The sequence below is a fragment of the Tachyglossus aculeatus genome, chromosome 21 (assembly GCF_015852505.1).
Source record: "Tachyglossus aculeatus isolate mTacAcu1 chromosome 21, mTacAcu1.pri, whole genome shotgun sequence".
Classification (NCBI taxonomy): domain Eukaryota; kingdom Metazoa; phylum Chordata; class Mammalia; order Monotremata; family Tachyglossidae; genus Tachyglossus; species Tachyglossus aculeatus.
Genome location: NC_052086.1, coordinates 40,176,241 through 40,320,419, shown reverse-complemented (window position 1 = coordinate 40,320,419; position 144,179 = coordinate 40,176,241). Strand labels below are relative to the sequence as shown.

The window sequence follows — 144,179 nt, the reverse complement described above, 5'->3', positions numbered from 1 at the left end:
CCATTGTCGGGTAGGGACCGTCCCTATATGTTGCCGACTTGGACTTCCCCAGCGCTTAGTCCAGTGCTCTGCACACAGTAAGCGCTCAATAAATATGACTGAATGAATATAGCTATAATTCTATTTGTTCTGACGGTATTGACACCTGTCTACACGTTTTGTTTTGTTGTCTGTCTCCCCCTTCTCGACTGTGAGCCCACTGTTGGGTAGGGACCGTCTCTATATGTTGCCGACTTGGACTTCCCCAGCGCTTAGTCCAGTGCTCTGCACACAGTAAGCGCTCAATAAATAGGATTGAATGGATGAATGAATATAGCTATAATTCTATTTGTTCTGACACCTGTCTCCCCCATCTAGACTGTGAGCTTGTTGTCGGGTAGGGACCGTCTCTATATGTTGCGGACTTGGACTTCCCCAGCACTTAGTCCAGTGCTCTGCACACGGTAAGCGCTCAATAAATACGACTGAATGAATGAATGAATGAATATAGCTATAATTCTATTTGTTCTGACAATTTTGACCCCTGTCCACATGTTTTGTTTTGTCGTCTGTCTCCCCTTTCTAGACCATGAGCCCGTTGTCGGGTAGGGACCGTCCCTATATGTTGCCGACTTGGACTTCCCAAGCGCTTAGTCCAGTGCTCTGCACACGGTAAGCGCTCAATTAATACAACTGAATGAATGAATGAATGAATGAATGAATATAGCTATAATTCTATTTGTTCTGACAATCTTGACACCTGTCCACATGGTTTGTTTTGACGTCTGTCTCCCCCTTCTAGACCGTGAGCCCGCTGTCGGGTAGGGACCGTCCCTATATGTTGACGACTTGGACTTCCCAAGCGCTTAGTCCAGTGCTCTGCACACGGTAAGCGCTCAATTAATACAATTGAATGAATGAATATAGCTATAATTCTATTTGTTCTGACAATTTTGACACCTGTCCACATGGTTTGTTTTGACGTCTGTCTCCCCCTTCTAGACCGTGAGCCTGCTGTCGGTAGGGACCGTCCCTATATGTTGCCGACTTGGACTTCCCAAGCGCTTAGTCCAGTGCTCTGCACACAGTAAGCGCTCAATAAATACGACTGACTGACTGAATGAATGAATATAGCTATAATTCTATTTGTTCTGACAATTTTGACACCTGTCCACATGGTTTGTTTTGTTCTCCGTCTCCCCCTTCTAGACTGTGAGCCCGTTGTCGGGTAGGGACCGTCCCTATATGTTGCCGACTTGGACTTCCCAAGCGCTTAGTCCAGTGCTCTGCACACAGTAAGCGCTCAATAAATACGACTGACTGAATGAATGAATGAATATAGCTATAATTCTATTTGTTCTGACAATTTTGACACCTGTCCACGTTTTGTTTTGTCGTCTGTCTCCCCTTTCTAGACCGTGAGCCCGTTGTCGGGTAGGGACCATATCTAGATGTTGCCGACTTGGACTTCCCAAGCGCTTAGTCCAGTGCTCTGCACACGGTAAGCGCTCAATAAATACGATTGAATGAATGAATGACAACAGAACCGAGTGGGCAGACGAGCTAAGTCACCTCCTACAGCCCCACCCCGCTGCCCCCTCCACCCTCCGCCCAACATCCAACCCCAAGTTTTCACTTCCCCTTCCGCGCATCGCATCACTCCGCAGCTGGCGTCATCATCATCAATCGTATTTATTGAGCGCTTACTGTGCGCACAGCACTGGACTAAGCGCTTGGGAAGTACAAATTGGCAACATATAGAGACAGTCCCTACCCAACAGTGGGCTCACAGTCTAAAAGTCGTTTAACATTCCCAGCGAATCAGTTCAAGAATCCCAGTTATTATTATTATTATTATGGTATTTGTTAAGCGCTTACTATGTCCCAAGCACTGTTCTAAGCGCTGGGGTGGATACAAGGTGATCAGGCTGTCCCACGTGGGGCTCACAGTCTCAATCCCCATTTTCCAGATGAGGTCACTGAGGCCCAGAGAAGTGAAGTGACTTGCCTGAGGTCACACAGCAGACAAGTGGCGGAGCCGGGATTTGAACCCGCGTCTTCTGACTCTCAAGCCCGGGCTCTTGCTTCTCAGTCCTGCCGATGTCCCCGACCTCGCCGTTGGCCGCGTGGCCTCGTAGGCAGAACCCGGGCCCGGGAGACGGAAGGACCTGGGTTCTAATCCCGGCTCCGTGGCTTATCCGCTGTGTGACCTTGGGCAAATCACGGCACTTCTCTGGGCCTCGGTTTCCTCGTTTGAAAAATGGGGATGAAGTCCTACTGCTCCCTCCTGGTTAGGCCGTGAGCCCCATAATGATAATAATGTTGGTATTTGTTAAGTGCTTTCCCCGTTGTCAGGTAGGGGCCGTCTCTATATGTCGCCAATTTGTACTTCCCAAGCGCTTAGTACAGTGCTCTGCACACAGTAAGTGCTCAATAAATACGACTGAAGGAGTGAATGAATGTGCCAAGCACTGTTCTAAGCGCTGAGCCCTCAATGGAAAGAGCCCGGGGTTTGGAGTCAGAGGTCATGGGTTCAAATCCCGGCTCCGCCACTTAATAATAATGTTGGTATTTGTTAAGCGCTTACTATGTGCAAAGCACTGTTCTAAGCGCTGGGAGGAACACAAGGAGATGAGGTTGCCCCGTGTGGGGCTCACAGTCTTAATCCCCATTTTACAGATGAGGGAACTCAGGCCCAGAGAAGTGAAGTGACTTGCCCAAGGTCACACAGCAGACATGTGGCGGAGGCGGGGTTCGAACCCGTGACCTCTGACTCCCAAGCCCGCGCTCTTTCCACTGAGCCACGCTGACTTGTCAGCTGTGCGACTTTGGGCGAGTCACTTCACATCTCTGGGCCTCAGTTCCCTCATCTGTAAAATGGGGATGAAGACTGGGAGCCCCCCGTGGGACAACCTGATCACCTTGGAACCTCCCCAGCGCTTAGAACAGTGCTTTGCACATAGTAAGCGCTTAACAAATACCATCATTATTATTATGCGGGGCAGAGACTGCGGCTGACCTAAGTAGCCTGTCTCTCCCCCACACTTGGAATCAATCAATCAATCAATCGTATTTATTGAGCGCTTACTATGTGCAGAGCACTGTACTAAGCGCTTGGGAAGTACAAATTGGCAACACATAGAGACAGTCCCTACCCAACAGTGGGCTCACAGTCTAAAAGGGGGAGACAATCAATCAATCAATCAATCGTATTTATTGAGCGCTTACTATGTGCAGAGCACTGTACTAAGCGCTTGGGAAGTACAAATTGGCATCACATAGAGACAGTCCCTACCCGATAGTGGGCTCACAGTCTAAAAGGGGGAGACAGAGAACAGAACCAAACATACCAACAAAATAAAATAAGTAGGATAGAAATGTACAAGTAAAATAAATAAATAAATAAATAAACAGAGTAATAAATATGTACAACCATATATACATATATACAGGTGCTGTGGGGAGGGGAAGGCGGTAAGGCGGGGGGATGGAGAGGGGGACGAGGGGGAGAGGAAAGAAGGGGCTCAATCTGGGAAGGCCTCCTGGAGGAGGTGAGCTCTCAGCAGGGCCTTGAAGGGAGGAAGAGAGCTAGCTTGGCGGATGGGCAGAGGGATTGGGGGCATTCCAGGCCCGGGGGAGGACGTGGGCCGGGGGTCGATGGCGGGACGGGTGAGAGCGAGGTACAGTGAGGAGATTAGTGGTGGAGGAGCGGAGGGTGCGGGCTGGGCTGGACAAGGAGAGAAGGGAGGGGAGGTAGGAGGGGGCCAGGGGATGGGCAGGCTTGATGCCCAGGGTGAGGAGTTTCTGCCTGATGCGCAGATTGATCGGTAGCCATTGGAGGTTTTTGAGGAGGGGAGTGATATGTCCAGAGCGTTTCTGGACAAAGATAATCCGGGCAGCAGCATGAAGTATGGATTGAAGTGGAGAGAGACACGAGGATGGGAGATCAGAGAGAAGGCTAGTGCAGTAGTCCAGACGGGATAGGATGAGAGCTTGAATTAGCAGGGTAGCGGTTTGGATGGAGAGGAAAGGGCGGATCTTGGCAATGTTGCGGAGCTGAGACCGGCAGGTTTTGGTGACGGCTTGGATGTGAGGGGTGAATGAGAGAGCGGAGTCGAGGATGACACCAAGGTTGCGGGCTTGTGAGACGGGAAGGATGGTAGTGCCGTCAACAGAGATGGGAAAGTCAGGGAGAGGACAAGGTTTGGGAGGGAAGACAAGGAGCTCAGTCTTCGACATGTTGAGCTTTAGGTGGCGGGCGGACATCCAGATGGAGATGTCCTGAAGGCAGGAGGAGATGCGAGCCTGGAGGGAGGGGGAGAGAGCAGGGGCAGAGATGGAGATCTGGGTGTCATCAGCGTAGAGGTGATAGTTGAAGCCGTGGGAGCGAATGAGGTCACCAAGGGAGTGAGTGTAGATTGAGAACAGAAGGGGGACCAAGCACTGAACCTTGGGGAACTCCCACAGTAAGAGGATGGGAGGGGGAGGAGGAGCCTGCAAAAGAGACTGAGAAAGAACGACCGGAGAGATAAGAGGAGAACCAGGAGAGGACGGAGTCTGTGAAGCCAAGGTCAGATAACGTGTTGAGGAGAAGGGGGTGGTCCACAGTGTCAAAGGCAGCTGAGAGGTCGAGGAGGATTAGGACAGAGTATGAGACAGAGAACAGAACCAAACATACCAACAAAATTAAATAAATAGGATAGAAATGTACAAGTAAAATAAATAAATAAATAGTAATAGATAAATAAATAAATAAGTAAACTTGGAACAGCGCTTGACACATAGTAAGCGCTTAACGAGTACCAGAAGGAAAAGAAAATCGGTGTGACTTCAGTGCCGTCGCTATTCCTCCCGTGGGTTCCCTCGACTTCACGTTCCTTGGGGGTCCCCTCGTCCTTCACCCCATTGATAGCACCCCTCCCTGAGCTTCCAGTGCTTAGCACATAATAATAATAATAATAATAATGATGGCATTTATTAAGCGCTTACTATGTGCCAAGCACCGTTCTAAGCGCTGGGAGGATAGAAGGTGATCAGGTTGTCCCACGGGGGGCTCACAGTCTACATAGTAAGCACTTAGCAAATGCCACCATTATTACTATTATTCCCTCCCCCGGGATCTCCCCAGCGGGATTTTCCCACCACGGCCCCCTTTTCCCAACTCCCTGGAGACCCCTCTCCCCCAACTGGGACCGTTTGCCCTTCGGAAGCAGCGTGGCTCAGTGGGAAGAGCCCGGGCTTTGGAGTCAGAGGTCATGGGTTCAAATCCCGGCTCCGCCACTCGTCAGCTGTGCGCCGTTGGGCAAGTCACTTCACTTCTCTGTGCCTCAGTTACCTCATCTGTCAAATGGGGATTCATTCATTCATTCAGTCGTATTTGTTGAGCGCTTACTGTGTGCAGAGCACTGTACTAAGCGCTTGGGAAGTCCAAGTTGGAGACATCTAGAGACGGTCCCTACCCGACAGCGGGCTCACAGGCTAGGAGGGCCAGACAACAAAACAAAACAGATTAACAAAATGAAATAAATAGAATAAATATGGGATGAAGACTGTGAGTCCCCCGTGGGACAACCTGATCACCTTGTAACCTCCCCGGCGCTTAGAACAGTGTTTTGCACATAGTAAACGCTTAACAAAGACTGTGAGTCCCCCGTGGGACAACCTGATCACCTTGTAACCTCCCCGGCGCTTAGAACGGTGCTTTGCACATAGTAAGCGCTTAACAAATGCCATCATTATTATAGTTATTATTAGAAGAAGGTGTGTCCTTTGAAAATCCCAGAGTTGAGATGCTTTTAAAGATAATTTAAAAAGGATTAGTCCCACTGCAACAATCTGTAGCTCTTGGAATCAACTGCTTAAAAAAGGGAAGGGTCAAGGAGCCTAAATTAGTTTTCTTTTCCTCCTTCCCTCCGACCTGACCCTTAAAACCCACCTACATCTACAGCCCCGCCCTGGGAATCGGAAGGACCTGGGTTCGAATCCCGGCTCCGTCGCTTGTCCGCTGGGTGGCCTCGGGTGAGTCACTTCACTTCTCTGGGCCTCAGTTCCCTCATCTGGAAAATGGGGATGAGGAGGACTGTGAGCCCAATGTGGGCCAGGGACCGTGTCCAACCCGATTATCTTCTGTCAGCCCTGGCGCTTAGAACAGCGCCAGAGAAGCAGCGTGGCTCAGTGGAAAGGGCACGGGCTTTGGAGTCAGAGGTCATGGGTTCAAATCCCGACTCCGCCAATTGTCAGCTGGGTGACTTTGGGCAAGTCACTTCACTTCTCTGGGCCTCAGTGACCTCATCTGGAAAATGGGGATTAAGACTGTGAGCCCCGCCGTGGGACAACCTGATCACCTTGTAACCTCCCCAGAGCATAGAACAGTGCTTTGCACATAGTAAGCGCTTAATAAATGCTATTACATAAAATAAACAGTGCTTGGCACATAGTAAGCACCTAACAAATACCATCATCATCATCATCATCATTATTATTATTATTATTGTTAAAGAGCCCAAAGCAGGTAGGGGGTGGGGGTGGGGTGTGTGTGTAGGGTGGGGTGGGTGTTAAATAACAATAATATTAATAATTATTATGGTATTTATTAAGTGCTCACTATGTGCCAAGCACTGATCTAAGCGTTGGGCCTAGATACAATGTAATCAATCAGGTTGTCCTGCATTCATTCATTCACCCAACTGTATTTATTGAACAGTGCTTTGCACGTAGTAAGCGCTTAATAAATGCTATTATTATTATTATTGAGCGCTTCCTGTGGGCAAAGCACTGTATTCATTCATTCATTCATTCACCCAATCATATTTATTGAGAGCTTACTGTGGGCAAAGCACTGTACTTAGCGCCTGGGAGAGGACGGTACTGCAATAAACTGACACCTTCTCACTGTCCCTCGATCTTATCTATCCCGCCACCGACCTGATGATGATGATTATGGTACTTTTAAACAGTGCTCAGCGCTTAGAACAGTGCTTTGCACATAGTAAGCGCTTAACAAATGCTATCATTATTATTATTTTAAGCACTTACTATGTGCTAAGCACTGTTCTAAGCACCGGGGGAGATATACAAGCCAATCGGGTTGGGCACAGTCCCTGTCCCCCATGGGGCTCGCAGCCTCAAACCCCAGTCTTCTAGCCTGTGAGCGCGTTGTTGGGTAGGGACCGTCTCTAAATGTTGCCAACTTGTCCTTCCCAAGCGCTTAGTACAGTGCTCGGCACACAGTAAGCGCTCAATAAATACGATTGAATGAATGAATGAATGGACCCCCATTTGACAGACGAGGTCCCCGAGGCCCAGAGGAGTGAAGCGGCTCGCCCAAGGTCACAGGGCAGACAGGCGGCAGAGTCGGGATCCGAACCCACGTCCTCTGACTCCCGAGCGCGGGCTCTTTCCGCTAAGCCCCCCTGCTTCCCCAAAGACAATTCTGGAATTCCCAGAATTCCAAGGATGCTCTTTCCCGAGCGTCCCGTCATAGAGAAGCGGCGTGGCTCAGTGGAAAGAGCCCGGGCAATGGGGTCAGAGGTCATGGATTCAAATCCTGGCTCCGCCAATTGCCAGCTTGGGGACTTTGGGCGAGTCACTTCACTTCTCTGGGCCTCAGTTATCTCGTCTGTAAAATGGGGATTAAGACTGTGAGCCCCCCGAGGGACAACCTGATCACCTCAGGTTGTAACCTCCCCAGCGCTTAGAACAGTGCTTTGCACATAGTAAGCGCTTAATAAATGCCATTATTATTATTATTATTATTCCCTGTGCCTGTTACCTCATCTGTAAAATGGGCACTAAGACTGTGAGCCCCCCGGGGGACAACCTGATCACCTCGTAACCTCCCCAGCGCTTAGAACAGTATTCTATTTATTTTATTTTGTTAATATGTTTGGTTTTGCTCTGTGTCTCCCCCTTTTAGACCGTGAGCCCACTGTTGGGTCGGGACCATCTCTACAGGTTGCCAACTTGTACTTCCCAAGCTCTTAGTACAGTGCTCTGCACACAGTAAGCGCTCAATAAATACGACTGAATGAATGAATGAATGAATGCTTTGCACACAGTAAGCGCTTAATAAATGCCATCATTATTATTATTATTATTTCAGTGGCACACCCAGGGTGGTGGGTGAAGGGGTGCCCTCTTTCATCAGGCTCCCATGGCATCCCCCCAAACCCTGCGTCTCTTCACCTTGGAGACGGCGGTCACCAGCCCCTTACCTTTGACCCCCGACGCCTCCCACCCTGAGGGTCCCCTGTGCTAGACGACACTGCCGGGCCTCAGGACCTCTGCCCTCCCAGGACCCTCTTGCCCCCATCGTCACCCCCCTGGTTACCTCAGACACGTTCATGCCCCCCCAGGGTCCCTTCCCTTGAGCCTCATCTACCTCCCCCTCCCAGTGAGCCCGTAGCTTGGAAGGGACCGTCTCATTCATTCACTTATTCATTCAATCGTATTTATTGAGCGCTTACTGTGTGCAGAGCGCTGTACTAAGCGCTTAGGAAGTCCAAGTTGGCAGCATCTAGAGACGGTCCCTACCCAACAGCGGGCTCACAGTCTACAAGGGGGAGACAGACAACAAAACGTAGTAACAAAATAAAATAAATAGAATAAATATGCACCAGTAAAATAGAGTAATATGTGCAAACATATATAGTCATTCATTCATTCATTAAATCGTATTTATTGAGCGCTTACTGTGTGCACAGCGCTGTACTAAGCGCTTGGGAAGTCCAAGTTGGCAACATCTAGAGACGGTCCCTACCCAACAGCGGGCTCACAGTCTAGAAGGGGGAGACAGACAACAAAACATATTAACAAAATAAAATAAATAGAATAAATATGCACCAGTAAAATAGAGTAATAAATATGTGCAAACATATATAGTCATTCATTCAATCGTATTTATTGAGCGCTTACTGTGTGCAGAGCACCGTACTAAGCGCTTGGGAAGTCCAAGTTGGCAGCATCTAGAGACGGTCCCTACCCAACAGCGGGCTCACAGTCTACAAGGGGGAGACAGACAACAAAACATATTAACAATATAAAATGAATAGAACAAATATGTACCAGTAAAATAGAGTAATAAATATGTACAAATATATATAGTCATTCATTCATTCATTCAATTGTCTTTATTGAGCGCTTACTGTGTGCAGAGCACCGTACTAAGCGCTTGGGAAGTCCAAGTCGGCAACATAGAGAGACGGTCCCTACTCGACGATGGGCTCACATCTAGAAGCAGTGTACAGAAGTAGCGTGGCTCAGTGGAAAGAGCCCGGGCTCTGGAGTCAGAGGTCAGGGGTTCAAATCCCACCCCACCACCCGTCAGCTGTGTGACTTTGGGCAAGCCACTTAACTCCTCTGTGCCTCAGCTGCCTCATCTGTAAAACAGGGATGAAGACTGGGACCCCCCCCCAGTGGGACAACCTCATCACCTTGTAACCTCCCCAGCGCTTAGAACAGTGCTTTGCACAGAGTAAGCGCTTAACAAATGCCATCATTATTATTATTATTAATTCATTCATTCGATCATATTTATTGAGAGCTTACTGTGTGCAGAGCACTGTACTAAGCGCTAGGAGGTACAAGTTGGCAACACCTAGAGACGGTCCCTACCCAACAGTGGGCTCACAGTCTAGAAGGGGGAGACAGTGAATGAAACAAAACATATTAACCAAATAAAATAAATAGAATAAATATGTACAAATAAAATAAATAAATAATAGAGTAATAAATCCGTACAAACTTATATACATATATACAGGTGCTGCGGGGAGGGGAAGGAGGTAAAGCGGGGGGGGGGGGGGGGGGGGAGGAGGAGAGGAAAGAGGGGGCTCAGTCTGGGAAGGCCTCCTGGAGGAGGTGAGCTCTCAGAAGGGCTTTGAAGGGAATAGTATTATTAGAAGGGGGAGACGGATGACAAAACCTAACACGTGGACGGACGGGTGTCAGGTCATCAGCACATGCCCCTGCTCCGGGGTTCCCCCACTTCAGACCCGCTGTTACCCGCTGCCCCCCTATCCCCGGAATCCCCTCACCTCAGACCCCGCTGTCACCCTCCGTCACCCTCTCCTGGAGTCTCCTCAGACTCGCTGTCCCGCTCTGCCATCCTCTCCCAGAGTCTGCTCGGTCTTGCCGTCACCGGCTGCCCCCCTCTCCCAGGAGTCCCCTCCCCTCAGACCCCCCGTCACCCACTGCCCCCCTCTCCCGGGAATCCCCTCACCTCAGAATTCCTGTTACCTCTGCCCCCCTCTCCCGGGAGTCCCCTCCGACCCCCCGTCACCCACTAAGACGTTCTCCCAGAATCTCCTCAGACCTGCTGCCACCCTTCCCAGAAGTCCCCTCCCCTCAGACCCTCCGTCACCCGCTGCCACCCTCTCCCCGGAGTCCCCTCCCCTCAGACTCCCTGTCACCCACTGCCCCCCTCTCCCAGGAATCCTCTTATGGTCAGACCACCCCCCATCATCCGCTGCCACCTTCTTCCAGAGTCTCCTCAGACCCGCCTGTCACCCTCCCCCCGGAGTCTCCTCACTTCAGACCCACTGTCTTCCGCTGCCACCCTCTCCCGGAGTCTCCTCAGACCCACTGCCACCCTCTCCCGGGAGTGGCCTCACCTCACACCCGTTGTCACCCGCTGACACCCTCTTCCAAAGTCTCCTCAGGCCCAACGTCCCCATCCCCCCAGGAGGCCCCTCACCTCAGACCCGCTGTCACCCTCTGCCTTCCCCCTCCAGGAGCCTCCTCCCCTCAGACCCCGTCACCCGCTGCCACCCTCTCCCACAGTCTCCTCAGAACCCATCACCCACTGCCCCCCTCTCCCAGGTGTCCCCTCTCCTCAGAGCCCCCGTCACCCACTGCCACCTTCTCCCAGAGTCTCCTCAGACCTGCTGCCACCCTCCCCAGGAGTCCTCTCCTCTCAGACCCGCTGTCACCCACTGCCACCTTCTCCCAGTCTCCTCAGACTCCCGTCACCCACTGCCATCCTCTCCCAGGAGTGGCCTCCCCTCAGACCCACTGTCACCCACTGCCACCCTCTCCCACAGTCTCCTCAGAACCCATCACCCACTGCCACCCTCTCCCGGGAGTGGCCTCACCTCAGACCCCATCACCCGCTGCCACCTTCTCCCAGAGTCTCCTCAGACCTGCTGCCACCCTCCCCAGGAGTCCTCTCCCCTCAGACCCCCGTCACCCACTGCCACCTTCTCCCAGAGTCTTCTCAGACTCCTGTCACCCACTGCCCCCCTCTCCCAGGAGTGGCCTCACCTCAGAACCCCTGTCTCCGGCTGCCACCTTCTCCCAGAGCCCCCTCAGAACCCATCACCCGCTGCTGCCCTCTCCCAGGAGTCCTCTCACCTCAGACCCCCTGTCACCCACTGCCACCTTCTCCTGAAGTCTCCTCAGACTCCCGTCACCCACTGCCCCCCTCTCCCAGGACTCCCCTCACCTCAGACCCCGTGTCACCCATTGCCACCCTCTCCCAGGAGTGCCCTCCTCTCAGACCCCCCGTCACCCACTGCCACCTACTCCCAGAGTCCCCTCAGACCTGCTGCCACCCTCCCCCGGTGTCCCCTCACCTCGGACCCCCTGTCACCCACTGCCACCGTCTCCCAGAGTTCCCCTCACCTCAGTCCCAGGCCCCCCGAAGCCACCCTCTCCCAGAGTCTCCTCAGACCCGCTGCCACCTTCTCCCAGTCTCCTCAGACCCGCTGCCACCTTCTCCCGCCACCGTCTCCCCGGACTCCTCAGATCCTCTGCCACTCGCTGCCATCTTCTCCCCAAGTCTCCTCAGGCCCGCTGTCACCGTTTCCCAGGAGTCTCCTCAGACCCGCTGCTCCCCTCTCCCAGAGATCCCGTCACCTCGGTCCCCCTGGGCCCCCCACTGCCCCCCTCTCCCGGCGTCTCCTCAGGCCTGCCGTCACCCACTGCCACCTTCTCCCAAAGTCTCCTCGGACCCGCTGCCACGGTCCCCCAGAAGTCACCTCAGCCCTGTCACCCACTGCCACCTTCTTTCTGAGTCTCCTCAGACGCGCTGCCACCCTCTCCCAGAGTTCTGCTCGCCTCAGACCCGCTGCCACCCTCTCCCAGGAGTCTCCTCAGACCTGCCACCCACCGCCACCCCCTCCCAGGAGTCTCTTCAGACCTGCCACCCACTGCCACCCTCTCCCCGAGTCTCCTCAGACCCGCTGCCACCCTCACCCAGAGTTCACCTCCCTGAGACCCTGTGCCCCCCCGCTGCCGCCGTCTCCCCGGGTCTCCTCGGCCCCTGTGCCACCCGCTGCCACCTTCTTCCCAAATCTCCTCGGACCCGCTGTCACGGTTTCCCAGGAGTCACCTCAGGCCTGCTGCCCCCTTCTCCCAGAGTTCCCCCCACCTCAGCCCCCCACCCCGTGCCCCCCAGTGTCCCCCTCTCCCAGAGTTCCCCTCATCTCGCCCCCCCGCCCTGCGCCCCTCACTGTCCCTCTCTCCCAGAGTTCCCCTCATCTCGCCCCCCCCCCAGCCCCGTGCCCCCCACTGTCCCCCTCTCCCAGGGTTCCCCTCACCTCGGCCCCCCGTGTCCCCCATTGTCACCCCCTCCCAGAGTTCCCCTCACCTCAGTGTCCCCCTCTCCCAGAGTTCCCCTCACCTCGGCCCCCCGTGCCCCCACTGCCCCCTCTCCCAGAGTTCCCCTCAGCCCAGCCCTCTCTCCCAGAGTTCCCCTCACCTCGGCCCCCCCCCCCCGTGCCCCCACTGTCCCTCTCTCCCAGAGTTCCCCTCACCTCGCCCCCCCCCCCCCACCGTGCCCCTCACTGACCCTCTCTCCCAGAGTTCCCCTCACCTCGGCCCTCTGTCCCAGAGTTCCCCTCACCTCAGCCCCCCCCCCCCGTGTCCCCCCACTGTCCCTCTCTCCCAGAGTTCCCCTCACCTCAGCCCTCTGTCCCAGAGTTCCCCTCACCTCAGCCCCCCCCCGTGTCCCCCACTGTCCCCCTCTCCCAGAGTTCCCCTCAGCCCAGCCCTCTGTCCCAGAGTTCCCCTCACCTCGCCCCCCCCCCCGTGCCCCTCACTGTCCCTCTGTCCCAGAGTTCCCCTCACCTCGGCCCCCCCGTGTCCCCCACTGTCCCTCTCTCCCAGACTTCCCCTCACCTCAGCCCCCGTGTCCCCCACTGTCACTCTCTCTCCCAGAGTTCCCCTCACCTCGCCCCCCCCCCGTGCCCCCCACTGTCCCTCTCTCCCAGAGTTCCCCTCACCTCGGCCCCCCCCCCCGTGTCCCTCTGTCCCAGAGTTCCCCTCACCTCAGGCCCCCCATGTTCCCCACTGTCCCTCACTCCCAGAGTTCCCCTCACCTCAGCCCCTCCGTGTCCCCCACTGTCACTCTCTCACCCAGAGTTCCCCTCACCTCGGCCCCCCCGTGCCCCCCCGTCCCTCTGTCCCAGAGTTCCCCTCACCTCGCCCCCCCCGTACCCCCCACTGTCCCTCTGTCCCAGACTTCCCCTCACCTCAGCCCCCTGTGTCCCCCACTGTCACTCTCTCTCCCAGAGTTCCCCTCACCTCGGCCCCCCTGTGTCCCCCACTGTCCCTCTCTCCCAGAGTTCCCCTCACCTCAGTGCCCTCTCTCCCAGAGTTCCCCTCACCTCGGCCCCCCCGTGTCCCCCACTGCCCCCTCTCTCCCAGAGTTCCCCTCACCTCAGCCCCCGTGTTCCCCACTGTCACTCCCTCCCAGAGTTCCCCTCACCTCAGCCCTCTCTCCCAGAGTTCCCCTCACCTCGGCCCCCCTGTGCCCCCCACTGTCCCCCCTCCCAGAGTTCCCCTCACCTCAGTGTCCCTCTGTCCCAGAGTTCCCCTCACCTCAGCCCCCCCGTGTCCCCCACTGTCACTCCCTCCCAGAGTTCCCCTCACCTCAGTGTCCCCCTCTCCCAGAGTTCCCCTCACCTCGGCCCCCCCGTGCCCCCACTGTCCCTCTTTCCCAGAGTTCCCCTCACCCCAGCCCTCCCTCCCAGAGTTCCCCGGACCTCAGCGCCCCTCTCTCCCAGAGTTCCCCTCACCTGGCCCTCTGACTGTCGCTGTCGCGGTCCGCCGTCGGCGCCGCCGTCGCTGGGGGGCGGTGCTGGGCGGCGCTGGGCGGCGCGCGCTCCCGCGGGGCGGGGCTGGTGGAGGGGCGCGCGCGCGCGCGCGCTCCGGCGGCCCCGCCCCCCGAAGGGCGCTCCATTAGCCGCGCCTGCGCACCCGGGCCCTGCCGGCCACAGGCGGCATTGGCGCGGGGTGGGACGCGCCTGCGCGGACCGGGCGCCCAGGGGGTCGCCTCCCTCCCCGCCCCGCCCAACAGCCCGGAGTGGGCGGGGCCTCCGCCGCTCGACTTCTGATTGGCCGGGCCCGGCCAGTCGAGAAGCCGATAGGGCCACTTCCCGGGGTGGGCGTGGCCTCGGGCGCTCGGCCCCGGATTGGCCGAGCCCGCGTGGCCGAGACGTGGGTAGGGCGGCCCCCTCCCGACTCTCCTCTCGACTTCTGATTGGCCGGGCCCGGCCAGTCGAGAAGCCGATAGGGCCCCTTCCCGGGGTGGGCGTGGCCTAGGACGCTCGGCTCCGGATTGGCCGGGCCCGCGCGGCGGCCGAGAAGCCGATAGGGCCGCCCGCGGAGGCTCGGCTCCGGATTGGCTGGGCCCGGAGGGGCGGGGGGCGGGGCCTCGGCTCCTGCACTCAGCCGGCCGGCCTTACCGCCAGGGGGCGCTGACGGCGGGAAAAACGCCGCACGAAGGCAGGCATTCATTCATTCATCCATCCCTCCCTCCATCATCATCATCATCAATCGTATTTATTGAGCGCTTACTATGTGCAGAACACTGTACTAAGCGCTTGAGAAGTACAAATTGGCAACATATAGAGACAGTCCCTACCCAACAGCGGGCTCACAGTCTAAAAGGGGGAGACAGAGAACAAAACCAAACATACTAACAAAATAAAATAAATAGAATAGATATGTACAAGTAAAATAAATAAATAAATAGAGTAATAAATATGTACAAACATATATACATATATACAGGTGCTGTGGGGAAGGGAAGGAGGCAAGATGGGGGGGATGGAGAGGGGGACGAGGCATTCATTCATTCATCCATCCCTCCATCCCTCCAATCGGCTTTATTGAGCGCTTCCTATGGGCAAAGCACTGCATTCATTCATTCATTCATTCATCCATCCATCCATCCATCCATCCATCCTTCCAAAAGTATTTATTGAGCTTTACCTGTGGGCAAAGCATTGTATTCATTCACCCATCCATCCCTCCAACTGTATTTATTGAGTGCTTCCTGTGGGCAAAGCACTGCATTCATTCATTCATTCATCCACCTATCCATCCATCCTTCCAAAAGTACTTACTGAGCTTTTCCTGTGGGCAAAACATTGTATTCATTCATTCATCCATCCATCCCTCCAATTCTATTTATTGAGCACTTCCTGTGGGCAACGCACTGTATTCATTGATTCATTCATTCATTCATCCATCCATCCATCCATCCATCCTTCCTTCCAAAAGTACTTACTGAGCTTTTCCTGTGGGCAAAGCATTGTATTCATTCACTCATCCATCCCTCCAATCGTCTTTATTGAGCGCTTCTTGTGGGCAAAGCACACATTCATTCATTCATTCATCCATCCATCCATCCATCCTTCCAAAAGTATTTATTGAGCTTTTCCTGTGGGCAGAGCATTGTATTCATTCATCCATCCATCCAGCCCTCCAATTGTATTTATTGAGCGCTTCCTGTAGGCAAACACTGCACTCATTCCTTCATTCATTCATTCATTCATCCGTCCATCCATCCATCCTTCCAAAAGTATTTATTGAGCCTTTCCTGTGGGCAATGCATTGTATTCATTCATCCATCCATCTATCCCTCTAATCGTCTTTATTGAGCGCTTCCTGTGGGCAAAGCACTGCATTCATTCATTCATCCATCCATCCATCCATCCTTCCTTCCAAAAGTATTTATTGAGCTTTTCCTGTGGGCAATGCGTTGTACTCATTCACTCATTTATTCATCCAATCGTATTTATTGAGTGATGATGATGGCATTTGCTAAGCACTTACTCTGTGCCAAGCACTGTTCTAAGAGCTGGGGAGGTTACAAGGTGATCAGGTTGTCCCCCGGGGGGCTCACAGTCTTCATCCCCATTTTACAGATGAGGTCACTGAGGTACAGAGAAGCGAAGTGACTTGCCCAAAGTCACACAGCTCCACGCTGCTTCTCCAATCTTAATTATTGAGCACTTCCCGTGGGCAAAGCACTGTATTCATTCATTCATTCATTCATTCACCCAATCATATTTACTGATCGCTTCCAGCGCTTAGAACCGTGCTTTGCACATAGTAAGTGCTTAATAAATGCCATTATTATTATTACTGTGGGCAAAGCACTGTATTCATTCATTCATCCAACTGAATTTATCGAGCGCTTCCTGTGGGGAAAGCACTGCATTAATTAATTAATTCATTCATTCATTCATTCAATCGTATTGAGCGCTTACTGTGTGCACAGCACTGTACTAAGTGCTTGGGCAAGTTGGCAGCATATAGAGACGGTCCCTACCCAACAGTGGGCTCACAGTCTAGCAGAGGGAGACAGAGAACAAAACAAAACACATTAACAAAATAAAATAAATAGAATAAACATGTACAAATAAAATAAATAGAGTAATAAATCCGTACAAACATATATACATATTTACAGGTGCTGTGGGGAGGGGAAGGAGGTAAGGCGGCGGGGGGGGGGGGATGGGGATTCACCCAATCGTATTTATTGAGCGCTTACTGTGGGCAATGCACATTCTTCATTCATTCATCATTCATTCACCCAATCGTATTTATTGAGCGCTTACTGTGGGCAAAGCACTGTAGTCATTCATTCACCCAATCACATTTATTGAGCACTTACTGTGGGCAAAGCGCTGTAGTCATTCTTTCATCCAATCGAATTTACTGAGCGCTTACTGTGGGCAATGCACTGTATTCATTCATTCACCCAATCACATTTATTGAGCGCTTACTGTGGGCAAAGCACGGTATTCATTCATTCACCCAATCACATTTATTGAGCACTTACTGTGGTCAAAGCACTGTACTTAGCGCTTGGAAGAGGACGGAACTACAATAAACAGACTCCTTCTCACTGTCCCTCATTCATTCATTCAATCGCATTTATTAAGCGCTTACTGTGTGCACCGTACTAAGCGCTTGGGAAGTACGAATTGGCAACATATAGAGACGGTCCCTACCCAACAGCGGGCTCACAGTCTAGAAGACATTCAACAGACCACCTGCTCTCCCCATCTTCAAAGCCCTTGTGAAATCACATCTCCTCTAGGCAAGATCTCAATAAACACCACGGATTGATTGACTGAGGCCTTCCCTGATCAATTTCTAATCACCCCATCGCCAATTCAGCACTTCCCTAATGCCACGTCCACCCTTCTGAGCCACCTAAGCATTTAAATACTCATACCCACCTCGACAGTACTTTCTTTAAATGGCATTTATTAAGCCCTTACTAAGGACGAGGCACCATGCTATGTGCTGGTGGTAGATACTAGTTAATCAGACTGGACACAGTCCATGTCCCACTTGGGACTCACAGTCTTTATCCCCATTTTACAGATGAGGTAAAATAAGGTAATCTGAGGTAAACTAAGGCACAGAGAAGTTGATTGATTTGTCCTCAAGGTCACACAGCAGACAAGTGGCGAAGGCAGCACTAGAACCCAGGTCTTTCCTACTCCCAGAACCGAGATCTATCCAGCTAGGCCAAGCCGTTTCCCAAATGCACTTATGAGACCCTCGATCTCATCTATCCCGCCACTGACCTGATGATGATGGTACTTTTTAAGCGCTTACTATGTGCTACGCACTGTTCTAAGCGCTGGGGGAGATGCAAGCAAATGGGGTTGGACACAGTCCCTGTCCCCGTCCCAGTCTCAATCCCCATTTTACAGATGAAGTCACTGAGGCCCAGAGAAGTGAAGTGACTGGCCCAAGGTCACACAGCAGACAAGGGGCGGAGCCGGAATTAGAACCCAGGGCCTCTGACTCCCGAGCCCGGGCTCTTTCCACTAGGACTCGCTGCTTCTCTGGACTCGGTTTAAGTGAATTCATTCAATTCATTCAATCGTATTATTTATTGAGCGCTTACTGTGTGCAGAGCACTGTACTAAGCGAATGAGGTCAGACGCTCATTCAGTCATATTTATTGAGCGCTTACTGTGTGCAGAGCACTGTACTAAGCGAATGAGGTCAGACGCTCATTCAGTCATATTTATTGAGGGCTTACTGTGCGCAGAGCACTGTACTAAGCGCTTGGGAGAGGACAATACCACAACAGACACATTCCCTGACTACAATGAGCTCACAGTCTAGAGGGGAAGGCAGACATTAATATAATTAATGTATATAATAACTTATATAATAATTTAATATAATTAAATAACTAAATAACTCTAGACTGTGAGCCCGCTGTTGGGTAGGGACCGTCTCTATGTGTTGCCTGACTTGTGTATGACTATGTACTACGTATGACTGTGACTTGTGTACTATGTGTATGACTTGTACTTCCCAAGCGCTTAGTACAGTGCTCTGCACACAGTAAGTGCTCAATAAATACGATTGAATGAATAACAGATCTATATACATATTATTGATCCTATTTATTGAGCACTTACTGTGTGCAAAGTACTGTACATAATCATTCATTCAATCAATCATATTTACTGAGCACTTACTGCGTGCAAAAGTACTGTACATAATCATTCATTCAATCAATAATAATAATAATAATAATGGCAGTTGTTAAGCACTTACTATGTGCAAAGCACTGTTCTAAGCGCTGGGGAGGTTACAAGGTGATCAGGCTGTCCCACAGGGGGCTCACAGTCTTAATCCCCATTTTACAGATGAGGTAACTGAGGCACAGAGAATAATAATAATAATAAATCACATTTATTGAGCACTTACTGCGTGCAAAGTGCTTGGGAGAGAACAATATCACAACAAACAGACACATTCCTGCCCACAGTGAGCTCACAGTCTTGATGAGGAGGCAGAGAAGCAGCGTGGCCCAGTGGAAAGAACCCGGGCTCTGGAGTCTGAGGTCATGGGTTCAAATCCCGGCTCTGCCAACTGTCAGATGGGTGACTTTGGGCAAGTCACAATCAATCAATCAATCAATCGTATTTATTGAGCGCTTACTGTGTGCAGAGCACTGGACTAAGCGCTTGGGAAGTACAAGTTGGAAACATATAGAGACGGTCCCTACCCAACAGTGGGCTCACAGTCTAAAAGGGGGAGACAGACAACAAGACAAAACATATTAACAAAATAAAGTAAATAGAATAGATATGTACAAGTAAAATAAATAAATAAGTAGACTAATTAATCCGTACAAACATATATACATATATACAGGTGCTGTGGGGAAGGGAAAGAGGTAAGGCGGGGGGGTGGAGAGGCAGAGAGACAGAGTCAGAGAGACAGACAGAGTCAGAGAGACAGAAACAGAGGCAGAGAGACAGAGAGACAGAGGCAGACAGAGAGACAGAGTCAGAGTCAGAGACAGAGTCAGAGAGACAGAGACAGAGGCAGATAGACAGAGTCAGAGAGACAGAGTCAGAGAGACAGAAACAGAGGCAGAGAGACAGAGTCGGAGACAGAGTCAGAGAGACAGAAGCAGAGGCAGAGAGAGTCAGAGAGACAGACAGAGTCAGAGAGACAGAAACAGAGGCAGACAGAGAGACAGAGACAGAGGCAGACAGAGAGACAGAGTCAGAGTCAGAGACAGAGTCAGAGAGACAGAGACAGAGGCAGATAGACAGAGTCAGAGAGACAGTCAGAGAGACAGAAACAGGCAGACAGAGAGACAGAAACAGAGGCAGACAGAGAGACAGAGACAGAGTCAGAGAGACAGAGTCAGAGAGACAGTCAGAGAGATAGAAACAGAGGCAGACAGAGAGACAGAGACAGTCAGAGAGACAGAAACAGAGGCTGATAGACAGAGAGACAGAGTCAGAGAGACGGAAACAGAGGCAGAGTCAGACGACACAGTGAGACAGACAGAGAGACAGAAACAGAGGCAGAGAGACAGAGAGACAGAGTCAGAGAGACAGGAACAGAGGCAGAGACAGAGAGACAGAGTCGGATAGAGTCAGAGACAGAGTCAGAGAGACAGAAACAGAGGCAGAGAGACAGAGAGACAGAGTCAGAGAGACAGGAACAGAGGCAGAGACAGAGAGACAGAGTCAGACAGACAAAGATAGAGTCAGAGAAACAGAAACAGAGGCAGAGACAGAGAGACAGAGTCAGATAGAGTCAGAGACAGAGTCACAGAGAGACAGAAACAGAGGCAGAGAGACAAAGAGACAGAGTCAGAGAGACGGAAACAGAGGCAGAGTCAGACGACAGACAGAGTGAGACAGACAGAGAGACAGAGTCAGAGAGACAGAAAGACAGAGAGACAGAGTCAGAGAGACAGAAACAGAGGCAGACAGAGAGACAGAGTCAGATAGAGTCAGAGACAGAGTCAGAGAGACAGAAACAGAGGCAGAGAGACAGAGAGACAGAGTCAGAGAGACAGGAACAGAGGCAGACACAGAGAGACAGAGTCAGACAGAGTCAGAGAAACAGAAACAGAGGCAGAGACAGAGAGACAGAGTCAGACGACAGAGACAGAGGAGTCAGAGAGACAGAAACAGGCAGGCAGATGATAGAGACAGAGAGACAAAGTCAGACAGACAGAGAGACAGAGTCAGAGAGACAGTCAGAGAGACAGAAACAGAGGCAGACAGACAGAAACAGAGGCAGATAGCAAGACAGAGTCAGATGACAGACAGAGTCAGACAGAGAGACAGAAAGACAGAGAGGCAGAGTCAGAGAGACAGAAACAGAGGCAGAGTCAGACGGAGTCAGAGAGACAGAAACAGAGGCAGAGACAGAGAGACAGAGTCAGAGAGACAGAGACAGAGTCAGAGAGGCAGAAACAGAGGCAGGCACATGATAGAGACAGAGAGACAAAGTCAGACAGAGACACAGAGTCAGAGAGACAGAAACAGAGGCAGACAGACAGAGAGACAGAGGCAGAGAGACAGAAACAGAGGCAAAGAGACAGAGTCAGATGACAGACAGACAGAGACAGAGAGACAGAGTCAGAGAGACAGAAACAGGCAGAGACAGAGAGACAGAGTCAGAGAGACAGAAAGAGAGGCAGAGTCAGACAGAGTCAGAGAGACAGAAACAGAGGCAGATAGACAGAGAGACAGAATCAGAGTGACAGAAACAGGCAGACAGAGAGACAGAGTCAGATGACAGAAAGACAGAGACAGAGTCAGACAGACAGAGAGACAGAGTCAGAGAGACAGAAACAGGCAGACAGAGAGACAGTCAGATGACAGAGTCAGACAGAGAGACAGAGTCAGAGAGACAGAAACAGAGGCAGAGAGACAGAGACAGAGTCAGAGAGACAGTCAGAGAGACAGGAACAGAGGCAGAGACAGAGAGACAGAGTCAGACGACAGAGACAGAGTCAGAGAGACAGAAACAGAGGTAGGCAGATGATAGAGACAGAGAGACAAAGTCAGAGAGGCAGAGACAGAGAGACAGTCAGAGAGACAGAAACAGGGGCAGACAGTCAGACGACAGACAGAGAAAGACAGAAACAGAGGCAGATAGAGAGACAGAGTCAGAGACAGAAGTCAGACGACAGAGACAGAGGCAGAGACAGAGTCAGACGACAGAGGCAGAGACAGAGTCAGATGACAGAGACAGAGGCAGACAGAGAAACAGAGTCAGAGAGACAGAAACAGAGGCAGAGAGACAGAGTCAGAGAGACATAGAGACAGAGTCAGAGAGACAGGAACAGAGGCAGAGACAGAGAGACAGAGTCAGAGAGACAGAGTCAGAGAGACAGAGTCAGAGAGACAGGAACAGAGGCAGAGAGACAGAGTCAGAGACAGAGTCAGGGAGACAGAAACAGAGGCAGGCAGATGATAGAGACAGAGAGACAAAGTCAGACAGACAGAGAGACAGTCAGAGAGACAGAAACAGAGGCAGACAGACAGAGACAGACAGAGACAAAGAGACAGAGTCAGCGAGACAGAAACAGGCAGAGACAGAGAGACAGAGTCAGAGAGACAGAAACAGAGGCAGACAGAGTCAGACAGAGTCAGAGAGATAGAAACGGAGGCTACCAATCAACCTAGGCATCAGGCAAAAACTCCTCACCCTAGGCTTGCGGGCTGTCCATCCCCTCGCCCCCTCCTACCTCCCGTCCCTTCTCTCCTTGTCCATCGCAGCCCGCACCCTCCGCTCCTCTGCCACCACTCACCTCCTCGCTGGGCCTCGTTCTCGCCCGTCCCGCCGTCGCCGCCTGGCCCCCGTCCTCCCCCTGGCCCGGAATGCCCTCCCTCCACACATCCGCCAAGCTCGCTCTCTTCCTCCCTTCAAAGCCCTACTAAGAGCTCACCTCCTCCAGGAGGCCTTCCCACACTCAGTCCCCTCCTTCCTCTCCCCCTCCTCATCCCCCCCCGCCCTACCTCCTTCCCCTCCCCACGGCACCTGTATATATGAATATATGTTTGTACGGATTTATTACTCCATTTATTTATTTATTTAATTTGTACATATTTATTCTATTTATTTTATTTTGTTAATATGTCTTGTTTCGTTGTCTGTCTCCCCCTTCTAGACTGTGAGCCCGCCATTGGGTAGGGACCGTCTCTATACGTTGCCAACTTGGACTTCCCAAGCGCTTAGTCCAGCGCTCTGCACACAGTAAGCGCCCAATAAATACGATTGAATGAATGAATGAAATGAGCTCCCCCGAAAGACGGACAGAGACACAAGGCAGGTAGACAGAGAGACGGACAGTCAGAGATATGGACAGAGAGCCAGGGTCAGAGAGACACAGAGACAGAGTCAGAGAGACAGAGGCAGACAGGGGGACAGAGTCAGAAAGACAAACAGAGGTAGACAAACAGAGTCAGACAGTCAGAGAGACAGAGTCAGAGAGACAGAAACAGAGGCAGACAGAGAGATAGAGACAGAGTCAGAGAGACAGAGTCAGAGAGACAGAGACAGAGGCAGAGACAGAGAGACAGAGTCTGACAGATAGAGACAGTCAGACAGAGTCAGAGAGACAGAAACAGAGGCAGATAGAGACAGAGAGATAGAGTTTGATAGATAGAGACAGACTCAGACAGAGTCAGAGAGACAGAAACAGAGGCAGATAGAGACAGAGAGACAGAGTCTGATAGAGACAGAGTCAGACAGAGTCAGAGAGACAGAAACAGAGGTAGATAGAGACAGAGAGACAGAGTCTGATAGATAGAGACACAGAGACAGAGTCTGATAGATAGAGACAGAGTCAGAGAGACAGAAACAGAGGCAGATAGAGACAGAGAGGCAGAGTCTGATAGATAGAGTCAGGCAGAGTCAGAGCGACAGAAACAGAGGCAGACAGACAGAGACAGAGTAAGACAGAAACAGAGGCAGAGACAGAGAGACAGAGTCTGATAGATAGAGACACAGAGACAGAGTCTGATAGAGACAGAGTCAGACAGAGTCAGAGAGACAGAAACAGAGGCAGATAGAGACAGAGAGACAGAGTCTGATAGATAGAGACACAGAGACAGAGTCTGATAGAGACAGAGTCAGAGTCAGAGAGACAGAAACAGAGGCAGAGACAGAGAGACAGAGTCTGACAGATAGAGACAGACTCAGAGTCAGAGAGACAGAAATGGAGGCAGATAGAGACAGAGAGACAGAGTCTGATAGAGACAGACCCAGACAGAGTCAGAGAGACAGAAACAGGCAGATATAGAGACAGAGAGACAGAGTCTGACAGATAGAGACAGTCAGACAGAGTCAGAGAGACAGAGTTTGATAGAGACAGACTCAGACAGAGTCAGAGACAGAAACAGAGGCAGATAGAGACAGAGAGACAGAGTCTGATAGATAGAGACAGACTCAGAGTCAGAGAGACAGAAACAGGCAGATATAGAGACAGAGAGACAGAGTCTGACAGATAGAGACAGTCAGACTGAGTCAGAGAGACAGAAACAGAGGCAGATAGAGACAGAGAGACAGAGTCTGATAGAGACAGAGTCAGACAGAGTCAGAGAGACAGAAACAGAGGCAGATAGAGACAGAGAGAAAGAGTCAGAGAGACAGAAACAGAGGCAGAGTCAGGCAGACAGAGACAAGAGAGACAGAATCAGAGACAGACACAGAGGCAGAGACAGAGAGACAGAGTCAGACGACAGACAGAGAGACAGACAGAGGCGGAGTCAGAGAGACAGAAACAGAGGCAGATAGAGACAGTCAGAGTTAGACAGAAATAGAGGCAGATAGAGACAGAGGGACAGAGTCTGATAGAGACAGAATCAGAGTCAGAGAGACAGAAACAGAGGCAGATAGAGACAGAGAGAGACAGTCTGATAGAGACAGAGAGACAGAGTCAGAGACAGAGAGACAGAGTCTGATAGAGACAGTCAGAGTCAGAGAGACAGAAACAGAGGCAGATAGAGACAGAGTCAGATAGAGACAGTCAGACAGAGTCAGGGAGACAGAAACAGAGGCAGATAGAGACAGAGTCTGATAGATAGAGACAGAGTCAGACAGAGTCAGAGACAGAAACAGGCAGATAGATAGAGACAGAGAGACAGAGTCTGATAGATAGAGACAGTCAGGCAGAGTCAGAGAGACAGAAACAGAGGCAGATAGAGACAGAGTCTGATAGATAGAGTCAGACAGAGTCAGAGAGACAGAAACAGTCTGATAGATAGAGACAGTCACGCAGAGTCAGAGAGACAGAAACAGAGGCAGATAGAGACAGAGAGACAGAGTCTGATAGAGACAGTCAGACAGAGTCAGAGAGACAGAAACAGAGGCAGAGTCAGACAGACAGAGACAGAGAGACAGAAACAGAGGCAGAGACAGAAATAGAGGCAGACAGATAGACACAGAGTCAGACAGACACAGAAACAGAAACAGAGGCAGACTGACACAGACAGACAGACAGAGAGACAGAGGCAGGGAGAGAGAGACAGGGGCAGAGAGACACAGAGAGACGGAGGCGGAGAGACGGACAGAGAAACAGGGGCGGAGAGAGAGACAGAGACAGTCACAGAGACAGAGTCAGAGACAGTCAGAGAGACAGGGAGACAGAGACCGTCGGTCCGGCCGGCAGGCCGGGGATCCGCAGGTGGAGTGGCGGCGCCCCCTGGCGGCCGGCCCCGCGCTCGCATGGCGCCCGCGCCCCCTGGCGGCCGGCCCCGCGCTCGCATGGCGCCCGCGCCCCTGGCGGCCGGCCCCGCGCTCGCATGGCGCCCGCGCCCCCTGGCGGCCGGCCCCGTGAATCATCATCATCAATCGTATTTATTGAGCTCTTACTATGTGCAGAGCACCGTACTAAGCGCTTGGGAAGCACAAATTGGCAACATCTAGAGACAGTCCCTACCCAACAGTGGGCTCACAGTCTAAAAGGGGGAGACGGAGAACAAAACCAAACATACTAACAAAATAAAATAAATAGGATAGATATGTACAAGTAAAATAAATAAATGAATAAACAGAGTAATAAATATGTACAAACATATTTTGTACATATAACATACAAACACACAAACAAAGGACCGCGCGAATGGCGCCGGCGCGCCTCCGGGGTCCTTAGAGCCGGAAAACACCCGCCCTCACGAAGCCCCAACGATTTTTCACGCATGAAACCGGGGTGGGGGGGAGTGTGTGGGGTGTGTGTGTGTGTGTGTGAGAGAGAGAGAGAGAGAGAGAGAGAGAGAGAGAGAGGAGAGAGAGTGTTGTCTACCAGCAAACTTGGCATGACTGACTCCATCTTGCGCATACCAACAGTAACCCTTTATTTTGTGCAGACCGAAAGCACTCCAGTGTTTGTAAAGTAACATTCACCAAAGTGGCCCCTCTCCGTCTGGAATGTCCCCATCCTGGGTTGACCCTTATCTCCTGATAACATCTTGTAAACAGGGATTTTAACACTAACCAAACCGTGACAAACAAACGGCTGTGCTTTACCTAGGGATCTAGGAATGCCAAGGCCTCACGTAGGGCACTACTCTCAGGAATCCTTTGTGTAGCTCGGATTTGAAACCCGATGAAAGAGGAAGAAGCGGCTGGGATCGGGGCTGCTTGTCACTCGTCCCGCTCCCGGGAGAGGTGAACGGGCAGGGAGCCACTTTCCTTCTTTACTGCTCTGTCTGAACTCCTGTCTCCGAGTCATTTTTCCCATCCATGTCACCACCTTGGGTACAAGAGCCCTGCGGCCGATTTACACCGAGTTAACCTATTTGGGAGGGAGGGAGAGAGGGAGGGAGAGGGAGCGTATATATGTATATATGTTTATGTATATATGTATATATGTTACTTGTACATATCTATTCTACTTATTTTATTTTGTTAGTATGTTTGGTTTTTTTCCTCTGCCTCCCCCTTTTAGACTGTGAGCCCAATGTTGGGTAGGGACTGTCTCTGTATGTTGCCAATTTGTACTTCCCAGGTGCTTAGTACAGTGCTCTGCACGTAGTAAGCGCTCAATAAATACGATTGATGATGATGATGAACGGGCAGGGAGCCACTTTCCTTCTTTACCGCTCTATCTGAACTCCTGTCTCCGAGTCATTTTTCCTATCTATGTCACCACCGTGGGTACAAGAGCCCTGCGGCCGATTTACACCGAGTTAACCTATTTGGGAGGGAGGGAGAGAGGGAGGGAGAGGGAGCGTATATATGTATATATGTTTGTACATATTTATTACTCTATTTATTTTGCTTGTACATATCTATTCTATTGATTTTATTTTGTTAGTATGTTTGGGTTTTTTTTCCTCTGCCTCCCCCTTTTAGACTGTGAGCCCAATGTTGGGTAGGGACCGTCTCTAGATGTTGCCGATTTGTACTTCCCAGGCGCTTAGTACAGTGCTCTGCACATAGTAAGCGCTCAATAAATACGATTGATGATGATGAACGGGCAGGGAGCCACTTTCCTTCTTTACCGCTCTATCTGAACTCACGTCTCTGAGTCATTTTTCCTATGTCACCACCTTGGGTACAAGAGCCCTGCGGCCAATTTACACCGAGTTAACCTATGAGGGAGGGAGGGAGGGAGAGAGGGAGGGAGAGGGAGCGTATATATGTATATATGTTTGTACATATTTATTACTCTATTTATTTATTTTACTTGTACATATCTATTCTATTTATTTTATTTTGTTAGTATGTTTGGTTTTTTTTCTCTGTCTCCCCCTTTTAGACTGTGAGCCCAATGTTGGGTAGGGACCGTCTCTAGATGTTGCCAATCTGTACTTCCCAAGCGCTTAGTACAGTGCTCTGCACATAGCAAGCGCTCAATAAATACGATTGACGATGATGATGATGAACTGGCAGGGAGCCACTTTCCTTCTTTACCGCTCTATCTGAACTCCTGTCTCCGAGTCATTTTTCCTATCTATGTCACCACCGTGGGTACAAGAGCCCTGCGGCCGATTTACACCGAGTTAACCTATTTGGGAGGGAGGGAGAGAGGGAGGAAGAGGGAGCGTATATATGTTTGTACATATTTATTATCAATCAATCAATCAATCGTATTTACTGAGCGCTTACTATGTGCAGAGCACTGTACTAAGCGCTTGGGAAGTACAAATTGGCATCACATAGAGACAGTCCCTACCCAACAGTGGGCTCACAGTCTAAAAGGGGGAGACAGAGAAGAGAACCAAACATACCAACAAAATAAAATAAGTACTTATTTTAGTTGTCCATATCTATTCTATTTATTTTATTTTGTTAGTATGTTTGGTTTTTTTTCTCTGTCTCCCCCTTTTAGACTGTGAGCCCGCTGTAGGGACCGTCTCTAGATGTTGCCAATTTGTACTTCCCAAGCGCTTAGTACAGTGCTCTGCACATAGTAAGCGCTCAATAAATACGATAGATTGATTGATGGAGAGGGAGAGAGAGAGAGAGAGAGAGAGGAAGGGAAGGAGAGAGGAGGGAGGGAGGGAGGGAGAGAGAGAGAGAGGGAGAGAGGGAGAGAGGGAGAGAGAGGGAGAGAGAGAGGGAGAGAGAGAGAGAGAGAGAGAGAGAGAGAGAGAGAGAGAGAGAGAGAGAGAGAGAGAGAGAGAGAGAGAGAGAGAGAGAGAGAGAGAGAGAGAGAGAGAGAGAGAGAGAGAGAGAGAGAGAGAGAGAGAGAGAGAGAGAGAGAGAGAGAGAGAGAGAGAGAGAGAGAGAGATGCTTTATGGGGCGGGTAGGTGAATCAGGCGCCTACTGGACAGGCTGGAAGTGTCCCGCCGGAAGTGTGTCCGCTCTACCGGAAGTGTGTCAGCCATACCGGAAGTGTGTCTGCCCTGAAGCGTGGCCTCGCGGCCGGAAGTGTGTCCGCCCGACCGGAAGCGTGTCCGTCCCACCGGAAGTGTGTCCGCTCTACCGGAAGTGTGTCAGCCCGACCGGAAGCGTGTCTGCCCTGAGGCGTGGCCTCGCGGCCGGAAGTGTGTCCGCCTGACCGGAAGGGTGTCCGTCCGACCGGAAGTGTGTCCGTCCTGCCGGAAGTGGGTCCGCCCGGCCGGAAGTGCGCCGTCCTTGGCGGAAGTGCGTGTTTGGTGGGTTCGGGATGAGCGCGGCGGGGCTGCTGGCCCCCCTGGCCCCGCTGGTGGTCCCGGCGGCCCCGGTGGCCCCCGTGGTGGCCCCGGCCCCGGTCCCCCCGTCGGCCCCGGCCCCCCCGTCGGCCGCCATGGCCCCCGCCCCGGCCCCCGCCCCCGCCCCGGCCCCCGCCCCCGCCCCGGCCCCGGCCCCGGAGGGCTGCCCGGAGGAGGAGGAGGAGGACGACGACGACGACGACGAGGAGGAGGAGGACGAGGAGCAGGCGGCGGCCGAGGACGAAGAGGCGGCGGCGGCGGCGGCAACGGCCCCCCCCGGGCAACGACAACGACGGCGGCGGCGACGACCGCGGCGGGACCCGCGGCGTCAGGGACTCCGACGAAGGTGAGGGGGAGGGGCGACCCGTCAGTCAGTCAGTCACTCATTCATTCAGTCAGTCCGTCATTCATTCATTCATTCAGTCGGTCGGTCTGGTGCCTTCGCACTGCGCCAAGCGCTTGGGAGAGGGCGAGGCGGCGACAGAGAGAGAGAGGACGTTCATTCAGTCATTCAGTCCTTTCATTCATTCATTCATTCAGGAGGCCCGTACTCATTCATTCATTCATTCGGCCGACGGTGCGCAGAGCGCTGCGCCAAGCGCTGGGAAAGGACAGTTTAATCAGCAGAGACCGTTTACTCATTCATTCATTCAGTCGTATTTATTGAGCACCGACGGTGTGCAGAGCACTGCACCAAGCGCTTGGAAGGGGCAATTAGTCAACAGAGACCATTTATTCATTCACTCATTCAATCGTATTTATTGAGCACCGACGGTGTGCAGAGCGCTGCACCAAGCGCTTGGAAGGGGCAATTAGTCAACAGAGACCATTTATTCATTCACTCATTCAATCGTATTTATTGAGCACCGACGGTGTGCAGAGCGCTGCGCTAAGCGCTTGGAAAGGGCAATTACTCAACAGAGACCATTTATTCATTCACTCATTCAATCGTCTTTATTCAGCACCGACAGTGTGCAGAGGACTGCGCTAAGCGCTTGGAAAGGACAATTAGTCAACAGAGGCTATTCATTCATTCATTCATTCATTCCAAGTACGATTGAATGAATGAGTGAACAGAGACCATTCATTCATTCAATCGTATTTATTGAGTACTGACAGCATGCCATCACACTGCACTAAGTGCTTGGAAAAGGACAAGGCAACGACAGAGAGAGGCCATTCATTCATTCATTCCTTCCTTCGTTCCTTCCTTCCTCCCTTCCTTCCTTCCTTCCTTCATTCAGTCATCTTTATGGAGCACCGATGGTGTGCAGAGCGCTGCGTTAAGCGCCTGGAAAGGACACGGAACGGACACCACTCATTCATTCATTCATTCATTCATCTTTATTGAGCACCGATGGTGTGCAGAGCACTGCGTTAAGCACCTGGAAAGGACACGGAACGGACACCACTCATTCATTCATTCATCTTTATTGAGCACCGACGGTGTGCAGAGCGCTGCGCCAAGCGCTGGGAAAGGACAGTTTAATCAACAGAGACCGTTTATTCATTCATTCATTCATTCACTCATTCAATCGTATTTATTGAGCACCGACGGTGTGCGGAGCGCTGCGCTAAGCGCTTGGAAAGGGCAATTACTCAACAGAGACCATTTATTCATTCACTCATTCAATCGTCTTTATTCAGCACCGACGGTGTGCAGAGGACTGCGCTAAGCGCTTGGAAAGGACAATTAGTCAACAGAGGCTATTCATTCATTCATTCATTCATTCTTTCATTCATTCCAAATACGATTGAATGAATGAATGAACAGAGACCATTCATTCATTCATTCAATCGTATTTATTGAGCACTGACAGCGTGCCATCACACTGCACTAAGTGCTTGGAAAAGGACAAGGCAACGACAGAGAGAGGCCATTCATTCATTCATTCCTTCCTTCGTTCCTTCCTTCCTCCCTTCCTTCCTTCATTCGGTCATCTTTATGGAGCACCGACGGTGTGCAGAGCACTGCGCTAAGCGCCTGGAAAGGACGCAGAACGGACACCACTCGTTCGTTCATTCATTCATTCATCTTTATTGAGCACCGACAGTGCGCAGAGCACTGTGCCAAGCGCTTGGAAAGGACAGTTTAATCAACAGAGACCATTTATTCATTCATTCATTCATTCATTCACTCATTCAATCGTATTTATTGAGCACCGACGAAGGTGAGGGGGAGGGGCGACCCGTCTGTCAGTCAGTCACTCATTCATTCAGTCAGTCCGTCATTCATTCATTCATTCAGTCGGTCGGTCTGGTGCCATCGCACTGCGCCAAGCGCTTGGGAGAGGGCGAGGCGGCGACAGAGAGAGAGAGGACGTTCATTCATTCATTCAGTCCTTTCATTCATTCATTCATTCAGGCGGCCCGTACTCATTCATTCATTCATTCGGCCGTCTTTAGGGTGCGCTAAGCGCCGGGAAAGGACGCGGAACGGGCACCGCTCATTCATTCATTCATTTATTGAGCCCCGACGGTGCGCAGAGCGCTGCGCCAAGCGCTGGGAAAGGACAGTTTAATCAGCAGAGACCGTTTACTCATTCATTCATTCAATCGTATTTGTTGAGCACCGGCGGTGTGCAGAGCGCTGCACCAAGCGCTTGGAAGGGGCAATTAGTCAACAGAGACCATTTATTCATTCACTCATTCAATCGTATTTATTGAGCCCCGACGGTGTGCAGAGCGCTGCGCCAAGCGCTGGGAAAGGACAGTTTAATCAGCAGAGACCGTTTATTCATTCATTCATTCATTCACTCATTCAATCGTATCTTTGAGCACCGACGGTGTGCGGAGCGCTGCGCTAAGCGCTTGGAAAGGGCAATTACTCAACAGAGACCATTTATTCATTCACTCATTCAGTCGTCTTTATTCAGCACCGACGGTGTGCAGAGGACTGCGCTAAGCGCTTGGAAAGGACAATTAGTCAACAGAGGCTATTCATTCATTCATTCATTCATTCTTTCATTCATTCCAAATACGATTGAATGAATGAATGAACAGAGACCATTCATTCATTCAATCGTATTTATTGAGCACTGACGGCGTGCCATCACACTGCACTAAGTGCTTGGAAAAGGACAAGGCAACAACAGAGAGAGGCCATTCATTCATTCATTCCTTCCTTCCTTCCTTCCTTCCTCCCTTCCTTCCTTCCTTCATTCGGTCATCTTTATGGAGCACCGACGGTGTGCAGAGCACTGCGCTAAGCGCCTGGAAAGGACGCAGAACGGACACCACTCGTTCATTCATTCATTCATTCATCTTTATTGAGCACCGACAGTGCGCAGAGCACTGTGCCAAGCGCTTGGAAAGGACAGTTTAATCAACAGAGACCGTTTATTCATTCATTCATTCATTCATTCACTCATTCAATCGTATTTATTGAGCACCGACGAAGGTGAGGGAGAGGGGCGACCCGTCTGTCAGTCAGTCACTCATTCATTCAGTCAGTCCGTCATTCATTCATTCATTCAGTCGGTCGGTCTGGTGCCATCGCACTGCGCCAAGCGCTTGGGAGAGGGCGAGGCGGCGACAGAGAGAGAGAGGACGTTCATTCATTCATTCAGTCCTTTCATTCATTCATTCATTCAGGCGGCCCGTACTCATTCATTCATTCATTCGGCCGTCTTTAGGGTGCGCTAAGCGCCGGGAAAGGACGCGGAACGGACACCGCTCATTCATTCATTCATTTATTGAGCCCCGACGGTGCGCAGAGCGCTGCGCCAAGCGCTGGGAAAGGACAGTTTAATCAGCAGAGACCGTTTACTCATTCATTCATTCAATCGTATTTGTTGAGCACCGGCGGTGTGCAGAGCGCTGCACCAAGCGCTTGGAAGGGGCAATTAGTCAACAGAGACCATTTATTCATTCACTCATTCAATCGTATTTATTGAGCACCGACGGTGTGCAGAGCGCTGCACCAAGCGCTTGGAAGGGGCAATTAGTCAACAGAGACCATTTATTCATTCACTCATTCAATCGTATTTATTGAGCACCGACGGTGTGCAGAGCGCTGCGCCAAGCGCTTGGAAGGGGCAATTAGTCAACAGAGACCATTTATTCATTCACTCATTCAGTCGTATTTATTGAGCACCGACGGTGTGCAGAGCGCTGCGCCAAGCGCTTGGAAAGGACAGTTTAAGCAACAGAGACCGTTTATTCATTCATTCATTCATTCACTCATTCAATCGTATTTATTGAGCACCGACGGTGTGCGGAGCGCTGCGCTAAGCGCTTGGAAAGGGCAGTTACTCAACAGAGACCATTTATTCATTCACTCATTCAGTCGTCTTTATTCAGCACCGACGGTGTGCAGAGGACTGCGCTAAACGCTTGGAAAGGACAATTAGTCAACAGAGGCTATTCATTCATTCATTCATTCCAAGTACAATTGAATGAATGAATGAACAGAGACCATTCATTCATTCAATCGTATTTATTGAGCACTGACAGCGTGCCATCACACTGCACTAAGTGCTTGGAAAAGGACAAGGCAACGACAGAGAGAGGCCATTCATTCATTCATTCCTTCCTTCGTTCCTTCCTTCCTCCCTTCCTTCCTTCATTCGGTCATCTTTATGGAGCACCGACGGTGTGCAGAGCACTGCGCTAAGCGCCTGGAAAGGACGCAGAACGGACACCACTCGTTCATTCATTCATTCATTCATCTTTATTGAGCACCGACAGTGCGCAGAGCACTGTGCCATGCGCTTGGAAAGGACAGTTTAATCAACAGAGACCGTTTATTCATTCATTCATTCATTCATTCACTCATTCAATCGTATTTATTGAGCACCGACGAAGGTGAGGGAGAGGGGCGACCCGTCTGTCAGTCAGTCACTCATTCATTCAGTCAGTCCGTCATTCATTCATTCATTCAGTCGGTCGGTCTGGTGCCATCGCACTGCGCCAAGCGCTTGGGAGAGGGCGAGGCGGCGACAGAGAGAGAGAGGACGTTCGTTCATTCATTCAGTCCTTTCATTCATTCATTCATTCAGGCGGCCCGTACTCATTCATTCATTCATTCGGCCGTCTTTAGGGTGCGCTAAGCGCCGGGAAAGGACGCGGAACGGACACCGCTCATTCATTCATTCATTTATTGAGCCCCGACGGTGCGCAGAGCGCTGCGCCAAGCGCTGGGAAAGGACAGTTTAATCAGCAGAGACCGTTTACTCATTCATTCATTCAGTCGTATTTGTTGAGCACCGACGGTGTGCGGAGCGCTGCGCCAAGCGCTGGGAAAGGGCAATTAGTCAACAGAGGCTATTCATTCATTCATTCATTCATTCCAAATACGATTGAATGAGTGAATGAACAGAGACCATTTATTCATTCAATCGTATTTATTGAGCACTGACAGCGTGCCATCACATTGCGCTAAGTGCTTGGAAAAGGACAAGGCAACGACAGAGAGAGGCCATTCCTTCCTTCCTTCCTTCCTACCTTCCTTCCTTCCTTCATTCGGTCATCTTTATGGAGCACCGACGGTGTGCAGAGCACTGCGCTAAGTGCCTGGAAAGGACAGTTTAATCAACAGAGACCATTTATTCATTCATTCATTCAGTCGTATTTATTGAGCACCGACGGTGTGCAGAGCGCTGCGCCAAGCGCTGGGAAAGGGCAATTAGTCAACACAGACCATTCATTCAGTCATTCCAAATGCGATTGAGTGAATGAATGAACAGAGACCATTCATTCATTCATTCACTCAATCGTATTTATTGAGCACCGACGGTATGCAGAGCACCGCGCTAAGGGCTTGGAAAGAACAATTAGTCAACACAGACCATTCGTTCGTTCATTCCAATTACGATTGAATGAATGAATGAACAGAGACCATTTATTCATTCAATCGTATTTATTGAGCACTGACCACGTGCTCACTGACCAGAGAGAGGACATTCACTCATTCAGTCCTTTCATTCATTCATCATTCAGGAGGCCCTTACTCACTCATTCATTCGGTCGTCTTTAGGATGCGCTAAGCACCTGGAAAGGACGCGGAACGGACACCGCTCATTCATTCATTCATTCATTCGTCTTTATTGAGCCCCGACGGTGCGCAGAGCGCTGCGCCAAGCGCTGGGAAAGGACAGTTTAATCAGCAGAGACCGTTTACTCATTCATTCATTCAATCGTATTTATTGAGCACCAACGGTGTGCGGAGCGCTGCGCTAAGCGCTTGGAAAGGGTAATTCATCCACAGAGACCATTTATTCATTCACTCATTCAATCAGATGTATTGAGCACCGACGGTGTGCAGAACACTGCGCTAAGCGCTTGGAAAGGGCAATTACTCAACAGAGACCATTTATTCATTCACTCATTCAATCGTCTTTATTCAGCACCGACGGTGTGCAGAGGACTGCGCTAAGCGCTTGGAAAGGACAATTAGTCAACAGAGGCTATTCATTCACTCATTCATTCATTCATTCATTCTTTCATTCATTCCAAATACGATTGAATGAATGAATGAACAGAGACCATTCATTCATTCATTCAATCGTATTTATTGATTGCCATCACACTGCACTAAGTGTGTGCCATCACACTGCACTAAGTGCTTGGAAAAGGACAAGGCAACAACAGAGAGAGGCCATTCATTCATTCATTCCTTCCTTCATTCCTTCCTTCCTTCATTCGGTCGTCTTTATGGAGCACTGACGGTGTGCAGAGCACTGCTCTAAGCGCCTGGAAAGGACACAGAACAGACACCACTCGTTCATTCATTCATTCATTCATCTTTATTGAGCACCGACGGTGCGCAGAGCGCTGCGCCAAGCGCTGGGAAAGCACAGTTTAATCCACAGAGACCATTTATTCATTCATTCACTCATTCAATCGTATTTATTGAGCACTGACAGTGTGCGGAGCGCTGCGCTAAGCGCTTGGAAAGGGTAATTACTCAACAGAGACCATTTATTCATTCACTCATTCAATCGTCTTTATTCAGTACCGACGGTGTGCGGAGGACTGCGCTAAACGCTTGGAAAGGACAATTAGTCAACAGAGGCTATTCATTCATTCATTCATTCATTCATTCCAAGTACAATTGAATGAATGAATGAACAGAGACCATTCATTCATTCAATCGTATTTATTGAGCGCTGACCGCGTGCCATGCGCTAAGTGCTTGGAAAAGGACAAGGCAACGACAGAGAGAGGCCATTCACTCCTTCCTTCCTTTCTTCCTTCCTTCCTTCCTTCCTTCATTCATTCGTTCGGTCGTCTTTATGGAGCACCGACGGTGTGCAGAGCACTGCGCTAAGCACTTGGAAAGGGCAGTTAGTCAACAGAGACCATTCATTCATTGATTCATTCCAAATACGGTTGAATGAACAGAGACCGTTCATTCATTCATTCCATCGTATTTATTGAGCACTGAGCACGTGCAGAGCACTGCGCTAAGCGCTTGGGAGAGGACAAGTCGGCAACAGGGACCAAACAGTCCCATGCCTCAACCCCGTTCATTCTCAGCCTCCTTGATGGGCTCCTCCTCCCCCTCCCATCCCCTTTCCAGGACTAGTAATAATAACAATAATGGCATTTGTTAAGCGCTTACTATGTGCCAAGCACTGTTCTAAGCACTGGTGGGAGATGCAAGGTGATCAGGTTGTCCCACACGGGGCTCACAGTCTTAATCCCCATTTTACAGGTGAGGTAACTGAGGCCCAGAGAAGTGAAGCGACTTGCCCAGAGTCACACACCATGGTGATAATGGTGATTAAGCGCTTACTATGTGCAAAGCCCTGTTCTAAGCGCTGGGGAGGTTACAAGGTGATCAGGTTGTCCCATGGGGGGCTCAGAGTCTTCATCCCCATTTTACAGATGAGGGAACTGAGGCCCAGAGAAGTGAAGTGACTCACCCAAAGTCACACACCATGGTGATAATGGTGATTAAGCGCTTACTACGTGCAAAGCACTGTTCTAAGCGCTGGGGAGGTTACAAGGTGATCAGGTTGTCCCACGGGGGGCTCACGGTCTTCATCCCCATTTTACAGATGAGGGAACTGAGGCCCCGAGAAGTGAAGCGACTTGCCCAAAGTCACACAGCTGACGAGTGGCAGAGGCGGGATTAGAACCCATGACCTCTGACTCCCAAGCCCTTGCTCTGTCCACTGAGCCACGCTGCTTAATGATAAAAATAATAATAATAATAGTGGTATTTGGTAAGCACTTACTACATTCTAAGCACCGGGGAGGGTACAAGGTGATCTGGTTGTCCCCCGGGGGGCTCCCAGTCTTCATCCCCATTTTCCAGATGAGGTCACTGAGGCCCCGAGAAGTGAAGCGACTCGCCCAAAGTCACCCAGCTGACGAGTGGCGGAGCCGGAATTTGAACCCACGACCTCCGACTCCCGAGCCCGGGCTCTTCCCACTGAGCCACGCTGACTGGAGCAGCAGTAGTAGTAGTGTTACTATTCGATCACGTTCATTATTTAGAGAAGCAGCGTGGCTCAGTGGAAAGAGCCCGGGCTTTAGAGTCAGAGGTCACGGGTTCGAATCCCAGCTCCGCCAACTGTCAGCTGGGTGACTTTGGGCAAGTCACTTCACTTCTCTGGGCCTCAGTTCCCTCATCTGTAAAATGGGGATTAAAGACTGTCCACGTGGGACAACCTGATCACCTTGTATCCCGCCAGTGCTTAGAACAGTGCTTGGCACATAGTAAGCGCTTAACAAATGCCATCATTATTATTATTTCAGCGTGTGCGAGGCACTGGAGTAAGCGGTTGGGAGAGTACGGTCCAGTGGTCCGCACACAGTAAGCGCTCAATCAATCAATCAATCAATCGTATTTATTGAGCGCTTACTGTGCTCAGAGCACTGTACTAAGCGCTTGGGAAGTACAAGCTGGCAACATCTAGAGACGGTCCCTACCCAACAGTGGGCTCACAGTCTAGAAAAATCTAAATACGATTGAATGGATAAGCAGGGACATTCCCGGCCCACAACTAGCAGGGAGGAAGGGAGGTGGGAATGGACATCGATACAAATTAACAGACGCCAATACAAATAAATTGAGAGCCGCGGACATAAGTGATGTGGGGCTGGGAGGGGGAGATGAGGAAAAGGGGGATCAGTGTGGGAAGGCCTCCCGGAGGAGGTGAGCTCTCAGTAGGGATTTGAAGGGAGGAAGAGAGCTTGTTTGGAAGATGTGAGGAGAGGGAGGGAATTCCGGGCCACGGGGTGGGGAAGATGGTTTGTTGTCTGTCTCCCCCTCCTAGACTGTGAGCCCACTGTCGGGTAGGGACCGTCTTTAGATGTTGCCAACTTGGACTTCCCAAGCGCTTAATCCAGTGCTCTGCACACAGTAAGCGCTCAATAAATGCGATTGAATGAATATGTACCTATATATATGTATTTATGTTTGTAGATATTTATTACTCTATTTTACTTGTACATATGTATTCTGTTTATTTTATTTTGTTAGTATGTTTGGTTTTGTTCTCTGTCTCCCCCTTCTAGACTGTGAGCCCACTGTCGGGTAGGGACCGTCTCTAGATGTTGCCAACTTGTACTTCCCAAGTGCTTAGTCCAGTGCTTTGCACACAGTAAGCGCTCAATAACTACGATTGAATGAATATATACCTGTATATATGTATATATATTTGTACATATTTATTACTTCTAGACTGTGAGCCCACTGTTGGGTAGGGACCGTCTCTCTATGTTGCCAACTTGGACTTCCCAAGCGCTTAGTACAGTGCTGTGCACACAGTAAGCGCTCAGTAAATACGATTGAATGAATGAATGAATGAATGTCAACCTCATTGAGGTGGCCGTTGAAGCCGTGGGAGCGGATGAGCTCTCCAAGGGAGTAGGGGGAGATGGAGACGAGAAGGGGAGCCAGAAGTGAACCCTGATGGACCCCCACAGTGAGGGGGTGGGAGGAGGAGCCCAGAAAGGAGACTGAGAGCCAAGGGCCGGAGAGATCGGAGGAGAACCGGGAGAGGACGGAGTCCGCGAAGCAGGAGAAGGGGATGGGCCGCAGCGTCGGAGGCATCCGAGGGGCGGAGGAGGATGAGGATGAGCCCACTGTAGGGTAGGGACTGTCTCTCTATGTTGCCAATTTGTACTTCCCAAGCGCTTAGTACAGTGCTCTGCACATAGTAAGCGCTCAATAAATACGATTGATGATGATGATGAGGATGGAGTAGAGAGGCCGGCGGATCTGGCGAGGAGGAGGCCATCGGTGACCTCTGAGAGGGCGGTTTCTGTGGAGCGAAGGGGACGGAAGCCAGATCGGAGCGGGCACAAAGAGAGTTGGAGGAGAGGAACTGGAGACGGCGCATCGGAGTGAGTCGCTCAAGAAGTTTGGAAAAGCAGCGTGGCTCTAATGGGGAAAGAGCCCGGGCTTTGGAGTCAGAGGTCAGGGGTGCTATTTCACTTCTCTGGGCCTCAGTGACCTCATCTAGAAAATGGGGATTAAGTCTGTGAGCCCTCCATGGGGCAACCTGATCACCTTGTATCCACCCCAGCGCTTAGTGATTAATAATAATAGTGGTATTTGCTGAGCACTTACTACGTTCTAAGCACCGGGGAGGGTACAAGGGGATCAGGTGATCAGGATCAGCTTTGCACATAGTAAGCGCTTAATAAATGCCACCATTATTATCATTATCTTCTAGACTGTGAGCTCACTGTTGGGCAGGGGCCATCTCTATATGTTGCCAACTTGGACTTCCCAAGCGCTTAGTCCAGTGCTCTGCACACAGTAAGCGCTCAATAAATGCGATTGAATGAATGAGAGGAAGGGTAGGAGGGAGACGGGGCGATCGCTGGAGGGGGCCGGGGGATCAAGGGAGGGGTTTTTTAGGATCGGGGAGACGTGGGCACGTTCGGAGGAGCCGCCGGAGAGCGAACGGTTGAAGACGGTTCATTCATTCATTCATTCATTCAATCGTATTTATGTGTGCAGAGCACTGTACTAAGCGCTTGGGAAGTACAAGTTGGCAACATGTAGAGACGGTTGTTAGGGAGGGAAGAAAGGAGGGGGAGAGGGTTTTGATAAAGCGCGAGGGAATGGGGTCGGACGTGCGGGTGGAAATTGGGGGCTTTTGAGAGGAGGCGGGAGATCTCCCGGATAAAGGGGGAGGAAAGGCGGGAGACTCCCGAGAGGGGGCTGGGAAGAGGGGGGGACCGAAGAGGGGCCGGCGGGATTTGGGGGAGGTCACACCTGATGGGGTCGATTTTCTTCATAAAGCAGGTGGCCGGGCCTTTGGGGGCCTGAGGTCAATCAATCAATCAATCAATTGTCTTTATTGAGCGCCTACTGTGTTCAGAGCACTGTACTAAGCGCTTGGGAAGTACAAGTTGGCAACATATAGAGACGGTTGTTAGGGAAGAAAGGAGGGGGAGAGGGTTTTGATGAAGCGTGAGGGAATGGGGTCGGTTGTGCGGGTGGAAATTGGGGGCTTTTGAGAGGAGGCGGGAGATCTCCCGGATACAGGGGGAGGAAAGGCGGGAGACTCCCGAGAGGGGGCCGGGAAGATCTCGGGGGGACCGAGGAGGGGCCGGCGGGATTTGGGGGAGGTCACACCTGATGGGGTCGATTTTCTTCATAAAGCAGGTGGCCGGGCCTTTGGGGGCCTGAGGTCAATCAATCAATCAATCAATTGTCTTTATTGAGCACCTACTGTGTTCAGAGCACTGTACTAAGCGCTTGGGAAGTCCAAGTTGGCAACGTCTAGAGACGCTCCCTACCCAACAGTGGGCTCACAGTCTAGGTCGGGGGGCAGGGGGCCCGAGGACGGAGTTCAAGGGGAATTAATTGTTCTCGTCCTCTCCCAAGCACATAGTACAGCGTTCTGCACTCGGTAAGCGCTCAGTAAATACGACTGATAGCAGTAGCGGTGGTAAGTGGTGCTTAGGACAGTGCCTGGCACATAGTGAGTGCTTAACAAATACCATTATTATTAGTAGTAGTAGCAGTAGTAGTAGTTATTATTGCCGTTGTTCTAGACTGTGAGCCCACTGTTGGGTAGGGACCGTCTCTATATGTTGCCAACTTGGACTTCCCTAGCGCTTAGTACAGTGCTCTGCACACAGTAAGCGCTCAATAAATACAATTAAATGAATGAATTGTTGTTAGGAGTAGTAGAAGCGGCGTGGAGTAGCGGCTAGAGTGTGCTGAGCAGCAGTGTGGCTCAGTGGAAGGAGCCCGGGCTTGGGAGTCCGAGGTCGTGGGTTCTAATCCCGGCCCCGCCGCTTGTCAGCTGGGTGACTTTGGGCAAGTCACTTCACTTCTCTGGGCCTCAGTTCCCTCTTCTGGAAAATGGGGATGAAGCTTGTGAGCCCCACAAGGGACAACCTTGGTGACCTTGTATCCCCCCCAGCGCTTAGAACAGTGCTTGGCACATAGTAAGCGCTTAAAAAATACCAACATTGTCATTATTAGGGGGGAGATGGACGTGAACAGAAGTAAATTGTGGATCTGTCTGCTGTGTGGATGAGGCTGGGGGGCGTATTAGCCGCTTAGCCCGCTGTTGGGTAGGGACCGTCTCTATATGTTGCCAACTTGTACTTCCCAAGCGCTTAGTACAGTGCTCTGCACACAGTAAGTGCTCAATAAATACGATTGATTGATTAAAGGGTAGAGAAGCAACATGGCCTAGCGGCTAGAGCCAAGACTTGGGAGTCAGAAGGTTGTGGGTTCTAATCCCGGCTCCGCCCCTTGTCAGCCGTGTGACTTTGGGCCAGTCACTTCACTTCTCTGGGCCTCAGTGACCTCATCTGGAAAATGGGGATGGAGACCGTGAGCCCCACGGGGGACAGGGACTGCGTCCGACCCCATTTGCTGGTCTCCTCCGCGGCGCTTCGTACAGTGGCTGGCACAGAGTAAGCGCTTAACAAATAAGCCGCGTGGCTCAGTGGAAAAGAGCCCGGGCTTTGGAGTCCGAGGTTATGGGTTCAAATTCCGGCTCCTCCAACTGTCAGCTGGGTGACTTTGGACAAGTCACTTCACTTCCCTGGGCCTCAGTTCCCTCATCTGGAAAATGGGGATGAAGACTGGGAGCCCCCCGTGGGACAACCTGATCACCTCGTAACCTCCGCAGCGCGTAGAACAGTGCTTTGCACCTAGTAAGCGCTTAATAAATCATCATTATTATTATTATTAAGTGCCGCAATTATGATTATTATTTCCTCTCCCCCCGCCACCCCCCCATCTTACCTCCTTCCCTTCCCCACAGCACCTGTATATATGTATATATGTCTGTACATATTTATTACTCTATTTATTTATTTATTTATTTTATTTGTCCATATCTATTCTATTTATTTTATTTTGTTAGTATGTTTGGTTTTGTTCTCTGTCTCCCCCTTCTAGACTGTGAGCCCACTGTTGGGTAGGGACCGTCTCTAGATGTTGCCAATTTGGACTTCCCAAGCGCTTAGTACAGTGCTCTGCACATAGTAAGCGCTCAATAAATACGATTGATGATGATGATGATTAAATACCGCAATTATGATTATTATTTTTACAGATCCAAGTGACGGAGAAAGGAGAGGGACTAGGGAAGTGAAGCCTTGGAAGGTCATGAGGGGCAGAGAACGCGTCGGCTACTTTTGTTGTTAAGCGCTAAAGTTCAGCGCTCTGCAGACTGCGGGCGCCCAATAAATACCATCGATTGATGGACTGATTAGTCAGGGAAGGCCTCTCGGAGGAGATGCGATTTAAGGAGGGTTTTGTAGGTGGGGCCTTTGGCGGTCTCTTGGCTAGTCAGTCGTATTTATTGAGCGCTGCCCGTGTGCAGAGCACTGTACTAAGCGCTTGGGAAGTACAAGTCGGCAACATCTAGAGACGGTCCCTACCCAACAGCGGACTCATGGTCTAGAAGCAGCGTGGCTCGGTGGAAAGAGCCCGGGCTTGAGAGTCAGAGGTCATGGGTTCAAATCCCAGCTCCGCCATGTGTCAGCTGTGTGATTTCGGGCAAGTCACTTATACACACATATATATATATATACATATATACATAAATATGTGTATATATATACACACACATCAAATCCCAGCTCCGCCATGTGTCAGCTGTGTGATTTCGGGCTAGTCACTTATACACACACATATATATATATATATATACATATATACATAAATATGTGTATATATATATACACACATATATATAACATATATAATATATATATACATACACATATATACATAAATATGTGTATATATATACACACACATCAAATCCCAGCTCCGCCATGTGTCAGCTGTGTGATTTCGGGCAAGTCACTTATACACACACACACACACACACACACACACACACACACACACACACACACACACACACACACACACACACATATATACATATATATATAATCTATATCTATATACATATATACATAAATATGTGTGTATATATACACACACATGTATATAACATGTATAATATATATAAATACATACACATATATACATAAATATGTGTATATATACACACACACAGATATAACATATAACGTATATGTAACATATATATGTTTACATATATATACATATATACAGGTGCTGTGGGGAAGGGAAGGAGGTAAGATGGGGGATGGAGAGGGACGAAGGGGAGAGGAAGGAGGGGGCTCAGTCTGGGAAGGCCTCCTGGAGGAGGAGGCAACAGATGGACCGTCTCTACTCATTCATTCATTCAATCGTATTTATTGAGCGCTTACCGTGTGCAGAACACTGTACTAAGCGCTTGGGAAGTACAAGTCGGCATCTAATGGACAGTCTCCATTCATTAATTAATTCAGTTGTATTCGTTCAGTGGTATTTATTGAGCGCTTCCTCTGTGCAGAGCGCTGTACTAAGCGCTTGGGAAGTACAAGTCGGCAACAGATGGATGTTCTCCATTCATTAATTAATTCAATTGTATTTATTCGTTCAGTCATATTTATTGAGCGCTTACTCTGTGCAGAGCGCTGTTCTAAGTGCTTGGGAAGTCCAAGTTGGCAACATCTAGAGACGGTCCCTACCCAACAGCGGGCTCACAGTCTAGGAGGGGGAGACGGACGACAAAACTAAACACGTGAACAGGTGTCAAAACGTGCAGAGCACTGGACTAAGCGCTCGGGAAGTCCAAGTCGGCAACTGATAGAGACGGTCCCTACCCGACAGCGGGCTCACGGTCGAGAAGGGGGAGACGGGGAAGACACGGACTGACCCTTCCGCTAACCTCCCTCAGATACCGAGGACGCGAGCGAGACGGACCTGGCCAAGAACGATGAAGAAGACTACGTAGAAATGAAAGAACAGTGAGTATTTCAGAGTCGCTCCGCCTCTCTATCAATCAATCAATCAATCAATCGTATTTATTGAGCGCCTGCTGTGTGCAGAGCACTGGACTAAGCGCTTGGGAAGGCCACGTTGTCAACGATGAAGAAGACTACGTAGAAATGAAAGAACAGCGAGTATTTCAGAGTCGCTCCGCCTCTCTATCAATCAATCAATCAATCAATCAATCGTATTTATTGAGCGCCTGCTGTGTGCAGAGCACTGGACTAAGCTCTTGGGAAGGCCAAGTTGTCAACGATGAAGAAGACTACGTAGAAATGAAAGAACAGTGAGTATTTCGGAGTCGCTCCGCCTCTCTCTCAATCAATCAATCAATCAGTCGTATTTATTGAGCGCCTACTGTGTGCAGAGCACTGGACTAAGCGCTTGGGAAGGCCAAGTTGTCAACGATGAAGACGACTACGTAGAAATGAAAGAACAGTGAGTATTTCGGAGTCGCTCCGCCTCTCTATCAATCAATCAATCAATCAATCGTATTTATTGAGCGCCTACTGTGTGCAGAGCACTGGACTAAGCGGTTGGGAAGGCCAAGTTGTCAACGATGAAGACAACTACGTAGAAATGAAAGAACAGTATTTCAGAGCCGCTCCGCCTCTCTATCAATCAATCAATCAATCGTATTTATTGAGCGCCTACTGTGTGCAGAGCACTGGACTAAGCGCTTGGGAAGTCCACGTTGTCAACGATGAAGAAGACTACGTAGAAATGAAAGAACAGTGAGTATTTCAGAGTCGCTCCGCCTCTCAATCAATCGTATTTATTGAGCGCCTACTGTGTGCAGAGCACTGGACTAAGCGCTTGGGAAGGCCAAGTTGTCAACGATGAAGACGACTACGTAGAAATGAAAGAACAGTATTTCAGAGCCGCTCCGCCTCTCTATCAATCAATCAATCAATCGTATTTATTGAGCGCCTACTGTGTGCAGAGCACTGGACTAAGCGCTTGGGAAGTCCACGTTGTCAACGATGAAGAAGACTACGTAGAAATGAAAGAACAGTGAGTATTTCAGAGTCGCTCCGCCTCTCTATCAATCAATCAATCAATCAATCGTATTTATTGAGCGCCTACTGTGTGCAGAGCACTGGACTAAGCGCTTGGGAAGGCCACGTTGTCAACGATGAAGAAGACTACGTAGAAATGAAAGAACAGCGAGTATTTCAGAGTCGCTCCGCCTCTCAATCAATCGTATTTATTGAGCGCCTTCTGTGTGCAGAGCACTGGACTAAGCGCTTGGGAAGGCCAAGTTGTCAACGATGAAGAAGACTACGTAGAAATGAAAGAACAGTGAGTATTTCGGAGCCGCTCCGCCTCTCTATCAATCAATCAATCAATCGTATTTATTGAGCGCCTACTGTGTGCAGAGCACTGGACTAAGCGCTTGGGAAGGCCAAGTTGCCAACGATGAAGAAGACTACGTAGAAAGGAAAGAACAGTATTTCAGAGTCGATCCGCCTCTCAATCAATCAATCAATCAATCGTATTTATTGAGCGCCTACTGTGTGCAGAGCACTGTACTAAGCGCTTGGGAAGTCCAAGTTGGCAACATATAGAGACGGTCCCTGCCCGACAGTGGGCTTACGGTCTAGAAGTCTCGGTTCCAGGGAGGTGATGGGGTTGGGAGCCAGGGAGCTGGGGGGGACAATTTTCTTCAATCATTTTTAAAAAATGGTGCTGGTCGATAATAATAATAATAATGATGGCATTTCTTAAGCGCTTACTATGTGCAAAGCACCTGTTCCAAGCGCTGGGGAGGTTCCAAGGTGATCAGGTTGTCCCACGGGGGGCTCACAGTCTCCGTCCCCATTTTCCAGATGAGGTACTGAGGCCCAGAGAAGTTGCGACTTGCCCCAAGTCACACAGCGGACGGTTGGCGGAGCCGGGATTGGAACCCATGACCTCCGACTCCAAAGCCCGGGCTCTTTCCGCTGAGCCACGCTGCTTCTCCAGTGCGGTTTGGCGCGCTAACTCTGTGCCAGGCGCTGTCCTGAGCGCTGGGGCGGACACAAGCTAATCAGAGCGGACGCAGTCCGCGTCCGATGTGGGGCTCGCACTCTTCCTCCTCGTTTTTTGCAGCTGAGGGAACTGAGGCCCGGAGAATAATAATAATAATAATAACGATGGCATTTGTTAAGCGCTTACTATGTGCGAAGCACTGTTCTAAGCGCTGGGGGGGATACAGGGACATCAGGTTGTCCCACGGGCTCACAATCTTCAGCCCCATTTTACAGATGAGGGATCATGGTGGCATTTGTTTTTGTTTTGTTTTTTGATTTTTTTTTTAATGGCATTTATTAAGCGCTTACTACGTGCAGAGCACTGTTCTAAGCGCTGGGGAATTTACAAGGTGATCAGGTTGTCCCACGCGGGGCTCACAGTCTTCATCCCCATTTTACAGATGAGGGAACTGAGGCCCAGAGAAGTGAAGTGACTTGCCCAAAGTCACACAGGTGACAAGTGGCGGAGCTGGGATTTGAACCCATGACCTCTGACTCCAAAGCCCGGGCTTTTTCCACTGTGCCACGCTGCTTCATTTGTTAAGTGCTTACTATGTGCGAAGCACTGTTCTAAGCGCTGGGGGGGGATACAGGGTCATCAGGTTGTCCCACGTGGGGCTCACAATCCTCATCCCCATTTTACAGATGAGGGATCATGGTGGCATTTGTTAAGCGCTTACTATGTGCGAAGCACTGTTTTAAGCGCTGGGGGGGATACAGGGTCATCAGGTTGTCCCACGTGGGGCTCACAATCTTCATCCCCATTTTACAGATGAGGGACCATGGTGGCATTTGTTAAGCGCTTACTATGTGCGAAGCACTGTTCTAAGCGCTGGGGGGGGGATACAGGGTCATCAGGTTGTCCCACGGACTCACAATCTTCACCCCCATTTTACAGATGAGGGACCATGGTGGCATTTGTTAAGCGCTTACTATGTGTGAAGCCCTGTTCTAAGCGCTGGGGGGGATACAGGGTCATCAGGTTGTCCCACGGGCTCACAATCTTCATCCCCATTTTACAGATGAGGGATCATGGTGGCATTTGTTGAGCGCTTACTATGTGCGAAGCACTGTTTTAAGCGCTGGGGGGGATACAGGGTCATCAGGTTGTCCCACGGGCTCACAATCTTCATCCCCATTTTACAGATGAGGGATCATGGTGGCATTTGTTAAGCGCTTACTATGTGCGAAGCACTGTTCTAAGCGCTGGGGGGGATACAAGGTCATCAGGTTGTCTCACGGGGGGCTCACGGTCTTTTAATCCCCATTTTCCAGATGAGGGAACCGAGGCCCAGAGAAGTGAAGTGACTTGCCCAAAGTCACACAGCAGACAAGGGGCAGAGGCAGGATTAGAACCCAGGTCCTTCTGACTCCTTCCCGGGCCTGGATTCCGCCTACTAGGTCACGCTGCTTCCCTCCAGTCTGTTCTCTCTTGGTCCTAAGAATGATGACAACCGTGGTATTTGTTAAGCGCTTCTGTGTGCCAGGCGCTGTACTGAGCACTGGGGGAGAGTCCAGCTGATCCGGTCGGACCACCGTCCCTCAGAGGGCTCACAAGTCACTTCACTTCTCTGGGCCTCAGTTCCCTCATCTGTCAAATGGGGGTGAAGACCGTGAGCCCCCCGTGGGACAACCTGATCACCTTGTAACCTCCCCAGCGCTTAGAACAGTGCTTTGCACATAGTAAGCGCTTAATAAATGCCATCATCATCATCATCATCTAGTTTCTATTTATTCTGATGACTTGACACCTGTCCACATGTTTTGTTTTGTTGTCTGTCTCCCCTGTCTAGACTGCGAGCCCGTTGTTGGGCAGGGACCGTCTCTATCTGTTGCCAATTTGTACTTCCCAAGCGCTTAGTACAGTGCTCTGCACACAGTAAACGCTCAATAAGTACGGTTGACTGAATGAATGAATAGAAGAGGAGGGACTGTGAGTCCACTGTTGGGCAGGGACCGTCTCTATATGTTGCCAACTTGTACTTCCCAAGCGCTTAGTACAGTGCTCTGCACACCGTAAGCGCTCAATAAATACGATTGAGTGAATGAATAATAATAATAATGATAATAATAATAATGATGGCATTTATTAAGCGCTTACTATGTGCCAAGCACTGTCTAAGCGCTAGGGAGGTGACAAGGTGATCAGGTTGTCCCCCGGGGGGCTCACAGTTTTAATCTCCATTTTCCAGATGAGGAAACTGAGGCCCAGAGAAGTGAAGTGACTTGCCCAAAGTCACACAGCTGACAGTTGGCGGAGCCGGGATTTGAACCCATGGCCTCTGACTCCAAAGCCCGGGCTCTTTCCACTGAGCCACGCTGCTTCTCGGAATAGAAGAGGAGGTAGCTGAGGAGGCCCTGAGAAGTGAAGTGACTTGCCCAGGGCCCCACAGCAGACAAGGCCGGGATTAGAACTCAAGACCTTCCGGCTTCCGGGCCCGGGCTCTGCCCTCTTGGCCACCGGGGCTTTCTCATTTTCCGTGCGTCACCCCGCTGCCCGATGGAAAGAGCCCGGGCTTTGGAGTCAGAGGTCATGGGTTCCAATCCCGGCTCCGCCACTTGTCAGCTGGGTGACTTTGGGCAAGTCACTTCACTTCTCTGGGCCTCAGTTCCCTCACCTGGAAAATGGGGATGAAGACTGGGAGCCCCACGGGGGACAACCTGATCACCTTATATCTAATCCAGCGCTTAGAACAGTGCTTTGCACATAGTAAGCACTTAATAAATGCCATTAATCAATCAATCAATCAATCGTATCCATTGAGCGCTTACTGTGTGCAGAGCACTGTACTAAGCGCTTGGGAAGTCCAAGTTGGCAACATATAGAGATGGTCCCTACCCAACAGCGGGCTCACAGACTAGAAGGGGGAGACAGAGAACAAAACCAAACATATTAACAAAATAAAATAAATAGAATAGATATGTACAAGTAAAATAAATAAATAAATTGAGTAATCATCATCAATCGTATTTATTGAGCGCTTACTGTGTGCAGAGCACTGTACTAAGCGCTTGGGAAGTCCAAGTTGGCAACATCTAGAGACGGTCCCTACCCAACAGTGGGCTCACGGACTAGAAGGGGGAGACAGAGAACAAAACCAAACATATTAACAAGATAAAATAAATAGAATGGATATGTACAAGTAAAATAAATAAATAAATTGAGTAATCATCATCATCATCAATCGTATTTATTGAGCGCTTACTGTGTGCAGAGCACTGGACTAAGCGCTTGGGAAGTACAAGTTGGCAACATATAGAGGCAGTCCCTACCCAACAGTGGGCTCACAGTCTAAAAGGGGGAGACAGAGAACAAAACCACACATATTAACAAAATAAAATAAATAGAATAGATATGTACAAGTAAAATAAATAAATAAATTGAGTAATGAATATGTACAAATATATATACACATATTCAGGTGCTATTATAATATTATATATCATACTACATTATATTAATTATATGATATCATATTACATTACATTAATTATATTATATCATATTATAGCATATTACATTATATTAATTATATTACATTACATTACATTGTATTAATTATGTTATATTATATTATATTACATTATATTAATTATATCACGTTATATTACATTGCATTATATTAATTATATCATATCATATCATACCATATATCATATTATATTATATTATATTATATCATTGTTATTATTATTATCACCCCGCGTGCCTGATGTGACGTTTGGGAGTTCAGGTCTAGCTCCTGGCCTGCAGTTGGGAGAGGTCTTTAGGAACATCCATTTTTTGCAGGAGTATTTATTGAGCACTTACCGTGCGCAGAGAGCACTGTACTAAGCCCCGGGGAGAGGACAGTACAACAATAAGCAATAAACTCATCTCACCGTGGCTGAGAGGATAATAATAATAATAATAATGTTGGTATTAAGCGCTAACTATGTGCCAAGCACTGTTCTAAGCGCTGTGGAGGTTACAAGGTGATCAGGTTGTCCCACGCGGGGGCTCCCAGTCTTCATCCCCATTTTCCAGATGAGGGAACTGAGGCCCAGAGAAGTGAAGTGACTTGCCCAAAGTCACCCAGCTGACAAGTGGCGGAGCCGGGATTTGAACCCAGGACCTCTGACTCCAAAGCCCGGGCTCTTTCCACTGAGCCACGCTGGATGACCGCAGCATTAGAACCCAGGCCCCGAGCCCTCTCCGTGACGGACCCCGGCAATCTCAGGGTCTGGCGGGGGGCAGGTATCCCCTGCGGCCTTCTGGAATTAAGCGCTTAGTCCAGTGCTCTGCACACAGTAAGCGCTCAATAAATACGACTGAATGAATGGATGAATGAAATTACTTTATTTGATGATTTTAGAGCCTGTTTAACCAATTCCATACATTAAGGGCTGTCTCCCGCTGGAGAAGCAGCGTGGCTCAGTGGAAAGAGCCCGGGCTCGGGAGTCAGAGGTCATGGGTTCAAATCCCGGCTCCGCCAGTTGTCAGCTGCGTGACTTTGGGCGAGTCACTTCACGTCTCTGGGCCTCAGTGACCTCATCTGGAAAATGGGGATTAAGACTGTGAGCCCCCCTTGGGACAACCTGATCACCTTGTAGCCTCCCCAGCGCTTAGAACAGTGCTTTGCACATAGTAAGCACTTAATAAGTGCCATCAGTAGTATTATTATTATTATAGACTGGATGCTCATTCCGGGCAGGAACGTTCGTGTCTGTTCATTCTCTTGCATTGTGCTCTCCCGAGAGCTTAGCACAATGTACTGCGCACAGTAAGCGCCCACACACCGTTGATTGATTGACCGATGGACGTCTCTCTCCCCTACTAGACTGTCAGCTCATTATATGCGGGGAATGAGAAGCAGCGTGGCTCAGTGGAAAGAGCCCGGGCTTTGGAGTCAGAGGTCGTGGGTTCAAATCCCGGCTCCGCCAACCGTCAGCTGGGTGGCTTGGGGCGAGTCACTTTACTTCTCTGGGCCTCAGTTCCCTCACCTGGAAAATGGGGGTGAAGACTGTGAGCCCCCCGCGGGACAACCTGATCACCTTGGAACCTCCCCAGCGCTTAGAACAGTGCTTTGCACATAGTAAGCGCTTAATATTATATGTCTTCCACCTCTGTTGTAGCGTCCTCTCCCAAGCGGCTAATAATAATGATAATAATAATAACAATGACGGCATTTGTAAGCGCTTACTACGTGCCAAGCACTGTTCTAAGCGCTGGGGAGGATACAAGGTGATCAGGTTGTCCCGCTTGGGGCTCACAGTCTTCATCCCCATTTGACAGATGAGGTCACTGAGGCCCAGAGAAGTGAAGTGACTCAGCCAAAGTCACCCAGCTGACAGTTGGCGGAGCCGGGATTTGAACCCACGACCTCGGACTCCAAAGCCCGGGCTCTTTCCACTGAGCCACGCTGCTTCTCTGCAGTGCTCGGCGTACAGTAAGCGCTCGGCAAGCTCACGGGCGGGGATCGTGCGTGCCAACTCCGCCGCGGCGTGCTCTCCCAAGCGCTTTGGTCCGAGGGAACGCTCAGTAAATAGCACGGACTGCCAACTAACCGCCCCGCGCGGCTCCTTCCTTCTTCCCGAGTGGTTTTATTTCTCTCTCTCCTTCTCTGCCTCTGCAATGTCTCCGCAGGATGTACCAGGACAAACTGGCCACGCTCAAGAGGCAACTGCATCAGCTGCAGGAAGGTGGGTGGACTTGGTTATTGCTATTAATAATTAATCAATATTATTATTGATATTAATAATGACTAGTAATACTAACGCTGGTATTCGTTAAGTGCTTACAATGTGCCAAGCACCGTTCTAAGCGCTGGGGAGGTTCCAAGGTGATCAGGTTGTCCCACGGGGGGCTCACAGTTTTTATCCCCATTTTCCAGGTGAGGTAACTGAGGCACAGAGAATAATAATAATGGTAGTAATAATAATAATAATAATAATAATAATAGTGGCATTTGTTAAGCACTTACTATGTGCCAAGCACTGTTCTAAGCGCTGGGGAGGTTCCAAGGTGATCAGGTTGTCCCTCGGGGGGCTCACAGTTTTAATCCCCATTTTCCAGATGAGGTAACTGAGGCACAGAGAATAATAATAATGGTAGTAATAATAATAATAATAATAGTGGCATTTGTTAAGCACTTACTATGTGCAGAGCACTGTTCTAAGCGCTGGGGAGGTTACAAGGTGATCAGGTTGTCCCACGGGGGGCTCACCGTTTTTATCCCCGTTTCCCAGGTGAGGTAACTGAGGCACAGAGAATAATAATAATGGTAGTAATAATAATAATAATAATAGTGGCATTTGTTAAGCACTTACTATGTGCAAAGCACTGTTCTAAGCGCTGGGGAGGTTACAAGGTGATCAGGTTGTCCCACGGGGGGCTCACCGTTTTTATCCCCGTTTTCCAGGTGAGTTAACTGAGGCACAGAGAATAATAATAATGGTAGTAATAATAATAATAATAGTGGCATTTGTTAAGCACTTACTATGTGGAAAGCACTGTTCTAAGCGCTGGGGAGGTTACAAGGTGATCAGGTTGTCCCTCGGGGGGCTCACAGTTTTAATCCCCATTTTACAGATGAGGTAACTGAGGCACAGAGAATAATAATAATGGTAGTAATAATAATAATAATAATAGTGGCATTTGTTAAGCACTTACTATGTGCAAAGCACTGTTCTAAGCGCTGGGGAGGTTACAAGGTGATCAGGTTGTCCCACGGGGGGGGCTCACAGTTTTAACCCCCAATTTCCAGATGAGGGAACTGAGGCCCAGAAAAGTGAAGTGACTTGCCCAAAGTCCCGCAGGTGACAGTTGGCGGAGCCGGGATTTGAACCCATGACCTCGGACTCCAAAGCCCTGGCTCTTTCCACTGAGCCACGCTGCTTCCCTATGGTAGGTGTTAAGCGCTTACTATGTGCCAAGCGCTGTGGTGGCTACAGCTTGGCTCAGTGGAGAGAGCCCGGGCTTTGGAGTCAGGAGGTCTTGGGTTCTAATCCCGGCTCTGCCACTTCATTCGTTCGTATTTATTGATTGATTCATTCATTCGATCGTATTTATTGAGCGCTTACTGTGTGCAGAGCACTGTACTAAGCGCTTGGGAAGTCCAAGTTGGCAACATAGAGAGACGGTCCCTACCCAACAGTGGGCTATTGATCATTGAGGAGCAGCGTGGCTTAGCGGAAAGAGCCCGGGCTCGGGAGTCAGAGGTTGTGGGTTCTAATCCTGGCTCCGCCGCTTGTCAGCTGGGTGACTTTGGGCAAGTCACCTCACTTCCCCGGGCCTCAATTCCCTTGTCTGTAAAATGGGGGTGAAGACTGGGAGCCCCACGGGGGACAACCTGATCACCTTGTATTCCCCCCCCCCAGCGCTGAGAGCAATGCTTGGCACAGAGTAAGTGCTTAAGAAATAAATACCATCATTAAATAATTAATTATTAAGCACTTAACAAGTATAATAATAGTAATAATAGTATTATATCAATAATATATGGCATTAAATAATAATAAATATTATTTATAAAATATGTCCTGTATTAAATATATAATAATAATAATATTAATTACCATATGTTATATGATTACTATTATTATTACTACTACTGGAGCCCAGGCTTGGGAGTCAGACGGTCATGGGTTCTAATCCCAGCTCTGCCCCTTGTCTGCTGGGTGGCTTTGGGCGAGTCACTTCACTTCTCTGGGCCTCAGTTTCCTAATCTGTAAAATAGGGATTAAGACTTTGAGCCCCCTATTGGACAGGGATTGGGTCCAACCCAATTTACTTGTATCCACCCCAGTGCTTAGTACAGTGCCCGGCTTCTAGTAAGCGCTTAACACATACCAGAATTATTCTAATTTCGGCTCCGCCACGTTTTTGCTGTGTGACAATGTGCCAGTCACTTCACTTCTCTCTGCCTCAGTTCCCTCATCTGGAGAATGAGGATGAAGCCTGTGAGCCCCACGGGGGACAACCTGGTCACCTTGTATCCTCCCCAGCGCTTAGAACGGTGCCTGGCATGTAGTAAGCGCTTAACAAATACTATAATTATCAGTATTGTTATCATCATTATCCTGAGTCAGACAGGGACTGTGTCCAACCTGATGAACTACCTCAGTTTTTAGAACGGTGCTTTGCACAGAGCAAGCGCTTAACAGATGCTATAAAAGCAATAATCAATATAATATAATATGAACTACACTATTATTAACATTGATTATTATATAGTAGTATATATTACAATTATTATTATCATTCTGAGGCAGACAGGGACTGTGTCCAACCTGATGAACTACCTCAGTTTTTAGAACAGTGCTTTGCACAGAGCAAGCACTTAATAAATACTGTTATTATTATTATTATACTGAGATGGACAGGGACTATAATTATACTATTATTATTATTGTTATTATTATTATTATTATCCTGAGACAAACAGGGACTGTGTCCAAGCTGATGAGCTACTCCAGCTCTTAGAACAGTGCTTTGCACAGAGTAAGCGCTTAACAAATACTATTATTATTATTATTATTATTATCCTGAGATGGACAGGGACTATAATTATACTATTATTATTATTGTTATTATCATTATTATTATCCTGAGACAGACAGGGACTGAGTCCAAGCTGATGAACTACCCCAGCTCTTAGAACAGTGCTTTGCACAGAGTAAGCGCTTAACAAATACTATTATTATTGTTATTATTATCCTGAGATGGACAGGGACTATAATTATACTACAATGATGATGATTATTATTATTATCCTGAGACAGACAGGGACTGAGTCCAACCTGATGAACTACCCCAGCTCTTAGAGCAGTGCTTTGCACAGAGTAAGCGCATCACAAATGCTATTATTGTTATTATTATCTTGAGATGGGCAGGAACTATAATTATGATTATAATTATTATTATTATTATTATTATCATTATCCTGAGACAGGGACTGTGTCCAACCTGATGAACTACCCCAGCTCTTAGGACGGTGCTTTGCGCAGAGTAAGCGCTTAACAAGTGCTGTTATTATTATTATTATTCCTATTATTATTATCCTGAGACAGACAGGGACTGAGTCTAACCTGATGAACTATTTATTACTCTATTACTCTATTTATTTTTATTACTCTATTTATTTTATTACTCTTTTTATTTATTTTATTACTCTATTTATTTATTTATTTATTTATTTTGCCTGTACATATCTATTCTATTTATATTATTTTGTTAGTATGTTTGGTTTTGTTCTCTGTCTCCCCCTTCTAGGCTGTGAGCCCGCTGTTGGGTAGGGACTGTCTCTATATGTTGCCAACTTGTACTTCCCAAGCGCTTAGTCCAGTGCTCTGCACACAGTAAGCGCTCAATAAATATGATTGATTGATTGATTGATTGATGAACTACCCCAGGTCTTAGAACAGCGCTTTGCACAGAGTAAGCGCTTAACAAGTGCTGCCGTCGTTATGAAAAACAATAACAATAAGGAGAACTCTCGGTATGATGAATGACCAGAGCAGCAGCGCTTAGAGCAGTGCTCAGCGCTTAGAACAGTGCTTTGCACATAGTAAGCGCTTAATAAATGTCATCTAGACTGTGAGCCCGCTGTCTTCTAGACTGTGAGCCCGCTGTTGGGTAGGGACCGTCTCTAGATGTTGCCAGCTTGTCCTTCCCAAGCGCTTAGTCCAGTGCTCTGCACACAGTAAGTGCTCAATAAATATGATTGATTGATTGATCATTATTATTAAGAATAATCATGCTAATTATGAAACGGTCCCCTCCAGGCACGCTGCAGGAATATCAGAAGCGAATGAAGAAGCTAGACCAGCAGTATAAAGAGAGGATCCGGAACGCCGGTAAGCCAACGGAGCCCCTCGGGGCGTCTCCCCCAGTCCCTCTCCCTCCCGCCGCCCCCCCCCCCCCGCTCTATCGCCTGGAAAGTCTCCCGGCGGAAGCATCCGCTTCTCCGAGAAGCAGCGGGGCTCAGCGGAAAGAGCCCGGGCTTGGGAGTCGGAGATCGTGGGTTCTAATCCCGGCTCTGCCCCTTGTCAGCTGGGTGACCTTGGGCCAGCCGCTTCGCTTCTCTGGGCCTCAGTTACCTCATCTGTAAAAGGGGGGTGAAGACTGTGAGCCCCCCGTGGGACAACCTGATCACCTTGTAACCTCCCCGGCGCTTAGAACGGTGCTTTGCACATAGTAAGCGCTTAATACATGGCATTATTCTTGTTCTCTGGGCCTCAGTGGCCTCATCTGGAAAATGGGGATGAAGACTGGGAGCCCCCCGTGGGACAACCCGATCACCTTGTAACCTCCCCAGCGCTTAGAACAGTGCTTTGCACGTAGTAAGTGCTTAATAAATGCCATCATTATCATTATTATTATTCTCTGGGCCTCAGTGGCCTCATCTGGAAAATGGGGATGAAGACTGGGAGCCCCCCGTGGGACAACTTGATCACCTTGTAACCTCCCCAGCGCTTAGAACAGTGCTTTGCACATAGTAAGCGCTTAATACATGCCATCATTATCATTATTATTATTATTCTCTGGGCCTCAGTGGCCTCATGTGGAAAATGGGGATGAAGACTGGGAGCCCCCCGTGGGACAACCTGATCACTTCGTAACCTCCCCAGCGCTTAGAACAGTGCTTTGCACATAGTAAGCGCTTAATAAATGCCATCGTTACCATTATTATTACTCTCTGGGCCTCAGTGGCCTCATCTGGAAAATGGGGATGAAGACTGTGAGCCCCCCGTGGGACAACCTGATCACCTCATAACCTCCCCAGCGCTTAGAACAGTGCTTTGCACATAGTAAGCGCTTAATACATGCCATCGTTATCATTGTTATTATTCTCTGGGCCTCAGTGACCTCATGTGGAAAATGGGGATGAAGACTGGGAGCCCCCCGTGGGACAACCCGATCACCTCGTAACCTCCTCAGCGCTTAGAACAGTGCTTTGCACATAGCGCTTAATAAATGCCATCATTATCATTATTATTATTCTCTGGGCCTCAGTTCCCTCATCTGGAAAATGGGGATGAAGACTGGGAGCCCCCCGTGGGACAACCCGATCACCTCGTAACCTCCCCAGCACTTAGAACAGTGCTTTGCACATAGTAAGCGCTTAATACATGCCATTATTATTATTCTCTGGGCCTCAGTGACCTCATGTGGAAAATGGGGATGAAGACTGGGAGCCCCCCGTGGGACAACCTGATCACCTCGTAACCTCCCCAGCGCTTTGCAATCAATCAATCAATCGTATTTATTGAGCGCTTACTGTGTGCAGAGCACTGTACTAAGCGCTTGGGAAGGACAGTACAAGTACCTCCCCAGCGCTTTGCACATAGTAAGTGCTTAATAAATGCTATCGTTATTATTATTATTATTAGAACAGTGCTCGGCACATAGTAAGCGCTTAACAAATGCCGTCATTATCATTATTATCAGTATTATCTCCAAGAACAGCGGCTGTGGGAATTCGGGAATTTGGGAATTTGGCGTCCGGCTTGGGTGGGGAGGTGACGCAGAGGGGCCCCCGCTGACTGTCCGCTTTTTCTCTTGCAGAACTCTTTCTCCAGCTCGAGGTAAGTACCGTTGAAGCAGCGTGGCTCAGTGGAAAGAGCCCGGGCTTTGGAGTCCGAGGTCATGGGTTCGAATCCCGGCCCCGCCACTTGTCAGCTGGGTGACTTTGGGCAAGTCACGTCACTTCTCTGGGCCTCAGTTCCCTCATCTGTTAAAGGGATGAAGACTGTGAGCGCCCCGTGGGCCAACTTGATCACCTTGTAACCTCCCCAGCGCTTAGAACAGTGCTTGGCACATAGTAAGCGCTTAATCATCATCATCATCATCATCAATCGTATTTATTGAGCGCTTACTATGTGCAGAGCACTGTGCTAAGCGCTTGGGAAGCACAAATTGGCAACACACAGAGACAGTCCCTACCCAACAGTGGGCTCACAGTCTAAAAGAGAGGAAAATACAAAATTTGTATTGAAGATCCTTCACCGTCACTACCTCTGTTCTAAGTGTTTTAATATCAAACTTGCCATGGAGCCAATTCTCCTTTTAGCTGGAAAATTTCATCCTGAACACGTTGGACATTCCCTCATGCCCCCAGATTTCCTGACTTTATCCTCCCACTCATCAGTCAGTATTTAAGGACTTAATATTCCGAAACAGACTCCAGATAGACGGTGTCGATAACGTTCAACTGTGACCCGACAAGAACAGAATTAATGGACAAAGGATGACCGCGAATGGCTTTCCGACAGGGAAGTTCCCTTCCCTTAATGAAGCTTGGAAAAAAAAAAATACCCCAAAATCTGAGGGGAAGCTTTCCTCTCAGGTGGGGGATGGATTTTTATAATAAATGCCATCGTTATTGTTATTATTACCGTTCAGGCCTCCCGGAAGGAACCTTTGGGGGTTTTTTCTTGCGTTCCCTTGTGGGTTCGTTGGCCAAGGGTGGCATTCGGGCATAGACTGTCTCTGTGTGTTGCCAATTTGTACTTCCCAAGCGCTTAGTACAGTGCTCTGCACATAGTAAGTGCTCAATATATACGATTGATTGATTGATTGATTGATTCGGGCCCCTCCGAGCACGGCACCTGCCGCTCCCCGGGACGGCGGGCAATCGACACGTCAGTCAGCCGTGTTTGGTCATGCAGTCGTACTTATTGAGTGCTTACTGTGCGCAGAGCACTGGACTAAGCGCCCGGGGAGGCCAAGTCGGCAGCAGATCGAGACCCGACAACGGGCTCACAGGCTAGACGACAAAATAAAACGTGGAGGCAGGCGAGCGCTTACTGCGTCCGGAGCACTGGGGAGCGGCGTGGCCTAGTGGGTAGAGCCCGGCCCTGGGAGTCTAAACAATCAATCAATCAATCAATCGTACTTATTGAGCGCTTACTGTGTGCAGAGCACTGGACTAAGCGCCCGGGAAGTCCAAGTCGGCAACATCTAGAGCCGGTCCCTACCCAACAGCGGGCTCACAGTCTAGAAGGGGGAGACAGAGAACGAAACAAAACATATTAACAAAATAAATAGGATAGATATGTACAAGTAAAATAAATAAATAGAGTAATAAATATGTATCGTCATCATCAATCATATTTATTGAGCGCTTACTGTGTGCAGAGCACTGGACTAAGCGCCCGGGAAGTCCAAGTCGGCAACATCTAGAGCCGGTCCCTACCCCACAGCGGGCTCACAGTCTAGAAGGGGGAGACAGAGAACGAAACAAAACATATTAACAAAATTAATAGGATAGATATGTACAAGTAAAATAAATGAATAGAGTAATAAATATGTATCGTCATCATCAATCATATTTATTGAGCGCTTACTGTGTGCAGAGCACTGGACTAAGCGCCCGGGAAGTCCAAGTCGGCAACATCTAGAGCCGGTCCCTACCCAACAGCGGGCTCACAGGCTAGAAGGGGGAGACAGAGAACGAAACAAAACATATTAACAAAATAAATAGGATAGATATGTACAAGTAAAATAAATAAATAGAGTAATAAATATGTATCGTCATCATCAATCGTATTTATTGAGCGCTTACTGTGTGCAGAGCACTGGACTAAGCGCCCGGGAAGTCCAAGTCGGCAACATCTAGAGCCGGTCCCTACCCAACAGTGGGCTCGCAGTCTAGAAGGGGGAGACAGAGAACGAAACAAAACATATTAACAAAATAAATAGAATAGATGTGTACAAGTAAAATAAATAAATAAATAGAGTAATAAATATGTATCATCATCATCAATCGTATTTATTGAGCGCTTACTGTGTGCAGAGCACTGGACTAAGCGCCCGGGAAGTCCAAGTCGGCAACATCTAGAGCCGGTCCCTACCCAGCAGTGGGCTCACAGTCTAGAAGGGGGAGACAGAGAACGAAACAAAACATATTAACAAAATAAATAGGATAGATATGTACAAGTAAAATAAATGAATAGAGTAATAAATATGTATCATCATCATCAATCGTATTTATTGAGCGCTTACTGTGTGCAGAGCACTGGACTAAGCGCCCGGGAAGTCCAAGTCGGCAACATCTAGAGCCGGTCCCTACCCAACAGTGGGCTCACAGTCTAGAAGGGGGAGACAGAGAACGAAACAAAACATATTAACAAAATAAATAGAATAGATGTGTACAAGTAAAATAAATAAATAAATAGAGTAATAAATAATGTATCATCATCATCAATCGTATTTATTGAGCGCTTACTGTGTGCAGAGCACTGGACTAAGCGCCCGGGAAGTCCAAGTCGGCAACATCTAGAGCCGGTCCCTACCCAGCAGTGGGCTCGCAGTCTAGAAGGGGGAGACAGAGAACGAAACAAAACATATTAACAAAATAAATAGGATAGATATGTACAAGTAAAATAAATAAATAGAGTAATAAATATGTATCATCATCATCAATCGTATTTATTGAGCGCTTACTGTGTGCAGAGCACTGGACTAAGCGCCCGGGAAGTCCAAGTCGGCAACATCTAGAGCCGGTCCCTACCCAACAGTGGGCTCACAGTCTAGAAGGGGGAGGCAGAGAACGAAACAAAACATATTAACAAAATAAATAGGATAGATATGTACAAGTAAAATAAATAAATAAATAGAGTAATAAATATGTATCATCATCATCAATCGTATTTATTGAGCGCTTACTGTGTGCAGAGCACTGGACTAAGCGCCCGGGAAGTCCAAGTCGGCAACATCTAGAGCCGGTCCCTACCCAACAGTGGGCTCGCAGTCTAGAAGAGGTCGTGGGTTCTAATCCCGGCTCCGCCCCGTGTCCGCCGTGGGACCTTGGGCAAGTCGCTTCACTTCCCGGGGCCTCCTCGGCTCCCTCCTCGGTAGACTGTGAGCCCACTGTTGGGTAGGGACCGTCTCTACATGTTGCCAACTTGTACTTCCCAAGCGCTTAGTACAGTGCTCTGCACACAGTAAGCGCTCAATAAATCCGATTGATTGATTGACTGATTGAAAATGGGGATGAGGACCGTGAGCCCCACGGGTGACAGGGACTGGGTCCAACCCCATGTGCTTTGAATCCACCCCAGCGCTCAGTACAGTGCCTGGCACGTAGTAAGCGCTTAACAAATACTAGACTGCGAGCCCGTCGTTGGGTAGGGACTATCTGTCCGTTGCCGAAAAGAGAAGCAGCGGGGCTCAGTGGAGAGAGGGGAAAGTCGTGGGTTCTAATCCCGGCTCCGCCACCTGTCAGCTGGGCGACTGTGGGCAAGTCGCTTCACTTCTCTGGGCCTCGGTTCCCTCATCTGGAAAATGGGGATGAAGACTGGGAGCCCCCCCGTGGGACAACCTGATCACCATGTAATAATAATAATAATAATGATGATGGCATTTGTTAAGCGCTTACTATGTGCCAAGCACTGTTCTAAATGCTGGGGGAGATACAAGGTAAGCGGGTTGTCCCACATGAGGCTCACAGTCTTCGTCCCCATTTTGCAGAGGAGGGAACTGAGGCACAGAGAAGTTAAGTGGCTTGCCCAAGGTCACACAGCTGACAATTGGCGGAGCCGGGATTTGAACCCACGACCTCTGACTCCCAAACCCGTGCTCTTTCCATTGAGCCACGCCGCTTCTCTTGTATCCCCTCTGTCATCATCAGTCGTATTTATTGAGCACTTAAGTGTTTAGAACAGTGTTTGGCACCTAGTAAGCACTTAACAAATGCCACCCTTATTATTATTACTTTTCAAGCGCTTAGTCCAGCGCTCAGTAAATAATAATAGCAATAGCATTTGTTAAGCGCCTACTAGGTGCAAAGCACTGTTCTAAGCGCCGGGGAGGATACAAGGTGATCAGGTTGTCCCACGTGAGGCTCGCCGTCTTCATCCCCATTTTCCAGATGAGGGAACTGAGGCCCAGAGAAGTGAAGTGGCTTGCCCGAGGTCGCACAGCTGACAGTTGGTGGAGCTGGAATTCGAACCCATGACTTCTTGCTTTTTTCTTCTAGACTGTGGGCCCACTGTCGGGTAGGGACCGTCCCTATATGTTGCCAACTTGGACTTCCCAAGCGCTTAGTCCAGTGCTCTGCACACAGTAAGCGCTCAATAAATGCTGTTGAATGAATGAATGAATGAATGACTTCCGCCTATACGTTGCCAACTTGGACTTCCCAAGCGCTTAGTCCAGTGCCCTGCCCACAGTAAGCGCTCAATAAATGCCATTGGATGAATGAATGACTTCCGACTATACGTTGCCAACCTATACTTCCCAAGCGCTTAGTCCAGTGCTCTGCACACAGTAAGCGCTCAATAAATGCTGTTGAATGAATGAATGAATGACTTCCGCCTATACGTTGCCAACTTGGACTTCCCAAGCGCTTAGTCCAGTGCCCTGCCCACAGTAAGCGCTCAATAAATGCCATTGAATGAATGAATGACTCCCGACTATACGTTGCTAACCTGTACTTCCCAAGCGCTTAGTCCAGTGCTCTGCACGCAGTAAGCGCTCAATAAATACGATTGATTGATTGATCCCGACTCCCAAGCCTGGGCTCTTTCCCCTGAGCCACGCCGCTTCTCTTGTGTCCCCCCCGCAGCGCTTAGAACAGTGCCTGGCACCTAGTAAGCGCCTAACAAATTGCCGTCGTTACTATTATTACGTTCCCCGCGCTGAGTCCAGCGCTAAGTAAGCGCTCAGTAAGTGCGAGCGAGCGCTTGTAAGCGCTTAGTACAGTGCTCTGCACACAGTAAGCGCTCAATAAATGCGATTGATGATGAATGTAGAGAAGCAGCGTGGCTCAGTGGGAAAGAGCCCGGGCTTTGGAGTCGGAGGTCATGGGTTCAAATCCCGACTCCGCCAATTAGCTGTGTGACTCTGGGCAAGTCACTTCGCTTCTCTGGGCCTCAGTTCCCTCATCTGTAAAATGGGGATGAAGGCTGTGAGCCCCCCGTGGGACAACCTGATCACCTTGCATCCCCCCCCCCAGCGCTTAGAACGGTGCTTTGCACAGAGTAAGCGCTTAATAAATGCCATTATTATTTGGGGAAGCAGCGTGGCTCAGTGGAAAGAGCCCGGGCTTCGGAGTCAGAGGTCATGGGTTCAAATCCTGGCTCCGCCACTTGTCAGCTGTGTGACTTTGGGCAAGTCACTTAACTTCTCTGTGCCTCAGTTCCCTCATCTGTAAAATGGGGATGAAGACTGTGAGCCCCCTGTGGGACAACCTGATCACCTTGTATCCCCCCCAGCGCTTAGAACAGTGCTTTGCACATAGTAAGCGCTTAATAAATGCCATTATTATTTGGGGAAGCAGCGTGGCTCAGTGGAAAGAGCCCGGGCTTCGGAGTCAGAGGTCATGGGTTCAAAACCCGGCTCCGCCACTTGTCAGCCGTGTGACTTCGGGCAAGTCACTTCACTTCTCTGGGCCTCAGTTCCCTCATCTGTAAAATGGGGATGAAGACTGTGAGCCCCCCGTGGGACAACATGATCACCTTGTATCCCCCCCAGCGCTTAGAACAGTGCTTTGCACATAGTAAGCGCTTAATAAATGCCGTTATTATCTGGGGAAGCAGCGTGGCTCACTGGAAAGAGCCTGGGCTTCGGAGTCGGAGGTCATGGGTTCAAATCCCGGCTCCGCCACTTGTCAGCCGTGTGACTTCGGGCAGGTCACTTCACTTCTCTGGGCCTCAGTTCCCTCATCTGGAAAATGGGAATTAAGACCGTGAGCCCCCCCACCACCGTGGGACAACCTGATCACCTTGTAACCTCCCCAGCGCTCAGAACGGTGCATTGCACATAGTAAGCGCTTAATAAATGCCATTATTATTAACCTGATCATCTTGTAACTTCTCCAGCGCTCAGAACAGCGCTTTGCACGTAGTAAGCGCTTAATAAATGCCATTATTATTATTATTATTACTAATGGAATATACCAGGACTGTTTTTACGAGGGCGCGCGCGGCCGCCGCCCGAGGGAAGGGGGGCAGGGGGAAGGGCGGCGGCCGGACCCCCGGGACCCCCGGGACCCCCGGGACCCCCCGACTCCGGCTTCCCGTCGTCTCCCGCCCCAGACGGAGCAGGTGGAGAGGAACTACATCAAGGAGAAGAAGGCGGCCGTCAAGGAGTTCGAAGACAAGAAAGTGGAGCTCAAGGAGAACCTGATCGCCGAGCTGGAGGAGAAGAAGAAGATGATTGAGAACGAAAAGCTGACCATGGAGCTGACGGGAGGTAAAATCAATCAATCAGTCGATCAGTCGTATTTATTGAGCGCTTACTGTGTGCAGAGCACCGGACGAAGCGCTTGGGAAGTCCAAGTCGGCACCATCGAGAGACGGTCCCGACCCGACAGCGGGCTCACGGTCTAAAAGGGGGAGACAGAGAACAAAACCAAACATATTAAAACAAAATAAAATAAATAGAATAGATATGTACAAGCAAAATGAATAAATAGAGTCATAAATATGTACAAATATATATACGTAGAGGATCCGGAACGCCGAACCTTTTCTCCAGCTCGAGGTAAGTACCGGTGAAGCAGCGCGGCTCAGTGGAAGGAGCCCGGGCTTTGGAGTCCGAGGTCATGGGTTCCAATCCCGGCTCCGCCACTTGTCAGCTGGGTGACCTTGGGGCAAGTCACTTCACTACTCTGGGCCTCGGTGACCTCGTCTGGAAAATGGGGATGAAGACCGGGAGCCCCCGCCGTGGGGCAACGTGATCACCTTGTAACCTCCCCAGCGCTTAGAACAGGGCTTTGCACATAGTAAGCGCTTAATAAATGCCATCATTATTATTATTATTATTATTATTATTATATACAGGTGCTGTGGGGAAGGGAAGGAGGTAAGATGAGGGGGATGGAGAGGGGGACGAGGGGGAGAGGAAGGAGGGGGCTCAGTCTGGGAAGAAAAAAAGCCAAAGTAGCATCCCACACGACAGAATCCCCCCCAAAACCAAACCGGGGTGATGGAGGTGAAGCCCGTTGTCGGGCAGCCATCGTCTCTGTGGGTTGCCAACTTGCCAAGCGCTTAGTACAGTGCTCTGCACACAGTCAGCGCTCCCCAGATACGACTGACTGAATGAATGAGCAGCCAATAATAATGATGGCATTTACTAAGCGCTTACTATGTGCAAAGCATTGATCTAAGCGCTGGGGGGGTTACAAGGTGAACAGTTTGTCCCCCAGGGAGCTCCCAGTCTTCATCCCCATTTTCCAGATGAGGTCACCGAGGCCCAGAGAAGGGAAGTGACTTGCCCAAAGTCACCCAGCTGACAAGTGGCGGAGCCGGGATTTGAACCCATGACCTCTGACTCCAAAGCCCGGGCTCCTTCCACTGAGCCACGCTGCTTCTAACGGTACTTATCTCGAGCCGGAGGAAACCTAGACCGTGAGCCGGTTGTTGGGTAGGGACCGTCTCTATATGTTGCCAATTTGTACTTCCCAAGCGCTTAGTCCAGTGCTCCGCACAGAGTAAGCGCTCCACAAATATGATTGAATGAATGAATGAGCTAATACCATTATTTCGAGACCGGGAGCTCGAAATTTATTAAGTGTAAGCTCAATAAATAATGAATGAATGAATAAATGAAGCGCTTAGTACAGTGCTGTGCACTCAGTAAGCTCTCAGTAAATACGCTTGAATGAATGAATGAATGAATGTATGAATGAACAAGTGCCATCACTTCCAGACTGTGAGCCCGTTGTCAGGTAGGGACCGTCTCTATATGTTGCCGATTTGTACTTCCCAAGCGCTTAGTACAGTGCCCTGCACACAGTAAGCACTCCACAAATACAATTGAATGAAGGAATGAGCAAATACCATTATTTCGAGACAGTGAGCCCGTTGTTGGGTAGGGACCGTCCCTATCTGTTGCCGATTTGTACTTCCCAAGCGCTTAGTACAGTGCTCTGCACTCAGTAAGCGCTCAGTAAGTGTGCTTGAATGAATGAATGAATGAACAAATACCGTTATTTCTAGACTGTGAGCCTGTTGTCGGGTAGGGACCGTCTCTATATGTTGCCCACTTGTACTTCCCAAGCGCTTAGTACAGTGCTCTGCACACAGTAAGCGCTCTACAAATACAAATGAATGAATGAGCAAATACCATTATTTTGAGACCGTGAGCCCGTTGTTGGGTAGCGACCATCTCTGTCTGTTGCCAATTTGTACTTCCCAAGCGCTTAGTACAGTGCTCTGCGCTCAGTAAATACGCTTGAATGAATGAATGAAAGAACAAATACCGTTATTTCTATAGACTGTGAGCCCGTTGTCATGTAGGGACCGTCTCTATATGTTGCCGTTTTGTATTTCCCAAGCGTTTAGTACAGTGCTCTGTACACAGTAAGCGCTCAATAAATACAATGGACTCAATGGAAGAACAAATACCATTATTTCGAGACCGTGAGCCCTTTGTTGGGTAGGGACCGTCTCTGTTGCTGATTCGGACTTCCCAAGCGCTTAGTCCAGTGCTCTGCACTCAGGAAGCAGAAGCAGCGTGGCTCAGTGGAAAGAGCCTGGGCTTTGGAGTCAAAGGTCATGGGTTCAAATCCCAGCTCTGCCACTTAGCTGTGTGACTTTGGGCAAGGCACTTCACTTCTCTGGGCCTCAGTTACCTCCTCTGTAAAATGGGCATTAAGACTGTGAGCCCCCCGTGGGACAACCTGATCACCTTGTAACCTCCCCTGCGCTTAGTACAGTGCTCTGCACACAGTAAGCGCTCAATAAATACGATTGATGATGATGATGATGATGATTAGGAAGCACTCAATAAATGCGATTAAATGAATGAATGAAGTGGCGGATCCGGGATTAGAAGCCGGGCCCTCCCGATTCCCGGGCCCAGGCCGTCTCCTCCAGGCCACATTATATGTTGCCAACTTGTACTTCCCAAGCGCTTAGTACAGTGCTCTGCACCCAGTAAGTGCTCAATAAATACGATTGATTGATGATTGATTCTCTCTGTTCATTCTGCTGTGGAACAAACGTCCTCGAAATGTGTGACCGCTTTTCCCTCATTTTCCCCCCCACTCATTCCCGTCGAGGAAGACCTCGCAAAACCTTTTCCATTCCCTTTCCCGCCTCCGTCGCAAAATGGCCTCTGCCCCCGGCCGGCATTCACCTTCTCGCCCAATCAATCAATCAATCAATCAATCGTATTTATTGAGCGCTTACTGGGTGCAGAGCACTGTACTAAGCGCTTGGGAAGTCCAAGTTGGGATTACCATAAGAGCCTCATTGCTGACCTCCCTGCCTCTTCTCTCCCAGTTCATAGTTCACTCTGCTGCCCAAATCATTTTTAATAATGATGGCATGTATTAAGCGCTTATTCATTCATTCATTCAATCGTATTTATTGAGCGCTTACTGTGTGCAGAGCACTGGACTAAGCGCTTGGGAAGTCCAAGTTGGCAACATCTAGAGACGGTCCCTACCCAACAGTGGGCTCACAGTCTAAAAGGGGGAGAGCCGCCGGGCTGCCCGAGCGAAAATGCTCTTTTGGAATCTGATAATCAATCAATCAATCGTATTTATTGAGCGCTTACTGTGTGCAGAGCACTGGACTAAGCGCTTGGGTAGTACAAGTTGGCAACGTAATAATAATTGTGGGTATTCGTTAAGCGCTTACTAGGGGCCAGGCAAGCAGCGTGGCTCAGTGGAAAGAGCCCGGGCTTTGGAGTCAGGGGTCATGGGTTCAAATCCCACCTCTGCCAATTGTCAGCTGTGTAACTTTGGGCAAGTCACTTCTCTGGGCCTCAGTTCCCTCATCTGTCAAATGGGGATGAAGACTGTGAGCTCCCCATGGGACAACCTGATCACCTTGGAACCTCCCCAGCGCTTAGAACAGTGCTTTGCGTATAGTAAGCACTTAATAAATGCCATCATTATTATTATTATTATTATTACTGAGCGCCGGGGGTGGATACTACCAAATCGGGTTGGATACGGTCCGCGTCCCACCCGGGGGCTCACGGTCTTCATCCCCATTTGACAGATGAGGGAACTGAGGCCCAGAGAAGTGAAGTGACTTGCCCAGAGTCACCCGAGAGACAAGTGGCTCAGAGGAAAGAGCCCGGGCTTGGGAGGCAGAGGTCGTGGGTTCGAATTCCGGCTCTGCCACTTGTCAGCTGTGGGACTTTGGGCAAGTCACTTCACTTCTCTGGGCCTCAGTTCCCTCATCTGTCAAACGGGGATTCATTCATTCATTCAATCATATTTATTGAGCGCTTACTGTGTGCAGAGCACTGGACTAAGCGCTTGGGAAGTACAAGTTGGCAACACATAGAGACGGTCCCTACCCAAAAATGGGCTCACAGTCTAGAAGGGGGAGAGAGACAACAAAACAAAACGTTACCTCATCTGTAAAATGGGGATGAAGACTGTGAGCCCCCCGTGGGACAACCTGATCACCTTGTAACCTCCCCCAGTGCTTAGAACAGTGCTTGGCACATAGTAAGCGCTTAACAAATACCAGCATTATTATTATCATTATTATTAAGAGGCAGAGCTGGAATTAGAATCCGATGCCTGGGTACCTCCTCGGGGGCAGGCTTAAATGGGAGAGGTGATTCAGCTTCATTACAGAGGTCATGAGTTCAAATCCCGGCTCTGCCAATTGTCAGCTGTGTGTCTTTGGGCAAGCCACTTCACTTCTCCGGGCCTCAGTTACCTCAACTGTAAAATGGGGATCGATACTGTGAGCCCCCCGAGGGACCACCTGATCACCTTGTAACCTCCCCAGCGCTTAGAACAGTGCTTTGCACATAGTAAGCGCTTATTAATGCCATCATTATTAATATTATCATTATTATTACCACGAATGGAGAATTCTAGCCGTTTCTGGAATCCCCGTCTTCCCCTTTAGACTGCAAGCTCACTATGGGCAAGGAACGTGACTGCTAATTCTCATAATAATGATAATAATAATGATGATTATCGGTCCTTACCCAACAGTGGGCTCACAGTCTAAAAGGGGGAGACAGAGAACAAAACCAAACGTACTAACAAAATAAAATCATCATCAGTCGTATTTATTGAGCACTTACTATGTGCAGAGCACTGTACTAAGCGCTTGGGAAGTACAAATTGGCAAAATAAATAGAATAGATATGTACAAGTAAAATAAATAGAGTAATAAATATGTACAAACATATATACAGGTTTCATCATCACAGGAGAAGAAGGATGGCCTTAGTGGCTAGAGCCCGGGCGTCAGCAGGTCATGGGTTCAAATCCCGGCTCCGCCACTTGTCAGCTGGGTGACTTTGGGCAGGTCACTTCTCTGGGCCTCGGTTCCCTCATCTGGACAAAGGGGATGAAGACTGGGAGCCCCCCATGGGACAACCTGATCACCTTATAACCTCCCCAGCGCTTAGTACAGTGCCGGGCACATAGTAGGCGCTTACCAAATGCCATGACGGTTGTTATTACCCTTCTTGCCGCAGATTCCATGGAGGTGAAGCCCATCATGACGAGGAAATTGAGGAGACGACCGAATGACCCCGTCCCCATCCCGGACAAGAGGAGGAAACCCGCTCCCGATATCCTTTTCCTCCTCGATGGGATGTATCGAGCGCTCACCCTGTGCGCAGCGCTGGACGGTACAGCGGAGTCGGGGGGCGCGCCCCTGCCCATGACGAGCTTACGCTCTAGGGGGGGGGAGACCGACGGTAATGCAAGCGAACCATTTGGAAGGTAATAATATACAAACATATATACACCTGTATAGATGTATATATGTTTGTACATATTTATTACCCCATTTTACTTGTCCATATCTATTCTATTTATTCTATTTTGTTAGTATGTTTGGTTTTGTTCTCTGTCTCCCCCTTTTGCCATCAATCGTATTTATTGAGCGCTTACTATGTGCAGAGCACTGTACTAAGCGCTTGGGAAGTCCAAATTGGCAACATCTAGAGGCAGTCCCTACCCAACAGTGGGCTCACAGTCTTTTGGGTAGGCACTGTCTCTATATGTTGCCAACTTGGACTTCCCAAGCGCTTAGCACAGTGCTCTGCACACAGTAAGCGCTCAATAAATACGATTGATTGATTGATTAATAATAATAATGGCATTTATTAAGCGCTTACTAGGTGCAAAGCACTGCTCTAAGCGCTGAGGAGGTTACAAGGTGATCAGGTTGTCCCATGGCGGGGGGGCTCCCAGTCCTCATCCCCATTTTCCAGATGAGGTCACTGAGGCCCAGAGAAGTGCCCAAAGTCACCCAGCTGACTATTGGCGGAGCAGGATTTGAACCCATGACCTCCGACTCCAAAGCCCGGGCTCTTTCCACTGAGCCACGCTGCTTCTCTTTAGGTAGGGTTTCAAGATGCCCAGTTGTGCTTTCCAAGCGCTTAGTACAGTGCTGTGCACACAGTAAGCGCTCAGTAAATATGAATGAATGAAGACATGTGCATAAGCTATTCATTCCTTCAATCGTATGTATTGAGCGCTTACTGTGTGCAGAGCACTGGACTAAGCGCTTGGGAAGTGCAAGTTGGCAACGTAAGCTATCCAGCGCTTAGAACAGTGCTTGGCACATAGTAAGCGCTTAACAAATGCCATCATTATTATGATATGTGGGTTGGATGAATATCTGAATATCCCACTCCCGAAATTCCCAGATCTAAGGGCACGGGATGTCCCTGATGAGAGAGGGAGTCCATTCCGGCCACTCAAACCGAATCAGTCGATCAGTCTGTGGTCAGTCAGTCAGTCGATCGTATTTATTGAGCGCTCACTGTGTGCCGAGCACTGTACTAAGCGCTTGGGAGAGGACAGTGCAACAATAAACAGACACAGTCCCAACAAGGCTACAGTGTAGAGGGAGAGATAGACATTAATAGAAATTACGCATATAACAAATTACAGCTATAATCGCAGGGGTATTTATCGAGTGCCTTCTGTGTGCAGAGCACTGTACTAAGCGCCTGGGAGAGGACAGTTCGGCAGTATACCAGACACATATTCCCCGCTGACAATGAGCTTACAGTCTAAGAAGTGGAAACAGGCATGAATAGAAATAAATTGCAGCTATAATAAATTACAGTGGTGTTTAATGAGTGTATTAATAATCGCAGGGGTATTTATTGAGTGCCTTCTGTGTGCAGAGCACTGTACTAAGTGCCTGGGAGAGGACAGTTCGGCAGTATACCAGACACATATTCCCCGCTGACAATGAGCTTACAGTCTAAGAAGTGGAAACAGGCATGAATAGAAATAAATTGCAGCTATAATAAATTACAGTGGTGTTTAATGTGTGTATTAATAATTGCAGGGGTATTTATCGAGTGCCTTCTGTGTGCAGAGCACTGTACTAAGCGCCTGGGAGAGGACAGTTCGGCAGTATACCAGACACATATTCCCCGCTGACAATGAGCTTACAGTCTAAGAAGTGGAAACAGGCATGAATAGAAATAAATTGCAGCTATAATAAATTACAGTGGTGTTTAATGAGTGCTTATTGTGTGTAGAGCACTGTACTGAACGCTTAGGAGACTCCACAGATAGGCCTCCCTGCATTCAGAGAGCAGATCAGAAGGTGCCGGGCTCCAGGAGAAGATTCATTCATTCATTCAGTCGTATTTATTGAGCGCTTACCGTGTGCAGAGCACTGTACTGAGCGCTTGGGAAGCACAAGTCGGCAACATATAGAAGTGTCCCTTCCCGACAACGGGCTTGCAGTCTAGAAGAGGGAGACGGACAACAAAACAAGACACGGAGACAGGTGTCAAAATTGTCAGAACAAATAGAATTAAAGCTTGATGCACATCATTAACAAAATAAATAGAATAGTAAATATGGACAAGAAAAATAGAGAAGATGCAGCTTAGGTCTCTTTTATAGCATTTATTAAGCACTTACTATGTGCAAAGCACTGTTCTAAGCGCTGGGGAGGTTACAAGGTGATCAGGTTGTCCCACGGGGACTCATGGTCTTCACCCCCATTTGACAGATGAGGGAACTGAGGACCGGAGAAGTGAAGTGACTCGCCCAAGGTCACCCAGCTGACAAGTGGCGGAGCCGGGATTTGAACCCATGACCTCTGACTCCAAAGCCCGGGCTCTTTCCACGGAGCCACGCTGCTTCTCCAGATGGGATCAGCTGGAATGACAGGCAAGATGGCCCCCTAATAATAATAATAATAACAGTAATAATAATAGTTGGTATCTGTTAAGCGCTTACTATGTGCCAGGCACTGTACTAAGCTCTGGGGTGGATACAAGCAAATCAAGCCGGACACGATCCCCGTCCCCCGCGGGGCTCCCAGTCTCAATTCCCATTTTCCAGATGAGGTCACTGAGGCCCAGAGAAGTGAAGCCACTTAGAGAAGCAGCGTGGCTCAGTGGAAAGAGCCCGGGCTTTGGAGTCAGAGGTCATGGGTTCAAATCCCAGCTCTGCCAACTGTCAGCTGGGTGACTTTGGGCAAGTCACTTCACTTCTCTGGGCCTCAGTGACCTCGTCTGTAAAATGGGGATTAAGACTGTGAGCCCCCCGTGAGACAACCTGATCACCTTGTAATCTCTCCAGCGCTTTGGACAGGGCTTTGCACATAGTAAGCACTTAATAAATGCCAGCATTATTATTATTATTATTGTATCTGCCCCGGCGCTTAGAATATTACTTGGTACACCGTAAGCGCTTAACAAGTGCTATCATTAGTAGTGTTATTTATTGAGCACTTACGGTCTGCAGAGCACTGTACTGAATGCCTGGGAGAGGATGGTAGGACAATAAACTGGGACATCATTCATTCATTCAGTCGTATTTATTGAGCACTTACTGTGTGCAGAGCACTGGACTAAGCGCTTGGGAAGTCCAAGTCGGCAACATCTAGAGACGGTCCCTACCCAACAGCGGGCTCACAGGCTAGAAGGGGGAGACGGACAACAAAACAGAACATAGTAACAAAATAAAATAAATAGAATAAATCTGTACAAGTAAAATAAATGGAGTAATAAATACGTACAATTTATTCATTCATTCAATCGTATTTATTGAGCGCTCACTGCATGCAGAGCACTGGACTAAGCGCTTGGGAAGTCCAAGTCAGCAACAGACAGAGACGGTTGCTACCTGACAGCGGGCTCACAGTCTAGAAGGGGGAGACAGAGAACAAAACCAAACATATTAACCAAATAAAATAAATAGAATAGATATGTACAAGTAAAATAAATGGAGTAATAAATACGTACAATTCATTCATTTAATCGTATTTATGGAGTGCTCACTGTGTGCAGAGCACTAGACTAAGCGCTTGGGAAGTACAAGTCGACAGCATCTAGAGACGGTCCCTACCCAACAGTGGGCTCACAGTCTAGAGGGGGGAGACGGACAACAAAACAAAACATATTAACAAAATAAAATAAATAGAATAAATCTGTACAAGTAAAATAAATGGTGTAATAAATACGTACAATTTATTCATTCATTCAATCGTATTTATTGAGGGCTCAGTGTGTGCAGAGCACTGGACTAAGCGCTTGGGAAGTACAAGTCAGCAACAGACAGACAGTCGCTACCCGACAGCGGGCTCACAGTCTAGAAGGGGGAGACAGACAACAAAACAAAACATATTAACAAAATAAAATAAATAGAATAAATAAGTACAAGTAAAATAAATGGAGTAATAAATACGTACAATTCATTCATTCAATCGTATTTATTGAGTGCTCAATGTGTGCAGAGCACTGGACTAAGCGCTTGGGAAGTCCAAGTCGGCAACTTCTAGAGACGGTCCCTACCCGACAGCGGGCTCACGGTCTAGAAGGGGGAGACAGACAGCAAAACGAAACATAGTAACAAAATAATAAATAGAATAAATATGTACAAGTAAAATAAATGGAGTAATAAATACGTACAATTTATTCATTCATTCAGTCATATTTATTGAGCGCTCACTGTGTGCAGAGCACTGGACTAAGCACTTGGGAAGTCCAAGTCGGCAACATCTAGAGACGGTCCCGACCCGACAGCGGGCTCACAGGCTAGAAGGGGGAGACGGACGACAAAACAAAACAAGGAGACAGGTGTAAATGCATCAGAATAAGTAGAATTATAGCTGTTCATTCATTTAATCGTATTTATTGAGCGCTTACTGTGTGCAGAGCACTGGACTAAGCACTTGAGGAGTCCAAGTCGGCAACATCTAGAGATGGTCCCTACCCAACAGCGGGCTCACAGTCTAGGAGGGGGAGACGGACAACGAAGCAAAGCATATTAACAAAATAAAATAAATAGAATAAATCTGTACAAGTAAAATAAATGGAGTAATAAATACGTACAATTTATTCATTCATTCAATCGTATTTATTGAGCGCTTACTGCGTGCAGAGCACTGGACTAAGCGCTTGGGAAGTACAAGTCGGCAACATAGAGACGGTCCCTACCCAACAGCAGGCTCACAGGCTAGAAGGGGGAGACAGAGAACAAAACCAAACATAGTAACAAAATAAAATGAATAGAATAAATCTGTACAAGTAAAATAAATGGAGTAATAAATACGTACAATTCATTCATTTAATCGTATTTATGGAGCGCTCACTGTGTGCAGAGCACTAGACTAAGCGCTTGGGAAGTACAAGTCGACAACATCTAGAGACGGTCCCTACCCAACAGTGGGCTCACAGTCTAGAAGGGGGAGACGGACAACAAAACAAAACATTTTAACAAAATAAAATAAATAGAATAAATCTGTACAAGTAAAATAAATGGTGTAATAAATACGTACAATGTATTCATTCATTCAATCGTATTTATTGAGCGCTCAATGTGTGCAGAGCACTGGACTAAGCGCTTGGGAAGTCCAAGTCAGCAACAGACAGAGACGGTTGCTACCCGACAGCGGGCTCACGGTCTAGAAGGGGGAGACGGACGACAAAACAAAACAAGGAGACAGGTGTAAATGCATCAGAATAAGTAGAATTATAGCTGTTCATTCATTTAATCGTATTTATTGAGCGCTTCCTGTGTGCAGAGCACTGGACTAAGCGCTTGGGAAGTCCAAGTCGGCAACATCTAGAGACGGTCCCTACCCGACAGCGGGCTCACAGTCTAGGAGGGGGAGACGGACAACAAAACAAAACAAGGAGACAGGTGTAAGTGCATCAGAATAAGTAGAATTATAGCTGTTCATTCATTTAACTGTCTCTATGTGTGGCCAACTTGTACTTCCCAAGCGCTTAGTCCAGTGCTCTGCACACAGTAAGCGCTCAATAAATACGATTGATTGATTGATTGATTTAATCGTATTTATTGAGCGCTTACTGTGTGCAGAGCACTGGACTAAGCGCTCGGGAAGTCCACGTCGGCAACATCTAGAGACGGTCCCGACCCGACAGCGGGCTCACAGTCGAGAAGGGGGAGACGGACAACGAAACAAAACATATTAACAAAATAAAATCAGTAGAGTAAATATGTACAAGTAAAATAAATAGAGTAATAAATATGTACATACATATATACATACACACCCCGTCATGTACACGCCTACCCCGCCACCCCCGCCTATATACTCGCACCCACATGCGTGCGCGCACGCAAACACGCATGTGTCACGTGTCGCGGATTTGGGGGGGGGATTCTGCTCCGGAAACGTCCCGTTCCTTAATTCCCAATACCCCAGTTGAACTACCTGCTGACGGATGAACAGATCATGGAGGACCTGCGGACGTTAAACAAGGTAAGACGCCCCTTCCGCGCCCACGTAGGATCCGCACCCGGCTCCCCGGCCTGTGCCGCCTGAGGTCGGCCCCACCGGGGACCCAGGGACGGCAGTCCCCAGCAATTATTAGGATTATTAATGCTAATAATCGGATTTATTGAGCTCTTACCGTGGGCAGTGCACTGTACTAAGCGCTTGGGAGAGGAGAGTGTAGTAGAGGAGGAGGTAGATGCATAAACTGTCCAGAGCCTAAATCAGTCAGTCAGTGGTATTGATTGGGCGCTTACCGTATGCACGACACTGGGCTAAATGCTCCGGAGAAGACGGGACTGTCTCTATAGTACTTCCCAAGCGCTTAGTACAGTGCTCTGCACACAGTAAGCGCTCAATAAATGCGATTGATGATGATGACAAAACAGATTAGGTGGACGCGTTCCCCGCCCTCAGCGAGCGGACGGGCTGCATCGGTCCAGCAGTGGTATCGATGGAGCGCTTAATGGGAGCAGAGCGCTGTACTAAGCGCTTAGGGGAGTCCAGTACAAGGGAGCCGGTCGCCGCTTTCCCCGCCCACAGCGCGCTTACGGTCTAGATCAGTCGAAGGTATTGATTGAGTGCTCACTTTGCGCAGAGCACTGTACTAAGCACCTAGGGGAGTCCAGTACAAGGGAGCTGGTCGCCGCTTTCCCCGCCCACAGCGTGCTTACGGTCTAGATCAGTCGAAGGTATTGATTGAGTGCTTACTTTGTGCAGAGCACTGTACTAAGCGCTTAGGGGAGTCAGTACAAGGGAGCCAGTGGCCACTTTCCCCACCCACAGCACGCTTACGGTCTAGATCAGTCGAAGGTATTGATTGAGTGCTCACTTTGTGCAGAGCACTGTACTAAGCGCTTAGGGGAGTCCAGTACAAGGGAGCCGGTCACCGCTTTCCCCGCCTACAGCGTGCTTTCGGTCTAGATCAGTCGAAGGTATTGATTGAGTGCTTACTTTGTGCAGGGCACTGTACTAAGCGCTTAGGGGAGTCCAATACAAGCGAGCCGGTTGCCTCTTTCCCCGCCTACAGCGCGCTTACGGTCTAGATCAGTCGAAGGTATTGATTGAGTGCTTACTTTGTGCAGAGCATTGTACTGAGCGCTTAGGGGAGTCCAGTACAAGGGAGCCGGTCGCTGCTTTCCCCGCCTGCAGGGCAGTTACAGTCTAGATCAGTTGAAGGTATTGATTGAGTGCTTACTATGTGCAGAGCACTGTACTAAGCGCTTAGGGGAGTCCAGTACCACGGAGCCGGTCGCCGCTTTCCCCGCCTACTGCGCACTTACGGTGTAGATCAGTCAAAGGTGTTGATTGAGTGCTCACTTTGTGCAGAGCACTGTACTAAGCGCTTAGGGGAGTCCAGTACAAGGGAGCCAGTTGCCGCTTTCCCTGCCTACAGCGTGCTTACGGTCTAGATCAGTCGAAGGTATTGATTGAGTGCTTACTTTGTGCAGAGCACTGTACTAAGCGCTTAGGGGAGTCCGGTACAAGGGAGCCGGTCGCCGCTTTCCCCGCCTACAGCGCGCTTTCGGTCTAGATCAGTCGAAGGTATTGATTGAGTGCTTACTTTGTGCAGAGCACTGTACTAAGCGCTTAGGGGAGTCCAGTACAAGGGAGCCGGTCGCCGCTTTCTCCGCCTACAGGGCGCTTACGGTCTAGATCAGTCGAAGGTATTGATTGAGTGCTTACTTTGTGCAGAGCACTGTACTAAGCGCTTAGGGGAGTCCAGTACAAGGGAGCCGGTCGCCGCTTTCCCCTCCTACAGCGCGCTTACGGTCTAGATCAGTCGAAGGTATTGATTGAGTGCTTACTTTGTGCAGAGCACTGTACTAAGCGCTTAGGGGAGTCCAGTACCACGGAGCCGGTCGCCGCTTTCCCCGCCTACAGCGCGCTTTCGGTCTAGATCAGTCGAAGGTATTGATTGAGTGCTTACTTTGTGCAGAGCACTGTACTAAGCGCTTAGGGGAGTCCAGTACAAGGGAGCCGGTCGCCGCTTTCCCCGCCTACAGCGCGCTTACGGTCTAGATCAGTCGAAGGTATTGATTGAGTGCTTACTTTGTGCAGAGCACTGTACTGAGCGCTTAGGGGAGTCCAGTACCACAGAGCCAGTCGCCGCTTTCCCCGCCTACAGCGCGCTTTCGGTCTAGATCAGTCGAAGGTATTGATTGAGTGCTTACTTTGTTCAGAGCACTGTACTGAGCGCTTAGGGGAGTCCAGTACCACGGAGCCGGTCGCCGCTTTCCCCGCCTACAGCACGCTTACGGTCTAGATCAGTCGAAGGTATTGATTGAGTGCTTACTTTGTGCAGAGCACTGTACTAAGCGCTTAGGGGAGTCCAGTACAAGGGAGCCGGTCACTGCTTTCCCCGCCCACAGCGTGCTTACGGTCTAGATCAGTCGAAGGTATTGTTTGAGTGCTTACTTTGTGCAGAGCACTGTACTAAACGCTTAGGGGAGTCCAGTACCACAGAGCCCGTCGCCGCTTTCCCCGCCTACAGCGTGCTTACGGTCTAGATCAGTCGAAGGTATTGATTGAGTGCTTACTTTGTGCAGAGCACTGTACTAAGCGCTTAGGGGAGTCCAGTACCACAGAGCCCGTCGCCGCTTTTTTCCCGCCCACAGCACGCTTACAGTCTAGATGAATCAGTCGATGGTATCGGTTGAGCGCTGAATGGGAGCGGAGCACTGTACTAAGCGCTTAGGAGAGTCCAGTACAGCAGGGAAGCAGGGTGGCTCAGTGGAAAGAGCCCGGGCTTTGGAGTCAGAGGTTGTGGGTTCAAATCCCGGCCCCGCCACTTGTCAGCTGGGTGACTTGGGGCAAGTCACTTCACTTCTCTGGGCCTCAGTTCCCTCATCTGGAAAATGGGGATAAAGACTGTGAGCCCCCCGTGGAACAACCTGATCAACTTGTAACCTCCCCAGCGCATAGAACAGTGGTTTGCACATAGTAAGCACTCAATAAATGCCATTATTATTATTGTTATTATTATTATTATTACTAAGCGCTTAGGGGAGTCCAGTACCTCGGAGCTGGTAGTCGCTTTCCCTGCACTCAGTGATCTTACAGTCTAGATGAATCAGTCAATGGTATCGATAGAGCGCTGAATGGGAGCAGAGCACTGTACTAAGCGCTTAGGAGAGTCCAGTACAACAGAGCCGGTAGTCGCTTTCCCTGCCCACAGTGATCTTACAGTCTAGATGAATCAGTCATTGGTATCGATTGAGCGCTGAATGGGAGCAGAGCACTGTACTAAGTGCTTAGGAGAGTCCAGTACAACAGAGCAGGTAGACCTGCGCCCTGCCCGCGGTGAGCTTACGGTTTAGACGAGGCAGTCGGTGGTATTATCGAGCTTCTAGACTGCGAGCCCGCTGTTGGGTAGGGACCGTCTCTATATGTTGCCAACTTGGACTTCCCAAGCGCTTAGTACAGTGCTCTGCACACAGTAAGCGCTCAATAAATACGACTGAATGAATGAATCGAGCGCCAACTGCATGCAGAGCACTGTACTGAGCACTCGGGAGAAGACAGCACAGCGGAGCCCACGAGGAGCGGCGACCTCTCTGCCCCCCGGCAGGGTTTTGCGGGCACGTCCCAAGCCTCTCATCTGTTTGGTTCTCGCTCCTTGTTAGGCGCTCACTAGGTGTCCGACACTGTTCTAAGCGCCCGGGGGGAAGGACAAGTCAGATTCTGCCGAGGGAAAGGGCTGGCTCAGGACGGGGCCGGCAGAGTGCTCAGCACAGGCCAAGGTGACGGCGGCGACTCGGGGCCCTGGTGTCGCGTAGGGACCGTCTCTATCTGTTGCCGACTTGGACTTCCCAAGCGCTTAGTACAGTGCTCTGCACACAGTAAGCGCTCAATGAATGAATATTTATTACTCTATTTTACTTGTCCATATTTATTCTATTTATTTTGTTTGGTTTATATGTTTGGTTGTCCGTCTCCCCCTTCTAGACTGTGAGCCCGCTGTTGGGTAGGGACCGTCTCTAGATGTTGCCGACTTGGACTTCCCAAGCGCTTAGTATAGTGCTCTGCACACAGTAAGCGCTCAATGAATAAATATTTATTACTCTATTTTACTTGTCCATATTTATTCTATTTATTTTATTTGGTTTATATGTTTTGTTTGGTTGTCCGTCTCCCCCTTCTAGACTGTGAGCCCACTGTTGGGTAGGGACCGGCTCTAGATGTTTCCAACTTGGACTTCCCAAGTGCTTAGTGCAGTGCTCTGCACACAGTAAGCGCTCAATAAATACTATTGAATGAACGAATGAATGAATATTTATTACTCTATTTTACTTGTTCATATTTATTCTATTTATTTTATTTGGTTTATATGTTTTGTTTGGTTGTCCGTCTCCCCCTTCTAGACTGTGAGCCCGCCATTGGGGAGGGACCATCTCTAGATGTTGCCAACTTGTACTTCCCAAGCGCTTAGTCCAGTGCTCTGCACACAGTAGGCGCTCAATAAATACAATTGAATGAACGAATGAATGAATATTTATTACTCTATTTTACTTGTCCCTATTTATTCTATTTACTTTATTTGGTTTATATGTTTTGTTTGGTTGTCTGTCTCCCCCTTCTCGACTGTGAGCCCGCTGTTGGGTAGGGACCGGCTCTAGATGTTGCCAACTTGTACTTCCCAAGCGCTTAGTCCAGTGTTCTGCACACAGTAAGCGCTCAATAAATACGATTGAATGAATGAATGAATATTTATTACTGTATTTTACTTGTCCATATTTATTCTATTAATTTTATTTGGTTTATATGTTTTGTTTTGTCATCCGTCTCCCCCTTCTAGACTGTGAGCCCGCAGTTGGGTAGGGACCGTCTCTAGATGTTGCCAACTTGGACTTCCCAAGCGCTTAGTCCAGTGCTCTGCACACAGTAAGCGCTCAATAAATACGATTGAATGAACGAATGAATGAATATTACTCTATTTTACTTGTCCATATTTATTCTATTTATTTTATTTGGTTTATATGTTTTGTTTTGTCGTCCGTCTCCCCCTTCTAGCCTGGGAGCCCGCTGTTGGGTAGGGACCGTCTCTAGATGTTGCCAACTTGGACTTCCCAAGCGCTTAGTCCAGTGCTCTGCACACAGTAAGCGCTCAATAAATACGATTGATGATGATGATGATGAATAAATACTATTGAATGAACGAATGAATGAATATTTATTACTGTATTTTACTTGTCCATATTTATTTTATTTTATTTGGTTTATATGTTTTGTTTGGTTGTCCGTCTCCCCCTTCTAGACTGTGAGCCCACTGTTGGGGAGGGACCGTCTCTAGATGTTGCCAACTTGGACTTCCCAAGCGCTTAGTCCAGTGCTCTGCACACAGTAAGCGCTCAATAAATACGATTGAATGAACGCATGAATGAATATTTATTACTCTATTTTACTTGTCCATATTTATTCTATTAATTTTATTTGGTTTATATGTTTTGTTTGGTTGTCCGTCTCCCCCTTCTAGACTGTGAGCCCGCTGTTGGGTAGGGACCGTCTCTCTATGTTGCCAACTTGGACTGCCCAAGCGCTTAGTCCAGTGCTCTGCACACAGTAAGCGCTCAATAAATACGATTGAATGAATGAATGAATAAATACGATTGAATGAATGAATGAACTGCGGGACGCGCCCCGTTTTTTCCTTCATTCATTCAATCGTATCTATTGAGCGCTTACTGTGTGCAGAGCACTGGACTAAGCGCTTGGGAAGTACAGATTGGCAACCCTTCCCAAGACGGGAACGGTCCGCGAGCCTCTCGGACCTTTCCTCATGTTGCCCTTTTCTTTTCTTTTCTTTTCTTTCATTGTTTTTTTCCAGCTGAAATCACCCAAGCGACCAGGTAAGCGCGCGAGGCCTCCGCGACTTATCTTTCCGTCTTCAAAATCCAAATTCCCGAATCAGCGCCCGGCTCGGGAGCCGAATCCCCTTCGGGTTTCGGCTACTTTTTGGCGGTTTTTATTTAAGTTTTTCCCCCCGTTTTATCCTTTCCCTTTGCGTTGACTGGAAAACGGTCCCGGAGAAAGAGAAACGGGCCCGGCGAAGGCGGCCAGCAGAAACTAGAAGTCTGCCTTTCTCTGCCTCGCTTTCTCTCTCTCTCTCTCCTCAATCATCGGTATTTGTGGAGCGCTCGCTGTGGCTAGAGCACTGTGCTAAGCGCCTCGGAGAGCACGGGGTGTCGCGGCTACAGCCCGGGCCCCAGAGTCAGGAGGTCGTGGGTTCTAATCCTGGCTCATCCACTGTGTGACCTTGTGGAAGTCACCGGGCCTCAGTGACCTCATCTGGGAAATGGGGATGGAGACTGTGAGCCCCACGAGGGACACCCTGATCACCTTGTATCCCCCCCAGCGCTTAGTACAGTGCCTTGGCACCTAGTAAGCGCTCAACAAATACCATCATTACTATTATTATCTGTAAAGTGGGGATTGAGACAGCCCCGCGTGGGACAGGGACCGATTTACTTGGTCCCACCCCAGCGCTTAGTACAGTGCCTTGGCACCTAGTAAGCGCTCAACAAATACCATCATTATTATTATTATCTGTAAAGTGGGGATTGAGACAGCCCCACGTGGAACAGGGCGCGATTTACTTGGTCCCACCCCAGCGCTTAGTACAGTGCCTTGGCACATAGTAAGCACTCAATAAATACCATCATTATTATTATTATCTGTAAAGTGGGGATTGAGACAGCCCCACGTGGGACAGGAACTGATTTACTTGGTCCCACCCCAGCGCTTAGTACAGTGCCTTGGCACCTAGTAAGCGCTCAACAAATACCATCATTATTATTATTATCTGTAAAGTGGGGATTGAGACAGCCCCACGTGGGACAGGGACTGATTTACTTGGTCCCACCCCAGCGCTTAGTACAGTGCCTTGGCACCTAGTAAGCGCTCAACAAATACCATCATTATTATTATTATCTGTAAAGTGGTGATTGAGACAGCCCCACGTGGGACAGGGACTGATTTACTTGGTCCCACCCCGGCGCTTAGTACAGTGCCTTGGCACCTAGTAAGCGCTCAATAAATACCATCATTATTATTATTATTATTATTATCTGTAAAGTGGGGATTGAGACAGCCCCACGTGGGACAGGGCCCGATTTACTTGGTCCCACCCCAGCGCTTAGTACAGTGCCTTGGCACCTAGTAAGCGCTCAACAAATACCATCATTATTATTATTATCTGTTAAGTGGGGATTGAGACAGCCCCACGTGGGACAGGGACTGATTTACTTGGTCCCACCCCAGCGCTTAGTACAGTGCCTTGGCACCTAGTAAGCGCTCAACAAATACCATTATTATTATTATTATCTGTAAAGTGGGGATTGAGACAGCCCCACGTGGGACAGGGCCCGATTTACTTGGTCCCACCCCGGCGCTTAGTACAGTGCCTTGGCACCTAGTAAGTGCTCAACAAATACCATGATTATTATTTGAGCAGATTAAGGGAGACCCATTCCCTGCCCACAAGGGAGAGTAAAACACAACAACCCAACACATTCCCTAGTGGGGAGAGGTGGGGCCCGGGAGTCAGAGGATGTGGGTTCTAATCCCGGCACCTCCACTGGTCTGCTGTGTGACCTTGGGCAACTCACTTCACTTCTCTGGCCCTCAGTTCCCTCGTCTGTAAAATAATAATGATAGTAATGGCATTATTATTATTATTATAACTTCCCCAGCACTTGGAACAGTGCTTTGCACATAGTAAATGCTTAATAAATGTCATCATTACTATTATTATTATTATTATTGTAACCTCCCCAGCCTTGCACATAGTAAGCGCTTCATAAATGCCATCATTATTCTTATTATTGTAACCTCCCCAGCACTTGGAACAGCGCTTTGCACATAGTAAGTGATTAATAACTGCCATCATTATTATTATTATTATTGTAGCCTCCCCAGCGCTTAGAACGGTGCTTTGCACATAGTAAGCGCTTAATAAATGCCATCATTATTATTATTATTATTATTGTTGTAATTTCCCTAGGGCTTATAACAGTGCTTTGCACATAGTAAGCGCTTAATAAATGCCATCATTACTATTATTATTATTATTGTTACCTCTCCAGTGCTTAATAAATGCCATCATTATTATTATTATTATTGTAACCTCCCCAGTGCTTAGAACAGTGCTTTGCACATAGTAAGCGCTTAATAAATGCCATCATTACTATTATTATTATTGTAACCTCTCCAGTGCTTAATAAATGCCATCATTATTATTATTATTATTATTATTGTAACCTCCCCAGTGCTTAGAACAGTGCTTTGCACATAGTAAGCGCTTAATAAATGCCATCATTATTATTATTGTAACCTCCCCAGCACTTAGAGCAGTGCTTTGCACATAGTAAGCGCTTAATAAATGCCATCATTATTATTATTATTATTATTGTAACCTCCCCAGCGCTTAGAACAGTGCTTTGCACATAGTAAGCGCTTAATAACTGCCATTATTATTATTATTATTGTAACCTCCCCAGCGCTTGGAACAGTGCTTTGCACTTAGTAAGCGCTTAATAACTGCCATCATTCCTATTATTATTATTATTTTAACCTCCCCAGCGCTTGGAACAGTGCTTTGCCCATAGTAAGCGCTTAATAAATGCCATCATTACTCTTATTATTGTTCCCTGCCCACAACGAGCCCGTTGTTGGGTCGGGACCGTCTTTATCCGTTGCCCAGTTGTCCTTTCCAAATCAATCAATCAATCAATCAATCGATCGTCTTTATTGAGCGCTTACTGTGTGCAGAGCACTGTACTAAGCGCTTGGGAAGTCCAAGTTGGCAACATATAGAGACAGTCCCTGCCCGACAGTGGGCTCACAGTCTAAAAGCGCCCAGTCCAGTGCCCTGCACGCCGTAAGCGCTCAATGAATACAATCGAAGGAGCGAACGAATTCAGTCATCTTTATCATAATAATAATAATAATAATGATGACATTTATTAAGCACTTACTATGTGCAAAGCACTGTTCTAAGCGCTGGGGAGGTTATAAGGTGATCAGGTTGTCCCCTGGGGGGGGGGCTCACAGCCTTAATCCCCATTTTACAGATGAGGGAACTGAGGCACGGAGAAGTGAAGTGACTTGCCCAGAGTCACCCAGCTAATCGGCAGAGCCGGGATTTGAACCCGTGACCTCCAACTCCAAAGCCCGGGCTCTTTCCCGCTGAGCCCCGCTGCCTCTCTCTTTATTGAGCGCTTACAGTGTGCGGAGCACTGGACCAAGCGCGTGGGAAGTACAGAGCGTAGAACTCAGCGCTTAGAACAGCACATAGTAAGCGCTTAATAAATGCCATCATTATAATATATTATTATTATCATTAATAATAATAATAATAATATCATTAATCGCTTAATAAATGCCATAATAATAATAATAATAATAATAATTATTATTATTATTATTATTATTATTCGAAATTGGCAATGGCGACGGGGCCCCGGGGAGGGCTCGGTTTCCCTTCGGTCGGAGGGGTCTCCCCCACTCCCCGCCGCTGACTTCTCGTCCCGGCAGCCTCCCCGTCGTCTCCGGAGCACCTGCCCGCCCTGCCCGCCGAAGCCCCGGCCCAGCGCTTCGAGGCCCGGATAGAAGACGGCAAGCTCTACTACGATAAGCGATGGTGGGTCCGGGGGGGCCGCCGCGGGGGGCCCGGGGTCAGGGACACGCCTTCCAATCAATCAATCAATCAATCAAATTTATTGAGCGCTTACTATGTGCAGAGCACTGTGCTAAGCGCTTGGGAAGTACAAATTGGCATCACATAGAGACAGTCCCTACCCAACAGTGGGCTCACAGTCTAAAAGGGGGAGACAATAATGTTGGCATTTGCTAAGCGCTTACTATGTGCAAAGCACTGTTCTAAGCGCTGGGGGGGATACAAAGGGATCAGGTTGTCCCACGTGGGGTTCACAGTCTTAATCCCCATTTTACAGATGAGGTCACTGAGGCTCAGAGAAGTGAAGTGACTCGCCCAAGGTCGCACAGCGGACATGTGGCGGAGCCGGGATTCGAACCCATGACCTCGGACTCCAAAGCCTGGGCTCTCTCCACTGAGCCACGCTGCTTCTCAGTCGTATTTATTGAGCGCTCACTCTGTGCGGAGCACCGGACCGAGCGCTTGGGAAGGCCAAGTTGGCCACATCCACCCAACGGCGGGCACTAGATGCTTAGAGAAGCAGCGGGACCCAACGGAAATCAATCAGTCAATCAATCAATCGTATTTATTGAGCGCTTACTGTGTGCAGAGCACTGCACTAAGCGCTTAGGAAAGAGCCCGGGCTTGGCACTAGACACTTAGAGAGACACTTGTTTGGTTTTGTTCTCTGTCTCCCCCTTTTAGACTGTGAGCCCACTGTTGGGTAGGGACTGTCTCTATGTGTTGCCAATTTGTACTTCCCAAGCGCTTAGTACAGTGCTCTGCACATAGTAAGTGCTCAATAAATACGATTGATTGATTGATTAGAGAAGCAGCGGGGCCCGGCGGAAATCAATCAATCAATCAATCGTATTTATTGAGCGCTTACTGTGTGCAGAGCACTGCACTAGGCGCTTAGGAAAGAGCCCGGGCTTGGAGTCGGAGGTGGTGGGTGACCGTGGGCAAGTCGCTTCCCTTCTCTGGGCCTCAGTGACCTCACCTGGAAAATGGGGATGAAGACGGGGGCAACCTGATCACCTTGTAATAATAATGATGATGGTGATTCTTCCCTTTCTAGACTGTGAGCCCGTTGTTGGGTAAGGACTGTCCCTATGTGTTGATGATTTGTACTTCCCAAGCGCTTAGTACAGTGCTCTGCACACAGTAAGCACTCAGTAAATACGATTGAATGAATGAATGAATGATGGCGTTTGTTAAGCGCTTACTATGTGCCAAGCACTGTTCTAAACGCTGGCGGAGATACAAGGTGATCAGCCCCACCTGGTTACCTTGTATCTCCCCCAGCGCTTAGAACGGTGCTTGGCACATAGTAAGCGCTTAATAAATGCCAGCATTATTATTCTTATTGTCTGCTGGGTGACTTTGGCCAAGTCGCTTCACCTCTCTGGGCCTCAGTTCCCTCATCTGGAAAATGGGGATGAAGACTGGGAGCCCAAAATGGGACGACCTGGTTACCTTGTATCTACCCCAGTGCTTAGAATGGTGCTTGGCACATAGTAAGCGCTTAATAAATGCCAGCATTATTATTCTTATTGTCTGCTGGGTGACTTTGGCCAAGTCGCTTCACCTCTCTGGGTCTCAGTGACCCACCTGGAAAATGGGGATGAAGACTGGGACAACCTGATCACCTTGTAATAATAATGATAACGATGATGATGGCGTTTGTTAAGCGCTTACTATGTGCCAAGCACTGTTCTGAACGCTGGGGGAGATACAAGGGGATCAGCCCCACCTGGTTACCTTGTATCTACCCCAGTGCTTAGAATGGTGCTTGGCACATAGTAAGCGCTTAATAAATGCCAGCATTATTATTCTTATTGTCTGCTGGGTGACTTTGGCCAAGTCGCTTCACTTCTCTGGGCCTCAGTTCCCTCATCTGGAAAATGGGGATGAAGACTGGGAGCCCCGCATGGGACGACCTGATTACCTTGTATCTACCCCAGTGCTTAGAACGGTGCCTGGCACATAGTAAGCGCTTAATAAATGCCAGCATTATTATTCTTATTGTCTGATGTGTGACTTTGGCCAAGTCACTTCTCTGGGTCTCAGTGACCCAGCTGGAAAATGGGGATGAAGACTGGGAGCCCCACGTGGGACAACCTGATCACCTTGTGATAATAATAATAATAATAATAATGATGGCATTTGTTAAGCGCTTACTATGTACCAAGCACTGTTCTAAATGCTGGGGGAGATACAAGGTGATCAGCCCCACCTGGTTACCTTGTATCTACCCCAGTGTTTAGAACAGTGCTTGGCACATAGTAAGTGCTTAATAAATGCCAGCATTATTATTTTTATTGTCTGCTGTGTGACTTTGGCCAAGTTACTTCACTTCTCTGGGCCTCAGTTCCCTCACCTGGAAAATGGGGATGAAGACTGGGGGCCCCACGTGGGACAACCTGATCACCTTGTAATAATAATAATGATGATGATGGCATTTGTTAAGCGCTTACTATGTGCCAAGCACCGTTCTAAACGCTGGGGGAGATGCAAGGTGATCAGCCCCACGTGGGGTGACCTGGTTACCTTGTATCTCCCCCAGTGCTTAGGACAGTGCTTGGCACATAGTAAGCGCTTAATAAATGCCAGCATTATAATTCTTATTGTCTGCTGGGTGACTTTGGCCAAGTCACTTCACTTCTCTCGGCCTCAGTTCCCTCATCTGGAAAATGGGGATGAAGACTGGGAGCCCCACGTGGGACGACCTGGTTACCTTGCATCTACCCCAGTGCTTAGAACAGTGCTTGGCACATAGTAAGCGCTTAACGAATGCCATTATTATTAGTAGTAGTAGTAGTAGTAGTAGTAGTACAAGTTGAATGAATGCATCCCTCGTTCTGTGGGATTTGCTTCTAGATTTTCTTCTAGACTGTGAGCCCACTGTTGGGTAGGGACCGTCTCTAGATGTTGCCGACTTGTCCTTCCCAAGCGCTTAGTACAGTGCTCTGCACACAGTGAGCGCTCAATAAATACGATTGAATCTGCTTTGGAGCCACTGGGTGGCAGAGGACGACCACGCTGTCCGTGCGGGGAAAAGCGGACGAAAAACGTGTCGAATACCAAAGCGGACGAAAAACGTGTCGAATACCGCCAGCCAAATAACCTTTAAAGACCAAACCCGTGCGAAGAAACGGCGGTGAGCTCTCCCTCCCTCACGTTTTTCCCGGGAGCCCAAAATCCCGAAGCCCTGCGGGATTCCCGACGATGTTCTTCCCGCGGGCTCGGACCTCGGGAGCCTCCCCTCCCGGCCCTTCCCTCCGGCCGGAGACGAGAAACTCCCGGGGGACGGGACCCGTTCTTTTGAAATAAAGGGTTGGGTGCGGATTCATTCGTTCAGTCGTATTTGGCGTGGCTCAATGGAAAGAGCCCGGGCTTGGGAGTCAGAGGTCCTGGGTTCGAATCCCAGCTCAGCCAATTGTCAGCTGGGTGACTTTGGGCAAGTCACTTCACTTCTCTGGGCCTCAGTGACCTCATCTGGAAAATAGGGATGAAGACTGAGCCCCCCGTGGGACAACCTGATCACCTTGGAACCTCCCCGGCGCTTAGAACAGCGCTTTGCACGTAGTAAGCGCTTAATAAATGCCATTATTATTTATTGATTGATTTATTCTCTGGGCCTCAGTTCCCTCATCTGGAAAATGGGGATGAAGACTGGGAGCCCCCCGTGGGACAACCTGATCACCTTGTAGCCGCCCCAGCGCTTAGAACGGTGCTTTGCACATAGTAGGCGCTTAACAAATGCCATCGTTATTGTTATTACTGTTTGCGGGGCACTGGACTAAGCGCTTGGAAAGCCCAGTTCGGCAACAGATAGGGACAATCCCTACCCGACGATGGGCTCACAGTCTATAACAGTGCTGTGCACACAGTAAGCGCTCAATAAATACGACTGATTGATTGATAGAAGGGGGAGACAGACAACAAAACAAGCAGACGGGCTTCTATAACATCAAAATAAATAGAATTATCGATATTATAAGCGGATCATTTCTTGAGCGCTTACTACGGGCGGAGCACCAGGCTAAGCGCTTGGGAACGTAGGCCGTAAACTCGTTGCGGGTCTGTCGTATGGTCCTCTCCCAAGCGCTTTCATTCATTCATTCATTCATTCATTCATTCATTCAATCGTGTTTATTGAGCGCTTACTGTGTGCAGAGCACTGGACTAAGCGCTCCCCACACAGTAAGCGCTCAATAAGTACGACTGACTGGGCGCGTACAATCCGACAGAATTAGCAAGTGGCTCGAGCTCTCACGGCACTGAGGGCCGGAGGCGGTCGTGGAGCCCGTGACACAAACTGAACAGGTGATGATGATGATGGTGGGATTTGTTAAGCGCTTACTATGTGCCAGGCACTGTTCTAAGCGCTGGGGGGGGATACAAGGTGATCAGGTTGTCCCCCGGGGGGCTCACAGTCTTCACCCCCATTTTACAGATGAGGGAACTGAGGCACAGAGAAGTTAATAATAATAATAACGACGATGGTGGTATTTGTGTAGGGCTTACTATGTGCCAAGCACTTTCCTAAGCGCTGGGGGTGATCAGGTTGTCCCACGTGGGGCTCACAGTCTTCACCCCCATTTTACAGATGAGGGAACTGAGGCACAGAGAAGTTAATAATAATAATAATAATGACGATGGTGGTATTTGTGTAGGGCTTACTATGTGCCAAGCACTTTTCTAAGCGCTGGGGGTGATCAGGTTGTCCCACGTGGGGCTCACAGTCTTCACCCCCTTTTTACAGATGAGGGAACTGAGGCACAAAGAAGTTAATAATAATAATAACGACGATGGTGGTATTTGTGTAGGGCTTACTATGTGCCAAGCACTTTTCTAAGCGCTGGGGGAGATACGAGGTGATCAGGTTGTCCCACGGGGGGCTCACAGTCTTCATCCCCATTTGACAGGTGAGGGAACTGAGGCACAGAGAAGTTAATAATAATAATAACAACGACGGTGGTATTTGTGTAGCGCTTACTATGTGCCAAGCACTTTTCTAAGCGCTGGGGGTGATCAGGTTGTCCCACGTGGGGCTCACAGTCTTCACCCCCATTTTACAGATGAGGGAACTGAGGCACAGAGAAGTTAATAATAATAATAATAATAATAACAACGATGGTGGTATTTGTGTAGCGCTTACTATGTGCCAAGCACTTTTCTAAGCGCTGGGGGTGATCAGGTTGTCCCACGTGGGGCTCACAGTCTTCACCCCCATTTTACAGATGAGGGAACTGAGGCACAGAGAAGTTAATAATAATAATAACGACGATGGTGGTATTTGTGTAGCGCTTACTATGTGCCAAGCACTTTTCTAAGCGCTGGGGGAGATACAAGGTGATCAGGTTGTCCCACGGGGGGCTCACAGTCTTCATCCCCATTTGACAGGTGAGGGAACTGAGGCACAGAGAAGTTAATAATAATAATAACAACGACGGTGGTATTTGTGTAGCGCTTACTATGTGCCAAGCACTTTTCTAAGCGCTGGGGGTGATCAGGTTGTCCCACGTGGGGCTCACAGTCTTCACCCCCATTTTACAGATGAGGGAACTGAGGCACAGAGAAGTTAATAATAATAATGATAATGACGATGGTGGTATTTGTGTAGGGCTTACTATGTGCCAAGCACTTTTCTAAGCGCTGGGGGTGATCAGGTTGTCCCACGTGGGGCTCACAGTCTTCACCCCCATTTTACAGATGAGGGAACTGAGGCACAGAGAAGTTAATAATAATAATAACGACGATGGTGGTATTTGTGTAGCGCTTACTATGTGCCAAGAACTTTTCTAAGCACTGGGGGAGATACAAGGTGTTCAGGTTGTCCCATGGGGGGCTCACAGTCTTCATCCCCATTTGACAGATGAGGGAACTGAGGCCCAGAGAAGTTAATCATGATAATAGTAACGATGATGGTATTTAAGCGCTTACTATGTGCCAAGCACTGTTCTAAGCGCTGGGGGAGATACAAGGTAATCAAGATTGCCCCACGTGGGGCTCACAGTCTTCATCCCCGTTTTCCAGATGAGGGAACTGAGGCCCAGAGAAGCGAAGTGACTTGCCCAAAGTCACCCAGCCGACAAGCGGCGGAGTGGGGATTAGAACCCATGACCTCTGACTCCCAAGCCCGGGCTCTTTCCACTGAGCCACGCTGCTTCTCTAAGTAAGCGCTTAACAGATACAATAATTATTATTATATTTATATATATTTTTTCTTTCAACAGTCAGGGCATCTCTGTTAACAGAGCAGATTTTCCTCCTTGCCACCTCATAACGTAAGGGCGTCCTCACAAATGGCCGACAACGCTACCAATCGATGAAATATTAGCCCCTCGCTGCATTTTTTTAAAAAATTTTGTTTTGATTTACTGTGTGATTCCTTTTTTCCCCCTTTCCCAAATCCCTTTATGTTTTAGGGTAACCCCTGTTGTCTAGAAAGTCGAATCCCGATGTGTAAGGCGCAGTGTGGCTTAGTGGACAGACCCCGGGCTGGCTTGTATATATGTATATATGTTTGTACATATTTTTTACTCTATTTATTTACTTATTTTATTTGTACATATCTATTCTATTTATTTTATTTTGTTAGTATGGTTGGTTTTGTTCTCTGTCTCCCCCTTTTAGACTGTGAGCCCACTGTTGGCTAGGGACTGTCTCTAGATGTTGCCAATTTGTACTTCCCAAGCGCTTAGTACAGTGCTCTGCACATAGTAAGCGCTCAATAAATACGATTGATGATGATGATGAATCAGAAGGACCTGGGTTCTGATCCTACCTCCAGCCACGTGACTTTGGGCGAGTCACTTCACTTCTCCGGGCCTCCGTTTCCTCCTCTGGAAAATGGGGGCGAAGACTGGGAGCCCCACGTGGGACAGGGACTGTGTCCAACCCAATTACCTCGCGTCTCCCCCGGCGTTCAGTACAGTGGCTGGCACATAGTAAGCGCTTAACAAATACCAGTTGTCAGCTGTGTGACTTTGGGCAAGTCACTTCTCTGGGCCTCAGTTCCCTCATCTGTACAATGGGGATGAAGACTGTGAGCCCCCTGTGGGACAACCTGATTGCCGCGTAATCTCCCCAGCGCTTAGAACAGTGCTTTGCACATAGTAAGCGCTTAATAAATGCCATTATATAAAAAAAATACCACAGTTATTTTTCCCACCGCCCCTGGGTTCCCGAAAAGAGCTCTTTAATATAGTCTTTAACCGGAAAAATGCGTCTAAGATCGGAAAAGAGGGCGCGAAAGGGCACAGGATTGACTTGGCATAGGGACTCATTATTCATTCATTCATTCAATCGTATTTATTGAGCGCTTACTGTGTGCAGAGCACTGGACTAATCCACACTTCCTGAGAAAAAGGCCTCCCTTTCCTTCTCCTCTTTAGCCTTTTTTCCTCATGTGACTCGTAAGGAATTCCGTGACTTCTTTAATGGCCTGGCTCCTATTCCATTCATTCATTCAGTTACATTTATTGAGCGCTTACTGTGTGCGGAGCACTGTACTAAGCGCTTGGGAAGTCCAAGTCGGGAACATATAGAGACGGTCCCTACCCAACGACGGGCTCACAGTCTAGAAGGGGGAGACAGACGACAACACTAGAGAAGCAGCGTGGCTCAGTAGGAAAGAGCCCGGGCTTTGGAGTCAGAGGTCATGGGTTCAAATCCCGGCTCCGCCACTTGTCAGCTGGGTGACTTTGGGCAAGTCACTTCACTTCTCTGGGCCTCAGTTACCTCATCTGGAAAATGGGGATTAAATCTGTGAGCCCCACGAGGGACAACCTGATCACCTTGTAACCTCCCCAGCGCTTAGAACAGTGCCTTGCACATAGCGCTTAATAAATGCCATTAAAAAAAAAAACACGGAACACGTGGACAGGGGTCAAAATCGTCAGAACAAATACAATTAAGGCTGTTGGATTGACAGCAATAACTCCGCCAGTCGTTGGGTAGGGATTGTCTCAGTCTGTTGCCGAATTGGACTTTCCAAGCGCTTAGTACAGTGCTCTGCACACGGTAAGCGCTCAATCCAGCGCTTAGAACAGTGCTTATTTTGTTAGTATGTTTGGTTTTGTTCTCCGTCTCCCCCTTTTAGACTGTGAGCCCACTGTTGGGGTAGGGACCGTCTCTATATGTTGCCAACTTGGACTTCCCAAGCGCTTAGTACAGTGCTCTGCACACAGTAAGCGCTCAATAAATACGATTGATTGATTAGTGCTGTGAGGTTAAGGGTGGGGTGATTAAAAGGTGCAAATCCAAAGGGCAACACACAAGGAGTGGGATAAGGGGAAATGAGGGTTTAGAAACCCTCAGAGGGTTTCTCTGAGGCTCAGAGAAATAAATGACTTCCCCAAGGTCACACAGCAGACATAATAATAATAATAATAATAATAATAATAATAATAATAATAATGGCATTTATTAAGTGCATACTATGTGCAAAGCACTGTTCTAAGTGCTGGGGGGGAGACAAGGTAATCAGGTTGCCCCACGGGGGGCTCACAGGCTTCATCCCCATTTTCCAGATGAGGGAACTGAGGCCCGGAGAAGTGAAATGACTTGCCCAAAGTCACACAGCTGACAAGCGGCGGAGCCGGGATTCGAACCCCCGACCCCTGACTCCAAAGCCTCTTTCCACTGAGCCACGCTGCTTCTCAGTGGGCTTCCCTACGGCTCTCCAGCCGCTACCGTCCTCCCTGGCAGGAAAAGTTGGCGGGAGCCCGAGTTGGATCATCATCATCAATCGTATTTATTGAGCGCTTACTGTGTGCGGAGCACTGTACTAAGCGCTTGGGAAGTCCAAGTTGGCAACATATAGAGACGGCCCCTACCCAACAGTGGGCTCACAGTCTAGAAGATGTTACGTTGTCCTCTCCCAAGCGCTTACTACAGTGCTCTGCACCCAGTAAGTGCTCAATAATTACGATTTCTCTGTGCCTCAGTTCCCTCATCTGCAAAATGGGGATGAAGACTGCGAGCCCCACGTGGAACAACCTGATCACCTTGTATCTCCCCCAGCGCTTAGGACAGTGCTTGGCACATAGTAAGTCCTCACCGCTTCTAGACTGAGCCCGTCGTTGGGTAGAGATTGTCGCTCTCTGCTGCCGAACGGTACTTTCCAGGCGCTTAGTCCAGTGCTCTGCACGCGGTAAGCGCTCAATAAATACGATCCAACGAACGAACGAACGGATCGATGGCGTTCCGAGCTGCGGTTTCCATCAGTAATGAGCCGCGTCGCGGACGGCGCGTTTTAGGGACTCTCTCTATGTGTTGCTAATTTGTACTTCCCAAGCGCTTAGTACAGTGCTCTGCACATAGTAAGCGCTCAATAAGTACGATTGATTGATTGATTTCTGCTCCGTGTCCTCCACCGGCCAGAACGTCTTTCAGCCAACCTGGGGAACAACCCGTCGTATTTATTGAGCACCCCGCCGTCTGCCCTCCGCCCCGGGGACTGTTCAGTGCGACGGAGTTGGCAGGAGCGTTTCCCGCTCGCCTGGAGCGGGAGACGGACGTTAATCCGATAATTAATGTAGAATGTGTGATTTAAAGAGATGTCGATAGGGCAGGGGAGAACACTTAGTAGCTGGGATCAGAGAGAGACATAACTAATCCCTCCAACGTTTGCCTGCCGGAAAGGAATTTTCTGGCCGTCTTTAATCGATATGCCGATAATCTTGGAAGCGTAAGAACCTCGGCTCTGGTGTCCGTTAGGGCCGAACGGGAATCCGTCCCCCTCGCCCCCAAATCCCCGGCATTATTTCTCCAAGGGCCTTGGAGAAACCGGATAACGGTTGCCGTCTTAGCCATCCACTCTCACGCTGAGATGGCACCTAGGGTAATAATAATAATAATAACAATAATGATGGCATTTATTAAGCGCTTACTATGTGCAAAGCACTGTTCTAAGCGCTGGGGATTGCAAGGTGATCAGGCTGTCCCACGAGGGGCTCCCAGTCTTCATCCCCATTTTCCAGATGAGGTCACTGAGGCCCGGAGAAGTGAAGGGACTGGCCCAAAGTCACCCAGCTGACAACTGGTGGAGCCGGAATTTGAACCCATGACCTCAGACTCCAAAGCCCGGGCTCTTTCCACCTGCTTCTTGCAGGGTATAAAACGGTGGTGTTGGGTAAGCGCCTACTATGTGCCAGGCATTCATTCATTCATTCAATCATATTTATTGAGCGCTTACTGTGTGCAGAGCACTGGACTAAGCGCTGGAATCGGTACAGGCAGATGGGGTTGGACACGGTCCCCGTCCCTCGTGGGGCTCCCAGTCTTCATCCCCATTTGACAGGTGAGGGAACTGAGGCCCAGAGAAGCGAAGTGACTCGCCCCAAGTCACACAGCAGTCGAGTGGCGGAGCCAGGATTGGAACCCAGGACCTCTGACTCCCATGCCTGAGCTCTTTCAACTGAGCCACGCCACTTCTCTAATGGTGGTGCTGGGTAAGCGCCTATTATGTGCCAGGCACTGGACTAAGCACTGGGATCGGTACAGGCAGATGGGGTTGGTCACGGACCCTGTCCCTCGTGGGGCTCACAGTCTTCATCCCCATTTGACAGATGATGGAACTGAGGCCCAGAGAAGTGAAGCGACTTGCCCAAGGTCACACAGCAGACGAGTGGCGGAGCCAGGATTAGAACCCATGTCCTCCTGACTCCCAAGCCCGGGCTCTTTCCACTAAGCCACGCTGCTTCTCTAGTTTCCTAGCATAATAATGATGACAATTGTGGTACTTAAGTACTTATTCATCATCATCATCAATCGTATTTATTGAGCGCTTACTATGTGCAGAGCACTGGACTAAGCGCTTGGGAAGTACAAATTGGCAACATCTAGAGACAGTCCCTACCCAACAGTGGGCTCACAGTCTAAAAGGGGGAGACAGAGAACAAAACCAAACATACTAACAAAATAAAATAAATAGGATAGCTATGTACAAGTAAAATAAATAAATAAGTAAATAAATAAATACTTATTCTGTGCCAGGCACTGTACTAAGTGCTGGGATAGATTTAAGACAGTCAGTTCTGACAGGCCCTGTCCCACATAGGCCTTATAATCATATAAGAATAATAATAAGGTATTTATTAAAGTGCTTACTATGTGCTGAGCACTGTTCTAAACGCTGGGATAGATACAAGGTGATCAGGTTGTCCCATGTGGATCTCACAGTCTTCATCCCCATTTTCCAGTTGAGAGTACTGAGGCCCAGAGAAGTGAATAATAATAATAATGGCATTTGTTAATATCTTACTATGTGCAAATCACTGTTCTAAGCACTGGGGGATACAAGGTGATCAGGTTGTCCCGCGCGGGGCTCACGGTCATCATCCCCATTTTACAGATGAGGTCACTGAGGCTCTGAGAAGTTAAGTGACTTGCCCAAGGTCACACAGCAGACGTGGCGGAGCTGGGATTCGAACCCACGACCTCTGACTCCGAAGCCCGGGCTCTTTCCACTGAGCCCCGCTGCTTCTTGTCCTCAGTGGTATTTATTAATAATAATAATAATAATAGTGGCATTTATTAAGCGCTTACTATGTGCAAAGCACTGTTCTAAGAGCTGGGGAGTTTACAAGGTGATCAGGTTGTCCCATGGGGGGCTCACGGTCTTAATCCCCATTTTACAGATGAGGGAACTGAGGCCCAGAGAAGTGAAGCGACTTGCCCAAAGTCCCACAGCTGACAATTGGCAGAGCCGGGATTTGAACCCATGAACTCTGACTCCCCCTCCTCCAGGAGGCCTTCCCAGACTGAGAGCCCCTTCCTTCCTCTCCCTCTCGTCCCCCTCTCCATCCCCCCATCTTACCTCTTTCCCTTCCCCACAGCACCTGTATATATGTATATATGTTTGTACATATTTTTTACTCTATTTATTTATTTTACTTGTCCATATCTATTCTATTTATTTTATTTTGTTAGTATGTTCGGTTTTGTTCTCTGTCTTCCCCTTTTAGACTGTGAGCCCACTGTTGGGTAGGGACCGTCTCTATACGTTGCCAATTTGTACTTCCCAAGTGCTTAGTACAGTGCTCTGCACATAGTAAGCGCTCAATAAATACGATTGATGATGATGATGACTCCAAAGCCCGGGCTCTTTCCAGTGAGCCACGCTGCTTCTCCATTTATTGAGCGCTTACTAGGTACAGAGCACTGTCCTAAGCGATTGGGAGGGCACACTTCAACGGAGTCTCTAGACAGTAGGAGGGAGAACGGGTTTGGAATCCCCATTTCGTCCCGTGAAGAAACTGAGGCCCCCGGTCGCATAGCCAGCAATTGGAAAAGGCTGGATTAGAACTCAGGTCCTCGGACTCCCAGAGCTAATGGGATGGGGGGGGGGGGGGGCAGTTTGGAGCCGGGTATTCTTAACCCCTAACGGGACCCCTGGAAACAGAGTCAGAGTCAGAAGGTCATGGGTTCCAATCCCGCCTCTGCCCCTCGTCTGCTCTGTGACCTCGGGCGAGTCACTTCCCCTCTCTGTGCCTCGGTTCCCTCCTCCGTAAAAACGGGGATTGAGACCTTGAGCCCCACGTGGGCCAAGGGACTGGGTCCAACCCGATTATCTCATATCCACCTCGGCGCTCAGTACAGCGCCCGGCACGCCGTGAGCGCTAAACGAATACCATTCCGATTGCTGCTGTTGTGACAAAGTGCGATCACTGACGCCTCAGCCGAAACCGTTTGTGGCTGTGGGCAGGGTGATCAATCAATCAATCAATCAATCAATCGTATTTATTGAGCGCTTACTGTGTGCAGAGCACTGTACTAAGCGCTTGGGAAGTACAAGTTGGCAACATAATCTGTGACTGTGAGCCCACTGTTGGGTAGGGACTGTCTCTGTGTGTTGCCAATTTGTACTTCCCAGGCGCTTAGTACAGTGCTCTGCACATAGTAAGCGCTCAGTAAATACAATTGATGATTGATGATGATAATCCCCCTGAACAGTAACGATGGTATTTGCTAAGCGCTTGCAGAAGCAGCGTGGCTCAGTGGAAAGAGCCCGGGCTTTGGAGTCAGAGGTCAGGGGTTCAAATCCCGGCTCCGCCAATGGTCAGCTGGGTGACTTTGGGCAAGTCACTTCACTTCTCTGAGCCTCAGTTACCTCATCTGGAAAATGGGGATGAAGACTGTGAGCCCCCCCGTGGGACAACCTGATCACCTTGTAACCTCCCCAGCGCTTAGAACAGTGCTTTGCACATAGTAAGCGCTTAATAAATGCCATCGTTATTATTATTATTACTATGGAGAAGCAGTGTGGGTCAGTGGAAAGAGCCCGGGCTTTGGAGTCCGAGGTCATGGGTTCAAATCCCGGCTCCGCCAATTGTCAGCTGGGCGACTTTGGGCGAGTCACTTCACTTCTCTGTGCCTCAGTTCCCTCATCTGTAAAATGGGGATTAAGACTGTGAACCCCACAAGGGTCAACCTGATCACTTTGTAAACTCCCCAGTGCTTAGAACAGTGCTCTGTACATAGTAAGCGCTTAATAAATGCCATTATTATTATTATTATTCTCTGGGCCTCAGTTACCTCATCTGTCAAATGGGGATTAAAACTGTGAGCCCCCCGTGGGACAACTTGATCACCTTGTAACCTCCCCGGCGCTTAGAACAGTGCTTTGCACATAGTAAGCGCTTAATAAATGCTATTATTATTATTATTATTATTATTATTATTATAGTAAGCGCTTAAGAAATGCCATCATTATTATGTGCCAAGCAGTGTCCTGAGCGCTAGTCACCGCCGCTTCTGACATCTCGGCCCCCCCCGCCCTCCCCGTTGGCTTTTTTTCCCCCGCACGTCCTTCTTTCTGACCCCTTGATGATGATGATGATGATGATGATGATGATGATGGCATTTATTAAGTGCTTACTATGTGCAAAGCACTGTTCTAAGCACTGGGGAGGTTCCAAGGGGATCAGGTTGGCCCAAGGGGGGGCTCACAGCCTTAATCTCCATTTTCCAGATGAGGGGGCCCAGAGAAGTGAAGCGACTTGCCCAAAGTCACACAGCTGACAGGTGGTGGAGCCGGGATTTGAACCCATGACCTCGGACTGCAAAGCCCGGGCTCTTTTCCACGGAGCCCCGCTGCTTCTCTGACCCCTTCTTTTCAACGTCCGCGCATTTCCCCGTGCGTCCTTCTTTCTGACCCCTTGATGATGATGATGATGGCATTTATTAAGCGCTTACTGTGTGCAAAGCACTGTTCTAAGCACCGGGGAGGTTCCAAGGGGATCAGGTTGTCCCACGGGGGTGCTCACAGCCTTAATCCCCATTTTCCAGGTGAGGGAACTGAGGCCCAGAGAAGTGAAGCGACTTGCCCACAGTCACACAGCTGACAGGCGGCGGAGCCGGGATTTGAACCCATGACCTCGGACTGCAAAGCCCGGGCTCTTTTCCACGGAGCCCCGCTGCTTCTCTGACCCCTTCTTTTCAACGTCCGCGCATTTCCCCGTGCGTCCTTCTTTCCGACCCCTTGATGATGATGATGATGGCATTTATTAAGCGCTTACTGTGTGCAAAACACTGTTCTAAGCACCGGGGAGGTTCCAGGGGGATCAGGTTGGCCCACGGGGGGGCTCACAGCCTTAATCCCCATTTTCCAGGTGAGGGAACTGAGGCCCAGAGAAGTGAAGCGACTTGCCCACAGTCACACAGCTGACAGGTGGTGGAGCGGGATTTGAACCCATGACCTCGGACTCCAAAGCCCGGGCTCTTTTCCACGGAGCCCCGCTGCTTCTCTGACCCCTCCTTTTCAACGTCCGCGCTTTTTCCCGGCAGGTATCACAAGAGCCAGGCCATCTACCTGGAGTCCAAAGACAACACAAAGATCAGCTGCGTCATCAGCTCCGTGGGAGCCAACGAGGTAAGACGTTCCCGATTTTCATCGCCCGATGCTTCCAGGGAAAACCAGCGGGGGCGGGAAGCGGCCTGGCCGGAGCCCGGGCCTGGAAGTTGGAGGGGCGCGGGTTCTAATTCCGGCACCGCCCCTTGCGGGATCCGGGCCACCTCACTTAATAATAATAATAATAATGATAGCATTTATTAAGCGCTTACTATGTGCAAAGCACCGTTCTAAGCGCTGGGGAGGTTACGAGGTGATCAGGTTGTCCCACGGGGGGCTCCCAGTCTTCATCCCCATTTTCCAGACGAGGCCACTGAGGCCCAGAGAATAATAATAATGGCATGTATTAAGCGCTTACTATGTGCAAAGCGCTGTTCTAAGCGCTGGGGAGGTCACGAGGTGATCAGGTTGTCCCATGGGGGGCTCACGGTCTTCATCCCCATTTTCCAGATGAGGCCACTGAGGCCCAGAGAATAATAATAATGATAATGGTGGCATTTATTAAGCGCTTACTATGTGCAAAGCACTGTTCTAAGCGCTGGGGAGGTTACGAGGTGATCAGGTTGTCCCACGTGGGGCTCCCAGTCTTCCTCCCCATTTTCCAGGTGAGGCCACTGAGGCCCAGAGAATAATAATAATGGCAGGTATTAACCGCTTACTATGTGCAAAGCACTGTTCTAAGCCCTGGGGAGGTCACGATGTCTTTTAGACCGTGAGCCCAATGTTGGGTAGGGATTGTCTCTATACGTTGCCAATTTGTACTTCCCAAGCGCTTAGTACAGTGCTCTGCACATAGTAAGCGCTCAATAAATACGATTGATGATGATGATGAGGTGATCAGGTTGTCCCACGGGGGGCTCACGGTCTTCATCCCCATTTTCCAGATGAGGCCACTGAGGCCCAGAGAATAATAATAATGATAATGATGGCATTTATTAAGCGCTTACTATGTGCAAAGCACTGTTCTAAGCGCTGGGGAGGTTACGAGGTGATCAGATTGTCCCACGGGGGGCTCCCAGTCTTCCTCCCCATTTTCCAGGTGAGGCCACTGAGGCCCAGAGAATAATAATAATGATAACGATGGCATTTATTAAGCGCTTACTATGTGCACAGCACTGTTCTAAGCGCTGGGGAGGTTACGAGGTGATCAGGTTGTCCCACGGGGGGCTCACGGTCTTCATCCCCATTTTCTAGATGAGGCCACTGAGGCCCAGAGAATAATAATAATGATAACGGCGGCATTTATTAAGCGCTTACTATGTGCAAAGCACTGTTCTAAGCGCTGGGGAGGTTACAAGGCGATCGGAGCACATGCTTATGCGCCAAGCACTGTACTAAGTGCCGGGATAGATACGAGATCATCACATTGGACACAAGTGTAGGGAGTGGGATTTCATCTCCCATTTTCCCGCTGTGTGACTTTGGGCAAGTCACTTCACTTCTCTGGGCCTCAGTCACCTCATCTGGAAAATGGGGATGCAGACGTTGGGACAGGGACTGGGTCCACTTTGTAGCCTCCTCGTTGCTTAGAACGGTGCTTGGTACGTAGTAAGTGCTGGACAAATACCATTATTAGGATTATTAATTAAGCGCGTCCTACGGCCCAGGCACCGCAAGCTCACCGTGGGCAAGGAGTGGGTCTGGGGTTGAAGAGGCGGCACGGCGTCGTGGACAGAACACAGGCCCGGAGGTCGGAGGTCCTGGGTTCTAATCCCGCCTCCGTCACTTGCCTGTGGCGTGACCTGTGACGGTCACTTCACTTTTCTGGGCCTCAGTTCCCTCATCTGGAAAATGGGGGTGAAGACCGTGAGCCCCATGCGGGGCAGGGACTGGGTCCGACCTGATAAGCGTTTAGTACAGTGCTCTGCACACAGTAAGCGCTCAATAAATACGAATGAACGAGCTTGTATCTACCCACAAGGCTTATTATCATCATCAATCATATTTATTGAGCGCTTACTATGTGCAGAGCACTGTACTAAGCGCTTGGGAAGTACAAATCAGCATGGGCTTTGGAGTCAGAGGTCAAGGGTTCAAATCCCGGCTCTGCCAATTGTCAGCTGTGTGACTTTGGGCAAGTCACTTCACTTCTCTGGGCCTCAGTTCCCTCATCTGTAAAACGGGGATGAAGACTGTGAGCCCCCCGTGGGACAACCTGATCACCTTGTAACCTCCACAGCGCTTAGAACAGTGCTTTGCACATAGTAAGCACTTAATAAATGCCATCATCATCATCATTATTATTACGCTCATTGGTAATAGTAATAAATAATAAGATGGTGTTTGTTAAGAGCTTTCCACGTTCTAAGCGCTGGGGTGGATACAAACTAAGCAGCCTGGACATAGAGCCTGGCCCACGTGGGACTCCCAGCCACAATCCCCATTTTACAGCTGCTTTAACTGAGGCCCAGAGAAGTAAAGTGACTGGCCCGAGGTCACACAGCAGATAAGTGGCAGAGCTGGGATTAGAACCCACAACCTTCTGCTCCTCAGGCTGTAGCCACTGCGCCATGCTGCGTTATTATTCACTGGGCCTCAGTTCCCTCATCTGTAAAATGGGGAATAAGACAGTGAACCCAATGTGGGACAGGGACTGTGTCCAACCTGATTAGCTTGTATCTCCCCACAATGATTATTATTATATTATTATTATTATTATTATTACTATTACTATTTTGTGGGCCTCAGTTACCTCATCTATAGAATGGGGAATAAGACCATGAGCCCCATGAGGAATAGGGACTGTGTCCAACCTGATGAGCTTGTATCGCCCCATGATGATGATGATGATGATGATTATTATTATTCTGTGGGCCTCAGTTCCCTCATCTGTAAAATGGGGAATAAGGCAGTGAACCCAATGTGGGACAGGGACTCTGTCCAACCTGATTAGCTTGTATCTCCCCACAATGATTATTATTATATTATTATTATTATTATTATTCTGTGGGCCTCAGTTACCTCATCTATAGAATGGAGAATAAGACCATGAGCAATAGGGACTGTGTCCAACCTGATGAGCTTGTATTGCCCCATGATGATGATGATGATGATGATGATTATTATTCTGTGGGCCTCAGTTACCTCATCTGTAGAATGGGGAATAAGACCATGAGCCCCATGTGGGACAGGGACTGTGTCCAACCTGATTAGCTTGTAATAATAATAATAATAACGGTATTTATTAAGCGCTTACTATGTGCAAAGCACTATTCTAAGCTCTGGGGAGGTTACAAGGTGATCAGGTTGTCCCACGGGGGGCTCACAGTCTTAATCCCCATTTTACAGATGAGGGAACTGAGGCCCAGAGATGTGAAATGACTTGCCCAAAGTCACACAGCTGACAAGTGGCGGAGCTGGGATTTGAACCCATGACCTCTGACTCCAAAGCCCGGGCTCTTTCCACTGAGCCACGCTGCTTCCCATTGTATCTCCCCACAATGATGATGATGATTATTCTGTGGGCCTCAGTTACCTCATATGTAGAATGGGGAATAAGACCATGAGCCCCATGTGGGACAGGGACTGTGTCCAACCTGATTAGCTTGTATCTCCCCACAAAGATTATTATTATTATGTGGGCCTCAGTTACCTCATCTGTAAAATGGGGAATAAGGCCGTGAACCCCGTGTGCCTGGAAGAGTAGAACACAAAAACAGACACATTCCGAGCCCACAACCTAGAGGGGGTAATTCAGTTCAGCTCCGTCGTATTTAGCGGGCGCCCACCTTGTGCTAAACACCGTACCGAGCCCGCGGGGAAACGGGTCGCGGCGTCCAGCCGATACTCAGCGTCCTTTTGCCCCGTGTCTCTCCCACCCCCGTCCCCCTCCTCAGATCTGGGTGAGGAAGAGCAGCGACAGCACGAAGATGAGGATCTACCTGGGCCAGCTTCAGCGCGGGATCTTCGTCATCCGACGGCGCTCGGCGGCGTGACTCGAGGCGCCGGGCCTCCTCCCTCCGCCCTTTTCGAATCATTTCCCGTTTATTTTTGTTGGGGGGGGGGGGGTTTGTACGATTATTATTTTCTTAAGGAATGGACTCTCCGGGAGTAGGCGTCCGTAAAAGGCGTTACCGGATTCTTCGGGGACCGGAAAATGTGGGCGGTCTGTCCGTCGTCGGAGAGCGGCCCATCTTTGTCGCCGCGAAGCGGGAGGAGCCTCCTCATCTTCTCGCGTCCGGAAGACGTTCGATGCCTTCCCGCAGTGAGCCGGCCACGCTCTCTCCCCCGCGGAAGGTCAGGCCGGAGGTCGGAGGGGAAGGAGACCAACGCGACCGGCTCCGGGGGCGGGGGATCGTCGCCCGTCCAAGCGGATGAGCGGCCCAACGATCGGCTTGAGATTCCAGGGGCACCGAGGGAAGTTTGGGAAAAATCCCTCCCGTGCCAAAGTCGCCTTCCTCATTTCATTTTCCTCATTTAGCTGCCAATAAAGGCGGCCGACGGGTTCGGACCCACCGGGTCAGGCTACGGAAATCGGGAGGTTCCCTTCCGCGCGGACTTCGGATCCGCTAGAAGTCCAGCGGTCGTGGTGCGTTCCGTAATCTGCCCGCAGAGTGATTTCCCCAGCTCTCCAGAAGAAGAGGAGGCATCTCCCGAAGGCACGATTAACCGCGTCCCAACCTGGCTAATGAGACTCCAGTGGTTTTTCTATCTTGGCGATTATGTGTGTGGGTGTGTGTTTGGATGGACGCATCATTAGTAGACGGGCATACGCACAGGCTAAGCACGTTGACTTGTAATTAACACGACGTTCCATCCTGCGCCCACCCGGCGTGGAGGCCCTCCAGGGCAGCCTCCGGAAATTTCCGGCGGGGGCGAGTGGAAGTGAAACGGTTGTTTCTCGGCCTCCGTCGAGGCTCTGCAAAAGTGGTCTCGGGCAATTAATTCTCCCCGATCCCCCCTCGGTCCTCTGCCCCTTTGGGGAACCGGACAAAACCCAGGTGGTAGTCACCCTCCGACTTGCACACACTTACGCTCTCCAACCCCTTGTCCCAAGGGTGTGGTTGACTTCAAATCGCTCCCTCCTCTCTGGCTGAGTCTGGAAGGAAAACGAAAATGGGAACCGGCGGCCAGACCGTCTCATTCTCGCCCTTGCTGGGGGATTCCCAAGCAGAGGCCCGCTCCTTACCCCCAGAGAAGGAGTGTCGGGGGTCGGGTTGGGATTAAAAGCCACCTTTTCCGATTTTTGTGCGTAGCGTTTGCTGGGCCCCCCCCCCTTATCCTTATTTTTTCCAGCTCCCAGAGAAGGGATTCTGTTGGTCAGAAGTTATCTGCTTACCCTTTCCTCCTCCCTCGCCGCCCCCACAAATTGCACAGTGGTGTGGTCACGTGGAGGTCCAGGGGCAATCAGGCGACGCGGAGGGTCGCCCTCCCCATTTTGAGGACGTGGGCTATTGGGGCCATGAAAGGGGGACGGACCTTCTCAGCAAGGCAGTTGGCAAGTAGGTTCCCGGGGACCGGCGGCTTTGGGGAAAACGGTGGAAGGGGGCTGGGGATGGAGAGAAGGACCCAGCGATGGGAGTTTGGCCTAGTGGCCTCCCAGCCCATCCTTGATATCCCCTCACAACTCTTGGCACGGGACAAAAATCTCCCATCACCAGCCCATTCGGATGGTTGAAGAGCCAATGTGGCGGGAGGGGGGTCGCGATACCCTTTTTGACCCACGGACCCCCACCAAGTTAATTTCTATTAGCGTTGGCCTAGATGTGACCTTCAGCATCGCGGGAAGAACCGCCGTCTCTACTAGCGGACGACACCTTTGCGGCAGTGTTTCGGTTTTGTTCTTTTAAGATAGGTTGAACACTCGTGTGTCTTCCCGTCGAACTGCCCCCAGCTCCTCTTCATAACAAGTTGGGTGTTTGGTGAGCGCTTACTCTATGCCACTCGCTGTACTAAGCGCCGGGGAAGATTCGGTGTAGCCAGATCCGATACGAGACCCCGCCCAATGTCACAGTGTATAACCTTTTTGCAGATGAGGGGATTGAGGCCCAGAGATGTTAAGCACCCAGCGGGAAGAGGCAGAGCAGGATTAGAACCGGGCTCTTTCCTTTCGGCCGCACCGCCGCTTCAGTGTTATAACGTCCTGGAAGAGGGTAGGATTTTGACCGTCAAACTCACCTTGGTGAAAATCTGAGGCTGGATTTTGTCCCACGGACCCCGGCCGACGTTCGAGGAGGTTAGATTATTTTTAATCAAAAAGCCCCGGGCCCCGAAGGTGCCGTTTTAACCACCGTTTTCGCCGGTTGGGGTAGGGGCTGGGTGTTCGGACAACTCCCTCGGGGGGGATAGAGACCATTTCAGAGTTGCAGGAAGGGGTCAAAGAGGGAAAGAGTCGCTGGGCTCTGGGATTAGGAGAAGGGCAGCACTTGGGAGAGGAGAAAGATTTACTCTTGAGGTCCAAGCTGTTCCAAATGTGATTTCCGAGGTCTTTGCCGAACGCTTCCTGTGCCCAGAGCGTTAGACGGAGCGCGCGGGAGAGGACGGTATAGTCGGTAGCCACGATCCCCGCCCTCAAGGATCTTAACAGCGTTAGCCCTCCAAATACCAAGATGGTTGATTACGGAGTCCAGCCGGGGCCTTATCCCACCAGAAGCATCCTCCCAGTCCATGCCATGGCTCGGTTTCTCGCGTGTTGGGGCCAAGACCTCCAGGCTTCTGTTGAATATTGAAAGCGCCCGACCCGCAGACAGCCAGTTATCGGCAGGGAGGCGTTCAGCAATGATGGCCTGCCCGCGTGCTCCTTTTCTGGTGACCCTTGAAGTCCCAGGGCTTTTTTTGGCGTCGCCTTCAGGCCTCACAGGTTTCACCGGTGACATCCGTTAGATAAGAGGGTCTTTGTTGAGTTTTGATATACTGCCCGTTTTCGCCCGATTGCTCTACTTTTCTGCATAATTCAGGCAACGGGGGGCCATTATGCGAGTCGCGTAGCAAGTCCAATAAGGTGAGTAGGAGAAAAAGAGAGAGCCCCGCCTAAGGCGCAGGGACCAATCGTGTCTGTTGACTGTCGTATTCACCCTAGCGCTTAGTACAGTGCCCTGCCCCTACTGAGTGCTCGGTAAAGCCAGTGGTCGAAAGGAGAATGAAAAGGAAGGTGTTTGAAACCGCGTCCCGCTCTTCTAAGTGCTACCTACGATGCTGTGTATCGCATCCCCTCTTTGCTGTCTCATTCTCACCATTCCGGTCCTTTCGCTGCCACGGTTGGGTGGGTGTCTATCACAGTTTATGACTTTTTGGCATTAAAAAACCCCAAAATATCCTTTATTTCCTTCTCAAATTGGGGTGGGGCGATCGGGCGAGTCATTGTGGCATTGCGGAGTGGTGTATTCGGTCTGAAGGTGGCACCCGATTTTTTATCCAAGAGGAAGGCCTGACAAGGTGGAGGAGGATTTAGGCCGCCTCCGTGACCGGAATGAAGTTGGAATTTAGCCAGGAAGAGAGCGATCCCATTCTCGAAGCGTGTTTTTTCAGTCACTCCTACTGGCTTGGGTTTTTCTGGTCGTCACTCCCTACCTCGAGCCATTCTTGGACTTTCCCTTCGGCCGGGGACTTGGGTGTCTCGGAAGAGGCGAGGCCCGTTTGTCTAGGACGGGCTGAGGCTCGGGTCTCTGGATTAGTGGGATCGTCCGGACAAACGGACCTCCAACGAAAGTCACCTCGGGGGCATCTCGAGGGGTCGGCAGCCGTTTTCCTCGATCCTAATCTTCGGGCCCGGAATCCGGACGAGCAGCGGAGGCCCGGAAGGACGGGAGGACAAAATCGTTAACTCACAGGGAGACCGCTTGCCGGACGAAGGAGTTGACGGGACAGAAGGATCGGGCTCCGGTTTCCAAAAAGTTCAACCTGCTACCAGTGGATGCCCACAAATCCCCTGCAACAGGCGGAGGTACGGTAACTATGGACCGTTGAATGAACTCACCCCCTGACCTCGCGTGACGTCACTCCGTGAGGGCCGATGCCGATGTAAAAAGTGTAGGTCTTTTATTGAAAAATAAACTTTTTTGAAACATGGGGTTTCGGGTCTGAAACGGACGTGGAAATGACTCAAAATGAGTTTTGGTCTCTCCGCCCGCAAAGGTGGCGGAGCGTTGTGGAAAGTCACTTGGCTTCTCTGGGCCTCAGTTATCTCAAAAGGATTTCATACCCGTTTTCCTTCCCCCTTGGGATGCAGTTTCGTCCGATGGAAAGCGCCCGGGCTTGGGAGTCAGAGGTCATGGGTTCTAATCCCCGCTCCGCCACATCAGCTGTGTGACTTTGGGCCAGATGCTTCACTTCTCTGGGCCTCAGTTCCCTCATCTGGAAAATGGGGATTAAAACTGAGCCCCACTTGGGACAACCTGGTGACCTCGTATCTACCCCAGCACTTAGAACAGTGCTTGGCACATAGTAAGCACTTAACAAATACTATCATTATTACTATCCTATCTGCCGCGTGACCTTGGGCCAGTCACTTCACTTCTCTGGGCCTCAGGTTCCTCATCAGTAGGATGGGGATAAAGATTGTGAGCCCCATGTGGGACAGGGACTGTGTCCGCCCTGATTATCTTGCCTACTACGGCGCTTAGTACGGTGCCCGGCCCATAGTAAGCACTTAACAAATGCTATCAAAAAACAAAAACCCAAACTGGGCTGCAGGATGGTTGGTGAACTATTGATTTTCTTCCCTTCCCAGGTCAGCCGTGCTCTGCACACAGTAAGCGCTCAATAAATACGATTGATGATGATGACGAAAGGTGGTTGTTTGGAGACTGCAATTTCCCGGGCTTAGCAAGCCCTACCTAATAATAATAATCATGGTATTTGTTAAGCGCCTGCTATGTGTCAAGTACCGTCCTACGCGCTGGGGTTGATCCTAGCTAATTCATTCATTCAGTCATATTTATTGAGCGCTTACTGTGTGCAGAACACTGTATTAAGCAAGCTAATCAGGTTGGGCACAGTCCCCGTCCCACATGGGGCTCACAGTCTCAATTCCCATTTTACAGAGGAGGTAACCGAGGCACAGAGAGTGAAGGGACTTGCCCAAGGTCACCCAGCAGACATGTGGCAGAGCCGGGATTAGAACCCAGGACCACCTGAATCCCACGTTTAGGAACTAGCCACTAAGCCACACAGCTTCCTCTACCTCTTCCTCGTGTCCCGTGTAGCAGCACCGTGTAGGACTCAATTTAGGGTCCTTTTAGACTGTGAGCCCACTGTTGGGTAGGGACTGTCTCTATATGTTGCCAACTTGTATTTCCCAAGCGCTTAGTACAGTGCTCTGCACACAGTAAGCGCTCAATAAATACGATTGATTGATTGAATTCTGGAGACAGAGAAAACTGGGAAGAGGAGCTGAGTGAGTGGAATTTTCCCCCACCATACAATGGCGCCTCTGAAAATACCTTTGGTGACATCAGCGCTTAGAACAGTGCTTTGCACATAGTAAACGCTTAATAAATACTATTATTATTATTATTTGCATGGGGAAACCAAGCGACACACGGAACGTAAAAAGTGCTCCGTGGTTCTTTTTTAGATTCTGTGGGCTGGAAATCTGCAAGAGGCGATTTGGGAGAAAGTGTCGGAATTCTGGCCTACCCCTGGTCTTCCAGGTGTCACGTTGTCTGGTGGGTAAAGAAAGAATAATAATAATGATGGCATCTGTTAAGCGCTTACTATGTGCGAAGCACGGTTCCAAGCGCCCAGGGGGATACAAGGTGATCAGGTTGTCCCACTTGGGGCTCCCGGTCTTCATCCCCATTTTCCAGATGAGGGAACTGAGGCTCAGAGAAGTGAACTGACTTGCCCAAAGTCGCACAGCTGACAAGTGGTGGAGCCAGAATTAGAACACATAATGATGATAATGGCATTTATTAGGCGCTTACTATGTGCAAAGCACTGTTCTAAGCGTTGGGAGGGGATACAAGGTGATCGGGTTGTCCCCTATGGGGCTCACAGCCTTCATCCCCATTTTCCAGATGAGGTAACTGAGGCTCAGAGAAGTGGAGTGCCTTGCCCAAAGTCACACAGCTGACGAGTGGCGGAGCTGGGATTAGAACCCACGACCTCTGACTCCCAAGCCCGGGCTCTTTCCACTGAGCCACGCTGCTTCTTGGGGGAGGGAGGGCAGAGCAGTGTGGCCTGGTGGAGAGAGCACCGACTTAGAGACCCGGGTTCTAATTCTGCCTTGGCCACTTGCCCGCTGTGTGTCCTCGGGCGGCCCATTTGACAACTCTGTGCAGTTTCCTAGGTGGTAAAATGGGGTTTCAAGACCTGTCCCTTTCCCTTAGGCTGGGACAGGGACTGTGTCTCGTCTGATTGGATTCATTCACTCATTCAATCGTATTTATTGAGCGCTTACTGTGTGCAGAGCACTGTACTAAGTGCTTGGGAAGTCCAAGTTGGCAACATATAGAGACCGTCCCTATCCCAGTGCTCAGCACAGTTCTTGATAAGCACTGTGAAGCAGAGAAGCAGCGTGGCTCAGTGGAAAGAGCCCAGGCTTTGGAGTCAGAGGTCATGGGTTCAAATCCTGGCTCCGTCACTTGTCAGCTGTGTGACTTTGGGCAAATCACTTCGCTTCTCTGTGCCTCAGTTACCTCAACTGTAAAATGGGGATGAAGACTGTGAGCGCCCCGTGGGCCAACCTGATCACCTTGTAACCTCCCCAGAGCTTAGAACAGCGCTTTGCACATAGTAAGCACTTAATACATGCCATTATTTTATGATTATTATTATTATTATTATTATTATTTAGCATAATAACCGGGCGAAGGAGTTATTACACAAGAAACCGAATGTATTTTAAGAGGACTCCTAGAGACTCAAGTTAGATATGGAGCAACCGTAGTCCAGCACTCTTGGGGAGTTGAGGAGGGCCCCTAATAAATACCATTTAGTTCCCTATCCCTAAAGGATAAGCGATTCAGTAATGGGAAAGGCCAGTTCCCGGAATCGTAAATATTCTTCCCTGTGAATCAGAAGTCGGGGGCGGGGGTTGGAACCGTGTGCTCTTATCTAATATTCAAAAAATGCAAATTTCCCAGTTTTCCTGTCAGGAGGTTCATTAGTGAGAGCGAAAGACGGGGGAGAGGGTTCTATTCTAGTCAAGTGACTAATGTGATTTTCAAGATCAAATAATTAAAGTAGCTAGGTGGGTTTGGAGCCTGCATCTGGCGGGGGAGAGGGTAATGAAGACTCACCCAAGCCCATTTGGAATCTAATCCCGGCTCTGCCACGTGTCTGCCCTGTGACCTTGGGTAAGTCACTTCCCTTCTCTGGGCCTCCGTGACCTCATCTGGAAAATGGGGATGAAGACTGTGAGCCCCATGTGGGACGGGGACTGTGTCTAACCTGATTAACCTGTGTCTGCCCCAGCGTTTTGAACAGTGCTTGGCACATAGTAAGCCCTTAAAAGGTACTATTCTTCTTTCTTCTTCTTCTTCCTTCTTTCTTCTTCTTTCTTATTCTTTCTTCTTCTTCTTCTTCTTCTTCTTCTTCTTCTATTATTATTATTATTATTATTATTATTATTATTATTATTATTATTATTATTATTATTATTATTATTATTCTCCTCACACTCTGCTTTGCTCCTGATCTGAAGTCTGATACCAACTGGCGCCTGTCTGTGCCCTCCCCACTTCTGGCAAACCCTTGGATTCTGGCTGAGCCAGGTTCTGATCCCAGCTCCTCCTCTTGTCTGCTGGGTGATCTTGGGTAAGTCCTTTCACTTCTCTAGGCCTCGGTTCCCTCATCTGGAAAATGGGGATGGAGGCTATAAACCCCATGTGGGACAGGGACTGTGTCCAAGTGGATTTGCTTGTATCCAGCCCTGCGTTTAGGACAGTGCTTGGCACATAGTAACCACTTAAATTATTCTTCTTCCTTCTTTCTTCTTTCTTCTTCTTCCTTCTTCTTCTGTCTTCTTCCTCCTTTTCTTCCTCCTCTTCCTCTTCCTCTTCCTCTTCTTCTTTCTCCTTCTCCTTCTCCTCCTCCTCCTTTTCCTTCTTCTTCTTCTCCCCCTCCTCCGCCTTCTTCTCCTCCTTCTCCTCCTCTTCCTCTTTCTTTTCTTTCTCCTCCTCCTCTTCCTCCTCCTCCTCCTCTTCCCCTTCCCCCTCTTCCTCCTCCTCTTCCTCCTCCTTCTCCTCCTCTTCTTCTTTCTTTTATTCATTCTTTCTCCTTCCTCCTTCCTTCTTTTCTTCTTCTTCCTTCTTCCTCCTTCCTCCTTCCTTCTTCCTTCTTCTTCTTTCTTCTTCCTCCTCCTCCTCCTTCTCCTCCTCCTCCTTCTTCTTTTCTTTTCTTTTCTTCTTCCTTCCTCCTTCCTTCCTTCTTTTCTTCTTCTTTCTTCTTCCTTCTTCCTCCTTCCTTTTTATTCTTTCTTCTTCCTTCTTCTTCCTCCTCCCCCTCCTTTTCCTCCTTCTCCTCCTCCTCCTCCTTTTATTCTTCCTTCCTCCTTCTTCCTTCTTCCTTTTCTTCTTTCTTCCTCCTCCTCCTCCTCTTCTTCTTTCTTTTCTTCTTCCTTCCTCCTTCTTCCCCTTTCTTCTTTCTTCTTCCTTCTTCCTCCTTCTCCTTCCTCCTTCCTTCTTCCTTCTTCTTCCTCCTCCTCCTTCTCCTCATCCCCCTCCTTTTCCTCCTCCCCTCCTTCTCCTCCTCCCCCTCCTGTTCCTCCTCCTCCTGCTTCTCCTCCTCCTCCTCCTCCCCCTCCTTTTCCTTCTACTCCTGTTTCTTCTTCTCCTCCTCCTCCTCCTCCTCCTCCTCCTTCTTCTCCTCTTCTTCTTTCTTTTATTCTTCCTTCCTCCTTCTTCCTTCTTTCTTCTTTATTCTTCCTCCTCCTCCTCCTTCTCTTCTTCTTTTTTTCTTCCTTCCTCCTTCCTTCTTCCTTCTTTTCTTCTTTCTTCTTCCTTTTTCCTCCTTCCTTCTTCCTTCTTCTTTCTTCCTCCTCCTCCTCCTCCTCCTATTCTTTCTTTTCTTCTTCCTTCCTCCTTCCTTCTTCCTTCTTTTCTGCTTTCTTCTCCCTTCAAGGCCCTGCTGAGAGCTCACCTCCTCCAGGAGGCCTTCCCAGACTGAGCCCCTTCCTTCCTCTCCCCCTCGTTCCCCCTCCATCCCCCCATCTTACCTCCTTCCCTTCCCCAAAGCACCTGTATATATGTATATATGTTTGTACAGATTTATTACTCTATTTATTTATTTTACCTGTACATATCTGTTCTATTTTATTTTGTTAGTATGTTTGGTTTTGTTCTCTGTCTCCCCCTTTTAGACTGTGAGCCCACTGTTGGGTAGGGACTGTCTCTAGATGTTCCCAACTTGTACTTCCCAAGCGCTTAGTACAGTGCTCTGCACACAGTAAGCGCTCAATAAATACGATTGATTGATTGATTTCTTCTTCCTTTTTCCTCCTTCCTTCTTCCTTCTTCTTCTTTCTTCCTCCTCCTCCTCTTCCTCCTTCTCCTCTTCTTCCTTCTTTTTTTCCCTCCTCCTTCTTCCTTCTCTTCCTCCTCCTTCCTCCTCCTCCTCCTTTCTTCTTTCTTCTTCCTTCTTCTTCTTATTCCTCCTCCTCTTCCTCTTTCTCTTCCTCTTCCTCCTCCTTTCACCTCCTTCTCCTCCTCTTCCTTCTCCTCCTTCTCCTCCCTGCCAGCCTTCACCTATTTCCATCCCGATTGGGCCCTGAGTTCTGATCCAGTCTGGGCGGTTTGGACCTTAAGTGACCTCACGGGTAAAATGGGGATTGAGACTGTGAGCCCCACATGGGACAGGGACTCTGTCCAACCCTCTAAACTTTGAGTTGATTGTGGGCAGGAAATGTGTCTGTCCTATTGTACTCTCCCGAGTGCTTAATACAGTGCTCTGCACACAGTAAGCACTCAATAAATATGATTGAATGAATGAACGAACCTGATTTGCTTGTCTCTATTCCAGTGCTTGGTACAGTGCCTGACACATAGTGCTTAACAAATGCCATCATTATTATTATTACTATTATTATTATTATTAAGGGTGGTGAGACAGCCTCAAGAGAACTATTCTTTTTTTAATGGTAATCGTTAAGCACTTACTATGTGCCAAGCACTGTTTTAAGCACTGGGCTAGATACAAGATAATCAGATTGGACACAGTTCATGTCCCTCATGGGGCTCGCAGTCTTAATCCCCATTTCACAGATGAGGTAACTGAGGCCCAGAGAAGTGACTTTCCTTCCCAAGGTCACGCAGCTGACAAGTGGAGGAGGCACTAATTAGAACCCAGGTCCTCTGACTATCCACTAGGCCACATTGCTTCTCATGTTCCAAGATCCAAGCTTTTTTTCTTCCCCTTAATAATAATAATAATAATGATGATGGTACTTCTTAAGCGCTTACTATGTGCCAAGCACTGTTCTAAGCGCTGGGGTAGATACAAGATAATCAGGTTGCCCCACATGGGGCTCACAGTCTTCATCCCCATTTTACAGATGAGGGAACTGAGGCCTAGTGAAGTGACTTGCCCCAAATCGCACAGCTGACAAGTGGCAGAGGCAGGATTAGAACCCAAGACCTCTGACTCCCAAGCCTGTGATCTTCCCACTAAGCCACGCTGCTTCTCTTATAAACCACCCAACTCTGCTACATGGAGGAATTCCATAGTGCCGCCTGGACTCCTTCGATCCATGGTATTTATTGAGCGCTTCCTGTGATCAGAGTACTGTAGTAAGCGCTTGGGAGACCACAATGCAACAGAATAGGTAGACCTGCAGCGTGGCTTAGTGAGATGAGCCCAGGCTCGGGAGTCAGAGGACGTGGGTTCTAATCCCGGCTCTGTAACTTGTTTGCTTTGCAACTTTGGGCAAGCCACTTAACTTCTCCGGGCCTCAGCTACCTCAGCTGTAAAATGGGGATTAAAATCATGGGCCCCCCGTGGGACAACCTGATCACCTGGTAATAATAATAATTATGGTGTTTGTTAAGCGCTTACTATGTGTCAAGCACTGTTCTAAGCGCTGATCTACCCCAGAGCTGAGCACATAAGAGCTCAACGAATACTGTCATTATTATTATTCCCCACAAGCCCTCATTTCCTCTTTTCCCACTCCCTTCTGCATATCCTTGCCCTTACACTTACACTTCTAGACTGCGATCCCGTTGTTGGGTACGGACCGTCTCTATCTGTTGCCGACTTGTACTTCCCAAGCGCTTAGCACAGTGCTCTGCACACAGTAAGCGCTCAATAAATACGATTGAATGAACTTAGATTTGCTCCCTTTTTTCACCCCTCCATTGAGAAGCAACGTGGCTCGGTGGAAAGAGGCCGGGCTTTGGAGTCAGAGGTCATGGGTTCAAATTCCGGCTCTGCCAATTGCCAGCTGGGTGACTTTGGGCAAGTCACTTCACTTCTCTGGGCCTCAGTGATCTCATCTGGAAAATGGGGATGAAGACTGTGAGCCCCCCGTGGGACAACCTGATCACCCTGTAACCTCCTCAGTGCTTAGAACAGTGCTTGGCACATAGTAAGCACTTAATAAATGCCATTATTATTATTCCAGTGCTTAGAACAGTGCTTTGCACATAGTAAGCACTTAATAAATGCCATCATCATCTCTCAGCCCCACAACACTTTTGTCCAGATTCCTTGTTTCTATTCATGTCTGTCTCCCCAACTCTAGACTGTCAGCTCGTTGTGGGCAGGGACTGTGTCTGTTCTATTGTCCTCTCCCAAGCGCTTAGTACAGTGCTCTGCACACAGTAAGTGCTCAATAAATGCAGTTGACTGATGGACTGGAGCCTGTGAAGCAGCACGGCAGAGTGGAAAGAGGCCGGGCCTGGGTGTGTGACCTTGGACAAGCGCTTAGTCCAGCGCTCTGCACACAGTAAGCGCTCAATAAATACGATTGAATGAATGAATAAAGAAAATTCAATGAATAAATGAATGACAAGTCATTTAACTTCTCCAGTCCTCAGCTCTTTCATCTGCAAAATGGGGATGATGACTGTGAGCCCCATGTGGGACTATGTCCAACCTGATTAGCTTGTATCTTGGCCAGCATGTAGTTAGCACTTAAAAAATAACTTTTTTTAAAAAAGGAGCTCAATATTCACCCCTCCCTCAGTCCCACACCACCCATCTATAGATCTGTAATTTATTCATTTATATTAATGTCTGTCTCTAATAATAATAATGATGGTATTTGTTAAGCGCTTACTATGTGCCAAGCACTGTTCTAAGTGCTGGGTAGATACAAGATCATGAGGTTGTCCCACGTGGGGCTCACAGTCTTAATCCCCATTTTACAGATGAGGTCACTGAGGCACAGAAAAATGAAGTGTCTTGCCCAAAGACACACAGCTGACAAGTGGCAGAGCCAGGATTAGAACCCATGACTTCTGACTCCCAAGCCCGGGCTCTTTCCACTAAGTCCCCCAGCTCGTTGAGGGCAGGGAATGTCTACCAACTCCATTCATTTATTCATTCAATTTTATTTATTGAGCACTTACAGTGTGCAGAGCACTGTACTAAGCGCTTGGGAAGTACAAGTCAGATTGTACAGATTTATTACTTTGTACAGATTTATTACTTTGTACAGCTTTATTACTTTGTACAGCTTTATTACTTTGTACAGATTTATTACTCTTGGTTGTCCATATTTATTATTCTATTTATTTTGTTAATGATGTGCATTTATGTTGCCAACTTGTACTTCCCAAGCGCTTAGTACAGTGCTCTGCACACGGTAAGTGCTCAATAAACACGATTGATTGATTTAGCTTTAATTCTATTTGTTCTGATGACTTGACACCTGTCCACAGGTTTTGTTTTGTTGTCTGTCTCCCCCTTCTAGACTGTGAGCCCGCTGTTGGGTAGCAACCATCTCTATACGTTGCCAACTTGTACTTTCCAAGCGCTTAGTACAGTGCTCTGCACACAGGAAGCGTTCAATAAATACGATTGAATGAATGAAGTCGGCAACATATAGAGATGGTCCCTACCCAACAATGGGCTTCCCAAGCACTAAGTACAGTGAAGTACACAAGGTAAACACTCAATAAATATCACTGATTAATTGATTAAGGTGCCAGGCAGATCCATCCACCCCACCCAAGGACCCCTGCAACAATTTTTTTAAAATGATATTTGTTAAGCTCTTACTATGTACTAAGCTCTGGGATTGGTACAAGCTAATCAGGTCGGACATGGTCCCTGTTCCATGTTGGGCTCACAATCTTAATTCCCATTTCCCAGATGAGGTAATAATAATAATAATAATGGCATTTATTAAGCGCTTACTATGTGCAAAGCACTGTTCTAAGAGCTAGGGAGGTTACAAGGTGATCAGGTTGTCCCCCGGGGGGCTCACAGTCTTCATTCCCATTTGACAGATGAGGTAACTGAAGCACCGAGAATCAATCAATCAATCAATCAATCGTATTTATTGAGCGCTTACTATGTGCAGAGCACTGTACTAAGCGCTTGGGAAGTACAAATTGGCAACACATAGAGACAGTCCCTACCCAACAGTGGGCTCACAGTCTAAAAGGGGGAGACAGAGAACAGAACCAAACATACCAACAAAATAAAATAGGATAGAAATGTACAAGTAAAATAAATAAATAAATAAATAAATGGAGTAATAAATATGTACAACCATATATACATATATACAGGTGCTATGGGGAAGGGAAGGAGGTAAGATGGGGGGATGGAGAGGGGGACGAGGGGGAGAGGAAGGAAGGGGCTCAGTCTGGGAAGGCCTCCTGGAGGAGGTGAGCTCTCAGCAGGGCCTTGAAGGGAGGAAGAGAGCTAGCTTGGCGGAGGGGCAGAGGGATTGGGGGCATTCCAGGCCCGGGGGAGGACGTGGGCCGGGGGTCGACGGCGGGACAGGCGAGAACGAGGCCTAACGGTGAGGAGATGAGCGGCGGAGGAGCGGAGGGTGCGGGCTGGGCAGTAGAAGGAGAGAAGGGAGGTGAGGTAGGAGGGGGCCTGGGGATGGACAGCCTTGAAGCCCAGGGTGAGGAGTTTCTGCCTGATGCGCAGATTGATTGGTAGCCACTGGAGATTTTTGAGGAGGGGAGTGATATGCCCAGAGCGTTTCTGGACAAAGATAATTCGGGCAGCAGCATGAAGTATGGATTGAAGTGGAGAGAGACACGAGGATGGGAGATCAGAGAGAAGGCTGGTGCAGTAGTCCAGACGGGATAGGAGGAGAGCTTGAACGAGCAGGGGAGCGGTTGGGATGGAGAGGAAAGGGCGGAGCTTGGCAATGTTGCGGAGCTGAGACCGGCAGATTTTGGTGACGGCTTGGATGTGAGGGGTGAATGAGAGAGCGGAGTCGAGGATGACACCAAGGTTGCGGGCTTGTGAGACGGGAAGGATGGTAGTGCCGTCAACAGAGATGGGAAAGTCAGGGAGAGGGCAAGGTTTGGGAGGGAAGACACGGAGCTCAGTCTTCGACATGTTGAGCTTTAGGTGGCGGGCGGACATCCAGATGGAGATGTCCTGAAGGCAGGAGGAGATGCGAGCCTGGAGGGAGGGGGAGAGAGCAGGGGCAGAGATGTAGATCTGGGTGTCATCAGCGTAGAGATGATAGTTGAAGCCGTGGGAGCGAATGAGGTCACCAAGGGAGTGAGTGTAGATCGAGAACAGAAGGGGACCAAGCACTGAACCTTGGGGAACCCCCACAGTAAGAGGATGGGAGGGGGAGGAGGAGCCTGCCAAAGAGACTGAGAAAGAACGACCGGAGAGATAAGAGGAGAACCAGGAGAGGACGGAGTCTGTGAAGCCAAGGTCAGATAGCGTGTTGAGGAGAAGGGGGTGGGCCACAGTGTCAAAGGCAGCTGAGCGGTCGAGGAGGATTAGGACGGAATATGAGCCGTTGGATTTGGCAAGCAGGAGGTCATTGGTGACCTTTGAGAGGGCAGTTTCCGTAGAATGAAGGGGACGGAAGCCAGACTGGAGGGGGTCGAGGAGAGAGTTGTCGTTGAGGAATTCTAGGCAGCGCGTGTAGACAACTCGTTCAAGGAGTTTGGAAAGGAATGGTAGGAGGGATATGGGACGATAACTAGAAGGTGAGGTGGGGTCAAGAGAGGGTTTTTTTAGGATGGGAGAGACATGGGCATGTTTGAAGGCAGAGGGGAAGGAACCAGTGGAGAGTGAGCGGTTGAAGATGGAAGTTAAGGAGGGGAGAAGGGATGGAGCGAGAGATTTCATAAGATGAGAGGGAATGGGGTCAGAAGCACAGGTGGCCGGAGTAGCACTTGAGAGGAGGGAGGAGAGTTCCTCTGAGGATACCGCTGGGAAGGATGGGAGAGTAGCAGAGAGTGTTGAGAGCCGGGGGGATGGAGAAAGGGGGGAAGAGACTTTGGGGAGGTCGGCCCTGATGGATTTAATTTTGTTAATGAAGTAGGAGGCCAGATCGTTGGGGGTGAGGGAAGGAGGAGGGGGAGGAACCGGGGGCCTGAGAAGGGAGTTGAATGTACGGAAGAGCTGGCGGGGGTGATGGGCATGGGTGTCAATAAGGGAGGAGAAATAGTTTTGTCTGGCAGAAGAGAGGGCTGAGTTAAGACAGGAAAGGATAAACTTGAAGTGAACGAGGTTGGCATGGTGTTTAGACTTTCGCCAGCAGCATTCAGCAGCTCGAGCATAAGAGCGAAGGAGGCGGACAGTGGCAGTGATCCAGGGTTGTGGGTTAGTGGTGCGAGAGCGGCGAAGGGAAAGGGGAGCGAGTGAGTCTAGCTGAGTAGAAAGGGTAGAGTTGAGAGCAGTAATCTGATCATCAAGACTGGGTAGAGAGGAGAGGGCGGCGAGGTGGGGTGTGAGGCGCTCCGAAAGATGGGTGGGGTCCAGAGAGCGGAGATCTCTGTGAGGGAGTAATACGGATTTACAGGGGAAAGGAGTGTGAGTGAGGAGGCAGGTTGAGAAGATTATGATCAGAGAGAGGGATCACAGAGTTGGTGAGGGTGGATACAGTGCAGCGGTAGGAGATGATGAGGTCGAGGGTATGACCAAGTTGGTGAGTGGGCGAGGTGGGGTGGAGGAAGAGGTTGGCAGCGTCAAGGAGAGATAGAAGGCGGGCGACAGAGGAGTCGTTAGGGATATCCATGTGGATATTGAAGTCTCCGAGGATCAGAGTGGGCATGGAGAAGGAGAGAAGAAAGGTGAGGAAGGGGTCAAAGTCGTTAAAGAAGTTGGAAGTGGGGCCGGGAGGGCGGTAGAGTGAAGTGACTTGCCCAAAGTCACACAGCTGACAATTGGCGGAGCTGGGATTTGAACCCATGACCTCTGACTCCAAAGCCCGGGCTCTTTCCACTGAGCCACGCTGCTTCTCTAATTAATAATTATGGTATTTATTAAGCTCTTTCTATGTGCCAGGCACTGTACTAAGCGCTGGAGTGGATACAAGCAAATCGGGTTGGACACGGTCCCTGTCCCATGTTGGGCTCACAGTCTCAATCCCCATTTTACAGGTGAGGGAACTGAGGCCCAGAGAAGTGAAGCGACTTTTTCTTTTTATTAAGCGCTTGCTATGTGCAAAGCACCGTTTTAAGCGCCGGGGAGGATACAAGGTGATCAGGTTGTCCCTTGTGGGGCTCACAGTTTTAATCCCCAATTTACAGATGAGAGGACTGAGGCCCAGAGAAGGGAAGTGACTTGCCCAAGGTCACACAGCAGGCAAGTGGGTGTCTGTGGGTGACAGACTGGGAGCCCACTGTTGGGTAGGGACTGTCTCTAGATGTTGCCAATTTGTACTTCCCAAGCGCTTAGTACAGTGCTCTGCACAGAGTAAGCGCTCAATAAATACGATTGATGATGATGATGAAGTGGCGGAGCCGGGATTAGAACCCAGCTCCTTTCGAATCCCTGGCCCGGGCTCTAGCCACTAGGCCATGCTGCCTCAGTTGATTTCTTTTACAAATTGCAGTCCTCTAAAACCCTTCCACCCTGATGGGGAAGGATGGAGCCCTGACCACTGATTAATAAGTTTTTCTCGAACACAGAATGCGTCCTTATTCCAGACCCTTACGATCGCAAAACCATTTTGTGGATACACAAAACCTTCCCCTCCCACCACCTAAAACCATTCCGTGTCTCTTTTTGCGTGCATGCGTGTGTGTTTTTTTTTATTGCCGGTGCGGTGACGTGTAGCAATCTTGGAGCGGTGCTTTCCAATTTCACACTTACATGCTCCTGAAAGTATTCGGCAACTAACTTATATGTAAAACCAAGGAAGAGAAACAGAATCCATTCCTGTTAGACAGTAATTTGGTTTTACCTCCCGTCCTCCCAACCTGATGGATGTCCTCCCGAAGTGTCTGAGGCCCTGTGAGCCACAGAATAATAATAATAATAATAGCTATGGCATTTATTAAGTGCTTACTATGTGCAAAGCACTGTTCTAAGCGCTGGGGCATTTGCCGGTTCTATCTGTGGCCTACTTCTACTTCCCAAGCGCTTAGTACAGTGCTCTGCATACAGTAAGTGCTCAATAAATCATCATCATCATCAATCGTATTTATTGTGTGCAGAGTACTGTACTAAGCACTTGGGAAGTACAAATTGGCAACATCTAGAGACAGTCCCTACCCAACAGTGGGCTCACAGTCTAAAAGGGGGAGACAGAGAACAAAACCAAACATACTAACAAAATAAAATAAATAGAATAGATATGGACAAATAAAATAAATAAATAGAGTAAAAAATATGTACAAACATATATACATATATACAGGTGCTGTGGGGAAGGGAAGGAGGTAAGATGGGGGGATGGAGAGGGGGACCAGGGGGAGAGGAAGGAAGGGGCTCAGTCTGGGAAGGCCTCCTGGAGGAGGTGAGCTCTCAATCAATAAATACGAATGAATGAATGAATACAAGGTGATCAGGTTGTCCCACGTGGGGCTCACAGTCTTAATCCCCATTTTCCAGATGAGGTAACTGAGGCCCAGAGAAGTGAAGTGACTTGCCCAAAGTCACACAGCTGACAAGTGGTGGGGCCAGGATTTGAACCCATGACCTCTGACTCCAAAGCCCGGGCTCTTTCCACTGAGCCACGCTGCTTCCCCACAGACGTCATTCTTTTCCAGGCAGGGGTCTTGGTAGCCCCTTGTCGAGACCCCCAAGACCACCGGCGCTTCGTACAGTGCCTGGCACGTGGTAAGCGCTTAGCAAATACCATCAATATTATTATTATTATTCTAGAACCACCTGCCGTTTATTCTGCTTTTCCCCAGATGCCTAAAGTCATTCAGTCGGTCAATCCTATTTATCGAGGGCTTACGGCGTGCAGAGTATTGTACTTTCCCAAGCGCTTAGTGCAGTGCTCTGTGCACAGTAAGCGCTCAATTCATTCAGTCGTATTTATTGAGCGCTTACTGTGTGCAGAGCACTGTACTAAGCGCTTGGGAAGTACAAGTGGGCAACACATATAGACAGTCCCTACCCAACAGTGGGCTCACAGGCTAGAAGAATAAATACCGTTGAATGAATAAATGAATGAATAGCAGCGTGACTCAGTGGAAAGAGCCCGGACTTTGGAGTCAGAGGTCAAGGGTTCAAATCCCGGCTCCGCCAATTGTCAGCTGTGTGACTTTGGACAAGTCACTTCACATCTCTGTGCCTCAGTTCCCTCATCTGGAAAATGGGGATGAAGACTGTGAGCCCCCCGTGGGACAACCTGATCACCTTGTAACCTCCCCAGCGCTTAGAACAGTGCTTGGCACATAGTAAGCGCTTAATAAATGCCAAAAGAAGAGAGAGAGAGAATACTAAGCGTTGGGATGAATACAATAGCATAATCGATGGACACATTCCCTGCCCACAACGAGTTTACGGTCTAGAGATGAGCTTACAGTCTAGAGACGAGCTACTGAGCTCTTATTGTTTGCAGAGCAGTGTACTAAGCGCTTGGGGGAGGCCAATAGAGCAGTCGTATTCCCTGCCCACAGTGAGTTTACAGTCCAGAGGGGGAGATAGACATGAATTCAGTGCTCTGCACACAGTAAGCGCTCAATAAATACGATTGAATGAATAGAAATAAATTACGGATAAGGACATAAGTGAGCAGCGTGGCTCAGTGGAAAGAGCCCGGGCTTGGGAGCCAGACGTCATGGGTTCTAATCCTGGTTCTGCCACTTAGCTGTGTGACTTTGGGCAAGTCACTTCACTTCTCTGTCTCCTCCTTCTAGACTGTGAGCCCACTGTTGGGTAGGGACTGCCTCTATATGTTGCCAACTTGTACTTCCCAAGCGCTCAGTACAGTGCTCTGCACACAGTAAGCGCTCAATAAATACGATTGATTGATTGATTCTCTGTGCCTCAATTCCCTCATCTGTAAAATGGGGATGAAGACTGTGAGCCCCACGAGGGACAACCTGATTACCTTGTATCCCCCCGGCACTTAGAACAGTGCTTGGCACATAGTAAGCGCTTAACAAATGCCATCGTTATTATTATTATTCTCTGTGCCTCAGTTACCTCATCTGTAAAATGGGGATTGAGATCATGAGCCCCATGGGGGAGAGGGACTGTGTCCACCCTGATTGGCTTGTATCCACCCCAGTGCTTAGTACAGTGCCTGGCATATAGTAAGTGCTTAAGAAATACCATAATTATTTTATTATAATCCTGGCTCCACCACTTGTCTGCAGTGTGATAATAATAATAATAATAATGACATTTATTAAGCACTTATTATGTGGAAGGCACTGTTCTAAGCGCTGGGAAGAATGTGAGGTGATCAGATTGTTCCACGTGGGCTCACAGTCTTCATCCCCATTTTATAATAATAATAATGATGGCATTTATTAAGTGCTTACTATGTGCCAAGCACTGTTCTAAGCGCTGATACAAGGTGATCAGGTTGTCCCACGCGGGGCTCACAGTCTTCATCCCCATTTTCCAGATGAGGGAACTGAGGCCCAGAGAAGTGAAATGACTTGCCCAAAGTCACACAGCTGACAAGCGGCAGAGCCGGGATTAGAACCCATGACCTCTGACTCCCAAGCCCGAGCTCTTTCCACTGAGCCACGTTGCTTCGGGCAAGTCATTTCACTTCTCTGGGCCTCAGTTCCCTCATCTGCAAAATGCAGATTCGATACCTGTCCTCCCTCCTATTTAATAATAATAATAATAATAATAATAATAATGGCATATATTAAGAGCTTACTACGTGCAAAGCACTGTTCTAAGCTCTGGACTGTGAGCCCCACGTGGGACCTGAGCATCTTAACTTAGTCGTATTATCGAGCACTAACTGCGTGCAGAGCACTGTACTAAGCGCTTGGCAGAGTACATTAATACATTATAACAGACGCATTCCCTTCCCACAGAGAACTTACAGTCCAGAGGGGAAGACAGACATTAATATAAATAAATACATTAGAGGTTTGCATGCACAATTACAGATATGTACATCAAATTACAGATGATTACAGATTAAGTCTACCCCAGGGTTTGGTACAGTGCTTGGCATATAGTTTGTGCTTAACAAATGTGGCATTTATAATTATTATTGTTATTATTATTACTAATAATAATACTACGGGATTTGTTAAGTGCTTACTTGGTGTCAGGCACTGTAGTAAGCGCTGGGGTGGATATGGGGTGGAATTAATATGGGGTGGAATCAATATGGGGTGGATGGGTTGGAGAAGTGGCGTGGCTTAGTGCCCGGGCTTGGGAGTCGGAGGGCATGGGTTCTAATCTCGGCTCCGCCACTTGTCAGCTGTGTGACTTTGGGCAAGTCACTTCACTTCTCTCAATGAAAAGAGCCCGGGCTTTGGAGTAAGAGGTCAAGGGTTCAAATCCCGGCTCCGCCAACTGTCAGCTGGGTGACTTTGGGCAAGTCGCTTCACTTCTCTGGGCCTCAGTTCCCTCATCTGGAAAATGGGGATGAAGACTGGGAGCCCCCCGTGGGACAACCTGATCACCTTGTAACCTCCCCAGCGCTTAGAACAGTGCTTTGCACATAGTAAGCGCTTAATAAATGCCATCATTATTATTATTATTATTCTCTGGGCCTCAGTTGCCTCATCTGGAAAATGAGGTTTTAGACTGGGAACCCCAGGTGGGACAACCCGATGACCCTGTATCTACCCCAGCTTTTAGAACAGTGCTTGGCACATTCATTCATTCAATCGTATTTATTGAGCGCTTACTGTGTGCAGAGCACTGTACTAAGCGCTTGGGAAGTACAAGTTGGCAACATGGAGAGACGGCCCCTACCCAACAGTGGGCTCACATAGTAAGCGCTTAACAAATACCATCATCATCATTATTATTACAAGCAAATCAGGTTGGACACAGCCCCTGTCCCATGTGGGGCTCACAGTCACAATCCCCATTTTGCAGATGAGGGAATTGAGGCTCAGAGAAGTTCATTCAGTCATTCATTCATTCAATCGTATTTATTGAGCACTTACTGTGTGCGGAGCACTGTACTAAGCGCTTGGGAAGTACAAGTTGGCAACATAGAGAGACGGTCCCTACCCAACAGTGGGCTCACATAGTAAGCGCTTAACAAATACCATCATCATCATCATCATTATGATTACAAGCAAATCAGGTTGGACCCAGCCCCTGTCCCATGTGGGGCTCACAGTCACAATCCCCATTTTACAGATGAGGGAACTGAGGCTCAGAGAAGTTCATTCAGTCATTCATTCATTCAATCGTATTTATTGAGTGCTTACTGTGTGCAGAGCACTGTACTAAGCGCTTGGGAAGTACAAGTTGGCAACATAGAGAGACGGCCCCTACCCAACAGTGGGCTAACATAGTAAGCGCTTAACAAAATACCATCATCATCATCATCATTATTATTACAAGCAAATCAGGTCGGACACAGCCCCTGTCCCACGTGGGGCTCACAGTCACAATTCCCCATTTTACAGATGAGGGAACTGAGGGTCAGAGAAGTTCATTCATTCAATCGTATTTATTGAGCGCTTACTGTGTGCAGAGCACTGTACTAAGCGCTTGGGAAGTACAAGTTGACTTGCCCAAGGTCACCCAGCAGATAAATGGAGGAGGGGGGATTATAACCCAGGTCCTTCGGTCTTCCAAGCCCGGGTCTAGCCATTAGGCCACACTGCTGCTCTGTCCATTCTCCTTTTCTCTTAAGATGCAGGAGCTGGAATTTCCCACCGGGTTCCAGCTTTTCGTGGTCCACGGTATTCGGGAGCCCACTGTGTCCAACATGATTAATTTGTATCTCCTCGCATCTAGTCTGTTTGTTTTATCAATCAATCAATCAATCAATCGTATTTATTGAGCGCTTACTGTGTGCAGAGCACTGTACTAAGCGCTTGGGAAGTACAAGTCGGCAACATCTAGAGACAGTCCCTACCCAACAGCGGGCTCACAGTCTAGAAGGAGGTGACAGAGAACAAAACCAAACATACTAACAAAATAAAATAAATAGAATAGATAGGTACAAGTAAGATAAATAAATAAATAAATAAATAGAGTTTTATGACATTGGTTAAGACAGAGAAGCAGCGTGGCGCAGTGGAAAAAGCCCAGACTTGGGAGTCAGAGGTCATGGGTTCTAATCTCGGCTCCACCACTTATTGGCTGTGTGACTTTGGGCAAGTCACTTGACTTCTCTGTGCCTCAGTTCCCTCATCTGTAAAATGGGGATGAAGATTGTGAGCCCCACGTGGGACAACCTGATCACCTGGTATCACCCAGCGCTTAGAACAGTGCTTTGCACATAGTGCACATTTAATACATGCCATTATTATTATTATTATCATTATTATTATTATTGTTGTTATGACCTTACTATGTGTCAAGGACTGTTCAAAGTTCTGGGGAAGATACAAATTTACACAGTCCCTGTCCCACATGGGGCTCACACTCTTAAGTAAGAGGGAGTGGGATTTAATCCCTATTTTGCAGTTGAAGAAACTGAGGCACAGAGAAGTTAAGTGACCAGCCTAAGGTCACACGGCAAGCGATCGGCAGAAGCGAAATTAGAACTCTGGTCCTCTGACTCCCAGGCTGTGCTCTTTCCACTAGGCTGTACTGCTTCTCAATAGTGAGCACATACCGTGTGCAGTGCGCTGTACTGAACGCTTGGGAAGGTACAATATAACAGAGTTGGTAGATACGTTCCCTGCCCACAACGAGCTTGCAGTTTAGAGGAGGAGACAGACATTAATAGAAACAAATAAATTAGGGATATGGACGTGATGATGATGACGGTACTTGTTAAGCACTTACTATGTGCCAAGCACTGTTCCAAGCGCTGGGGTAGAGACAGTGTCATCAGGTTGTCCCACTTGGGGCTCTCAGTCTTCATCCCCATTTTACAGATGAGGGAACTGAGGCACAGAGTAGTGAAGTGACTTGCCCCAGGTCACCCAGCAGACCACGTCCTCTGACTCCCAAGCCCAATCTCTTTCCACAAAGCCACGCTGCTTCTCACCCGTGAAATGGGGACTAAGACTGTGTGCCCCTCTTGCTGTGTGATCTTGGGCAAGTCACTTCACTTCTCTGGGCCTCACTGCTGTGTGATCTTGGGCAAGTCACCTCACTTCTCTGGGCCTCAGTTCCCACCTCTGTAAAATGGGGATTGAGACTGCGAGCCCCACGTGGGACAGGGACCGTGTCCAACCCGATTCCCTCATATCTACCCCGGTGCTTAGTCAATCAATCAATCAATCGTATTTATTGAGCGCTTACTGTGTGCAGAGCACTGTACTAAGCGCTTGCACTGCACTAAGACACTAGTCCAGTGTCTTGCATGTAGAAAGTGCTTAAATCGCAGACTGTAACCCTATCCTCTAGACTATAAGCTCGTTGTGGGCAGGGAATGCCACTATTTATTGTCGTACTGTACCTTCCCAAGCATCAAGTTCAGTGCTCTGCACACAGTAAGTGCTCAATAAACACAATCGAACAAATGAATCCAACTTGTACTTCCCAAGTGCTTAGTACAGTGTTCTGCACACAGTAAGTGCTCAATAAATATGATTGATTGATTGATTGAATGAATGAATGAATGAGAAGCAGCGTGGCTCAATGGAAAGAGCCCAGGCTTGGGAGTCAGAGGTTGTGGGTTCTCTGTGCCTCAGTGACCTCGTCTGGAAAATGGGGATGAAGACTGTGAGCCCCTCGTGGGACAACCTGATCACCTTGTATCTCCCCCAGTGCTTAGAACAGTGCTTGGCACATAGTAAGCACTTAACAAATACTAACATTATTATGATGATGATGATGATGAAATTCCCCAATTATTATTATCACGTTTCCAAAGCGTGTCTCCAAGAATCCAAGTGTCCTTGTATCTCCCCCAGCGCTTAGAACAGTGCTTGGCACATAGTAAGTGCTTAACAAATACTAACATTATTATGATGATGAGATGAAATTCCCCAATTATTATTATCTGGATTCCAAAGCATGTCTCCAAGAATCCAAGTGTCCTTGTATCTCCCCCAGCGCTTAGAACAGTGCTTGGCACATAGTAAGCGCTTAAATACTAACATTATTATTATTATGATGATGAAATTCCCCAATTATTATTATCAGGATTCCAAAGTGTGTCTCCAAGAATCCAAGTGTCCTTGTATCTCCCCCAGCGCTTAGAACAGTGCTTGGCACATAGTAAGCGCTTAACAAATACTAACATTATTATGATGATGATGATGAAATTCCCCAATTATTATTATCTGGATTCCAAAGCGTGTCTCCAAGAATCCAAGTGTCCTTGTATCTCCCCCAGCGCTTAGAACAGTGCTTGGCACATAGTAAGCGCTTAACAAATACTAACATTGTTATGATGATGATGATGATGATGAAGTTCCCCAATTATTATTATCAGGATTCCAAAGCGTGTCTCCAAGAATCCAAGTGTCCTTGTGTCTCCCCCAGCGCTTAGAACAGTGCTTGGCACATAGTAAGCGCTTAACAAATACTAACATTATTATTATGATGATGATGAAATTCCCCAATTATTATTATCAGGATTCCAAAGCGTGTCTCCAAGAATCCAAGTGTCCTTGTATCTCCCCCAGCGCTTAGAACAGTGCTTGGCACATAGTAAGCGCAAAACAAATACTAACATTATGATGATGATGATGATGACATTCCCCAATTATTATTATTTGGATGCCAAAGCGTGTCTCCAGGAATCCAAGTGTCCTTGTATCTCCCCCAGCGCTTAGAACAGTGCTTGGCACATAGTAAGTGCTAAACAAATACTAACATTATTATGATGATGATGATGATGAAATTCCCCAATTATTATTATTTGGATTCCAAAGCATGTCTCCAAGAATTTACGGAGGTGAGTGTGTCTCAGAGAATGTATGGAAACTTGAAGGAGACCCAAGGCTCCCCCCCGCCTTACCTCCTTCCCTTCCCCACAGCACCTGTATGTATGTATACATATTTTTACATATTTCTTACTCTATTTATTTATATATTTTATTTGTACATATCTATTCTATTTATTTTATTTTGTTAATATGTTTGGTTTTGTTCTCTGTCTCCCCCTTCTAGACTGTGAGCCCGCTGTTGGGTAGGGACCATCATTAGATGTTGCCAACTTGTACTTCCCAAGCACTTAGTCCAGTGCTCTGCACACAGTAAGCGCTCAATAAATACAATTGATTGATTGACTTCTCCCGGTGAGGCAGCCTGTTTTGCTAGATTCCAGGGAAGATGTGCCTTCTCTGGATATAATGCCAATTAATGGGAGCCATTCCTTTCCCAAAAGGGGTCCCTGCTCCCTCAAACTTCCCACAGGCCTCCCAGAGATGGGTTTGCACTTCCCTGCTGAGGTTTAGCCGGCTGGGACTCTAATTCCCTGTCTATCTCGTCTGTCCTCTCGGTGGGGAGGATGGGGAGGATTAGGGCACTCGATGATTTAATCTGTGTAATCTCCAGACAAAACATGCCTCCGAGCCTCTGCCTGGAAACGGTAATTTATTCCGCTCTGGATCTGCAGTGGCAGAGAAAATGCGGCTGGGAATAGGGATGTGGGGAAACAGGCATCTCCAGAAGTCAGGCCCATCAATCAGTCGATCAGTGGTATTTATGGAGCGCTTACTATTCATTCATTCATTCAGTCGTATTTCTTCATCATCATCATCATCAATCGTATTTATTGAGCGCTTACTGTGTGCAGAGCACTGTACTAAGCGCTTGGGAGAGAAAAATCCGGCAACATCTGGAGACGGTCCCTACCCAACTACGGGCTCACAGTCTAGAAGGGAGAGACAGACAATGAAACAGAACATGTAGACAGATGTCAAAACCGTCAGAAAAAATAGAGAGCAGCGGGCTATGGAGTCAGAGGTCATGGGTTCAAATCCCGCTCCGCCACTTGTCAGCTGTGTGACTTTGGGCGAGTCACTTCACTTCTCTGAGCCTCAGTTCCCTCATCTGGAAAACGGGGATAATAATAATGGCATTTGTTAAGCACTTACTATGTGCAGAGCACTGTTCTAAGCGCTGGGGGGGTTGCAAGGTGATCAAGTTGTCCCACGTGGGGCTCACCGTCTTAATCCCCATTTTACAGATGAGGGAACTGAGGCTCAGAGAAGTGAAGTGACTTGCCCGAGGTCACACAGCAGACATGTGGTGGAGTTGGGATTCGAACCCATGACCTCTGACTCCAAAGCCCGCGCTATTTCCACTGAGCCACGCTGCTCCTCAGATGAAGACTGTGAGCCCCCCTTGGGACAACCTGATCACCTTGTAACCTCCCCAGTGCTTAGAACAGTGCTCTGCACATAATAAGCGCTTAATAAATGCTATTATTATTATTATTATTATTAATTATAGCTATATGCACATCAGAGCCAGGTTCAAATCCCGGCTCCGCCACCTGTCAGCTGCGTGACCTTGGGCAAGTCAGGGCGGTGTACTAAGCACTCGGGAGAGGACAGTACAACAGAATTAGCAGACATGTTCCCTGCCCATAACGATCTTACAGTCAGCCTGGCATAGCGGCTAGAGCCCGGGCCTAAGAGTCAGAAGGGCACGGGTTCTAATCCTGGCTCTGCCCCTTGTCTGCTGTGTGACCCTGGACAAGTCACTCCACTTCTCTGGGCCTCAGTGACCTTATCTGGAAAATGGGGATTGAGACTGTAAGCCCCACGTGAACATTTCCATCTCCCCTGCTCTTCCTTTCTCTTTCCTTCTCTCCTCCTCTCCCCTACTCCCTTTCTCCCCTTCTACTCCTTTCTCTCATTCATTCATTCATTCATTCATTCATTCATTCATTTATTCATTCAATTGTATTTATTGAGCACTTACTGTGTGCAGAGCACTGTACTAAGCGCTTAGGAAGTACAAGTTGGCAACATATAAAGACGGTCCCTACCCAACAGCGGGCTCACAGTCTAGAATGGGGAGACAGACAACAAAACAAAACATATTAGTAAACTAAAATAAATAGAATAAACCTGTACAAGTAAAATAAATACAAACATATATACATAGTGACTTGAATATAAATAGCACACCCCTCTAAATGTTTATCACAACCAAAAATTTGGTAACCCAGTTTTCTGGATATGCATGCATATGCTAGGTATCTAAGCATGGGGACTTTCCTTTTTTTCAGAGCAGTAGTTGCCCAAAATCAATCGATTAATCAATGGTATTTATAATAATAAGAATAAGAATGGCATGTATTAAGTGGTTACTAGGTGCCGAGCACTGTTATAAGTGGAGAAGCTGCTGTGGCTCAGTGGAAAGAGCCCGGGCTTTGGAGTCAGAGGTCATGGGTTCAAATCCCAGCTCTGCCAACTGTCAGCTGTGTGACTGTGGGCAAGTCACTTAACTTCTCTGGGCCTCAGTCACCTCATCTGTAAAATGGGGATTAAAATTGTGAGCCCCCCCATGGGACAACCTGATCACCTTGTAACCTTCCCAGCGCTTAGAACAGTGCTTTGCACATAGTAAGCGCTTAACGAATACCGACATTATTATTATTATTATTATAAGTGCTTGGGAGGTTACAAAGTGATCAGGTTGTCCTATGTGGGGCTCACAGTCTCAATATCCACTTCACAGATGAGGCAATTGAGGCACAGAGAAGTCAAGTGACCTGTCCAAAAGTCACACAGCTAAGTGGCAGAGCACTCGCTCTCTCTCTCCGCCCCCTCGTATTTGTTGAACTCTTACTATATACCAGCTTCTTATCTGTCTCTCTCTGACCCTCTCTTCTCCTCTCTCTTTCTTACCCTTTGTCCACATCTCTCCTTCTTTCTCCTCCTGTATCCATCACCCTCCCTCTCCGGCCCCATTTTTTTTTAACTCTCTCTCCTCCTCTCTTTTTCCTCCTCCCTGATTTCTGGGATTTCCCTCTGGACTTGCAGGAAAAACCCTCGAGAAGCCCCTTTGCCCTCACCCACTTCTCCCCTGGGGAAACTTCTCTTGAAATCTGGGGAGAAAAATCCTACCCAAAGGAGGTGGCTGTTTCGCCCTTAACCTCTGTGCCTGGCATGTTGGTGGAGTGCGCCTTTGATCCCTCCAGCCCAGCATTCCGGCTCAGACAGTGGCCCCGGGATAGGCTTGGGATGAGAAGTGTCATGGCTCAGTGGAAAGAGCCTGGAATTTGGAGTCCGAGGTCATGGGTTCAAATCCCAACTCCGCCATTTGTCAGCTGGGTGACTTTGGGCAAGTCACGTCTCTGTGCCTCAGTTCCCTCATCTGTAAAATGGGGATGAAGACTGTGAGCCCCACGTGGGACATCCTGATTAGCTTGTATCCCCCAGTGCTTAGAACAGTGCTTGGCACATAGTAAGTGCTTAATAAATGCCATCATTATTATTATGAGGGGGAGTAGCAGTGGGTGGGGGGGGAACAGACTCTCATTCAACCCACACATTCAATAATAATAATAATAATGATGGCATTTATTAAGTGCTTACTATGTGCAAAGCACTGTTCTAAGTGCTGGGGTGGTTACAAGGTGATCAGGTTGTCCCACGGGGTGCTCACAGTCTTCACCCCCGTTTTACAGATGAAGGAACTGAGGCCCAGAGAAGTGAAATGACTTGCCCAAAGCCACACAGCTGACAAGTGGCAGAGTCGGGATTCAATCTGTCACCAAACCCTGACGATCCCACCTTCCCAACATCGCTAACGTCCACCCTTTCCTTTCTGCCCAAAGTGCTAACCGCGTTCAAACAATCAGTCCTCCTCTCCCGCCTAGATGACGGTATCGGCCTCCTGGCTGAGCTCCCAGCCTCCTTTCTCTCCCCACTCCAGTCCATATTTCATCCTTCTGCCTGGATCATCTTTCTATCAAAACTTTGGGGACACGTCACCCCCCCTCCTGAAAAATCTCCAGTGGTTGCTATCCACCTCTGTATCAAACTAAAACTCCTCACCATTGGCTTTAAAGCTTTTCTTCACCTCTCCCCCTCCTCCCTCACCTCCTTTCTGTCCTTCTCAGCCCAGCCCGCACAATCCGCTCCTCTGCCGCCGCTCACCTCCTCACCGGGCTTCCATCTGGAATGCCCTCCCTCCTCAAATCTGCCAGACAATGACTTCCCCAACCATTCAAAGCCTTACTGAAGGCCCATCTCCTCCAAGAAGCCTTCCCAGACTAAGCCCCACTTTTCCTCAGCTCCCACTGCCTTCTGCATCATCCTGACTCACTCCCTGTGCTCTCCCCCCTTCCCAGCCCCAATTATATTCTATCTGTCATTTTATTTATGTGCACTGATGTCTATCTCTCCCCGCTCTGGATTGTGAGCTCGTGGGCAGGGATTGTCACTCTTTATAGAGAAGCGGCATGGCTCAGTGGAAAAGAGCACGGGCTTTGGAGTCAGAGGTCATGGGTTCAAATCCCGGCTCCACCACTTGTCAGCTGTGTGACTTTGGGCAAGTCACTTCACTTCTCTGGGCCTCAGTTCCCTCATCTGTAAAATGGGGATGAAGACCGTGAGCCCTCTGTGGGACAACCTGATCACCATGTAACCTTCCCAGCACTTAGAATAGTGCTTTGCATATAATAAGCGCTTAATACATGTCATTATTATTATTATTGTACTTTCCCAAGAGCTTAGTACAGTGCTCTGCGCACAATAAGCACTTAATAAATACAATTGAATGAATGAATGAATGAATGACAGATCGTGAAAGATGCTTCAATCAGTCAGTGGTGATTATCGAGCTTGCAGAGCAGTTTTATAAAATGGTATTGGTTAAGCATTTGTTGAGAGCAAAGGGCTGGGAGTCAGAAGGACCCAGACTGAGCCCCCTCCTTCCTCTCCCCCTCCACCCCCTCTTCATCCCCCCTGCCTTGCCTCCTTCCCACCCTCACAGCACCTGTATATATGTATATGTGTTTGTACGGATTTATTACTCTATTTATTTTACTTGTACATATCTATTCTATTTATTTTATTTTGTTAATACGTTTTGTTTTGTTCTCTGTCTCCCCCTTCTAGACTGCGAGCCCACTGTTGGGTAGGGACCGTCTCTATGTGTTGCCAACTTGTACTTCCCAAGCGCTTAGTACAGTGCTCTGCACACAGTAAGCGCTCAATAAATACGATTGATTGATTGATTGACCTGGGTTCTAATCTCAGCACCGCCACATGTCTGCTCTGTGACTCTGGGCAAGCCGCTTCATTTCTCGGGAGCTTTGGAAAGTACAAAAAAGGGATCAATCAATCAGTCGTGTTTATTGAGTGCTTACTGTGTGCAGAGCACTGTACTAAGCGCTTGGGAAGTACAAGTCGGCAACACATAGAGACGGTCCCTACTCAACAGCGGGCTCACAGTCTATAAGGGGGGTGGAGGGGTCATATTAGGCAATCATCCAGCTAGACAATCAGCCAACAGATTGGCCACCCACACAGTCAATCGGCCAGCCAATCGGTCACCCAACCGGCCAATCGGCCACCCAACAGGCCAGTCGGCCACCCATCTGGCTAATTGGCCACCCATCTGGCTAATCGGCCACCGAGTCAGCCAATAAGTCACCCAACCGGCCAGTCGACCACCTAGCCAGCCAGTCAGCCAGCCTGCCAGCCGGCCAGCCAACTGGCCCTTCTTTCCCGAGCACACGCAGACCCTTAAGAGACATTGCAATGATCAATCAATCAATCAATCAATCAATCGTATCTATTGAGCGCTTACTATGTGCAGAGCACTGTACTAAGCGCTTGGGAAGTACAAATTGGCATCACATAGAGACAGTCCCTACCCAACAGTGGGCTCACAGTCTAAAAGGGGGAGACAGAGAACAGAACCAAACATACCAACAAAATAAAATAAGTAGGATAGAAATGTACAAGTAAAATAAATAAATAAATAAATAAATAGAGTAATAAATATGTACAACCATATATACATATATACAGGTGCTGTGGGGAAGGGAAGGAGGTAAGACGGGGGGATGGAGAGGGGGACGAGGGGGAGCGACCAAACACTGTCCCTACTCTAAGGGCAAGATAAGATGAACAAACACATAATACGTTTGGTTTTGTTCTCTGTCTCCCCCTTTTAGACTGTGATCCCACTGTTGGGTAGGGACTGTCTCTATATGTTGCCAATTTGTACTTCCCAAGCGCTTAGTACAGTGCTCTGCACATAGTAAGCACTCAATAAATACGATTGATGATGATGATAAGAGATTGGTGTTCCTCATCCCTCTCCCTCCTTATCGCGTTTCCGTCCCCCCTTCCTGCCCTCGTCGGGGCGATCCCTCTCCTGTCCTCTTCCCTGCAGCCTGCCGTGGTCTCCTCGGGTTCAAATAGAGACGCAGCACGGCCTAATGGATAGATCCCGAGCCCGGGAGTCAGAAGGACCTGGGTTCTAATCCCGGCTCCGCCACTTATCTGCTGTGTGACCTTGGGTGAGTCACTTCACTTCTCTGGGGCTCCGTTCCCTCCTCTGTAAAGTGGGGATTAAGGCTGTGAGCCCCCCTGAATCCCTTAATGGGGGAAGGGAGGAAGGTTCTGCTGGAGATGAAACTGATTTTAAAATCCTGGTGAGGAATGCTTCCGGGAGGGCCGAGTTAGGCCTCAATCACTCAATCGATCGATCAAACAATCGTATTTATTGAGTGCTGAGGGACCGTCTCTATATGTTGCCAACTGGTACTTCCCAAGCGCTTGGTACAGTGCTCTGCACACAGTAAGCGCTCAATAAATACGATTGATTGAATGAATGAATGAATGCAGAGCCCTTTATTGAGCACTTAAACTGAATGAGAGAGTCCACCCACTTGCCAGGTAGAGGGGTGAGATTCCAGGGTCTCTGTTTCTTTGAGAAGCACCGTGGGTTAGTGGATAGAGCATGGGCCCGAGAGTCAGAAGGACCTGAGTTCTAATCCCGGCTCCGCCACTTGTCTGCTGTGTCATCTTGGACAAGTCACTTCACTTCTCTGGGCCTCAGTTCCCTCATCTATTAAATGGGGATTTAATCTGAGATCCTTATGTGGGACAGGGGCTGTGTCCAACCTGAGTAGCTTATACCTCCCCAGTGCTTAGAACAGAGCCTGGCACATAGTAAGCACATAATGATGCCCACAATTATTATTAGTGTTATCATTAATCAATCATTCAATCAATTGTATTTATTGAGCGCTTACTGTGTGCAGAGCACTGAACTAAGCGCTTGGGAAGTACAAGTTGGCAACATATAGAGATGGTCCCTACCCAACAGTGGGCTCACAGTCTAGAAGGGGGAGACAGAGAACAAAACCAAACATATTAACAAAATAAAATAAATAGAATAGATATGTACAAGTAAAATAAATAAATAGAGTAATAAATATGTACAAACATATATACATATATATAGGTATGTTATTATTATTATTGTAACAGTGTGGGTGAGGAGATGGAGGTGGGAGAGGTGAGAGGGAGGTATAGGGAGTGTGGTGAGGCCAGAATACGCTGCCTTACTAGTAACTGTGATTCCCACAAACCACAAGAAAGAAGAGACTGGCAAAGGCAGTGATGGGTAATAATAATAATGATGATAATAATAATAATAATAATAACAATAATGTTGTTATTTGTTAAGCACTTACTATGTGCCAAGCACATAGAGAACCAGCGTGGCTCAGTGGAAAGAGCACGGGCTTCGGAGTCAGAGTTCATGGGTTCAAATCCCGAACCCACCGCTTGTCAGCTGTGTGACTTTGGGCAAGTCACTTCACTTCTCTCTGCCTCAGTTCCCTCATCTGTAAAATAGGGATGAAGACTGTGAGCCCCACGTGGGACAACCTGATCACCTTGTAACCTCCCCAGAGCTTAGAACAGTGCTTTGTACATAGTAAGCACTTAATAAATGCCATTATTATTATTATTAAGCACTGTTCTAAGCACTTGGGTCCATACAAGGTGATCAGGTTGTCCCACGTGGGGCTCACAGTCTTCATCCCCATTTTACAGATGAGGTCACTAAGGTTCAGAGAAGTGAAGTGACTTGCCTAAGGTCACACAGCTGACAGCAGGGGAAGCAGTGTGGCTCCGTGGAAAGAGCCCGGGCTTTGGAGTCAGAGGTCATGGGTTCAAATCCCGGCTCCACCATTTGTCAGCTGTGTGACTTTGGGCAAGTCACTTCACTTCTCTGGGCCTCAGTTCCCTCATTTGTAAAATGGGGATGAAGACTGTGAGCCCCACGTGGGAAAACCTGATCACCTTGTATCTACCCCAGTGCTTAGAACAGTGCTTTGCACATAGTAAGCGCTTAACAAATACCAACATTATTAAGCAGCAGAGCAGGGATTAGAACCCATGACCTCCGACTGCCAAGCCCGGGCTCTTTCCACTGAGCCACGCTGCTTCTCTATCTGAGATGGGTGATTGTGGGCTTGTGAGGGAGGAGCATGGAGGGTGACGGGGCCTTCTCTCCCTGCTCTACCCGACAACGGGCCTGGACCGATCAATGACGGCCACATAGAGCCAAAGCTGTGGCGCCTAAGCCAGATAAAAGGTGCTCGCTTTGAATCGGGAAGAGACACGCGGAGAAAAGGAAGCAGGTTGGGAGCAGGGCTGGAAAGCAGCAGAAAGTAGCAGCATCATCATCATCAATCATATTTATTGAGCGCTTACTATGTGCAGAGCACTGTACTAAGCGCTTGGGAAGTACAAATTGGCAACATATAGAGACAGTCCCTACCCAACAGTGGGCTCACAGTCTAAAAGGGGGAGACAGAGAACAAAACCAAAAAACAAAAGCAGCAGTCGGAAGCAGAAAGAAGAAGCCACAAGAGAACGGGCTCCCTTGGCCAGCAGACCGGTAGTGGACCCTCGGTGGAGTGGAGTATGTGTCGCTCCCTTGCAGGTTGGTAAAACTAAGAAACTTTCCATGATAACCTCGGCCATCGGAGCTGCGGTTTGACTTCTACTACGTGTCACCGAGGCTCCCCCGGTCCAGGACGGTCCCGGTTGGTCCGAGTCGGGGGCTCGCGAAAGCGAGAAAGTTGGCTTGGGAAGAATGAGTGCCTCGGGAGGTGGAGAGAGCAATCTGGAGAGCCAGGCTGAGTTGATGGGGAGTCTGGAAGCCAAGAGGGGCGTTAAACACTTAACCAACGTCACAACTCTTTTATAATCATGATTGTTTTTGTAATTTCCACCGTGGATCCCTCTCTTTCCTCCCCGGTTCCCATGAGGCTCACTCATTATCTGTTTCTAACGGCCCTCATGACGGTGCAAACGTAACCAGGTCCCGTTTGGGAGATTAGATCCTGTGACTTCCGTCTGTAACTCAATTCAGCACGAGCCTAAAAGCTGAAGCTGACGAGACAGGGTTGAATTTTCCAGGAGATTAAGTCCAGCCCAAGGCTTGTGACTGACGGCTTGATTGTCCCGGGCTCCTGATTGACGGCACGGTTGTTCCGGGGCCCTGATTGACGGCACGATTGTCCCCGGCTCTTCTGATGGACGGCATGATTGTCCCAGGCTCCTGATTGACAGCGAGATTATCCCAGGCTCGTGAGTGACAGCATTGTTCCAGGCTTGTGATTGACAGCTCGATGGTCCCGGGCTTGAGATTTGACGGCACGATTGACAGCAGCTGCCTGGGAATCCCGATGACTCAGTGTTCTCCCTCTCGATCACACCACCAACCGACCCGCACTGCAGCGAGAGGGGGCGATTCGGCTTCCGCTCCCAAAAGGGGACAGGACTGGGGTGGAACTATCCCCCTGCTTAGTACAGTGCTTGACACATAGTAAGTGCTTCCCAAATTCTACAATTATTATCATTATATTTTCTCCAAGCTTTTTTTTTTCTAATGGCATTTATTAAGCGCTTGCTATGTGCAAAGCACTGTTCTAAGAGCTGGGGAGGTTACAAGGTGATCAGGTTGTCCCACGGGGGGCTCACAGTCTTCATCCCCATTTCACAGATGAGGTAACTGAGGCTCGGAGAAGTTAAGTGACTTGCCCAAAGTCACACAGCTGACAAGTGGCGGAGCCGGGATTTGAACCCATGACCTCTGACTCCAAAACCTGTGCTCTTTCCACTGAGCCACGCTGCTTCTCCCCACCAATGATCCCACTTTATCCCAGTAACATCCCAGTGAGGTCGGGAGAGACACGATTTATTCTCCCCATTTTACCAAGAACCGAATGAGACTAACTGTGGTATTCCCAACATTCATTCAATCATATTTATCGAGGGCTTAAGGTATGCAGAGCACTGTATTAAGCGCTTGGGAGAGTACAGCATGACAATAAACGGATACGTTCCCTGCCCACAGTGAGTTTACAGTACAGAGGACTGGGGCTCCCGGTCTTAACCCCCATTTTACAGATGAGGTAACCGAGGCCCAGAGACGTGAAGTGACTTGTCCAAGGTCACCCGGCAGACGGGTGGCGGAGCTGGGATTAGAACCCAGGTTCTTCCGGGCTGTAGCCACTAGACCTCGCTCCTTTTTCTCCATGAGGAAGAACATCTTGTCGAATATCTGCTCGTAGGTATATTTGCTCGGCTCCGGCCCGGTGACATACGGCTAAAGGACTTTCTGCTGAGCAAACAGAGGAGCGGCAAGGGGGAAGAAATCACTTTTCCGAGTCGGATCAGCACTTTGTCTCCTCGCTGGGAAGCAGCTGGTCCGTTCCCTAGTTGGAGAACCTGTTTTCTGGATGAACGAGGGGTGTTCTGGGGGGAATGAAGCTGCCATCCCCCTTAATCCCTTAATGGAAGAAGAGAGGAAGCTTCTGCTGGAGATGAAACTGATTTTAAAATCTTGGCGAGGGATGCTTCGAGGAGGGCCGAGTTAGGCCTCGACCAGTTAATCGAGCCATCGTAAGAACTGAGCGCTTACTGTGTGCAGAGCGCTGTGCTGAGTGCCTGAAGTGAATAATAGAGTTCACCCCTTTGCCAGGGAGAGGGGTGAGATTCCAGGCTCTCGGCGTCTTCGAGAAGCAGTGTGGCTTAATGGAAATCAATCAATCGTATTTATTGAGCGCTTACTGTGTGCAGAGCACTGTACTAAGCGCTTGGGAAGTACAAGCTGGCAACATCTAGAGACAGTCCCTACCCAACAGTGGGCTCACAGTCTAAAAGGGGGAGACGGAGAACAAAACCAAACATCCTAACAAAATAAAATAAATAGAATAGATATGTACAAGTAAAATAAATAAATAAATAGAGTAATAAATATGTACAAACATATATACATATATACAGGTGCTGTGGGGAAGGGAAGGAGGTAAGATGGGGGGGGGGGGGATGGATCACCTCTCTGGGCCTCAATAACCTCATCTGGAAAATGGGGATGAAGACCGTGAGCCCCACGTGGGACAACCCGACGGTCTTCTATCTAGCCCAGCACTTAGAACAGTGCTTGGCACATAGTAAGCGCTTAACAAATACCATCATCATCATCGTCATCATAGAGCGTGGGCATGGGAGTAAGAAGGATCTGGGTTCTAATTCCTGACTCCCAAACCTGTGCTCTTTCCACTAAGCCACGCTGCTTCTCTGTTCACTCCCAAGCGCTTAGTACAGTGCTCTCCACACAGTAAGCACTCAATAAATACGATTGAAAGACTGAATGAACAGTAAAAGCACAATAAATACCACTGACTGGTTCCCGGCTCTGAGGAGATTACAGGGGAGTGTTCCCTCTGGACTGTAAGCTCATTGTTGGCAGGAAACATGTCTATCAGTTCATTCGTTGAAGCAGCGTGGCTCAGTGGAAAGAGCCCGGGCTTGAAAGTCAGAGGTTATGGGTTCTAATCCTGGCTCCACCGCTTGTCAGCTTGTCAGTGGCTTTGGCAAGTCACTTCACTTCTCTGTGCCTCAGTTACCTCATCTGTAAAATGGGGATTAAGACTGTAAGCCCCACGAGGGACAACCTGATCACCTTGTATTCCCCCCAGCGCTTAGAACAGTGTTTTGCACACATAGTAAGTGCTTAACAAATACGATCATTATTATTCGTTCATTCAACTGTATTTATTGGATGTTTACTGTATGCAGAGCACTGTACTAAGCACTTGGGAGAGTACAATCCAACGGTAAGCAGACACATTCCACTCTGTTTTACCGTCCTTTCCCGAGCGCTTCCTACAGTGCTCTGCATTCATTCATTCAATCAATTGTATTGATTAAGCGTTTACTGTGTGCTGAGCTCTGTACTAAGCGCTTGAGAAAGGACAGTACAACAATAAACAGAGACATTCTCTGCCCACAATGAGCTCACCGTCTAGAGGTGGGGGAGACAGACATCAATAAAAAGAAATTAAATTGCAATAAGTGCTCGATAAATATGACTCGATTGCATTGTAGAGAGCTGAGGACAGGGCCGTGGGATGTCTCTGCCAATTAGCTAAACTCCCTCCTCATAGGGGTCACAGACATGGACAGAGGGGATTTTGGGTTGGAGAGGTTGGCTCTTGGGGCGTCCATTATAGGAACCCAAGCTGAGGCCTCAGAAGTATTGGGGGTGACCGTCCCGGGAGCCCAGAGAGTGAGGGCATATCCAGGAGACTCCGTTCGAGGAGGGAATGATTCGGTCTCGTTCGGAGATAATGGATGGCCGCTGTCTTCCGATAAACCGGATTCCATCCGTCTGAAGAATGGGGGTAATAATGTGTACCTCGCGGGGTGTCGTGTGGCTTAATTAACTAACGTTTACAAAGCACCTTGAAGTCTCAGAAGGAACGTGTGGCAGAAATGCCACGTATTAGCGTTATTAATAATTCACCGTCCCTTTCCCCGCCTTCACCGTAGACCGAAAGGAGCCTTTCAGACACGTGTAGTGAGACAGAAGGATGGCAGCACCTTGTGGAGAGGTCATTAAGCCTTGGATAATTATCGTCTTCTTTCTGACAGGTGCCACGGCCAATCTTTTTCCCCCTCTCAGCAGGAGATATTCAGTCTTCCCAAGGCTCGGATGATTTTTCTCTAAGTGGTTGGTGTTGTTGCTGTTGCTTCTTTCTCTTTCTGTTCGCATCAATCTATTTATTTTCTTTTGTTAGTATGTTTGGTTTTGTTCTCTGTCTCCCCCTTCCAGACTGTGAGCCCACTGTTGGGTAGGGACTGTCTCTAGATGTTGCCAACTTGTACTTCCCAAGCGCTTAGTACAGTGCTCTGTACACAGTAAGCGCTCAATAAATACGATTGATTGATTGATTGATTGATCAACCGAGGCGGCCGTCCCCCTCTTTAGATTTTTCCAGAGGGCAACAGAAAGAGGAAAGAAGTAGCAAGGAATTCCAGATGTGGGTTTGCTGACGTTGTGTCATCAGCATATCGTTTACATGCTCCTGGAGCTTTAAAATGCTATTGATGCCTGTTTACTTGTTTTAATGTCTGTCTCCCCCCTCCTAGACTGTGAGCCCGGTGTGGGCAGGGATCGTCTCTCTTCGTTGCCGAATTGTCCTTTCCAAGTCCTTAGTACAGTCAGTAAGCGCTCAATAAATACAATCGAATGAATGAATGAAACCAGTCGAATGCCACCTCTTCATCTGTAAAACGGGGATGAAGACTGTGAGCTCCCCGTGGGACAACTTAATAATAATAATAATAATGATAGCATTTATTAAACGCTTACTATATGCCAAGCACTGTTCAAAGCGCTGGAGAGGTTACAAGGTGATCAGGTTGTCCCACGTGGGGCTCAGTTTTAACCCCCATTTTACAGATGAGGGAACTGAGGCCCAGAGAAGTGAAGTGACTTGCCCAAAGTCACACAGCTGACAATTGGTGGAGTCGGGATTTGAACCCATGACTTCGGACTCCAAAGCCCGGGCTCTTTCCACTGAGCCATGCTGCTTCAACTTGATCACCTTGTAACCTCCCCAGCACTTAGAACAGTGCTTTGCACATAGTAAGCGCTTAATAAATGCCATTATTATTATTATTATTATTATTATTATTATAACCTCTTACTCGTGTCCCTCTAGGAGCCAGTTTGGAAAGCGACAGGGCAGTGAGGTTTCCAGAAGCTGGATGGAGCCAAATGTGGGGATTTCTCAGAATCCCCCATGGTGACTCTGGCCCTAATCAATCAATCAATCGTATTTATTGAGAGCTTACTGTGTGCAGAGCACTGGACTAAGCGCTTGGGAAGTACAAGTTGGCAACATATAGAGACGGTCCCTACCCAACAGTGGGCTCACAGTCTAAAGGACTAATGGGCAAGACCAAATCCTCTTCCCCTTATCTGGTGTCCTGTTCTGGATGCCCATCCCCAAAGACAAAGCATCCCATGTGGAGACCCTCTACGCTACCAGGGAAAGTTATCTTTTTGCCTTGTTTTCTCTCCAATCCCTGATCCTCCGGACCAGAAGCTCCTGATGGGCAGGATACATGTCTGCTAATTCTGTCGTACCGTCCTCTTCTGAGCGATCGGTAGAGTGCTCTACATATAGGAAGTGCTCAATAAATACCACCGAATGATTGACCGATTGACTGAAATGTACGTAAGTGGGGTGGGGTGGACATGGGGTGAATGACAAAAATCAATCAATCAATCAAATTTATTGAGTACTTATGTGCAGAGCAATGCACTATGCACTTGGGAGAGCACAATACAACAGAATTAGCAGACCTGTTTCCTGCCCATAATGAGCTTACAGTCTAGGGGGGGAGACAGACGTTGATAAGAATAAATAAGTCATTTATAATATCTAATTTTAAGATATGGACATAAGTGCTGTGGGGCTGGGGAAGGGGCGAATGTCAAATGTCCAAAAGT

General features: G+C 48.9%; 2 protein-coding genes across 2 annotated transcripts in view; one reads left to right on the top strand and one right to left on the bottom strand.

The window, feature by feature from the left end:
* The window catches only part of TAOK3 (TAO kinase 3), a 248,794-nt gene extending 234,749 nt beyond the window's left edge, over positions 1-14,045 (bottom strand). The window contains exon 1 of the mRNA XM_038763111.1: positions 13,995-14,045. The gene's annotated coding sequence lies outside the window, so the exon portion shown is untranslated. The remainder of the gene's footprint in view (positions 1-13,994) is intronic.
* A 14,574-nt stretch (positions 14,046-28,619) lies between these two features.
* SUDS3 (SDS3 homolog, SIN3A corepressor complex component) lies at positions 28,620-108,110 on the top strand. Its single transcript, XM_038762754.1, has 13 exons — positions 28,620-28,729; positions 28,872-28,990; positions 43,839-43,908; positions 51,569-51,624; positions 55,708-55,779; positions 57,491-57,510; positions 63,964-64,120; positions 69,332-69,427; positions 75,509-75,570; positions 81,410-81,431; positions 85,117-85,222; positions 100,037-100,121; positions 103,937-108,110. The coding sequence occupies exons 1-13, from the start codon at positions 28,620-28,622 to the stop codon at positions 104,033-104,035; spliced, it is 1,074 nt and encodes a 357-aa protein (XP_038618682.1). The 3' UTR covers positions 104,036-108,110.
* The last annotated feature ends 36,069 nt before the right edge of the window (positions 108,111-144,179 follow it).

What these genes read in the sequence shown, in the direction of transcription:
- SUDS3 (XM_038762754.1), top strand. Translation starts at nt 28,620, where the DNA reads ATGAGCGCGGCGGGGCTGCTGGCCCCCCTGGCCCCGCTGGTGGTCCCG. An exon ending in GAGGAGGAAACCCGCTCCCG is followed by an intron (nt 69,428 to 75,508) that starts ATATCCTTTTCC and finishes AATTCCCAATAC; the next exon opens with CCCAGTTGAACTACCTGCTG. An exon ending in GCTCCGTGGGAGCCAACGAG is followed by an intron (nt 100,122 to 103,936) that starts GTAAGACGTTCC and finishes CCCCCTCCTCAG; the next exon opens with ATCTGGGTGAGGAAGAGCAG.